This window comes from Schistocerca piceifrons, chromosome 2 (assembly GCF_021461385.2).
Source record: "Schistocerca piceifrons isolate TAMUIC-IGC-003096 chromosome 2, iqSchPice1.1, whole genome shotgun sequence".
Classification (NCBI taxonomy): Eukaryota; Metazoa; Arthropoda; class Insecta; order Orthoptera; family Acrididae; genus Schistocerca; species Schistocerca piceifrons.
In genome coordinates, this window is record NC_060139.1 from 546679237 (window position 1) to 546823415 (window position 144179).

The 144179-nt window shown below is 45.8% G+C and overlaps 1 protein-coding gene and 1 long non-coding RNA gene across 2 annotated transcripts; both read right to left on the bottom strand.

The window, feature by feature from the left end:
* Window positions 1–6589: 6589 nt before the first annotated feature.
* Window positions 6590–110786, bottom strand: LOC124775572 (agrin-like). Its single transcript, XM_047250402.1, has 19 exons — window positions 110780–110786; window positions 110454–110681; window positions 101773–102024; window positions 96801–97049; window positions 94104–94172; window positions 91310–91447; window positions 91040–91207; window positions 87648–87830; window positions 74015–74192; window positions 69195–69287; window positions 63487–63680; window positions 61738–61866; window positions 61383–61620; window positions 51907–52068; window positions 34239–34435; window positions 29840–29924; window positions 23741–23927; window positions 23502–23652; window positions 6590–7628 (listed from the first exon to the last, which is right to left on the bottom strand). The coding sequence occupies exons 1-19, from the start codon at window positions 110784–110786 to the stop codon at window positions 7468–7470; spliced, it is 3069 nt and encodes a 1022-aa protein (XP_047106358.1). The 3' UTR covers window positions 6590–7467.
* Window positions 69218–87744, bottom strand: LOC124777911. Its single transcript, XR_007015800.1, has 3 exons — window positions 87648–87744; window positions 74015–74192; window positions 69218–69287 (listed from the first exon to the last, which is right to left on the bottom strand). It is a non-coding gene; the product is annotated as an uncharacterized LOC124777911 (long non-coding RNA).
* Window positions 110787–144179: the final 33393 nt, after the last annotated feature.

The following is a 144179-nucleotide window of genomic DNA, read 5'->3' on the forward strand; positions in this document are numbered from 1 at the left end:
GATGCATCACTTACTTCGCAGAAGATCCGTTGTGACAACAAAACGTCGACTTAAACTTCTGCAGCAGAAGGTTCTCATGTCAGCGCTAAGCAGAAAAAAATTACCCAAAGGCAATAAAAATTACGGTCCATTTTGAATCTTTTGCAAATAATGTGGCCTTTGGGTCCAAGAATGTAATAAAATTACTGATGACACTAAAAGAAAATAGAAAATGTGAAGTACTAATCGATGTTTCCTACGCCTACACAGAAAACATAGAATTTCAAATCGGGGGAAGAAGGCTAGAGCATAAGTTTCATACTCTGGCAAACACCTCAGGTGATCATCGTAGGACCAAGAGGACTAAATAAGTTAACACGATGTGTGCTAGACAACGGAAGTCAAGCATCCATCGTAGGAAAGTCATTAACATAGATTTTGAAACTGCCTCCCTCCGATCGCCGGCAACTTAGTGTTTGCACGTTCTAATCCTATACTCGCTCCTATCGATGTCTCAGCCTTGTTAGTTTTGATATTAGAGGGGTGTGGGGCAGTTCTTCCACTTCCATCAACACCTATGAAAGTGACCACTTCCCCAGGCCTCATACTAGAGTCTCACAAGATATTGACAATATAGCAAATGCACGCACACTGCGGTTAGCTGATCAGCGGACAGATTCGAAAGAAGACATGCCCATCGTGCTTCTAATTGGCAGTGATCATTATTGGTAGATGTTTCCCACAATATTCAGTTGGATCGCCAGTAGGAGCCAGCCTGCCATTCGTGCGAATTTAGCTGTTGTTAACTTTGTATAAAGGGTGATCAAAAAGTTCCCTTTCGAATGCCACGCTAATCCCTTGCCTGCGTGTCGGTGCATATACGTCCGCGTAGGAGTCCCTCTGGATCGCATATACTCTGCAGCAGTGCCCTGGAAGGGAACATTTGTATCGCTCCATATATTCCACACTCAAATGCCCACAGACGACGAATTGAGGCTATTTTGGAATCTAGAGACAGTTGGGTTAACTGCTCATTATAATCTAAAAATTTCAGGCGCCCTGTCTGGTGTATAATCATAGAACAGTCGTTCGTCTTCCTAAGCAACAAAATATTGTTCTATATTCTACTCACCGACTGACGCGGAAAGTAGATTCCGTAATTAACATAAATGACTTGTTAGGAACTGCTCCTTAAAGAACGTTTACCAACGTCTCTTGTTACACTGTGTTACAAAGAACCATGTAGAAGTCCCTCCTGAAGACCCAAGTAACACAATGTTTTTCCTTCCGCATCAAGCACCTAAGAAGGAGAAACTCGTTTTCTCTTGAAACCAAAGCCTGTGCTTTCAACAACGTGTTAGAGGCGGAACTAAATCTTCTGCCAGAAACATTTGCTGTTCTGTAATGTTTCCGATTATATCCCGTGGTGATTGTTAGCGATACTGCGCAAGCATTTCTGCAACTCGGCATGCACGAAGACGACGTGGATTTGATAAGATTTCTACGGCACAAATTTTACCAAAATAGTCAGAGAAACTTACCCGTTTCATTAGACTTTGGCCCCTCCAGCAGATCATTCTTGCTTTCGGCAACTTTGGAGAGACGCGCTTCTAGGTATGAGACCGCATTTACCATCACCCGACATATACTGGCCAATAATGTTTTCATAGGTGACTTCGCGTTTGGCGCAGATAATGACAATGAAGCTATTGTTATGTACACTTCTGGAAATGGAAAAAAGAACACATTGACACCGGTGTGTCAGACCCACCATACTTGCTCCGGACACTGCGAGAGGGCTGTACAAGCAATGATCACACGCACGGCACAGCGGACACACCAGGAACCGCGGTGTTGGCCGTCGAATGGCGCTAGCTGCGCAGCATTTGTGCACCGCCGCCGTCAGTGTCAGCCAGTTTGCCGTGGCATACGGAGCTCCATCGCAGTCTTTAACACTAGTAGCATGCCGCGACAGCGTGGACGTGAACCGTATGTGCAGTTGACGGACTTTTAGCGAGGGCGTATAGTGGGCATGCGGGAGGCCGGGTGGACGTACCGCCGAATTGCTCAACACGTCGGGCGTGAGGTCTCCACAGTACATCGATGTTGTCGCCAGTGGTCGGCGGAAGGTGCACGCGCCCGTCGACCTGGGACCGGACCGCAGCGACGCACGGATGCACGCCAACACCGTAGGATCCTACGCAGTGCCGTAGGAGACCGCACCGCCACTTCCCAGCAAATCAGGGACACTGTTGCTCCTGGGGTATCGGCGAGGACCATTCGCAACCGTCTCCATGAAGCTGGGCTACGGTCCCGCACACCGTTAGGCCGTCTTCCGCTCACGCCCCAACATCGTGCAGCCCGCCTCCAGTGGTGTCGCGACAGGCGTGAATGGAGGGACGAATGGAGACGTGTCGTCTTCAGCGATGAGAGTCGCTTCTGCCTTGGTGCCAATGATGGTCGTATGCGTGTTTGGCGCCGTGCAGGTGAGCGCCACAATCAGGACTGCATACGACCGAGGCACACAGGGCCAACACCCGGCATCATGGTGTGGGGAGCGATCTCCTACACTGGCCGTACACCACTGGTGATCGTCGAGGGGACACTGAATAGTGCACGGTACATCCAAACCGTCATCGAACCCATCGTTCTACCATTCCTAGACCGGCAAGGGAACTTGCTGTTCCAACAGGACAATGCACGTCCGCATGTATCCCGTGCCACACAACGTGCTCTAGAAGGTGTAAGTCAACTACCCTGGCCAGCAAGATCTCCGGATCTGTCCTCCATTGAGCATGTTTGGGACTGGATGAAGTGTCGTCTCACGCGGTTTGCACGTCCAGCACGAACGCTGGTCCAACTGAGGCGCCAGGTGGAAATGGCATGACAAGCCGTTCCACAGGACTACATCCAGCATCTCTACGATCGTCTCCATGGGAGAATAGCAGCCTGCATTGCTGCGAAAGGTGGATATACACTGTACTAGTGCCGACATTGTGCATGCTCTGTTGCCTGTGTCTATGTGCCTGTGGTTCTGTCAGTGTGAACATGTGATGTATCTGACCCCAGGAATGTGTCAATAAAGTTTCCCCTTCCTGGGACAATGAATTCACGGTGTTCTTATTTCAATTTCCAGGAGTGTATTATGAAGTAATAGCCCTTAAGAAATTATTGAACTTTCGATTAGCGAAATGGGTCTCTACTTCAGACCAGTTGCGACGTATATAGAGGGTCGAACGGCGAGATATTAATGCAAAGTCTCAAGTTTTTGGCATATATTGGAATAAAGCAATGGGCAGCTTCTACTTCAACACAGTTGATGTTAAAGAAGAATTACCTAATGTACCTGCTACCAAAAAGAAACTGTTACAGTCCATAGATAAACTTTATGACTCACTAGAACTATTTTCTCCTACGTCAGTGCCGAATAAACTATTATTCCAAGAAATGGTGAGTAGGGGAATGATTGGAAAGAACTGCTACCCAATGATCAGTCAACACGATGAAATACCTGAGTGACCATTTTATCTTCATTGTCTTGCTTTCTTATCCCGCGATGGATATACTAAAATTCACGATGTCCATTTTCGTGTATTTTGTGGTGCTTCGGAACGAGCGTATGGGGCAGCTCTATACATCCGCAGTGATTTACACTGCAACACAATGATCCACAGACTGTACCAAGAGTAGACCTGCACCTCTCGATCTTCTAGGTGCAGTGATGGGAGCACAATTATTAAGATACTTCTGCGCAGCTACAGAGTAAAACATTATTCATGCAGTGTTGTGGACTAACGCTACACTGGTCTCAGAATAGATAAACAGAATGACAGAAGTCCATGCATATACGTTTCCTAGCGAATGGAGACATTGTCTTGGATATGATAACCCAGTGGACAACCTAACATGGAGACTTCTTGACAATCAAATCCAATCTGTGCATGTTTGGTGGAAAGGCCTGCCTTGGCTCGCACGCCCAGAAGAATACTGACAATCCACTAATATAAACTGAGTCATGACCTCCCAGAAGAGAAAAGTAGAATAATGCATGTGACGGCAGTTACTATACATCCAACTCTCACAGAAACTTCCAAATCCACTTGCTATTGGAGAGCGATTCGTACAACCGACTGGATCCTTCGCTTCGCACATAATATTCGTCACAAAATAAACTTGCTGGATAATTGGCACCAGACGAGCTCTCAAGCCCATGTAGTCACTGGGTCACAATAGTCAAACAACAATGTTTCACGCGGGAAATCCAATCACTTCAGAACGGCAAACCGATCCCACAGACTCTAAAATTGGTCACTTTCATCCGTTGATTGAAGACAACCCCTTGTTCTGTTAGGTAGTCGCCGTTTTCAGACCTCAGCGGTGAACAACGATATCCAGCGTTCTCTGATGGGTCACATAACTGTGTGAGACTCCTCATCTTTCAAACACATATTGATCTTCATCATCTTGTGCCCGAGTAGTGTCATCCGAAGTTCGGAAAGAATTTTGTATACTTAAAGGTCGTCAAATCATTGAAAAGGTCCTTCATGCATGTTTAGCATGCGAGATCATGAAGAGTCGAAGAAGATAGCAATTCGACACCTGCACAGGCTTTGCAGGTCGTCTTTACATCAAGATAGACATGACTTTGGAAAAAGCCCATATAACAGTCTTCGCATGAGCAGCAACACGCGCATTGCATTTAGAACTCTGCTGCAATATGAACATCGACACATTCTGGATGGCCCTATAGAGATTTGCTAGTAAACGTGGATTGTCGGACACCATCTACCCCGACAACGCAAAGGCCTTCTACGCCGCCAACGCAGAATTTTCTGAACTATGTAATTCACTGATCAATTCAGGGACCTATTGCTTTCTTGCCAGAAACAGACTCACTTGTAAGCTCATTGTCCCACAGAGGTCTTGGTGGGGAGAACGGCGGGAGAGGATGGCGGGCACCGTCAAGTGATTCTTACGGAAAGTAATGGGACGATCAAAATTAAATGCAAAACAAATCTACACCACCTGGGCCTTTCTCTCCTGGAGGTGACGTAGAACTTCTGACACCGGCCCACATTCTGGCCGTTGAAGGGCTACTGAATGTGCCCACTGTCGCGAACCTACTGTCACACACGGTCAGATGAAAGAGTTCAAACTTGCGTCAGAAGCTAGCAGGAGCTTTCGTGAAGCTAGGGACACGTCTCTTTCGTGAAGTTAGGGACACGTCTCCTAGATGTATCGACTTCCGATATGGTGACGTGGCTTTAATTCAAGAGGATGGTGAAAGACTACTGATCACTTCGTTTTACGGATGCAGAGCCTCGTAGACTTTCAGGTGCTAACATTGAACAAATTGCGTAAGCGGTAGTTGAAAATAAAGTCAAGATTATGCCTTTCACATTTGTTTGACCTCTTCTGCCCACGTTCCGTTCCCAATCCATTAATTACGGAAACATATCCGTGGGTATTTCTTGTATTCACTGCGCCAGATTTGCGCCTGATGGCCAAAATTAGAACTATATTTTAAGCGTAAATCGGTTCCGCATTAATGCATTAGCATATCTAGCACGTTTCGCTGTCATAGATAATTGCAGTTCACACTGCACATCCGTCAGCAGCTGCGCTTTAATTATAAGCATCCAGTAGTATTCTTCATGCCAATTTGACGGTTTTTGCATGCTGTCTTCACGGTGCTGCAATTTTAAAGGCCAACAGTCTCCTTGGAGTTTGTGAACCTCAGCACGGACATGCTTTGCGATTGCGCCGAGTAGTCGTAAAAGAGAAGACGACCGGCATATTCGTCATCTTTGCGCAACTTTCATCTCAGCGCTGGAAATTTCTTGTACGATATCCAAATCTTCGACATTTTTCGTTACGTTTAAACGTAAGAAAAATAAGGGAAGTAAAGGAGTTTACATTTTAATTCTCATCTACGGCGATGTCACTTGAAGAGGAAACCTAGCGTACTTGGCAGAGTATTGAGGGAGGAAAGGAGCATGGCCTGTTTAAGCAACTACCCCACTGTTCATCAGAGGAAGTAGCCGCGCAAGTCCTAAACACTGTGAACTATTAGCGATTAGAACACTGCGTCTTCCGGGTAGGAGTCAATTCTGAATCACTAAAGCTATTCATTCGCTCCGTCGGTATTGGGAATGTGAATTACGCGGAGAAAATAAGGTGTGTACGAGAGAGAAAGTGAGAGGACTCGTCCATGGTATAGGTGAAGGAACGATTCAAGCATTCGTTTTATATGACTTACTCAAACCAATGAAAGACCAAAGCTAGATGATATTGGTGTGAATTTGAATACAGCGCCTTGCCATTGCCAATGCAGGTATAATGACTTGCTCTAGTCACTCAGATCGTGTATTACTGCATAAAGCCTGTGAAAAGTCTCTCGCTTTAGCTGTAGTTAGAATGTTTCCTCCTGGTGAGCTGCTTTTCCTGACTGCAGGAGAGCCTGAAAATGGGTTACTGTTTTATGGCAAATGAAGATCAGTAGATGGTAGGGTGTTAATTTCTGAGGGAGCTGTAAAATGTTGGATGCATAATACTTTAATTTAAGAATAGATAATCGAATTTTATTCATACTGTTATGTATGTACTAGGTCTTAAAATTTGAACACAAGTCTTAAAAATGGAAGAGTGATTCAGTGGCAGTTTTTCTATCATTAGAAGCAATCCACAACCCACTGGTAGCTCACGTATTATTTGTACCTTATTGTCACTGATTTTAAAATTACGTTATTAATTATTGCTATTTCTCGATATACAAAAATATTTTGTTTACACATGTCTCGAACCAACTTACATTTTGTACACATGAAACTAAAGGAGTTACTAGTATGAGACAAATACTTAAAAAAAGAAATTCGGAGCACATATCTTAAAGCTTAGAAGTCCGTAGACACAACCAGGTACTACTGTTCTAATCCAGTTCAACAATGAGGCTACTGCAAACGCACAACTACCGGACTTAACGGTAGTTGGGACGAGAACAGCTGTTTTTACAATTTTTTTACAACGTAAAAATTACGCAGCTGTCAGATGTCTTTAGTGTTCCAAGAAGGTATTCGGCCAGAGTTACTGCTCCGCATATACTATACGTCACACAGTTTGACACAAAATCATACAGTCACGTTATATGGACTAGAATGTTATCACATTTCACATTACTATCTGCCACTCCTTACACTGACCGCCGCAATGTTAATGCACGTAAAGTAAACAGGAAACGAAGAAAAGAAACGTTGAAATAGAAGAAATGTTTTGAGTATTTACGTAATGGTTATTTCGGCTATTTAAATAAAAGTCAGTAGTCTTCTGCAGGTAACAAGTTTCTCCTTGTTAAAGCATCCTTTCATTCAAAAATCAGAGTGAAAGCGCACTACATGTAAAAACTGCACGCGGTTAGAGTATTATTGAAAACCATCTGAATTCATGACACGCAGGAACTGTATAACAAATGTCCGTTGGCACGATGGTCAATCACACTTCGTTTTCGTGGCAGTATTCAATGAAGTTTTTGTGTTCATCAACTCTCTCCAGGACGCTGAGTTGTTTTCTGGACACCAGAAGTTCCCTGATGCAGCCTTTGAAGCCGACGTAGTAGGACATTGGCAAACCAGGCGGCAAGGAGCGGGCCCCGCCTGCAACCGAAAAAGTGGCTCTGTCACAACAGTTGGACATGTTCATTACGGCCTCTAAGCAAAGACTGCGCAAACATTCACTGCTGTACGAACGCAAAGAAAGTCATAAATTTTATGTTGTACTGAGTTGACAAATTATTCCTCTGTTCTGAATCAGATAAAGATATAGACAACTAATTATACTATTGTAACTAAGGTGTAGTACAGATTTACTGTAGAACGAAAACTGAAGAACCTTTGTCATTACTTGAAACATCATTACAATATGACATACTTATTACTATTATTTTTCGAATCAGAAGCATCGCATTCATTATAATATATATTTGCTAAAAAGTAATGGAAAATGGAAATGAAGTCCCATGCTTCTTTACAGAGCGTAGGGGAACGATGCGGGAGACCCGCACCGCCTTACTAGGCAAGGTCCTAAAGGAGGTGGTTTGCCGTTGCCTTCCTCTGAGCGTAATGGGGATGAATGATGATGATGAAGACGACACAACAACACCCAGTCATCTCGAGGCAGGAAAAATCCCTGAACTCCCCGGGAATCGAACCCGGAACCCCGTGCTCTTTTATTTTATTTTTTTTTTTTTTGTTTAGACGCTACCCCCTTTTTTTTAAATAAAGAAAGAAAATTACCTCTTCCACTTCAGGCGTTGGCCCCCATCACCCATACTACCTCCAAAAACCTATCTAGCCTAAAAACCAAAACAAAGCTAGTGCCACCGCCACTTTCATCCTAAAGCTAACTAGGACGGCCGTTCGCCACCACCTCGGGGTCCGCCAACGAACAAAAATTAAATATGTCTCTGAACTTTGTATAAAAAAATAAAATAAAAGGAGAAAGGAAAGGGTATAATACTTTATTATATTTTATTTGTTGTTCATGTTGTTCTTGTGTATTTATTTGGATTCGAAAGCAGGTCTCCTGCCCACTTGTTTTTTATCTTTTTTTGTTTATTTATATACATATCAATGTGCGAACAGTCATAGTTAATCAAGCCTGGAAAACTAAAACAGAATGAAGACGCCATCGAAGATATGAAACATAAATAACATGAAAAGAAAGCTACCACGTCGTAGTGAGGCTTCCCAGCGACTGCGCCCACTGATAAAGATTGTTCAATATAGGCCTGGAACATTCCAGCTACACGGCGGGCTGTGAAAGGCACTCCATAGGTAGTTTGCGAAGCACTGTCGATATCTGGTATGCCCGGAAATAGCATGATGTCTTTCTTGCAAATAGAGCCAGAAGTCAAGGAAATTCTTGTGTCCGTCACGACAGAGGTAATGGACTGCATGTCCACGTATCCAGGTGACAGAGTTGGTTCGAGTCTTGGGGTAAAATGTCTCATCCGGAAACAATAACGTGCGTGCAGATATATGCTCCGGCCTAACTCGCAAGAGATAAGCCAGCATCTGCCGCACTAGGTGCCAAACCGGTTGCGCCTCTCCACAGCTGAGGTGGTGCTCATCAGAATCTACCGCACTGCAGTTCCTTCTCTAAATCCTCGCACAAACGAAAAAATGGCTGACATCGAAATAAGTGTCCAAGGAATAGAAAAGCAACTGGAATCACTCAATAGAGGAAAGTCCACTGGACCTGACGGGATACCAATTCGATTCTACACAGAGTACGCGAAAGAACTTGCCCCCCTTCTAACAGCCGTGTACCGCAAGTCTCTAGAGGAACGGAGGGTTCCAAATGATTGGAAAAGAGCACAGATAGTCCCAGTCTTCAAGAAGGGTCGTCGAGCAGATGCGCAAAACTATAGACCTATATCTCTTACGTCGATCTCTTGTAGAATTTTAGAACATGTTTTTTGCTCGCGTATCATGTCATTTCTGGAAACCCAGAATCTACTATGTAGGAATCAACATGGATTCCGGAAACAGCGATCGTGTGAGACCCAACTCGCCTTATTTGTTCATGAGACCCAGAAAATATTAGATACAGGCTCCCAGGTAGATGCTATTTTTCTTGACTTCCGGAAGGCGTTCGGTACAGTTCCGCACTGTCGCCTGATAAACAAAGTAAGAGCCTACGGAATATCAGACCAGCTGTGTGGCTGGATTGAAGAGTTTTTAGCAAACAGAACACAGCATGTTGTTATCAATGGAGAGACGTCTACAGACGTTAAAGTAACCTCTGGCGTGCCACAGGGGAGTGTTATGGGACCATTGCTTTTCACAATATATATAAATGACTTAGTAGATAGTGTCGGAAGTTCCATGCGGCTTTTCGCGGATGATGCTGTAGTATACAGAGAAGTTGCTGCATTAGAAAATTGTAGCGAAATACAGGAAGATCTGCAGCGGATAGGCACTTGGTGCAGGGAGTGGCAACTGACCCTTAACATAGACAAATGTAATATATTGCGAATACATAGAAAGAAGGATCCTTTATTGTATGATTATATGATAGCGGAACAAACACTGGTAGCAGTTACTTCTGTAAAATATCTGGGAGTATGCGTACGGAACGATTTGAAGTGGAATGATCATATAAAACTAATTGTTGGTAAGGCGGGTACCAGGTTGAGATTCATTGGGAGAGTGCTTAGAAAATGTAGTCCATCAACAAAGGAGGTGGCTTACAAAACACTCGTTCGACCTATACTTGAGTGTTGCTCATCAGTGTGGGATCCGTACCAGGTCGGGTTGACGGAGGAGATAGAGAAGATCCAAAGAAGAGCGGCGCGTTTCGTCACTGGGTTATTTGGTAACCGTGATAGCGTTACGGAGATGTTTAATAAACTCAAGTGGCAGACTCTGCAAGAGAGGCGCTCTGCATCGCGGTGTAGCTTGCTCGCCAGGTTTCGAGAGGGTGCGTTTCTGGATGAGGTATCGAATATATTGCTTCCCCCTACTTATACTTCCCGAGGAGATCACGAATGTAAAATTAGAGAGATTAGAGCGCGCACGGAGGCTTTCAGACAGTCGTTCTTCCCGCGAACCATACGCGACTGGAACAGGAAAGGGAGGTAATGACAGTGGCACGTAAAGTGCCCTCCGCCACACACCGTTGGGTGGCTTGCGGAGTATCAATGTAGATGTAGATGTAGATGTACTGTATTACAACCCACACAATTGGGAGATTCTGCCATGTGAATATTGTAGAGACGTTCTTGTGTCACCAGCTTCCCATTAACGACTACGTACCATTGAGAAACAACATCGGAATCAAGCATGGCATCGTGTACAGTCTTCCACACCACGCGCCACCGTACGTCAGGATATTTTAGTTCGACCACATTTAGGGGGCGGCGTTGCAGCATGTCATGATATAGGCGTCGAGTTGTGGCCATTTGTGGTGTCGTGAGCGCGACACTGCAATAACTTTGTTCTAAATAGAAACGTCCTATATAAAATAGGGGCGCTGGGATGTCCTGTAGTGGCACCGGCGCTCTTAGTGAAGCAGGTCGTAGCGCCGTCAGAAGCAGACTCGTGAGGCTCGTAGGACAACGGCGCAGCAGACATAAATGTGAGCTAACATAGAGGGCAATGGCCCTATCATGGACGTTAACTAGGCCGAGACCACCTTTTTCCCTGGGGAGGGTAAGAGATACGTATCTGATCTTCAGTAACGTACCAGCGGTGACGAAGTATCCCAGCGCTGCCATAATGCTACGAGCCAAGGGCTTCGGAATGGGTAGCGTTTGGGCGACATGCGGAATGCGGGACCCAAGGTATACATTGGCATAATACGCTCGCTGAACGATGTTGAGGGATCGCAAGCGCTGATTTGCAATTCCGGCCCTAATTTGGTTAAGAAGGTGTCGATAATTGAGCGTCGTCGCGCGTCGCATGTCGTTCATGAAATCTAAGCCCAAGCAGCGTACAGTATCACTGAAGCGTAAGGGGGCAATGTGTTCCTGCGGTAGCCCAATCCCGATGCTCAAGGCGACGGACTTGTCAACGTTGATTTGGCTACCAGAAGCTGTACCGTAGGTTGCAATCCAGTCCAAAGCCGCGGCCATGTCGGCAGCTCCACGTATGACGATCATCAAATCATCCGCATATGCGGTGCAACGATAGATGGAGCCGCCGAACTGTATCCCAGTGAGCCTGTCTCGGAGACCACACAACAAAGGTTCTAAGGCCAATGCAAATAACAATGTTGATAATGGACATCCCTGTCGTACTGATCGGCGGATCGGCATGGGTGCCATCAGTCTTCCATTAACAAGAACTCGAGAAGTAGCACCATGTAGTAGGCGTGTCAGCACTGTGATAAAGGGGTCGGGGTATTCCATGCGCCGTAGAACGGCCGTGAGGAAAGCGTAGCCCACACGGTCAAAAGCCTGGCTAAAGCCGATAAACGCCAGGGCTGCCGGCAAGCGTCTCACCCGTGCAAGGGAGATGAGATCTCTGTAACGACATAACGCAGTTCTGATGTTGTTGGGTCCCCCCAAGGACGTCTGATCGCCGGACAAGACGTGCAATAGTGTGCCGCGAATACGTTCTGATAGCAGCCTCGAAAAGATCTTGAAGTCGCTGTTCAATAACGTTAAGGGACGATAGTCGCGGACATGATTCCGTCCCTTCGGCTTATGGATGGGGACAATCAGACCTTCCAAGAATGGTGCAGGCAATGTGATACCCGGGGACATCAATTCCTGGCAAATTTCAATCAAACACGGTAGCAACAGTTGTTTAAAGGCTCGATAGAACTCTAATGGTAGCCCATCGATTCCTGGTGATTTATGGGCAGCACCATTACCAATGGCGTCGAGCACTTCCTCTTCTGTCACTTCTCCCAGTAAAGTCGGTACCATGTCTGGTGGAACTGTACCGTGGACATGTGCTGAAACGGTGTCTACCGTCGCCATATCAGGGAGCCCTGCTGAATAAAGTTGAGCGTAATGCCCATAGAAGGCTTCTGCTATATCTGCTTGTTCCACCACGTGTCGACCGTCGACGGTTCTCATGTCGGTTACCAGTGCCCTACGGCGCCTCCTGCGTTCTATGAGCACGTGGTGCATAGATGGCCTTTCTGATTGTATCGTGTCTGGAGCACGCGACCGTATAACAGCGCCTTGTAAATGATGGCGTGCTAAGGAGACGAGCTGCGCTTTCGCGCGATTGACTGTGATCTGCCTGTCAGGTGAGGGCTCCATAGCAACATTCCCGTAGGACGGTGTAATAAAAGTTTTCCGTGCTCCTCCTCCATGCCGCTGCTTCCCGGCCGTAAGCCATGAAGGTGCGCCTAAGAGCAGGCTTCGCACATTCAATCCACCAACTGAGGGTCGATCGGTAACGACCACGACGCTGTAAGGACGCGTTCCACGATTCTTCGATAGCACCGTTACATGCCGGCTCGTCCAGATGGGCGACGTTCAGTTTCCAGGGGGGTCTAATGCGCCACACACGTGCAGGTTGGAGGGCAATGGTGCAAATATAGGCCGTGTGGTCGGTGAATGCAGTGGGCCAGAGCTCTGCTCCTCTCGTCGCCGTCGAAAGGGTGCTTGTGACGTAAATCCTGTCCAACCGACTTGATGAATGGCTTGTATAATGGGTGTAACCAGAAGCTGGGCCATGGATGTGGCGCCACGTGTCAATCAGGTGGAGGTCATTCACTAGCGTTTCCAATTCCGCACACGGGACGTGATGTGGCTGCTGATCAGATGCAGATAATGTACAGTTAAAATCTCCTCCGATCACCATATCGTCTATGCGGCCCATAAATAGACGCGTAATATCTTCCGAAAAAAAGCGGGCCCGATCTCTCCGTCTCCCTGATCCTGAAGGGGCATATACATTGATGAGTCGTACACCGTTGACTGTTACTGCCATGGCTCTTGCAATCGGTAAGTACAGTACGTCCGTAGCCGCCAAACCGTCCCGTAGCAGAACAGCCACACCACAATCGGTAGAAGAGGCGTGGGAGATGTGGGCGGTACATCCGTAGAAGTCAGGGAAACTAGCGACACATACGTCCTGTAAGAGGGCCACGTCGATGTCCGCCGCATCGAGCATGCGTTGTAGCATTGTCAGTTTGTGTGGTGCCCTTATCGCGTTGATATTGATTGTGGCAAGGCGAAATGTGTGCTGCCTAGCCTCTTCACCTAGGGTAGACGCCATGGCAATCAAAGCTAACCGCGAGAGATGCCGGACCCACCAAACCCGTTACAAATTATGAGTCTTTCACGCTAGGAGTGGCATCCCCAATGCCGCCCCCTCCCCTGTCACCCATGCCCTCTTCAGGAAGTTCAACATCGTCCGACCACAGTGGGTGCAACACGATGCTGTGTAGCTGATCGGCACCTAAATCTCTCTCACGTACGTCGTCTTTGGTAGAGGTAGACGGAGCGCCATCCATCGACGCGACCTGCCGCGTTTGTGGTGCAAGAAGTAACTGGGCACTCGTAGTATGGGCAAGTGAACCGTCTACACCACTTAGATCCTCAGCAGGCGCAGCATCCATGCTGTCTGATGAGATGTCACCTTCTTGACCGGCCGTGTGTAGGAGGCAATCGTCAGAAGGGGTCCGCCGACGACGCTTGCGTCGTCGAGGCGAACGTTGCTTTCGAACGTGGACATCCGTATCCGAATGTGGGAGGCAATCCAGCGTCGTATCACCTTCCGCTAGGAAAGCCGCGGTCGGGACAATGTTCGCGTCCACGTCCATCGCGTTCTGAATGTTGTGTTGCGTCTGGAGTCCGTGGGACTGTTGCTGATGTTGTTGTTGTGGAGGGGGCGACATATGGGTTGGCACCGAGGGTCCTTCCTCTTCCGCCGTTGGTACTTCTGGCGTCGATGGATGCAGCTCGATCGAACATGGTCTTCCTGCCCACATCCGGAACAGGTACGCGGTTGACCGTCGTACATGATGATTGCACGACAGCCACCGATGTTCAAATAGGACGGCACATGTTTCTTGAGCTCAAGTTTAATTTGGCGCACACCATTGTAGACCTTATACGTCGAGAAAGTTTGCCACTTTTCTGCAACGTGGCTGATAACATTGCCATATGGTCGGAAGGCGTCCTTGACAACTTCCTCTGGGACCTCGAAGGGGAGCTCAAAAACCCTTACAGTCCTTAGGCCCATGCCTGCATGATCCACCGTCACTGCACCGATATGCCCGTCAGAATGTTTGAATCGGAGAGAGTTCGAGAATTTAGACACCACTGTCGCGCAGACCTCTGCACTGGTCATTTTAACATAAACCACGCTCGCCGTTATAGAAAAATGTATTCCGACGACAGTCGCCGGGTCTAAACGTAGATCGTCGCATATGAACTGTTCTATTTAATAGGCTCGAGGACGCGCGTAATCTGGTTGGAAAGTAATTTTGATCGTATCGTGGCGCCATGTGTGTGCCATAGTCGCACTGAACTTGGAACAAATACAACTCGCGCCGCGAGAAGGTAAACACAAGCAAGCGCTCACGGTCGCGCACGGCGGGGCGCAGCGGACGTCCTCGCCCCACCGCAGCCGAAAGCAGACTGTGCTCGGGAAGCGAGAACGCTACCGCGAGACCACGAGGGGCGGAGTAATAAATGACCACAATTTCAAACACTATTAAGTTTTAGCCCAGAAACGAGCGTCGTTCAATCCACTGGACTGCATTGATATAGATTCTTTCCAGGTACACATCGCAGGATATACGTAGGCGTAACTACTTGTGTTGCGCCAGTTCGCAAAGTCTTGAAATGCCAAGGCAATCCCAGTTGTACAGAAGTTGCGCTGCGTCTGGGAATCCCAACTCGATGTCAGAGATTCTCGTGCGGTGCGGCACAGCTGTCGATGTGTCCAGCCACGAGCTCTTTTACAGGTGGGTTCCAACGGTCTGCCGTCGATTTTATCCTTCTCACCATTCGAGATGTGGATATTATAATATGTCCAGTAAGCAACAAACAGACATTGCTACTTGTACCAATGAGTGGAATACTTTAATTATAATATTTGCGACACATTGCATCAATCACAAAAGTTGTCTAGTGCAAGCAGGGTGAGTAACTGACTGCATCCGTCTTCTGGCTACAAAACAACACACAGTGAATAGCTATGTTGAATAAATTTTGAATAAATCAGGTGTGTACTTAAAGAAATGGGCGTCATTACAGGAGAAAAATTTCTCCATTCTTTAGGTAGTGGAAATGTAATGCATTTTTCGATCGTCTTTAGCGGTATGGTAACAAATTTGCATACAAGGTTGTCGATTAACTTGCCGTGTCAAATTCGAATACATTCCCCAGCGTTGGACAACTGCCTTGCCCAAAGGACGGCATCTGATTGGATGAATTACGTCGCAGAGATCGCGCTTGCAGAGGTGGCGCCCTGTACGTTCATATGTTACGTTCGCGCCCACTGTCCACAGTCGCTTGCCATGCAACCACGTACACCAAACGGAAAACTGTGATAAGTCTTTGCCGGCCGGTGTGACCGTACGGTTCTATGCACTACAGTCTGGAACCGCGTGACCGCTACGGTCGCAGGTTCGAATCCTGCCTCGGGCATGAATGTGTGTGATGTCCTTAGGTTAGTTAGGTTTAAGTATTTCTAAGTTCCAGGGGACTGATGACCACAGCAGTTAAGTCCCATAGCGCTCAGAGCCATTTGGTAAGTCTTTCTCTGTGCTCTATCTTCATCAAGGACATGCTTCCACGCATTGTGAGGCGCACTACCCGGTATCTCCGTTAAGTTGTTACCACATAGTCTAATCACCATGGATCACCAATCTGAATGGTTCGATGCCGGAGGCAGAATTCTTGTTTGTTCAAACATAGTCTTGCGTTTATTTAACAGTCTGTATTTGTCCGCCGCAGTGTTTTCAGAATTACTGTGGTGCTGATGCTCAACACAGAGATCGTCGGTAGTCCGTATAGACTGCTCCACGTAACCGCCATTACACTTCCTCGAAATATTATAAATCCCTCTCGAACCAGTACAGTTTGAAGAATTTCTTTAATTTTCCACCGGCAGAGGAAAACTTCTTATTTTACTGCCTGATATAAGTGGTGGAGCTGCAAGCGACATTGGACAGCAGACGCATAAGTAATCTGTGCAAGCACACCACCTCAGCATACCTCATGTCCATGACACAATTTTGCCGATCAGATGCCGTCCTCTGGCCATAAAAGCGAGAACTTCGACAGTTTCACGACAGTCAGACAGACCGTGACGACGATGATGCAGGCAGGCAGTCGCCGAAAGTTTGTAATTTTAGCTACAGATATCACGAACATTCCGTGTTCTGCTTGTTTACTAGCCTTGCGTCCCGAGTTTGGGCAGGATGACTAGATTTATTTCAGAAAGACATCGCGGAATCGGAAGTCCATTGCAATCATGGTCATTAGACTGCGGCTTCTTCTCGTATATTAATACCCTTTCCTCCCGTGAAAGATGCCCTCGACTGGGACTCGTGATCCCTTTACTGGCTGATTCCACAACCCATTGTCCCACCGCGTTATACTGCAGCTCATGCTCCAATAGATCTTCAAGACTAGGCCTGGAAACCGTTGTTTGTACCTGTGCCTCCCGACGAATATTTGACTGTGCTCCACGGACGTACCCCAAGTGGTAACGAAACACAACGGCCACCTGTCACTAGTGTCGGCCATACCTCAAATTTTCTTGTTCACTATGTTTACCGCTTGAAACGAAGCAGCTGCGGCAGTGGCTCTCTGTCGCCACCTAGCATCGACTCCTCTCCAGTCTATCACAGCGGACTAAGAGAACACATAACTAACAGTCTGGTACCTTCGAAACTGCAGACGGTCGCGTCGTATCGCGGTGAAAAAATCATCTTGGAATCAACCTGAACCGCTATAGGAATTTCCGTACCGGGATTTTAAAAAGGAGAACAGTATCGAAGCAGCTGCGTCGCCGCGGTATTTAGTCTCCTGTAAGTCGAGCCCTCACTGTCATCAAGCTGCAGCATCGGTTTTGAGATCCCGTCTCACCCTCTCATTGCCACTTCTGGAAATACTCTTAACGTCTACGAAATTTGCAACACCACGAAGGATGCATACGATTGGAATGAGCATATGCCTCAGATTACGTGTAATACGGCAAATCACAAATGATTAGGGTTCAAAGTGGTTCTGAGCAGCATAGGACTTAACGTCTGAGGTCATCAGTCCCCTAAAACTTAGAACTACTTTAACCTAACGAACCTAAGGACATCACACACATCCATGCCCGAGGCAGGATTCGAACCTGCGACCGTAGCGGTCGCGCGGTTCCAGAATGTAGCGTCTAGAACCGCTCGGCCAAATGATTGGGGTTACAGAAATGTAACGTGACCTGTGACTCAGATTGTAGCACGTTAAGTACCTCTTGACATAATGAATCCTCGGAATCTGTAAACGTTGTGACGTGGAATCAAAAAAGGTTTGTTTATCGACGTGAATAGTCGCTGTCTATGTGGTTTGACCGAGAGAAGTGGCGCAGTGGTGAGACTCCCAAATACACTCCTGGAAATTGAAATAAGAACACCGTGAATTCATTGTCCCAGGAAGGGGAAACTTTATTGACACATTCCTGGGGTCAGATACATCACATGATCACACTGACAGAACCACAGGCACATAGACACAGGCAACAGAGCATGCACAATGTCGGCACTAGTACAGTGTATATCCACCTTTCGCAGCAATGCAGGCTGCTATTCTCCCATGGAGACGATCGTAGAGATGCTGGATGTAGTCCTGTGGAACGGCTTGCCATGCCATTTCCACCTGGCGCCTCAGTTGGACCAGCGTTCGTGCTGGACGTGCAGACCGCGTGAGACGACGCTTCATCCAGTCCCAAACATGCTCAATGGGGACAGATCCGGAGATCTTGCTGGCCAGGGTAGTTGACTTACACCTTCTAGAGCACGTTGGGTGGCACGGGATACATGCGGACGTGCATTGTCCTGTTGGAACAGCAAGTTCCCTTGCCGGTCTAGGAATGGTAGAACGATGGGTTCGATGACGGTTTGGATGTACCGTGCACTATTCAGTGTCCCCTCGACGATCACCAGTGGTGTACGGCCAGTGTAGGAGATCGCTACCCACACCATGATGCCGGGTGTCGGCCCTGTGTGCCTCGGTCGTATGCAGTCCTGATTGTGGCGCTCACCTGCACGGCGCCAAACACGCATACGACCATCATTGGCACCAAGGCAGAAGCGACTCTCATCGCTGAAGACGACACGTCTCCATTCGTCCCTCCATTCACGCCTGTCGCGACACCACTGGAGGCGGGCTGCACGATGTTGGGGCGTGAGCGGAAGACGGCCTAACGGTGTGCGGGACCGTAGCCCAGCTTCATGGAGACGGTTGCGAATGGTCCTCGCCGATAACCCAGGAGCAACAGTGTCCCTAATTTGCTGGGAAGTGGCGGTGCGGTCCCCTATGGCACTGCGTAGGATCCTACGGTCTTGGCGTGCATCCGTGCGTCGCTGCAGTCCGGTCCCAGGTCGACGGGCACGTGCACCTTCCGCCGACCACTGGCGACAACATCGATGTACTGTGGAGACCTCACGCCCCACGTGTTGAGCAATTCGGCGGTACGTCCATCCGGCCTCCCGCATAGCCACTATACGCCCTCGCTCAAATTCCGTCAACTGCACATACGGTTCACGTCCACGCTGTCGCGGCATGCTACCAGTGTTAAAGACTGCGATGGAGCTCCGTATGCCACGGCAAACTGGCTGACACTGACGGCGGCGGTGCACAAATGCTGCGCAGCTAGCGCCATTCGACGGCCAACACCGCGGTTCCTGGTGTGTCCGCTGTGCCGTGCGTGTGATCATTGCTTGTACAGCCCTCTCGCAGTGTCCGGAGCAAGTATGGTGGGTCTGACACACCGGTGTCAATGTGTTCTTTTTTCCATTTCCAGGAGTGTACAATTCGCGACAGCAGTGGTTCAAATCCCTGTGCAGCCATTCCGTAATTTGGCTGGCTTTCTTGATACAAATGCCTCGATAGTTCCTTTGGAAAGCACACGGCCAGTTTCTTTCCCCGCGGTTTCCTAACACGAAATGCGTTCCGGTAGTCGACGAGAAGTAAAATCCTAATTTTTCTTCCTTCCACGTGGTTTGTATACAAGTTGTAAATAAAAACTGCCTTTTGTTGCTGCAGAATATTTTATTTCTTCCACACGTGTTTCGCCTTTTACTTTCAGACATCTTCAGTGGAATAGTTATTCGCCTTTTGATTGGCATTCGCGTTTTATCTCATCAGGTCACATGCTGGAGGCCGAGCTATAGCTTCACATACAATACATGAGCACGTTTTCACGTTACGAACTCGTTTCTTCAGAATTTGCATTTTTTTTTTTTTTTTTTTTTTTTTTTACAAACCAAGTAGGAAGAGACAAAATGAACACAGTTTTCGGGGGAAATATCTACGACTAGTTACAGACGGCTAATAGCCCACAGCAATTAACGCGAACATTATGAAAATTGTGAGAAAAAGATTTCGTAACATGAAATCATGCTTATGTTTCGTAAGTGAAGATATAGTGCGACCTCCTGCACGTGACCTGATGAGAGGAAAAACAACTGCCACCCAAAAAGGCGAATAATTAATTCACTGAAGATGTCTTAAAGTAGAAGGCGAAACGTGTGTGGAAGAAATAAAATACACTGCAGCAAGTAAAGGAGATTTTTACTTGCAAAACGAAAATTTCTGTGCTTGCTGCGGATGATGGCTACTCAAACAAACCTGACACTCATCAAAACCTGTAGGTGAACTACGAGTGAGCCGTGCACTGTTCGTGATCATGCCATTTACTGTTTGTCGTCTTCTATTACGGTACTGCCGCCTCATTTTCTTATTCAATTTACTGGCGCCACTAACTTCCTGCCTTACTCGCCCATGAGCGGCAGCAGCAGCGCGTATCGATAAGTGCACTGTCGTACCATCTCTGGAGCGACCGACAGTATTTCTGGGGAGTCGTGTGTCTGGCAGTCAGTTGGAGATGGACCAGCAGCGCAGTCGGGACGCAGCAGCAGTGACGTCAGGGACGGAGCGCCGGTGAGGCGCCGACAGCCAGTGCTCGCCGACCGCTGGCGACACACATCAACTGTCCGACGGAGTGAGATTGGAGCGGGACGACCGTTGGTTGCTCGTTCGGTTGGTCGTCTCATCGGCCGACGTATATTTGGTCCTTTTGCCGTTTCCGGGCCTGGGGAGTCGGTCGGTTGGCTTGGAGCAGCAAGGAAGTCTCAATCTCGCGTACTCTGACCGAGGACGCTGGTGGTGTGCACGCGCGGTTGGAGTGTGAGGTGTTGCTTGCGAGTGCTACGAAGTTCGTCGCCCACCGATCTTGGACATGAAAGTTGAGTCCTCAATTAACCTACCTTCGAGCCTCAAGTGTTTACATTTCTTCGTTTGATCCTCGTTGTCGCTTTTGGGACATTCCCGCGAACAACAACGTGTGTGTATTCAAGTGGGCTAAGATTCCAGTCGTCTTCCTGCTGAGTTTAACTTAATTTATTCCCTATTATTGAAGCTGACCGGAAGTATCTTCTGCCTTGTGGCCGTTGACGTTCCGATTACCTGCCGTGGTCGCTGACGTAATTTTAACCAATGTATTTTCCTCGTCGTGTTGTTGCTGTCCAGCGTGGCGTGCAGTGCGACAGCTGATGTGTTGTTGGTCGTTGTGTCATTGTATTGAAATCTTGTGGTTGCTTTGCTAGTTGCATGGAGCGGAGCTGATTTTGTTGATTGGTCGGTCGGCTGTCTGTCGGTTGGGTTGGCTTCAGATTAAGAAGTCGTTGGACAGGCTGCCCTTCTCACCTACACAGGCGCTAGTGTTATAATCCGAGGCCGACCCTTGGAAACTTCTGAGCGCCGTTCCTTGTGTGTTACATAGTAATTTCCCTGTTTAGGTTTTAGTTATTTGGTTGATGTATGGCCTTCAGATGAGTATCAATATCTGTTAAATTAATGTTCTTGTCTTGCCCTTAGCCGGCTGGAGTGGCCGAGCGGTTCTAGGCGCTACAGTCTGGAACCGCGTGACCGCTACGGTCGCAGGTTCGCATCATGCGTCGGGCATGGATGTGTGTGATGCCCTCAGGTTAGTTAGGTTTAAGTAGTTCTACGTTCTAGGGGACTGATGACCTCAGAAGTTAAGTCCCATAGTGCTCACAGCCATTTGAACCATTTTGAAGCAATCTTGCCCTTAAAGCATGAGATTGTTATTCTTTTTTATGGGGCCTTGAGCTGAATTTTACATGAGATGTTTTAAGATAAGGCCTTCTGCCTTTTAAATTGAAACTGTTTTCTAGGCCTTAAGCCGTTAAACATATTTTGTTGATATGTGGTCTTCAGCCGAGCATTAATATCTCTTACATTAATGTTGTGGTCTTGCCCCTAAGGCATAAGATTATTATGCTTTTGTATGGGTCCTTCAGCCGAATTTTGCATGAAATGTTTTAAGATAACGTCATCTGCCTTTTGACTGAAACTCTTGTTATTTCTTAATATAAGGCCTCCAGCCAAGTTCCATTAAAATTAAATTGCTAAGGCCTTCAGCCTGTTTAGATTCAATATTACGAAAATATTCTTGGGTGAAACCTCCAGAAGAACCTTGTATTTCAATTTCTTGCTTAGGTGTTATGCCCTGGATTTTGAGTGTGGCCTTTAGCCGGTCTAAAGTTAATCAAAGGAGGTCGATTAAAGTTTTGAGCGTTTTGCATCCTTGTTGTAACGTTGTGTGTTGATAAATAAAGTTTGTATGTTGAGTGCAACTGACAGCAACTTACTTTGGCCCCTTTCCACAACCTAGTCCGCTCTGTCCTGCTAGCCCAGGCATTTCAACGAGTATTTATACAGGGTGTTACAAAAAGGTACGGCAAAACTTTCAGGAAACATTCCTCACACACAAAGAAAGAAAATATGTTATGTGGACATTTGTCCGGAAACGCTTACTTTCCATGTTAGAGCTCATTTTATTACTTCTCTTCAAATCACATTAATCATGGAATGGAAATACACAGCAACAGAACGTACCAGCGTGACTTCAAACATTTTGTTAGTCCTCCGTTAGCGAGGATACATACATCCACCCTCCGTCGCATGGAATCCCTGATGCGCTGATGCAGCCCTGCAGAATGGCGTATTGTATGACAGCCGTCCACAATACGAGCACGACATTTGGTACCGGGGTTGCGTAGACAAGAGCTTTCAAATGCCCCCATAAATGAAAGACAAGAGGGTTGAGGTCAGGAGAGCGTCGAATTGGTCCGCCTCTACCAATTCACGGTCACCGAATCTGTTGTTGAGAAGCGTACGAACACTTCGACTGAAATGTGCAGGAGCTCCATCGCGCATGAACCACATGTTGTGCCGTACTTGTAAAGGCACACGTTCTAGCAGCACAGGTAGAGTATCCCGTATGAAATCATGGCGGTGAATCGAGGAAGTACAGTACATACTGACGAAACTAAAACGAGCTCTAACATGGAAATTAAGCGTTTCCGGACACATGTCCACATAACATCTTTTCTTTATTTGTGTGTGAGGAATGTTTCCTGAAAGTTTGGCCGTACCTTTTTGTAACACCCTGTACACATAATTAAGGTCCGCAGCTCGTGGTCGTACGGTAGCGTTCTCGCTTCCCACGCCCGGGTTCCCGGGATCGATTCCCGGCGGGGTCAGGGATTTGCTCTGCCTCGTGATGACTGGGTGTGTGTGATGTCCTTAGGTTAGTTAGGTTTAAGTAGTTCTAAGTTCTAGGGGACTGATGACCATAGACGTTAAGTCCCATAGTGCTCAGAGCCATTTGAACCACATAATTAAGTTTGTACGGAACCCTGAGAGCGTGACTCCTACTGGCACTCGCCCCCCCCCCCCCCCTTCTTATAATCTGACGCTTCTGGTGACAACAGTAACGCCGCAGCTGTGCAGGGCCAGGTGGCCTATGGCCTACCTATGCAGAGCCAGCCGTTGGAGCGCAGCGTGGCCGCGGCGCCGCCGGCCGCCGCCCCTCGCCCCGGAGCCCCGGCGTCGACCCTGAGCGCCGCCCTCCAGCGGTGCCGCAGCGCCACCACGCGGTGCCACGCGCCGTCGCTCACCCACACCTGCCCACGCACACACACACACACACGCTGTGGTAAGCCCTGCCGCCACGCTACACGCTACACGCAACCCCACTACCTCGCAGCTTACCTGCGACCTGATGAGGAGCGGCTTGTGCCTCCGTCCCAGGCCGAAGCTCATCTCCACTTGTCCATTGACGACCGCCAGAGAGAAGTGGTTCGTAGCCGTCCTGCCTTTACTCAGCCACAGCAACAGCCCGTTTAACTCCATCGTCCTGAATACGATCTCGTACCGGTTGGCTTGCTCCGTCTTCTTCCTGAAATGGACAATTATTTGTTTCTCAAAAATGCGCTAACGTACTGAATACTGTCTAACATATGGAGCTGTCAATGTCTCCGTGCAATACCACGGTTCCAGCGATAAAAGTGGTAAATGGTTAGCTACCGCAGGTTTAAATCTGCCTGGACCCGACTGTATTTTAAGTCACATAAACACAGTGACGGAAAAAGTGGCAACAAAGAAAATAATTAATACAGGGTAATAAAATTTCGGGATACATGTGATTAGGTAACATATTTAAGTCATTAATATTTCAAGATCACGCCATTCCAATTCTAAAAAACTTAAACTTAACTCCTCCCGCACAGGCCATGAAGTCCCAAACGTACCGAATGGCCGCCGTGTCATCCTCAGCCCACAACAGGCGTCATTGGATGGGGATACGGAGGGGCATGTGGTCAACACGCCGCTCTCCTGGCCGTAACTTTCCGAGACCGGAGCCGCTACTTCTCAATCAAGTAGCTCCTCAGTTTGCCTCACAAGGGCTGAGTGTACCCCACTAGCCAACAGCGCTCGGCAGATGGTCACCCATCCAAGTGCTGGCCAGGTCGACACCGCTTAACGTCGGTGATCTGACGGGAACCGGTATTACCACTGCGGCAAGGCCGTTGGCCCAATTATGAAATGCTGGTGCGTTAATAACCGGTCTAACCACCAGAATATTGGAGGAAAGTATGTAAACGTGCGTGCATTGTGTAGTACAGGTCAATAAAGGGACGGTTGACGCTCTTTATCTAAGACACTGGAGGTCACTTCACATATGCCCACGATTGGAGACATATATGCTGATCAAGCAGACCAAGTCGACATGTCGACACTCTGTAGAGCATGTTGAGTTACAACAGGTATGTGGGTAACCGTTATCCAGCTGGAAAAAAACACCCTGCAATGCTGTTCGTGAACGGAAGCACAACACTTCGAATCACCAGACTGACGTACAAATTAGCTACGAGACACCTCCTGTTGTCACACGAAATCACATCTCAGACCAAAACAAAGGTGTAGGTCCACGGTTTCTAACACACAGATACGTTGGTTGCAGGCCCTCTCAAATGGCTACCTCCTAATCAACACATGGCCATCACTGGCACCGAGTATGAACCAGCTTGCATCAGAAAACTCAACTGACCTCCAACCTGTCCTCCGATGAGCTCTTGCTTGATACCACTGAATTCGCAAATGTAGGTGGTTTAGAATCAGCCGGCCGGAGTGGCCGAGCGGTTCTAGGCGCTTCAGTCTGGACCCGCGCGACCACTACGGTCGCAGGTTCGAATCCTGCCTCAGGCATGGATGTGTGTGATATCCTCAGGTTAGTTAGGTTTAAGTAGTTCTAAGTTCTAGGGGACTGATGACCTCAGCTGTTAAGTCCCATAGCGCTCAGAGCCATTTGAACCATTTTTTAGAATCAGTGGAATGCGCGCTACAGGGAGTCTGGCTCGGAGCTGTCCTCAAAGTAACCGATATGTAATAGTTCGTTGTGTCACTCTGATGCCAATTTCTGTTGAAATTGCAGTACGATGGGCGAGAGCCATACGCCGAACAAGATGGTCTTCACTTTTGGTAGTGCCACGTGGCCGTTCGGGGCCCGGTCTTCTTGCCACCGTACATTCTCGTAACCGCCGCTGCCAGCAATCACGTACAGTGGCTACATTACTGCCAAGTCTTTATGCGATACGCAGAAGGAACACACAGCTACACGTAGTCCTATTACACGATCTCGTTCAAACTCAGTGAAGTGTTGATAATGGCATCTTTCTCGCCCTAAAGGCAGTCTTGACAAACATTAGCTCACCACGCCCAGTCTCGAGGGTAACTAACGCTGACGGCCGTTACGGCCTGTATTTAAAACAAACATGAATTGCATCCTCATAGTTGCGCGACTGGTGTGAAATCTGAGAAGACATCACCTTTCAGATTTACACTATGCAATCAAAAGTATCCGGACACCTGGCTGAAAATGACTTACAAGTTCGTGGCGCCCTCCACCGGTAATGCTGGAATTCAGTATGGTGTTGGCCCACCCTTAGCCTTGGTGACAGCTTCCACTCTCGCAGGCATACGTTCAGTCAGGCGGTGGAAGGTTTCTTGGGGAATGCCAGCCCATTCTTCACGGAGTGCTACACTGAGGAGAGTTATCGATGTCGGTCGGTGAGGCCTGGCATGAAGTCAGCGTTCCAAAACATCCCAAAGGTGTTTTATAGAACTCAAGTCAAGACTCTGAGCAGGCCAGTCCATTACAGCGATGTTATTGTCATGTTACCACTCCGCTACAGGCCGTGCATTATGAATAGATGCTCGATCGCGTTGAAAGATGCAGTCGCCATCCCCGAATTGCTCTTCAAGAGTGGGAAGGAAGAAGGAGCTTAAAACATCAATGTAGGCCTGTGCTGTAATAGTGCCACGCGAAACAACAAGGGGTGTAGGCCCCCTCCATGAAAAACACGACCACATTATAACACCACCGCCGCCGAATTTTACTGTTGGCACTACACACGCTGGCAAATGACGTTCACCGGGCATTCACCATATTGTGTACCGTGATTCGTCACTGCACACAACGTTTTTCCACTGTTCAATCGTTCAATGTTTACGCTCCTTACACCAAGCGAGGCGTCGCTTATGAGCAGCCGTTCGATCATGAAATCCAAGTTTTCTCACTTCTCGCCTATCTGTCAAAGTACTTGCAGTGGATGCTGATGCAGTTCCTGTGTGATGGTCTGGATAGATGTGAGCCTATTACACATTACGATCCTCTTCAACGGTCGGCGGTCTCTGTCAGTCAACAGACGAGGTTCGCCTGTACGCTTTTGTGCTGTACGTGTCCCTTCACGTTTCCACTTCACTATCACATCGGAAACAGTGGACCTAGGGATGTTTAGGAGTGTGGAAATCTCGCGTTTAGACGTATAACACAAGTGGCTCCCAATCACCTCACCACTTTCAAAGTCTGTGAATTCCGCGGAACGCCCCATTCTGCTCTCTCACGATATCTAATGACTGCTGAGGTCGCTCATAGAGAGTACCTGGCAGCACAATGCACGTAATATGAAAAACGCATGTTTTGGGAGGGTGTCCGGATACTTTTGATCGCACAGTATATAAACACGCTTACCAACTTTCGTTTTGTCGCACAACTCCTTCTTGACGTTGTGATTTTTTGTTCCGACGGTGTACGTTTTGGAAAAGGATACTGCCTTGAGCAAACAGTTTTCTTCTTTTAGTACCCATATATGTTTCAGTGAAGTTTCACCAACTACATTGGGCTCCCTTTATTTTCATGCCGAATGACAGGTAAAAAGTTGCCTGATAATAAATGTAATTTTGGGGTTGTAGTCACTAGATTCACATTCATAACATTTAACAAACTCTATACATTAACAGCACACATTGTTGTTCATGTATCAGCCTACAGTACAGATTTATGAGCAAGATATTTACTAATAACCAAACACGGGCACAAAAAATACAGCTTTAACTTCAACATGAATTCACTCTGATTCTTAAGACTTGGCAGGTTTTTTCTTTGTTTTAATAGTAAAACCTTGCAGACAAACATATTTACTTTCAATTTATGAATAATTAAGTGTATCTCGATCATCACTGCCGTGAATTTCATGGGAATGAAACACATCATAAAATATCTACAACCTTTACGTGAGACTGTCTGTCATAGTTTTCAATCTTCAGAAAATATAAAAAATTAGGAAATGTGTTTCAAAAATTTGAAAAACGTTTCTTACAGTCGAACAGTAATAATCGATTTTCTGTTTGTCATTTTTCAGATGTGACCATATAACATAAATCAGTCATAAAGGAGACTAAGGGATGTCCCACAGAACTATTTTAAAATCATAGGCTCACGGTAACAGCTGTTTAAGGTAACAACATAAATGTAGTGTCAAATTCTCTTATGTGTTCGTCGTCGATGAAAGAGAATTTTTAGCCGCAATTGTGACTGGGTAGTATTCATTTATGTAAACACGTATTCCACATTCCTGCGTTTTTAGACACTCTGACAGTAAATATCATTTCGTCTAGTTTGCCGGATGATCCACTTATATTGTTGTTAGAAAAAAATGTGGTGTCACCGCCAGACACCACACTTGCTAGGTGGTAGCCCTTAAATCGGCCGCGGTCCGTTAGTATACGTCGGACCCGCGTGTCGCCACTGTCAGTGATTGCAGACCGAGCGCCACCACACGGCAGGTCTAGAGAGACGTCCTGGCACTCGCCCCAGTTGTACAGCCGACTTTGCTAGGAAAGGTTCACTGACAAATACGCTCTCAATTGCCGAGACGATAGTTAGCATAGCCTTCAGCTACGTCATTTGCTACGACCTAGCAAGGCGCCATTACCAGTTAATATTGAAATTATAAAACCTGTACCGTCAAGAGCGATGTTCTCCAATTATGGATTAAAGTTAAGTATTACATCAACTACGTACTTTATTTGCTATTATTAATTCCCTTAACTGTTCCAGACCTCGCGCCAGCCTGCGTGAGCTTAAGCGCGTGCCTTTCGGCTTCCTCTCATAGTGACTTGGCTGTCTTGCCAAGTCACAACAAAAAAAAAAAAAAAAAAAACACTGAAATTGAAAATTTTTGTTCATTCGCGAAAAAATCTACGAAACTGAGTCCATTACTCCATGTCAAAGAATTCTGATTGGCTATATTTCAAGTAAAGAGCAGATCAATGAGCCTTCGTTGCATCGCATCAACGTTGAAAGTGGAACAAGAAAATGTGGTGCCACCGCCAGACACCACACTTGCCTTTAAATCGGCCGCGGTCCGTTAGTATACGTCGGACCCGCGTGTAGCCACTATCAGTGATTGCAGACCGAGCGCCGCCACACGGCAGGTCTAGTCTAGAGAGACTCCACTAGCACTCGTCCCAGTTGTACAGCCGCGATGGTTCATTGCCTACATACGCTCTCATTTGCGCAGTTTAGCATAGCCTTCAGCTACGTCATTTGCTACGACCTAGCAAGGCGCCATATTCAGTTACTATTCTGAACAGATAATATTGTGAATCATGTACCGTGAAGAGCGACGTTGATCATTAATGGATTAAAGTTAAGTATCAAACTAGTAGCTACGTCCGCTTTCTGAATTCTAATTCTTTGCCATGTTCCAGACCTCACGTCAGTATAGTTCTTCCCTCCTCATGCCAGCCTGCGTGAGCTAAAACGCGTGCGTTTCGGCCTCCTCTCGTAACACGGTGTTGGCTCTTCTGACAACACTACAGAAAATATAAAACAAGGTGAGTGACTCCCAGGATATTTTGATAAGAATTCTGGTCAGTCAGCAGTCGAGTATTGTCTTACGGTGCAGGCTGTCTGCATTGTTTTAATTACGTACCCAAAAAACATAAGAAAATGATGCTGAAATTATATTGCGTTGTGTTACCTCTTCCATTCGTTCAGCACATTCTCAACATATGAACAAAGACAAGCCAAGTTTCCCCATTCTATAAAAGAAATTAACCATTATGGTGTGCAATTTACGTCTACGTAGTGCAGCAATGAGTCACTTGGCCCAACATTGTTTTAGAGGCTGCCCCACCTTTTGCCAATAACTTTTTTGCGGGTTTGTAAACAATGGTTGGAATAAGACCGACTGGATGGGGGTTTCACTTGAAAATTTTTTGTTACTTCAGTGTCATATTGTACTACATAATATCGTCGTGTATGGCGTCACTAATTTGGTAGTCTACAATAAATGTAAGAAAATCAACTGATTTCCTTTATCGTAAAAAAAACTGTGAGGAGGGAGTGCGACTTCTGTCCTAGGCATAGACGAAAAATATTTGTTTTGAAAAAAAGAAACAGATTACAAGTATTTTAGTTTTGTTTGCTCTTCTTTAAAGACCACAGCGCTTGAGAATACTTACCTTTTTATTACTTTATTTGGAAGGCGGAAAAATGAAGATCCCGTAAATTTGACTGGTCTTTCACTGATTGAGTCGTTACGATCACCTGGAAAACAAAACTGAAAGTTACGACACTCACGCCAATGACAACTGAACTTTAAACCAACAATGGTAATTGTGGCATATGTTACCGTATAACCGAAACTTCATTAATCTCCCTCATAACGTGAAACCTTCTGGCACACAATTTCACTGACGATGCTCTTAAACTAAATTATTGGAATAAATCAAAACCAATAACAAGTTTCGTTACAATCTAATTTAAATGACCATTTAAAAATTACGTTTACAAACTCAATATTACAAAAGAAAGCAAAATTTATTCAGGCTTTAATTCTAAACAGGAACATAATTTTTTTCGGTTCCGCGCATGGACTTTTACTGGGATTTAAATCTAAGGCAATTAATCAGTCTGCGAATAGTGCACAACACTGCTATGTATGTCCTTATATTCTGTGTATCGTATTTATGAGGTTAAGATGAAAATGTGATGGTAGTTCGTGTAGACGAGTGTGGGAAACGGTCTAAACCCATGGTCGTCAATGTGCCAGGCCAAGCACCGTTGATAACAGGTTAGTCACTGACGAAAGAAACTATTTATCCAAGATGCAACAACTGATTATATTCGGCTTTTGTGCCAAAAGATAGTAATACTTCTGTATCGACGTAGTTGGTGAATTGTTTGTGTGTTACTATGGTGAAAGGCTATAGTGTGTGTGGACTCACAGTATCAGTCTGAATAACCGTGAAGGTAACTGCAGTGTTCGACGCGCCACTGGCATCCGAAAAAATTACTACCGTGAGTTGATAAAGGCTAGCCATTGTTGAAACAGTTCTGCTTTGAAATAAAGAAGTCACTCAATTAGCACAACAGTTCGAGAAACGCTGCTCGAAATGTTCACTGAACAGAAGGATGGGCATAGTTAGCAAATGAAAGATTCTGATAGAGAACAAACAATGTATTTACATTAATAGTGTTCAAAAGTTGATGCCAGAGTTTTGAGACGTTGCTATAAGCGGACGATCTGGACGTGTGTCCGACAAAAAAAAGGAAATTTGTAAAGATGGATGTCATACATATATATATATATATATATATATATATATATTTGTAAAGATGGATGTCATATATATATATATATGTATATATATGGATGTCATACATATATATATATGTATATACATATATATATATATATATATATATATATATATGACATCCATCTTTACAAATTTCCTTTTTTTGTCGGACACACGTCCAGATCGTCCGCTTATAGCAACGTCTCAAAACTCTGGTATATCTCTCCCCACATCCACCACTGCTGGCTGTTCACATCCAACTGCCCAACACTACACAAGCGAATATTCCAACAGTGAGTCCAACCAGCCACAGACTGCACACAGCGCAGGCAGCGATTTTCATACAGAGCGCTACGTGGCGTTACCAACATAAGAAACCTAAAGAGCCTCCTTACAACTGTTAGTAGTTTGTCCAATCTTCTTTATTCCTAATTATCTAAAAACTTCTCTTTGGCATTGATTTTGTTAGGGTTTGTGGTTCTTGCAGTGAAATTGCCACATACTCTTCCCCTTCCGCAGTTTTCAGCTCAGATACGGCCTCATATTGCCTTTCATTGCGATAAATACGCCTTCCAAGTATTTCCCGAAGTTTTTTCGAGCGGTTTATATCCGGGCTACGTGCAAACCAGGGCAAGACATCAGTATCTTTCTCTTAAAAGCACTTTTTGGCTGTAACAGAAACATGTAGAGATGTGTTGTCCCGTTGAAACATTAGACTTTCGTTCCTTAGGTCCACCTACATTATAATGAGCTCTGTCCCTAGCTTCTCAGTGGACATGTTACAGTTGATTCCAGTGTTCAGCCAAGCAATGCGTTATTTACATTTAGCGCAGAACTCTGCACAAATCATAACACTTCCACCACCAAAATTTCTGTTCATTTTTTCCCCGCTTCACTGTTGTCAGAGAACGCCAAAAACATTGAAATCCATCCAACCTATCTAAATTAAATTTCTTCTTCTTACTCAAGATCACTTTAGCTCATTCGAAAGTCCATCACATATGTTTTTGAGCAAACTCCAATCTAGACTGTTTAAGTTTGGGTGTTAGAGCAGGTTTGTGCAGTCGTTTCTTGAATGCAAGATGTCTATCATTTGTCAAAATTTGTCGTGCATGTTTGGCAGTTACTGACAACTGTAAATCAGCATCAAATTGAGAATAACGGTTTACGTCCCTTGCTTTGCGGAAAAGGAACTGTTTCGATGTGTCAAATGATTTTCTACTTAGCCCATAGTTCCCGTTATGTGAAATGATAATTAAATCGACATACTAGCTGCAAAGAGCCGTTGATCTGCATCATTGGGGACGTGTTGAAACCGTGTGCCCCGACTGGGACTCGAACCCGGTATCTCCTACTTACATGGCAAACGCTGTATTCATCTTTTTTTTCGGCATTGTTCGTTGCGTTTGGTCTGGGCGCACGTCACAAGACATCCGTTCAAGCTGATCGTTGATTCCTTAACTCAGTTTTTTATTACGAAGGGTGAGCAGCCCTCTGAGCCACCGAGGGCACAGAGGATAGTGCGCCTGCTGGGACTTGTCCCTTGCACGCTCCCCGTGGGTCCCATATTCCCAACATGTCTACACCACTACATTCGTAGTGCCCCTAATAGATGTTTGCGCATCACACTCATTAATTGTGGCAGATTAATCTACCAAGTCCCGTACAAGTTAGGGTATAGCGTGTGCGTTCGCACAAGAAGGTCAATGGCCGGGTAGCTGTTTTCTCAATTGATCTGTGTTCAGTTTATCAAGGCCTATCCACTGTGCCAACTTATAGCTAAATCTGAGGGGGGTGCGATGGGGAGGTTCCCTTGTAAGTGGTTTCAAAATTTTCGGAGTGGCCATATGGGCACAAGTGATGCTGAACGTTCTGGACGCCATGTGGAGGTTACGACTCCATAAATCACTGATAAAATCCATGATATGGTGATGGATGACAGAAGAGTTAAGGTGCGTGAGTTACTAGTGCTGTGGGCATCTCGAATGAACGGGTACATAATATTTTGCATAAATATTTGGACATGAGAAAGCTATCCGCAAGATGGGTTCCGCGATTGCTCACGCTTGACCAAAAATGTAATCGTGTGAAGTGTTGCAAGGATTGTTTGCAGCTGTTCGGGAAGAATCCGCAGGACTTTTAAACGTCGTTTTGTCACTGTGGATGAAACATGGATACATTACTATACACCTGAGACCAAACAAGAATCTAAACAATGAGTTACCAAGACGGAATCTGCACCAAAAAAGCAGAAGACCATTCCTTCGGCCGGAAAGGTTATGGCGACAATCTTTTGGGATTCGCAAGAGATAATCCTCATCGACTGTCTGGAAAAGGGTAAAATTATTACAGGTGCATATTATTCATAGTTAATGGACCGTTTTAAAACCGAGCTGCAAGAAAAACGCCGGCGATTGGGCCGCAAAAAAGTCCTTTTCCATCTCGACAATGCACCAGCACACACATCAGCAGTTGTGGTCGCAAAATTAATGGAAATGGGATTCCAACACGTTTCGCATCCCCCCTATTCTCCAGACTTGGCTCCCTCAGACTATTATTTGTTCCCTAATCTGAAGAAATGGCTGACGGTACAAAGATTTCATTCAAACGAGGAGCTGACTGCAGCAACTTTTAGCTATTTTGCAGACTTGGAGAATTCCTATTATTCGGAAGGGATCAACAAATTAGAACAGCGTTGGACGAAGTGTACAAGTCTAAAAGGAGACTACGTCGAAAAATAAAAAAGGTTGAAATGACTCTGAGCACTATGGGACTCAACTGCTGAGGTCATTAGTCCCCTAGAACTTAGAACTAGTTAAACCTAACTAACCTAAGGACATCACAAACATCCATGCCCGAGGCAGGATTCGAACCTGCGACCGTAGCGGTCTTGCGGTTCCAGACTGCAGCGCCTTTAACCGCACGGCCACTTCGGCCGGCAATAAAAAAGGTTTACCCCAAACACGTAAGTAGCTTTTATTTTTGCACGGGCTTTCCAAACGCCCCTTGTATTATGTACTACCGACATCCAATTCGATACGATCTGACTGCATTTGTCACTATACTGGATCTCTTACTACTGCGTACATACTGTGCACAACTATTCCGCCGACAACGTTCATTTTCCTTCAAATAACCATGCCTTTATACTGATTGCCACTACTGTAATAGGTACGCATGCTGTCGCGTGCATAGCGATTAAGAGATGTTACGCCAGTCATTTTCCGAAATTAAGAGCTGTGGCCTCAGCATGTCTGCAGCGAGCGCGTGCCGGCCTCACCTTGGCTGCAGCGGCCGCCGAGCTGACAGCGCGGCAGGCAGTGTGGGTGCGCGCAGAGCGGCCCTCGCCATGGCGGCACGGAGGGCGACGCCTGCGCCGCGGCCGTCCCCAGCTCCAGCAGGCGGCCGTTGACGGACAGCCGCTGCACGGCGCCGCGCAGGCCCGCCGCCGCCGGGACGCCCTCGCCGCGGGGGGCTCTGCAAGCACGCGCTGGCTGCAACTCAAGCCGGCACTACACGACACACCTACAGGCCTCTACACACGCACCAACCGACCGCCACCTTAACCAGCACCACCTCCTTCCCCTTACCCAATGTGGCTTCCGGCCTTCCTTCTCCACCTACGACCAGCTCCTCAACCTTACCAATTGGACGTGTGCAGGCCACTTGACCGATCGACCAACTTTCCTCGTCGGGATGTCAGGCTGGTAGGACCAACCGACAGGCGACCTCACCACCCAATATGAGCAATGTGTAGCGCTGTCGTGCCAACCGCCAGACAAAAGTTCGCCTTTTGTCACTGAGCGCGCCAAACGCAACGGCGCCCCTTATCATGATGGCGTCACCTACCGCCACCTCAAGGAATCCCCCCCATCCTTCCTGTCTGTCCTTGCTACCCTGTACAATGTCCTCCTCTCCACTGGATTTTACCCCAACCTGTGGAAGACTTCCCGTGTCCTGCTGTTCCCTAAACCTAGCAAACCCCCCTCTGATACCTCTTTCTATCGTCCAATCTGCCTCACCTCCGTGTTCAGTAAGGTCTTCGAGGCCATCCTCTCTCACCGTATTCACCGCCACCTTAACCAGCACCACCTCCTTCCCCTTACCCAATGTGGCTTCCGGCCTTCCTTCTCCACCTACGACCAGCTCCTCAACCTTACCAATCTTCTTTCCCTCCAACTTAACTCCCGTCACTCTGCTATCTTTGTTTCCCTTGGTCTCCAGAACGCCTATGACCGTGTCTGGCATCTCAGGCTCCTCTTCAGACCTACGCTCTCCCTGTCAACTTCGTCTGTCTCGTTGCTTCCTTCCTCTCCTATCGTCCCTCCTATGTGACTATCCACAATTCCAACTCCCGTACTTTCTATCCCTCTGCCAGTATACCCTAAGGTTCTGTCCTTTACCCTCTCCTCTATCTCCTATACACTGCTGATATGGCCAAACCTCCCCAACGTGTTCATCTTGTCCAGTTTGCTGATGACACCACCTTCCTAGCCCTTTATCCTACCCTTACATGGTCCCAACATACCGTCCAGACCCACCTTGACCATTTCACCACTTGGTGCAACAAGTGGTTCCTCCGTATCAATCTCTCCAAGACCCAGGCGATCATCATAGGCCACACCACCTGCTCCTTCCGCCTCCATGATTTCTACCTTACCATTTATGGCCATCCTATCCACTTCACTCCTACCCTCAAATACTTTGGCCTCACACTCGACCGCCACCTCACCTGGACTCCTCCTTACCATCCAAAACAAAGCCCACAACTGCTTCTGCCTCCTGAAACTCCTGTCCGGCCGGGTGTGGGGTCTGCATCCTTCCATCATCCTTCACACCTACAAATCCTTGATCCGCCCCATCCTCCATTATGCCAGCGTAGCTCGGATTTCCGCCCCTCCCTGGTTCTATAAAGCCCTCCAAATCCTCGAGCGCCATGAGCTCTGCCTCACCTTCCCCATCCACCTTCTGTCCCCCATGCGCATCCTCTACAACCTCCTCCCCTTCCCCCACCTTCTCCTTTTCCTTGAACACATCCTCAAACTATATATTGACCGCCGCCTTGATCCGCCTCACCCCCTGCTGTCTCCCTTCCTCTCCACCCCCAACCAGTTGCCGCACCTTTTGTGTCCCACCCTCTCTCCATCTCCACACCTTCCATCTTGTTTCCCAATGCAACTCCCCCCATCTACCCTCCCGAATGATCAGCTTCGCCCTGACATCTACCCTTCCTACCAACTCTAACCCCATCTTTCTGCCTCCTCCACAGGGCTCCCTCTCCTCCCCCTCCCTCCTCCTGAGCGGCTTCCCCCTCCTACTCCCCCTCCCTCTCTTGTGTCCCCTTTCAGTGTCTCTGCACTCCGTCCTGCCTTGTCTTCCCTCTTCATCTCCTGTCCCCTGTGTCTCCTGCTTCTTAGTGTACCCGCTGACGCTCCTACTCTCTTCATCCCGCCGCTTCCCCTGTTTCCCCTTGCTCTCCCCTCCATTTCCATCCTCTCTGACCTTTCCCTCGGCAGGTCCCACCTGGCAGTTTTATTCATCGTCATGTGTGCTCCAAGTGGGTTTTAAGTGTGTTGCTCTGGAGTGTTTTACATACTGTGGCCGACTTTTAACCAGTGCATGTGCATCCAGTGCCTTCTCTGTATTTTAAGAATCGCCAACTGTGTGTTTTAACTTTCTGGTGACTTTTTTAACTGTCCGCCATGAATGTCTCCATGTCAATGTATTTTTACCTCCATTTTCTCCCCTTACTCTGTTTTATGTTCCCCTTTTTTTATCTCCTTATGTATGTAACATTTTATTCTTGTTTTAGTTGTCATGTCACTTGGCTGAAGAGCGGTGGATTGTGCTGCTGACAGCCCTCCCCTGCCCATATGGGGCAGGGGAATGAAATCAAAATAAAGGAAAAAAACACTGAGTGCGGGGTTAAATGCTGTTCGAACATGCGTGACAGGGTACGAGGCGAATTAAGCCTTAAAGATAGAGTTTTTGGAGGAATTGAAAGACTGCAGATGTTCGTGGGACACGTCGTTGGAGGGGTATAGCAATACAGATGCAAGAAATAAAGCACTTCTTTTTAAGGAATCCATAATTGTTTCGTGTGGCACATAGAGAGAATAAAAGACAGTCGTCCTTTGTATTACTCTTTTTAGGATATCATGGGAAATGAAATCTATAGCCGGCCGTGGTGGCCGAGCGGTTCTAGGCGCCTCAGTCCAGAACCGCGCTGCTGCTACGGTCGCAGGTTCGAATCCTGCCTTTGGCATGGATGTGTGTGATGTCCTTAGGTTACTTAGGTTTGAGTAGTTCTAAGTTCTAGGGGACTGATGACCTCCGATGTCAGGTCCCATAGTGCTCAGAGTCATTTGAACCATATTTTTTTAAAATCTAAAAATCGAAATATCGACCTTCAATGAACGTTAATTCATAAAATATACTTGCTTCAGCGTTATAAGTGTTAAAACAAAGGCCAGCCTACATCTAACCAAGGAGAAACTGTGGTGGTGTATTTATTAGATGATCTGAGCCACGACCCTCGAATCTGAAATTAGTTTCTTAAATTTCCCGGTCAATTTTTGTGCTATGTAGATAAACTAATAACGTTTATACAGACTTCTTTTGTTTTATTTATTTTTCTCTACCATGACGTATTACTTCAGTCAGCACGTTGCAGGTGTCAGGAATCATTTTATTTAATAAGTGTGAGGATACAACAGCACATAATTTTAGGTCCTCTTAACGTCTGCCAGTGGTTAGAAATCGTAATGTAGCTAACAACTAACAGCATCTCCTCGCATCTTACAGCCTCTCTCATGGCTGTACTCTCTTTCTTTCACGGTGGTTTGATGATGTTCAGCCGCTCCGAAGTGCATGATTCATCTATTCTCAGATAACTGCGAAAATCGTTGGATCCTAGCTGCTTAAGTAACAGAGATTTGGTGAAATTCAAAAAAATGGTTCAAATGGCTCTAAGCACTATGGACTTAACATCGGAGGTCATCAGTCCCCTAGACTTAGAACTACTTAAACCTAACTAGCCTATGACATCACACACATCCATGCCAAAGGCAGGATTCGGCCCTGCGACCGTAGCAGCACCGCGGTTCCGGACTGAAGCGCCTAGAACCACTCGGCCACTGGCGAATTTCTTTCCGTACTTTAACGACTTCTCTTACCACAGCTTTCTCTCTGGATTTTTTGGCCTTGTTATCTTTAAAACAGCCAAGGCAAATCCCCGTTTTGGTTTCCGTGTAAAACGAAGCGGGACGTCGTAGAGCATAAACACAGTGAACTTAAGATAAACAAATCACAACAGAACGGCATTGCATTCGCTGAATGCAGTCGCTTGGGACGTGTGTGGGCTACCACGAAATTGGTCCGTTTGTCGGTCGGCCCATAAATTGGTGCCTTATTGAATACAAGTCTTCAACAGCGTTCCAAGCGTACGAGTCTGGAACTGCCAACTTTTTCGTTAGCCCTACTACACGATGCACCTAACGTGTAAATCTGCACTAGCGCCCCAAGCGTGCATGTGGAGAACTGCGGGCTTCTTCACGTCGTTGAATGTGGAAGTTGATATTTTTGTAAAGCTCTAATTTACTCATATTGAAACTTCTGAGAGGTCGAAGTTCGTATTTATTAAGCAGTTATCGTTATTTTGTGCAGCTAGAATGAAAATCCGTTATGTTTATGTGGAATTATAGACTAAAGTGTTCTTTTTATGTCATGCATATATAAGCAAATGATTATCGGTGTTAACGTTTCACGGAATTTTAAACGTGGAGGACACAATTATCGCTTCAGTGTATGCAGTGACAGTGTCCGACTAAGGGAAGCTATTTCACAATCGTGTAACCGTAAAGCTGCAAAACGACTTTTACTGTCGTCACTGGTCGTGGTTGGCACAACTGCTCTGACTCTTGAGACTATTCTAACACTATACCTGCTGGAATGCTGAAATAATATAAAACATGCAACCGAGGTACTTTCACCAATTAAGATGATACATACACATCGAAAGTTAAATTAATATACCACATTTACGTATCGAAACTAAAATTAATATATCACATTTACATAAAACTTATAAACTCAAAAGAAAACATTTTTAGTCGTACCTTTTTATTGTACAGCGTATCTAGAGGATCATAGAGACACCTTCCGTTGCTGTTTGCCTCAATAAGCACACTTATACTGTCTTTGTTTCATTCCATTTCTACACTAAGAAGCTATCACGAGATGTACAACTTTTCACAAAGGAAATACAAAAAGAAAGAATTTTCATTTGTTTTATTACTCCATTTTAAAAAAATTACTCACTGAGAAAATGTCTACAATATGTTAAGCAATAGGCCTACGCGGCTTCAAGAGCTCACGTGTGTACAAACAGAAAGCCCGCTGAAAACGCGTTCTGCGCATGCGCCAATACACCTACTGCGCATGCGTGAATATACGACTGAATAGAACGGATCCTATGTCTTCCCGCTGGATAAACCGTGTGCTAAAATCGCAGCTTCATCCGTTCCGATGATAGGTAGCAGGTAGTCTGCATGTAACTTGGACGCGTTATGCGCGTCGTGTAATACCGCCTTAACGTTACGTGCAAGAAACCAGATGAGCCACCACTACCCAACGGGGCCTCAGCGTATTCCAATTGTCGTGTCCCACCCTTTTAGCGCTGCAGACAGACCAGCAGCAAGTTGTAACGTATCGTTTCCTGCTGCGCGTGATTGCTGTCCTGTTCGCTATTGTAAACATAAGAACCAGTTTCCGGTGCGTGGGCACAGAGACTTTGTTCGGCCTGGGGAGGATGGCTGCTTTTTTTCTAATCCTCCTGAATGGGTAGTGTACTGGGCTTATGTGGCTGATTTCAAAAGTTAATAATTTTCTCATAATGATCAGCATTTTGTGGAAATAAACTTCTGAAGGTCTTGGCAGGACGCATTGCCTTATAAGGAGTTTCTAATTACGGCGGCCATAATTGTCCATAAGTCCGCAGCTCGTGATCTCGTGGTAGCGTTCTCGCTTGCCGAGCACGGGGTCCCGGGTTCGATTCCCGACGAGGTAAGGGTTTTCCACCTGCCTCGAGATAACTGGGTGTTGTGTCATCTTCATCATCATCGTTCATCCCCATTACGGTCGGAGGAAGGCAATGGCAAACCACCTCCGCTAGGACCTTTCCTAGTACAGCGGTGCGGGTCTCCCGCATCGCCCCCTATGCTCTTTCAAGGAGCATGGGACTTCATCATCTTCATAATTGTCCGTAAGTATCTACATTCTACAATGAATATTCATTGTAGATTGTAGGTACTTTAACTGGACAATTCTTGCCGCCGCTATCGCTCAGCAGCGGACAGTGCGCTGGCTTGAAACATCCCAGAACATTAAAACTGTATGCCGGACTGGGAATCGAAACTGGAATCTTTTCCATAGGCAAGTACTGTAGCGACTGCGCTATCCAAGCACGATCCACGACCCTTCCTCTTAGATTTACTTCCGCCAGAACCTCCTTCCTACGTTTTGCTCTGGAGACTCAGTGACTGAAAGGCTTGATTTTTAAAATAATTTCGTGGAGCGGTTTGGAGCTTGCGAAATTGTGTGTGTTTGCCTGTAGCGATCGTGAGGACCTATAGGGTGGGGATGGCGTTGTAAAGTGTTATACTGACGTCGGGAATTAGTGATCCTTGGCGAGCAACAGAATTACTTCTCATATCGAGAAAGACTGCAAAATTCGAAAGTGCATTCCCTTCTCGGATGAGGAATTCTAATTAGTCCTTTTCTGGTTTTCTGTGTGTGTCTTGCTTTTTAGTGAGCGTGCAAATGATCGTCAGAAAAACAGATCTTATATTAAAGTGTGGAGCCATTAACTAACTGCACGTGGCGTTTCACTGAACGAAGGGGATTTTATGGCGATATTTCATCGAAGGCAATAAATTACATTTGTTCCCGTGCAAATTTGAATGTGGTGCGTTTTATGTGATTTTTTACCCATTTATTTCCCGCAGTATTCCTATTTGTTTGTTGTAGACATTAACAGTGGAACTCTCTGGTTCCTAGTTTGGAGAGTAGTGTATGAATTGTTAGCAGTGTGCGTATTCTAATTTCGTGACTGGATCTCATATTTTTCTGAAAGTAGATGGGCGGCTACAGATCTTTCGTTATTGACTTCGAAGCAATGAGACCTTTAGTTCATTATTTCTAAATAATTTTAGAATCCTCTACCGCTAGTACCATTTTGACACTACCGGTCTGCGACAGACAGTAAATGATCCTAAAATAAGTGCCTTGCAATGGCGAACCAATAGCCAAAAAGGAATATTTCAGACGATGAGAGGTCTTGATCAGCAATATGTATGATCCTCGGGTTTGTAAACTGGCTGCCGCATAAACATTTGTGGCACTACGCTGGAAAACAGCCCTAAGTAGTACGTGACGTGTCCACTATGCACTTTACCACTGTTTGTGATTTATTACACACATTGAAGCGCCAAAGAAACTAGTGTAGGCAAGCGTATTCAAATACAGAAGTATGTAAACAGGCAGAATACGGCGCAGCGGTTGGCAGTACCTACGTAAAACAAGTGTCTGGCGCAGTTGTTAGGTCGGTTACTGCTAATTCGATGGCGCATGCGGCGGCTCCTCTACAAGCCGCAGTCGTCGGCAGACCACTGAGTGAGCTAAAACTATAGTCCCACAGGCAGCCGAGGATCCCATGCTGTGCCATGCTGTGCATTAGATACGTAATTACGGCCGCCGTGTGTAGTAGTTTTTAAACTCCTCTGTACACCTGGTAATTTACGAAGCTTTGTGGTATTGTTTTTATATCTTGCAGTATACGGCTTTAATCTACAGACGAAGTGGTGTTACTCTTTGTGCAGTTAGTTTTTAGCATGGTGTTAGTAGCAGGTATGTGTAGTCCGATTATTCAATATCATCGCAGTTATCGCTTTTTAACATTGCATAATTTCTATGTGTGTACCAGTTTAGGGGCTGTTTCAGTTATCACTTTGGACTGAGTCTTTTTGCCACCAATTTACAAGTGTAACATAGAGATCATTTCGATTGTAGGTGTAGGGAGCATCCTATGTAGAGTTACTATTTATTTTGGGTCCGGCTGCTACTAGTTTCGACTGGTACTGTGAATTTTTTTCCAGCCAGGTTAACAGCAGTTGTGTGATATCGTCAATTTTGAGCCGTATTGCGATTTTAGGCACTCATTGCGTAGCACTATGTATATAGATGTGTAATTAGGAGTTATTTTTACTTCAGTTTCCCACAAAAAAATGAAGTACATTAACCTAAACTTTCTCTCCAGCAGCTGGACAGAGACTGACTGTTTCCCGCCATTTCCAGGGGTCGGGTGGTGGTGGGGTGTGGGTACGTCGTAGGAGTGGTGGGAGGGGTGGGAGGAGTTAAGGTTCAAATGGCTCTGAGCACTATGGGACTCAACTGCTGAGGTCATTAGTCCCCTAGAACTTAGAACTAGTTAAACCTAACTAACCTAAGGACATCACAAACATCCATGCCCGAGGCAGGATTCGAACCTGCGACCGTAGCGGTCTTGCGGTTCCAGACTGCAGCGCCTTTAACCGCACGGCCACTTCGGCCGGCTGGGAGGAGTTAGGTTAGTTAATGTACCTCATTTGTTGCCAAAATCTGAATTTCCTATCATGATGTCAGTGCGAAATGCCACATCTATGGCTGCCATCTTGAATCCGCCATCTTGGATAAACGTGGCAACAATGCAAGTTTTGCCAGAAACTGCCTAAGCCCATTACTGATGCTGCCTCATCAGTGATGCTTTATGTGAGTGGACGAAATTGAAGTGAAGGCCGGCTGCGGTGGTCTAGCGGTTCTAGGCGCTCAGTCCGGAACCGCGCGACTGCTACGGTGGCAGGTTCGAATCCTGCCTCGGGCATGGATGTGTGTGATGTCCTTAGGTTAGTTAGGTTTAAGTAGTTCTAAGTTCTAGGGGACTGATGACCACAGATGTTAAGTCCCATAGTGCTCAGAGCCATTTTTTTTTTTAAGTGAAGCAACACACAAGCCGTGTAGCGTAGCCGCGCTGTCTGACTGTCGGACTGCGCGGCCCCTCCCACCGGAGGTTCGATTCCTCTCTCGGTCATGGATGTGTGTGTTGTTCTTAGCATAAGTTAGTTTAAGTTAGTTTAAGTAGTGTGTAAGTCAATGGACCGACGACTTCAGCAGTTTGATCCTTAGAAATTCACACACTATTGAGGTAACACACACCTTTGTGAATTGTGTAAGTGTTGGTGGTTCATATCACGACAGTTTTCATACGTATTAGATGGACTAACAGGAAACTTGAGTAGCTTTATAATGGTTGAAACGTCCCTGACGGATCTGTCATTGAGGTGACATCCAATGACTTGCCCACATACAAAGTCACTGAACTCCCTTCAGCACCTCGTTCTGCCATTACTGCTTCTCTACTGACAACACTCGCCACTTCATTTATTCTGTTAGACCCATCTGTCGTGGCGTGTAGTGGTTACCTACGTGTTACACAGGGGTGTCCAAGTACTTTTGATCAGAGAGTGTATAAATATACACAGCGTCCCATAAGTTAATGGACAATCACAAAAACTTAAATAATCCTGGGCGAATAAATAACTGACAAGTTATTTGTTAACACGCTAGAACCTAAAAGAAACAGTCACATAGATACCAGCGGCACAGAAACGCTTGCGCCAGATGCACATTTCAGACAAACTCAGTATTTGATGGGACGACGGAATTTCTTGCTGTGGGTCTCTGGGATTATTACATGAATGCGAACTGAGAGAACGGACCTGCTCTTGTAGCTAAACGCGTAGGTCGTTAATTTGCAAGAGAGACCCATATCGAACCCACATGACCGATTTACGACCGTTGGTCTGGTGTACCATCCAGAGGTTTTTGAGCAGTTTTCGACTCTCATGACCCACGTACTTTATTCTTTCACAATATCTCCCTCAAAAAATACGATATACAAAATGGGATAACACACAGAACAAACTTTATATGATCCATCTACAGATGACGCACATGACTTCAGTAACATAGTGATGACTGTGCAAAGAGCAAGAGCCTGCGCCACAGTTTAAACAAAAAAAAGAGACATTTGTCAGGTCTCGAAAACAGCTGAGCCCTTAAGAGGGGTTAAACGCTAGTAAAGAAAGAAGGAAAGAGAGTGCGATCAAAAGTTGGCGAAGTGTCAATAGGGGACAAAATGCAATGAAGGGCCACTGGCAGATGAAAGGCTGGTCAAACTCAAACAGACGTGCCCTCCTGTTCCTCACACAGCAAGAGAGCAATTGCTGGCAACTCGTAGGCATCCAACAAGTTCAGCCAAGATGGGATAAGTACTTTAGTGACTGCTGCTTTACACTCACAGAAATAAGATCTAGGCCCCATCCCGAACTATGGTCAAACGGTGGCCTGGACCAAATGTGACAACATATAAGTAACAGTGGTTTCTGATCTTCCTTCCGCCACGGTCATGTGAAATGAACAGTTTATCATTATGTCTTAAGAGGCTACCGCTACGGTCGCAGGTTCGAATCCTGCTTCGGGCATGGATGTTTGTGATGTCCTTATGTTAGTTAGGTTTAAGTAGTTCTAAGTTCTACGGGACTGATGACCTTTGATGTTAAGTCTCATAGTGCTCAGAGCCATTTGAACCATCTTAAGAGGCTGTCTGTCAAAGTACAGGCGAAGGTATAGAGAACAGTATGCATCGGAACTATTTTCCTATTTAATCGAATGATGACGAGTTTATTCTGTCATTTGTTTCACAGTTTCCTCTATATCAACCAGAAATGCGTCTTCTACATAGATGTTCCACATGTTCTCTCATAATAAATACAGGCAGTGTCACGGGTACAATTGCAGATATATCTATCGATGACTGAGGACAGTCTACTGAACAGCATTACAACAGTATTTTACTCAATTTGCAGGCTAATAATTGAAGCCATTACCAGTAGTATGTTTTAGGTTGGTTAATACCTCCAACTATGCATGGTTCAAGCAAGTCAAAGATACTTGAAAGATACTTACGACTTTTCGCTGCTTTGAGGCATTGAAATATATCAGTGGTGACAAATGAAAATTTGTTCCGGCTTGCAATTCGAACCCGGATTTACTGCTTTACGCGAGCGGTCGCTTCAACCGATTTTTTTTTTTTACCACGATACCAACCTTTTTTTAAAACAAAAGGGGGGGGGGGATGGTGTCGGCGGTTGGAGGAGGGTGGGGGGGTTGGGGGGTGGGGGGGGGGGACAGAGTGGGCGGTTAAAGTCTCTCGAGTCCTGGCCATGGCGTCCCCTTCGTTAAGGGAGAAAGAAAGCGCAAGGGGAACAGGATAAAAGAACAAACTAAATGCTATCCAGAAGCAAATTTTTTTATTAATTTTTTTCAATCTATATATACGTCATCACGTCGTGCCAAGAAGAAAGAAAAGAAAAGGGAGGATCGTCCTCTGACAGAAACAAAACAAACATTCACTCCATTACTAGTTGCCAGACCGTCCTAGCGTATCTGCTCGTATCTTTTGTTGGATCACCGTGGGTCGTTCTAAAGTCATCTGCGTTATAATATGTTCATCATCTCTCGCCATGGATACGATCCAGCTGCGTGGCGGGTTGTGTAGTACAATACAGAAGTAAGTTGGAAAAAAATTGTCTATATTTGGGGTTCTTAAGCGTTGCATAAGGCCGTTCCTGCATGTAGTTCCAAAAATAAAGTAGGCCTACATCCTTTTGGCCTTCGCTGAATAAGTAATGGACCACATGGCCACGCATCCACGTGAAATCGTTGGTCTTGGTGCTTGGATAGTACCTCTCGTCCGGAAGAAGAAGAGTTCGAGTGGTGATGTGTGTTTGTGTTACCAGCAGTAGAAAAGTTAACATTTGTTTGTCGAAGTGTCATACCGCTGTGGCCTCTCTGCAGCTAAGGCCATGTTAGTCTGTGTCAGTCACATTACATTGCACGTAGTTGGGGAATCCAGCCATGCAGAATTTGTGTAGACATTCCTGTATGATGTGTTTTACATTGACTGTCACATACCAGGTTGGACACATGAGCATGGCTATGTGAACTGTTCATCACACGGTACGACGTTGTGTGCTGGAGTTTTTTTTTTTTCTTTTCTTTTTTTTTTTTCACTACACTCAGTTGTCGTCTCCGTTGTATGGCGCTGTAGATCTCCTTCGCCGTCGCCAAAGGTGGAGCCTGGAGAGCGTCGCATTTATAACTGAGTTACAAACAGAAATGCCTCAGGGTAGAAGAATGGTGCCAGGATGTTTTGCAACGACACCCGGGCTCGGGGCAGACTGGCGCTAGTGCTTTCAGAAGCAAGCTCGTGACGCAACACTCGTGGGGCGACGATGCCATAAACGCAAACGTTGACTAACAAACAAGGCCACCACTCTATCGTAAACGTTTACTAGTCCTGGTCCTCGGTGACCTTGGGCAGGATTAGGGATTCATATCAACTTTGAACAACATTCCTGTGCTTACGAAGTAACCGAGAGTCGTCATAATGCTGCAGGCCATTGAATTCGTTATTGTAAGAACCTATGCGACGTGTTGGATGCGCGACATTGACATAGTGTGTCCTATGGAGAATCTTCAAAGTGTGCAGGCGCCGATCTGCTATCCCTACTCTTATTTTGTGCAAGAGGTTCCTGTTAATACACGTCGTCTTGCAGCATATATCGTTCACGCAGTGTAAACCCATGCATCGCGTCTGGTCGCTGACCCAAGTGAGGATCAAAAATGGCTCTGAGCACTATGGGACTTAACTTCTGATGTCATCAGTCCCCTGGAACTTAGAACTACTTAAACCTAACTAACCTAAGGACATCACACACATCCATGTCCGAGACACGATTCGAACCTGCGACCGTAGTGGTCGCGCGGTTCCCAATTGGAGTGACACTGTTAGGTAGCAGTCCCGTCCCTGTATGCATGGAGACTGACTTTTCGACGTTAATGCAGCTACCGGCCGCTGACCCATAGATAGTGATCCATTCCATGGCAATTCTCATGTCATCACCGCCACGGAGGACCAGCATCAAGTCGTCTGCGTAGGTGGTGCATCGGAAGATGGCAGTACTGAGCATCATTCCAGTCAGTCTACGGCGTAACGACCTAACAAGGGTACTAAGGCCAATGCGTATAATATCGTTGATAACGGGCAGCCTTGGCGCACAGAATGGCGTATTTGAACGGCTGTCGTTAAACGACCGTTAACGAACACCCAAACGACACATCGGAAAGTAGGTGCATCACCACTTCCCTTTGATAAAGCTGTCCAGATATCACGTGCTCCAGCGAACTGCAGTCAACTTGGTCAAATACTTGACTAAAGTCGATGGATGTCAGCGCACCTTGTATGTTCCAAACTTTCGCCAGTATTATCAAGTCCCTACACTGGCATAGTGCTGCATGTATGTTGCGGGGATCCCCCACAGATGTGCAGCGAAATTTGATACTGTATTGTACTCCTGAAAAGGGTAGCCATCAATCTGGTGAAAATTTTTGTGTCACTATTCAGCAGCGTCAAGGGCCGGTAATCATGGATACGGGACCCACCATTCGGTTTATGAATGGTTCAAATGGCTCTGAGCACTATGGGACTTAACATCTATGGTCATCAGTCCCCTAGAACTTAGAACTACTTAAACCGAACTAACCTAAGGACAGCACACAACACCCAGCCATCACGAGACAGAGAAAATCGCTGACCCCGCCGGGAATCGAACCCGGGAACCCGGGCGTGGGAAGCGATAACGCTACCGCACGACCACGAGATGCGGACTCGGTTTATGAATAGCGACTATCAGTCCTTCTGAAAAGGTTGCAGGGATTAGTACGACTGGAGACACCAGTTCTTGGTATATCTCTGTCAAACACGGCAACAACAGCTGATTGAAGGCCCGAGAAAAGTCCAAAGCGAACATTCTCTGAAGGTAGTAAAATGAAAGTCCATTGTATGTCTGCACCATGCAGCACTTTCTCTACCGTACTTAATGAAGGTTCGCCTGAGAGCCGGTTTTGTGCAGTCAGTTCATCATCCTAGGGCTGAGGGGTGAAGATCACGACGGTGGACACATTTGTTCCATGTGTCGTCTATGGCTACTCGATAGACTGGGTAGGTGAAATGGGCGATGTTGATCTTCCATGGGCTTTTACTTCGCAATACTCTGAAGGAAATTGAGGTCTATGGAACATACGTAAGCTGAGTGATCCGAAAAAGCTGTTGGCTATAGTTCCGCATGGCATATCAGTGTCTGGAGTGAGCGAGTGATATAAACCCGGTCGAGTCGGCTGGACGAGTAACTTGTGAAGTGGTCGTAGCGCCATGTGTCCAGCTGTTGAAGACTGCGGATGATTTTTTTTTTTTTTTTTTTTTTTTTTTTTGGACATCACACAACACCCAGTCATCACGAGGCAGAGAAAATCCCTGACCCCGCCGGGAATCGAACCCAGGAACCCGGGCGCGGGAAGCGAGAACGCTACCGCACGACCACGAGCTGCGGACCGACTGCGGATGAGTATGTCAATCTCAGCGTACGTGGAATGGCATGGGAGATGGTCCGGAGGCGCTTGTGTACAGTTAGTCCACACCAATCACCAGACCTTCTAAACGACCCTGGCAGAGCAGCGCAATGTCCGCTGCAAAAATGCTGAGGCGTTCCCACTGTCGATCTGTACCGGAAGGGGCATAAACATTGATGAGTCAGACTCCATTCACTGCGACGGCCATGCCCCGTGCATTGGGGAGATACTGAACGTCACCTTCTACCAAGCCCTCTCTAAGTAGGACGCCGATGCCGCTGCCGGTGGGTGAAGCGTGGCAGACTTCAGCTGTGTAATCGAAAACGCCGGGAAAGCTGGCTACGCATGCCTCTTGCAGGAGAGCGATGTTGATATCCGCAGCATTAAGCATGTCTTGCAGCATGGAAAATTTATGGAGGGTTCCGATAGTGTTAAGTCTGATTGTTGACAGCCGAAAAGTTTGTTTTTTTGTCTCCATCTCAGGCGGTATCGTCAAGGACGACGAAGGAATGGTATATTGTCGACTAAACGCCGCTGACTCACTGCCACTTACTTGGTCACCAGACGGTAAGAGTACATTGGATATCGCCCTTACTTTCCTCGCTCTCTCTCTCTCTCTCTCTCTCTCTCTCTCTCTCTCTCTCTCTCTCTCTCCCTCCCTCTTCTGTCAGAGCGTCACGTTCAACTTCGTCTGCCCGCGAGCCGTAAGTTGCTGGCTGCTGTTGTGGTAGAATTTCCAAAGGTCAGATCACGTACCTCTTCCCAACGGGCAACTGATGCAGGGTCATCTTCCCCTGGCGTTCTAGCCAGCAGGTCGGAAAGAGACGAGACCATATCTAGAGTGTGGAAGATCAGGTCGGCCTGCCCAAGTAGCGACACGTCCTTTAGCCCTCTGCAACGCCGTCGCTGTCCTGTTACGTCGTGCGGAGGAGGCAATCGTCTGAAGATGCGCGCCGACGCTGTTTATGTTTACGAGGAGATCATTACTTGTAGACACGAGTTTCCGTGTCAGAGTGTGCGTGGTGATCGTTCGCCATCGCTCCCTCAGTAAGGAAGGCTGATGTCGGTTATCAAAGTCCATCTTTTCTTGAGGGTCCCCTGGTCACAGCGGTTTGGGATGTTCCAGGGTTGTCGTCGCCTGGGGTGGCGTGAGACCTTGGTCGTGTCCTTATTGGATTCGCTGGACATCAGCACCCGCATTTGATCGGTTATTTCTTCATCACTTCGTCGTTTTCACGTAAGTGAGGTTAATGATAGTCGCCGCCGCCGATGGGGCCGATCTGATAGGTGTCTGTGTCAGTCGGCGTTGAATACACCCTGACCTGGCGTGGCCTTCCTGACCACAACCAGAACACGTGCGTGGTTGGCTATCGTACATCACTATCACACAGCAACCGCCGATGACCATGTAGGACGTTACGTGTTTTATCAGTTCGATCTTTATTTGCCGGACACCACTGTACACGTTATAGGTCTCAAATGTCCGCGATTTCTCAGACCGCGTTTCCATACGGTCGGAAGCCCGCAGTTACGACATCAGCATGCACCTCAAACCGGAATTCCAAGACAGTAAGGGCGTGCAAGTCCAGGCTCCGGGATCCACTGTAACGACCTCGATGTGACCATCGGGGTGTTTGGATTTAAGTAAGTTCACGAATTTGTTCACCCCAGTCGGGCACATCTTGGCATTTATCATCTTGACCGTAATCGAGAAATGGATGTCCATGATGTGCAAGAGATCCAGACGTAGATCGTCTCTTAGGAATCGTTCCACCTCATATGCACGTGGTCGGGCGTGATCCTGTACAAGAGTGAGAAGGAGTGCGCTATATTTAGAACGTGTGGCAAGAGCACACTGTGTCAATTCAGCTATCCGAGCACGTCTCCCTTCCAAACCAGATCTCCATATGCCGCACTCTGCAGTGTTCCCTGTCCATCATTAGTCTTTGCTCCAGCCCTACTGTATTGCCGCGAGAGGTCGGACATTATTTTGCATCCGCACTGAAGCATAGCTACAGCATCACTGCATATACAGTGGTCAAAATAAATGTTTCATATTGCCGAAACTTTAAATTTCGGCATTGTGGCCTAGAAACACTTTATGATATCAGTACATTGGTTTGTTCGTAATATCATTCTAGAGGAAACAGTCCATGTTTCTACCATGAGGGGGCAGTATGTGCAGTCTATGGTAACCATGTCTCCTGTAAAAATTGCAGTACTTTAGCTGTGTGTCATCACGAGAGTTGTGTCGTTTCAGGATGGTTTGGACAACAGTAACATACGATCAGAGGCTCCTTATAGTCACTCCAATGGGGCAGCCAATGAGACTGGTGGATGTCGCAGTGAATGTCGCTGTGAATCAAAGTAAGGTCTCTAGAATTTGGACCGTCACAGTACAGGCCGCGGTGTGCGGGACCGATATCTGCGTATAAGAGTATGTCTACGGCAGCAGTTCCAAACTGCTACGGGAGTGCAGGTGTCAACGCAAATGATACGAAATAGGCACCATGAGCAGGGATTACATGCCAGAAGACTTCTCAAGGCTCCTCCTGTAAGTCAGGTTCGGAGAGGGCCTCGTCTCGCATGGACATGAAACCAGGCTTTGCGGAATAGGCAGCAGTGGGACACAACGCTCTTTTCTGATGAGACCTGTATCAGTCTCCACCCTGACGATGCTCGAATTCGTGCGTAGATGCAACGAAGACAACGTTACCACCTCAACTGACCAACTGCATCGTGGATCGCCACTCATATCAAGGTGGTTCAGTCATGTTTCTAAGTGGAATCGTATATGAGCACAGGACACGGCTTATGGCAATACATATGAAGCTAGCTAGTGTGCAGTATCGGGACGACATACTTGCACGCATTGTGACTCCGTTTGGTGAAAATATTGGAGCGGGATTCACGCTGATGGATGATAATACCTGCCCTCACCGTCACAATCTTGTAAACACTTCCGTAGTGGAACGTCAAACACTCGGATGAAATGGCCCCCATATTCTTTAGACCGCAGCTGGATTGGAAATGCTTGGGCCATGCTAAAACGAACAGTTGACAATCATCCTGTCCCACCAGAGACCAAATAGAGACCTTTGTGGAGAAACGAAACGATGTCCCACAGTGTTATCTGGACCATTTGGTAAGCAGTATGCCTAACGGCATTGAAAAGTGTCTTCAGTTATGAGCAGGCCAGCTGGTCCATATACAGTATGTTACGTAAGATGACTTTGAGAAGAAACTTTAGTGTCTGCAGTGGAAAAAAAACGACTAAGTGTTTACATATTAAGATAACAGTGATTACAATATCTGCACCTATATGCCTAACATCCTGTATATGGTGTAGGTACAAGAGATGAGGAACAGAGTGCTGGACTCACCCCAGCAGCAGCGGGCTGCGCAGGTCGAGCCTGGCGAGTGGGGGCGGAGCCTCCCCCGCGGCCAGCAGCCCTCCCTCCTCGCCCAGCCTCAGCCACGCCTTGCGCCCTGCGCGGCTCACCAAAGCGCGCTGCCAGCGGCCGACCTCTGCCCTCTGCGGCGACCTGCAAACACCACACACGAATACTCACACCCCTATATCACGAAGAGCCAATTGTAGCTCGTCCGTCGCAGATGAAGACCAACAACGCCATTGAGGGCGCATGTAAGATGGATTACACACGTTTCCCTTTATAAGTATATTTCTGCTTGTTGAGGAGTTTACATCTGGGTCCAACAACGCTTTGCTAACACCTAGAACTATGAAAGAGTATTGTATGAAATAATATTGTAAACTGCTCAAGTACGCATAATACTGTTAACAGAGAAGCTTATCGCCTCTGATCGCTCTAGTATCTCCTCTACATTACAAAAAAAAAAAGGCTGATAGAAAACCTTTTTTTCGGTTTATAAGCACGTGAAAGAGGGTAGCGATGTTTCGTCAAGAAATTTCCTTCTACTATTCTGTTAAAATGCCGATGCATCCACTTCCGGCACGCAGAGGAAATTATAGGACTTCATAGGAAAGGATTATGTTTTTAGCTAAACCAGACCAATTTTTCCATTTAATTTAATGAACTTGGTTTGACATTTTCCTAGGAAGTAGATTGTACACTCCTGGAAATTGAAATAAGAACACCGTGAATTCATTGTCCCAGGAAGGGGAAACTTTATTGACACATTCCTGGGGTCAGATACATCACATGATCACACTGACAGAACCACAGGCACATAGACACAGGCAACAGAGCATGCACAATGTCGGCACTAGTACAGTGTATATCCACCTTTCGCAGCAATGCAGGCTGCTATTCTCCCATGGAGACGATCGTAGAGATGCTGGATGTAGTCCTGTGGAACGGCTTGTCATGCCATTTCCACCTGCCGCCTCAGTTGGACCAGCGTTCGTGCTGGACGTGCAGACCGCGTGAGACGACGCTTCATCCAGTCCCAAACATGCTCAATGGGGGACAGATCCGGAGATCTTGCTGGCCAGGGTAGTTGACTTACACCTTCTAGAGCACGTTGGGTGGCACGGGATACATGCGGACGTGCATTGTCCTGTTGGAACAGCAAGTTCCCTTGCCGGTCTAGGAATGGTAGAACGATGGGTTCGATGACGGTTTGGATGTACCGTGCACTATTCAGGGTCCCCTCGACGATCACCAGTGGTGTACGGCCAGTGTAGGAGATCGCTCCCCACACCATGATGCTGGGTGTTGGCCCTGTGTGCCTCGGTCGTATGCAGTCCTGATTGTGGCGCTCACCTGCACGGCGCCAAACACGCATACGACCATCATTGGCACCAAGGCAGAAGCGACTCTCATCGCTGAAGACGACACGTCTCCATTCGTCCCTCCATTCATGCCTGTCGCGACACCACTGGAGACGGGCTGCACAATGTTGGGGCGTGAGCGGAAGACGGCCTAACGGTGTGCGGGACCGTAGCCCAGCTTCATGGAGACGGTTGCGAATGGTCCTCGCCGATACCCCAGGAGCAACAGTGTCCCTAATTTGCTGGGAAGTGGCGGTGCGGTCCCCTACGGCACTGCGTAGGATCCTACAGTCTTGGCGTGCATCCGTGCGTCGCTGCGGTCCGGTCCCAGGTAGACGGGCACGTGCACCTTCCGCCGACCACTGGCGACAACATCGATGTACTGTGGAGACCTCACGCCCCACGTGTTGAGCAATTCGGCGGTACGTCCACCCGGCCTCCCGCATGCCCACTATACGCCCTCGCTCAAAGTCCGTCAACTGCACATACGGTTCAGGTCCACGCTGTCGCGGCATGCTACCAGTGTTAAAGACTGCGATGGAGCTCCGTATGCCACGGCAAACTGGCTGACACTGACGGCGGCGGTGCACAAATGCTGTGCAGCTAGCGCCATTCGACGGCCAACACCGCGGTTCCTGGTGTGTCCGCTGTGCCGTGCGTGTGATCATTGCTTGTACAGCCCTCTCGCAGTGTCCGGAGCAAGTATGGTGGGTCTGACACACCGGTGTCAATGTGTTCTTTTTTCCATTTCCAGGAGTGTATTTACAACTTCGTTGGAGATGGTTTTATATGTGGGAATAATTGCACGTAGGATGCCACGAAGTCCGACTTTGGAGATAGGCTCAGATATGGGAATAACTGCACGTAAGTTGCCACAAAATCTGATGTTTAGGATAAATCTGCCAGCAAGTCATTTGTCGTCTCTGTTAGTTATTAACAATGACAAGGTGTATCAGAACATGTGCAGTTCCTCGTAAAAGGTTACTTCATTTTGGCTTTGCAATTGACGCAGCTTTCTTCCAAGCGTTCAGAAGACTGGTGGAGTACTCGCCAGTTATTGCCAAAGCAATTAATGTGAAGACTCACTTTTTCTTTCAGAGCAGAACCACAGGTTTACACCTACTGCTTGGCTTTCTGATGGCGATACACGGTAGCAGGTTGAAGCATAAAAATTGTTGCATTGTTATTAAAATTGATCAAACACTAGATCGAAATTCATTTCCGCGTTTGCATTCAGCCAACATACAAGAAACATGGTACTCATTATGCACACAGATTTGGCATAATTAATTATTTATGTAAATTGAACTGCACGCTTTCCAAAATGTTCAAATGTGCATGAATTCCTAAGGGACCAAACTGCTGAGGTCATTGGTCCCTCGACTTACACACTACGTAAACTAACTTAATGCTAAGAACAACACACACACACCGATGCCCGAGGGAGGACTCGAACCTCCGGCGGGAGGGGCCGCTCAGTCCGTGACATGGCGCCTCTAGCCATGCGGCCACTCCACGCAGCACGCTTTCTCCTCGTATACTTGTGGAGTCAGTTATTTCCTGTGTCCATAATCACCGATTAGCCAATACTATAATAAGAACATTTCACCTCTTTTATTCTGTGGTTGCAGTTTCCGACGTACTCGATGTGAATTTACTTCAAGAGAAGTACGGTCGACTCCTAAAGTTTTCAAAATAAAGAAGCTGTCTCACTAATGTTCAGCTACTCTGTACGAATTTCCGTTGGTGATAGTCTCAGCAAAGCAAAGAACTTTGTAATACGGTGCTCTGATTCATCAATCTGAATGAAACCCGCGCAACACGGTTGCATTAATAAGTTATACAAATAAAAATCGTTCTTTAGATCGAGCTGACGCTTAATTTAAGTCATTTTTCAACGCTTACAAACTTAACGAAAGCCAAATTTCTTTGTTACCAGTGTCATTTCTGTGCCTGGCCGAGCCGTTTTTACCATGCTGCGTTATGTAAGCACCTGCGATGCGACGGTGGGTCCGTCAGACAGCGTTCCCAGCCGGCGGCAGTGCCCCGCTTGCGTGGGTGGCTGTCCAGGGCCGCTACAGCTACAACTGATGCGTCTGGCGCAGCGCGCGACCTGCTAGCTTCCCGAGAGACTTTCTAAGTTGTGCTGGGGAGAAACCTCTTGACCCGCCTAAAGACATCAAAGTCATACATAACTCACTTCTTCAATTATACCGTCCCGCAGCAGAAGAGGGAACGGACGGTTCTTTAAAGTCGATATCGCGTATCTACATTAAACTATGCTCTATAGTGCACATATTGTTTTCTGTGAGAATACATACGCCCCACGACACCTGGCAAACTCGATGCTTCTAGTGTCCGATGTAAGATCTATCTTTTCCAAAGCGAACGCGACACACTTCAGTCTCACGAAGCCCGGCTTTGAGTTTTTTGCAGCTCAAAAGGTGTATTTTGAAGATAGTCGGCAGGGGTTCAGGAAATATGTATCACTCCAATACTCTCTATTCCCAAGATACTGTTAACACAGGATAGCAAGGCTACCTTCTAGCCGTTTTCTTCACTTTATCGTTTGGCCCCGATGCATTCAACCTGTTTCCAATAACTTCCAAATTGTTATCGTTTGAAATATAGTCTTTCCTACGCTATTCCAAATCAGTTTATCACATGCAATCCTCACCGTTCACAGTACCAGATAAAAAGGTGAATGTCGCTGAGCCGTATCGCGAATCGACCTATTGCTCTAGGCTTTCACAAGCGCGTCGTCTGTGCCACATACCTACTCTACGTGCGGCCATGAGACCGCGAGCTGCATTTTTACATCTCTCCATTAATACCCAGTGAGAAGTTTTAAAAGTGGTTGCCTATATGTAGCAGCACTGTTCTAACTGTAATTACGACTCGTTATACCGGCCGCGTGCTAACTTGAGCAATGCTAGTTAAATGGGCCGACCGCTGAGAGAATTCTATACCCGCTATTATCATCAAGCAGTTTAAATAGCTTAATCTGTCTGACAACATTCGGCTGCCAGTGGTAAACCTTCCTCCTAATTACAAGCATTCTGTTTACTGTGTTGGTCCCTGGGTGTGACAAGTGAATAAGGACATACGACCTTATATTCAGTACCGAGCGAGATGGCCCAGTGGTTTGTATACTGAACTCGCATTCGGGAGGACGACGGTCCAAACCCGCGTTCGGGCATCCAGATTCAGATTATCCGTGATTCCTTTAAATCACTCTACCCAAACGCTGGGATGGTTCCTTTGAAAGAACACGGCGATTTGCTTCCACACATGCGGCACAGTCCGAACTTGTGCTCCGTTTCTAACGACTTCGACATCGATGAGACTTTAAACCCAATCTTCCTTCCTTCCTTCATTCCTCATATTCAGTAAATTTTGCCGTTGTGGACAGTGTAAAGTTTTCGTGTGACTTTTGACACTCCACCTGCAACCTGAGGGATGCCCCGTATCGAGTTGACCCAGCCTGGACTCCCTAACCCATTAATGGGATACCTTCACACTGAGGCGCCAAAGAAACTGGTATAGGCAAGTATTTTCAGATACAGAGATATGTAATCAGGCGAAATGGCCCTGCCGTCGGCAACGCCTATGTAAGACTGGCGCAGTTGTTAGATCTGTTACCTCTGCTACAACGACAAGTTATGAAGATTTAAGTGAGTTTGAACGTGGTGCTATAGTCGGCACATAAGTGGTGAGACACAGTATCTCTGAGGTAGCGATGAAGTGGGGATTTTCCTGTACGACCATTTCACGAATGTACCGTGAATAACGGGAATCCGGTGAAACATCAAATATCCGAAGTCGCTAATGCCAGAAGAAGATCCTGCGAGAACGGGACCAACGACGACTGAAGAGAATCGTTCAATGTGCAACCCTTCCGCAAATTGTTGCAGATTTCAATGCTGTGCTATCAACAAGTATCAGCGTGCGAACGTCATCGATATGGGCTTGCAGAAGCGAAGGCCCACTCGCGTACGCCTCGCCTGGGCCCGTCAACACCGACATTGGACTGTTGATGACTGGAAGCATGTTGCCTGGTCGAACGAATCTCGTTTCAATTTGTATCGAGCGGATGGACGTGTACGGGCGTGGAGACAACGTCATAAATCCATGGAGCCTGCATGTCAGCAAGGGACGGTTCAAGCTGGTGGATGCTCTGTAATGGTGTGGGGCGTGTGCAACTGGAGTGATATGGGTCTTCTGATACGTCTAGATATGACTCTGACAGTTGACACGTACGTAAGCATTCATGTCCATTGTGCATTACGACGGACTTGGGCAATTCCAGCAGTACAACGCGACACCCCATACATCCAGAATTGCTACAGAGTGGCTCCAGGAGCCCACTTCTGATTTTAAGCACTTCCACTGGTCATCAAACTCCCCAGACATGAACATTTCAGAGCGTATATGGGATGCCTTGCAACGTGCTGTTCAGAAGAGATCTCCACCCCCATGTACTCTTACTGATTTATGGACAGTCCTGCAGGATTCATGATTTCAGTTCCCTCCAGCACTACTTCACACATTAGTCGAACCCATGCCACTTATTGTTGCGACACTTCTGCGTGTTCGCGGGGGCCCTACACGATATTAGGCGGGTGTATCAGTTTCTTTGGCTCTTCAGTGTATTGAACTCGGTAGTGCTGGCTATAAGCCCAAAAATTTTCTACTTCTTGCAAATGCAGCAATATTGTGTTAACTTATTGTAGGTCTCTGTTCTTTTACGAGGTGCCAGGAATTTGTACTTGTCCCTTCTTATATCGTTAAAAACTGAGTGGTACTGTAGGAAGGCGAGTAGCTAATACGTAAATCTAATTCTTAGATTATAATATTTAGCTATTTGTTCCCACGCTATACTGCGTGTGTTAAATTTGTTACGAGGGTTGCCCAGAAAGTAATGCACCTCATTTTTTTTTCTCAGCCAAAAACAATGCTACAAATGTGAAACATTACGTATGTATTATTGGAAGTCTCCTAAGTAACCGTGCCAAGTTTCCGTTACTTCCGACAGTAAGCGTAGCTGCAGGACAGTTTCAAAATGGCGTTTGTAGGTTATGTACGTTACAAGCAACGTGCCATCATTGAATTTCTCACTGAAGAAAAAGAAACTGTGGGGAAGATTCACAAACCCTTGTGCAAAGTCTATGGAGGATCTGCTGTCGGCAGAAGCACAGTTAGTCCCTGGGCACGGAGGGTGAGGTCATCAGAAGGCGATTCGGCGGAGCTCCACTATTTGCAGCGGTCGGGGAGACCATCCACGCCCGTCACACCTCACCCACTTGACCTAACTCCCTCCGACTTCCACTTGTTTTTTTCCATTAAAGGAAGCCACTGGTGGAAGACATTCTGATGACGATGAGGAGGTGATTCACACAGTGAAGCACTGGCTCCGCCACCAGGATAGGGATTGGTACCGACAAGGCATTCGCACTGCCATGGAACAGGATGGAGATTATGCGGAAAAATAGTGTGTGTAAATAAAACACCAGTCTTCTGTATGTGTAATTCTCATACTTTCAATAAATAATTGTTGAAGAAAAAAACAGTGCATTACTTTCTGGGCAACCCTCTATGTTTGTAATAAGTCTTGTGCATGTTTTAGAACCAGGTAATTTGTGTTACTTGGCCGTGTTCTTCTAGGGTGTCACGACCTCTACGACCTGGTGCGAACCGCTTGAAAACCAGCAGACTACGAGTATTTTGTAAAAGTTTTATATTCAAAATTTTTATTACAGTTGATGTATGTACACATAAAAAAGGTTTTGCGTCACCTCGGTCCCAGAGCTCCTTTGTTGAGAACCCTTCCTGGCACAAAGTACAGACAGTTGGAATAGAGATCAACATAAACATTATTTCCGCCCTTTTTATTGCTCATGAAAATCACACACTGCATATTGTGCCAACATATTGCGCGACCTTCGGAGAAGGGGGTCCAGATAACTGTACACACCGGTACCTCTAATAACCAGTAGCACGTCCTCTTGCATCGATGTATGCGTGTATTCATCGTGGCATACTATCCACAAGTTCATCAAGGCACTATTGGTCCAGATTGTCCCACTCCTCAACGTCGATTCGGTGTAGATCCCTCAGAGTTGTTAGTGGGTCACGTCGTCCATAAACAGCCCTTTTCAATCTATCCCAGGCATGTCGATAGGGTTCATGTCTGGAGAATATGTTGGCCGCTCCAGTCGAGCGATGTCGTTATCCTGAAGGAAGTCATTCACAAAATGTGCACGATGGGGACGCGTATTGTCGTCCATGAAAACGAATACCTCGCCAATATGTTGCCGATATGGTTGCACTATCGGTCGGAGGATGGCATTTACGTATCATACAGCCGTTACGGCGCCTTCCATGACCACCAGCGGGCGGCGTACGCCGGCCACACATAATGCCACCCCAAAAGAGCAGGGAACCTCCACCTTGCTACATTCACTGTACAGTGTGTCTAAGGCGTTCAGCCTCACTGGGTTGTCTCCAAACATGTCTCCGAAGATTGTCTGATTGAAGACATATGCGACAGTGCATCGGTGAAGAGAACGTAATGCCAATCCCGAGCGATCCATCCGGCATGTTGTTGGGCCCATCTGTACCGTGTTCCATGGTGTCGTGGTTCCAAAGATGAACCTCGCCATGGATGTCGGAACTGAAGTTACGCATCATGCAGCCTATTGCGCACAATTTGAGTCGCAACATGACGTCCTGTGGCTGCACGAAAAGCAATATTCAACATGATGGCGTTGCTGTCAGGGTTCCTCCGAGCCATAATCCATAGGTAGCGATCATCCACTGCAGCAGTAGCCCTTAGGCGGGCTGAGCGAGGCATGTCAAAAATGGCTCTATGCACTATGGCACTTAACATCTGAGGTCATCAGTCCCCTAGACCTAGAACTACTTAAACCTAACTAACCAATGGACATCACACACAGCGATGCCCGAGGCAGGATTCGAACCTGCGACCGCAGCAGCAGCTCGTTTCCAGACTGAAGCGCCTAGAACCGCATGGCCACAGGAACCGGCCGAGGCATGTCATCGACAGTTCTTGTCTCTCTGTATCTCCCCCATATCCGAACAACATCGGTTTGGTTCACTCCGAGACGCCTTGACACTTCCTTTGTTGAGAGCCCTTCCTGGCACAAAGTAACAATGCGGACGCGATCGAACCGCGATATTGTCCGTCTAGGCATGGTTGAACTACAGACGACACTAGCTGTGTAACTCCTTCCTGGTGGAATGATGTAACCGATCGGCTGTCGGACTTCCTCCGTCTACAGTGAGGAGGTTGACGGCTTGGCTTAGGTGCTGCGGTGCTTGTAGAAGAAATGTGGAAATGGAACGCTCATCAACGGATAACGCGTGGGAATGGTCTCGGGCTATAGGTAAGAGAAGGTCAGAGAGTTCTGGATCTGCTTGACTAATACAAGAAAGATGATGAGGTTATTAGGGACGAAGAACAACCTCGGATTGTCTTTTTCAGAGCAACTACCACAGTGTTTTTCTAAGCGATGCATCAGGAAGGCCACTAAGGTTGTATCACGATAGTGTATGGTGTGTACAGCACTGAGAATAGCGAGATAAATCGAACTAGGAAGCACTAGTGGCCTAGGAATGGAAATTATTCTTTCTCTCTTTCATGTTTAAAGTCTTTATATGAATGGAAACCTCCGGCACAGTGCGTCATAGACTCTCCTCTACGAAAATTACATTTTATTAAGTATTCTATTTCAATAGTGTGCAAAGCTTGTTTCCACGGCGTTGCTCTCCCTTTTTTACCGTCGTAATTATCGGAATCGTCTGAAGCTATTTTCAGACTTCTGCTGAAGGGGAATGGCTGATATCACGAAAGCTTTGCTCTTGGCAGCGGTAACGTTATTAGGGAGTCGACGGTAGATCGATCACTTTTGCGGTACTTACGAAAAATAATCTCATTTTCATTGGACAAATTTCGTATTTTATTTAGAACTGAGGAAAAGAAACCGTATAACCAAGTTTGAACGCGGGGAGCAAACTAGAAATTAACTTGTTACAGATTTTCCTGTTAAACTGAGAGAAACTGAAAGATAGCGCGAAACGCACGTGACGGTGGCGGCGCCGCTGCCCAGGTTGAAGCGCAGCTGAAGGCGGCCGCCGACCAGCGCCAACCACAGGAAGTCTCCGCCTCCAGCTCGTCCTCCCCCTCCAGCAGACAGAAGCACGCCATCCGGCTGCTCTGCCAGGAACCACAGATCCAGCGACAGCGCCGCTCCAGCGCCCTCGGGCCACGCCAGCTCCAGCGAAGAACTGCCGTCGAGCGCTGCCACGAACGTGCTGCCCTCTACGAACGGAAGGACGCGTCAGTCCTCAGGCCCCCATTGGCCAGACAGGCAGCCTTTTGTAGAAGGCACGCACGCACACACACACACACACACACACACACACACACAGTACATACCCGTGTCGCAGGCGGCTCCGCGGCTGCAGTTGCAGAAGAAGCCACCCCCAGCCAGCGGCTCACAAGTCGAGCCGCCCACGCAGGGGCTAGAGGCGCACGGGTCGAACCGGCTGGACGAGCAGGAACCACCTGCGGGCACCCACAACCAGGTCTGAGGCTTTCTGCACGCTGCACCACACTGTACACTCCTGTCTGGAATGTGCACTTCTCTAAGATCACTAGAATATTTTATCTCACGAAATACAGTACAAAGAGTTATTCCCAGGGCCGGTTATGGAACACTTTTCTATCTTTTTCCCTTCCTTCTTGTCCCATGGTATAGTTTCACCTGTGCCAGTTCTTGTTACTAATTGTAATACACACTGTACACAAATCTTACACTTCGAAACTCCCCGGGTTCCCGGGTTCGATTCGCGGCGGGGTCAGGGATTTTCTGTGCCTCGTGATGACTGGGTGTTGTGTGATGTCCTTAGGTTAGTTAGGTTTAAGTAGTTGTAAGTTCTAGGGGACTGATGACCATAGATGTTAAGTCCCATAGTGCTCAGAGCCATTTGAACCATTTTGAAACTCCTTTCTGCTTGACGCCCCAGTGGCCACTACTAATTGTGACACGTCCTCTATAGAAATGTTACAGTAATGGCTCCTTTGGCTCCCCTGTTAGCTTGGCGCTCCAAGCATCAACTTGTGTCTCTTCGGCCTTAAAGTAGCCCTGCTTATTCGTAAATACCACCAGGGCTTCAAAAGACTTATTTACGAAAACTGCAATACATACAAAATAATGAGACATATTAGTCGATACAATATCTCTCAGTTTCTATTCAGAATACGCGCTGCGGTACAGTTATAAAGGAGATCAGTAGGGGTAATCCTTTCAGAACATGTACACGAATCATCCGCTCCATTTAGCCTCATCGAATTACTTCACACCTGTAGATAAGGAACCCAGTGAACAGCTCTGCACAGCAGGCTGATGTCTTTGCTTAACGTTTTCTGTTTGGATTGCCTGCGTTTTTCGGTGTCCTATGCACTGTCCTTTAGAGACGCATGCACGTCTCAAGGTCACTGCATACTATGCACTGAAGGGATCACTGGCTCTTGTCTTCTGAATTATATATGTGGTGACTGTTCCTTCAGACATGTGACATGCACACCATGCTGGAACTTTTAGGGAAATCGGCGAAATGCCATGAGTAATGAAGGTAATGTTAATGGCTCTGAGCACTATGGGACTTAACATCTGAGGTCATCAGTCCCCTAGAACTTAGAACTATTGAAACCTAACTAACCTAAGGACATCACACACATCCATGTCCGAGGCAGGATTCGAACCTGCGACCGTAGCGGTCGCGCGGTTCCAGACTGTAGCGCCTAGAACCTCTCGGCCACACCGTCCGCCGAAGATAATGTTAATAGCAACGTTAATAGCACGTAGATAAATTGAGAATTTGGATCTGACCAGAGACTTGCTATGGTAATCCGTACAGCAGCAAAGACCACTGTGTACAGCAACTGCCAACTAAAAAGGAGACATGAGTTCGAATTGCTGCCTAGTATTTAGGAGACTTGAGTTCGAATCCCGGTCTGGCACAAATGTTCAACTTGCCTTATTGATTTAAATTTAATTCCCACTTTAAATCCTTTGTATGTTAATTGTCAGTGGGTTCAGGATCAAGCATCACATACACATACATCAGATCCACCTGAAGACTGACACTTTGAGAACAGTGACTTGGAGCTGGGTTGGCTGACCTGTGGTGAGGTTGCGGAGGCAGCCGGGCGGCCGCAGGCAGCGCGGGTCCCCCGCGAGGCAGGGCGGGCAGCGGCGCACCGCCACGGCGGCCCTGCGCGCCGCCGCGCCAGACAGCGCCACCCGCAGCCCGCCCACGCGCAGCGCGCGCACGCAGCCCACCAGGCCCGAGGAGGCGCCCGCGTTGCCATACACCCTGCAACAGCACAAGCGCACGCTCTGTTCTCCGCTCACGAGGCGCTAGGCAGCACTAATTATACGGCAGCGACAACGATACACACGCTGATTAGCACTGCCCACTGACACACACGGCGGACAGTAGCAAAGAATACGCATATACAATAAGTAAAATAAATTACTCAAACTTTAGAAGAAATTCCAGTATACAAACAGAAACAAATATTGGCAATCTGGCTAAACAGAAGCCTCACGGAAAAGGATACGGAGAAATACGAACAACAGACAGAAACACTGCACAGTGATGCATAGGCGTCCCCAAGAATCTCATCTTGAGGTACAGATTTTTTACTCGTTGCAGAATTCTCATACATTTTGTGACGTAACTCGACGATGTATGCTGCCTTCAGTGGTGAGCCATGTTGTTGTTGTCGTTGTTGTTGTTCTGGTCTTCAGTCCTGAGACTGGTTTGATGCAGCTCTCCATGCTACCCTATCCTGTGCAAGCTTCTTCATCTCCCAGTACCTACTGCAACCTACATGCTTCCGAATCTGCTTAGTGTATTTATCTCTTGGTCTCCCTCTACGATTTTCACCCTCCACGCTGCCCTCCAATGCTAAATTTGTGATCCCTTGATGCCTCAGAACATGTCCTACCAACCGATCCCTTCCTCTAGTCAAGTTGTGACACAAACTCCTCTTCTCCCCAATCCTATGCAATACCTCCTCATTAGTTATGTGATCTACCCATCTAATCTTCAGCATTCTTCTGTAGCACCACATTTCGAAAGCTTCTATTCTCTTCTTGTCCATACTATTTATCGTCCACGTTTCACTTCCATACATGGCTACACTCCATACAAATACTTTCAGAAACGACTTCCTGACACTTAAATCTATGCCCGATGTTAACAAATTTCTCTTCTTCAGAAACGCTTTCCTTGCCATTGCCAGTCTACATTTTATATCTTCTCTATTTCGACCATCATCAGTTATTTGGCTCCCCAAATTGCAAAACTCCTTTACTACTTTAAGTGTCTCATTTCCTAATGTAATTCCCTCAGCACTACCCGACTTAATTCGACTACATTCCATTATCCACGTTTTGCTTTCGTTGATCTTCATCTTATATCCTCCTTTCAAGACCCTGTCCATTCCTTTCAACTGCTCTTCCAAGTCCTTTTCTGTCTCTGACAGAATTACAATGTCATCAGCGAACTTCAAAGTTTTTATTTCTTCTCCATGGATTTCAATACCTACTCCGAATTTTTCTTTTTCTTCCCTTTACTCCTTGCTCAATATACAGATTGAGTAACATCGGGGAGAGGCTACAACCCTGTCTCACTCCCTTCCCAACCACTGCTTCCCTTTCGTGCCCCTCGACTCTTATAAGTGCCATCTGGTTTCTGTACAAATTGTAAATAACCTTTCGCTCCATGTATTTTACCCCTACCACCTTCAGAATTTGAAAGAGCCATAACAATTTTAAAACTTTTATTTCGTGGCATGGCGGAGATTTTATATTACAATATAAAAGAGCAATGCTTTAAAATCCAACAATTGGCTGAATAACATCAAATATTCAGCAATCGATTATTGCCCGCTCTGCCATGACTAAATCCAGGACACACTATATAGTATGCAACACAATTAAAGCATCACTTCTTCGAAACCCCGTAATACTCTCCCCTTGCGATAAATATGATACTTCCCTACAAGGTACCAACAGCCCTCCTCTGTAATGGTGCAAAAGAGTAGCGCCCTGCGACGTTACCCACGATCTCGGTGACACTTCAGAGAACAAGGAGACGACACATGCGAAGAAAAAGGCCACAGCTCAGAAGTTTATGTGAATTGTAAGGTGGGTTAATGTTGTCATATTGGCAACAAATACCACCAAAATTATTCCCAATGCCATCGTGGACGCGTCACATGATAAGAAGGTAGTCACACCGCCTCTAATCCACATTTCACCCCTTCCATTGACGCCTCTGCTATGGAGCTCAGAGCCGGCCGAAGTGGCCGTGCGGTTAAAGGCGCTGCAGTCTGGAACCGCAAGACCGCTACGGTCGCAGGTTCGAATCCTTCCTCGGGCATGGATGTTTGTGATGTCCTTAGGTTAGTTAGGTTTAACTAGTTCTAAGTTCTAGGGGACTAATGACCTCAGCAGTTGAGTCCCATAGTGCTCAGAGCCATTTGAACCATTTTTTTTATGGAGCTCAGGAACGCGACGCTCCCCATTCAAATGAAGCCTGCGGAGCTTTGTTTGTGGAGAGCCTTACCGGTTTCCTTACGGACCGCAGAGAAAGACATTTCAGGCACACCGCCCTTCAGAATCAACCTTTAGGTGGAGGAAAGCCTGTCAATGAAACCACCCTTCACTTGGGGCGTTGATCTCCATACAATTCTGCAGTGAAAAACGACAATTCGCAGTGCGACGAGGAACAGGGCGACATTCTTTACAATACTTGACACTGCTGTCAACCCCTGTACGATTAAACCCTTCTCTAAGGACATCGTGAGCCGGCATCCCCACTGAATGTGAGCGCATTACGAGAGAGCACATTCCGGGAAGAGATGGGCAACATATTACTACCGCCCACATATATCTCGCGTAATGATCACAACGAAAAGATCCGAGAAATTAGAGCAAATACGGAGACTTACAAGCAGTCGTTCTTCCCACGCACAATTCGTGAATGGAACAGGGAAGGGGGGATCAGATAGTGGTACAATAAGTACCCTCCGCCACACACCGTAAGGTGGCTCGCGGAGTATAGATGTAGATGTAGATGTAGATGCATTTGGAGTCACTTGCGACCGCAATATTTTCTCTGGTGTACACAGTGGAACCACTAGGGATCCTTCAAAACCATTCGACGAAATTGATCCGAAGCAGCAAAGGGTGCTTATGCTTTTTCAGTCCTCCTGTTTAAAGCTCTCATGTAGTATGATCACAGAAGGATGTGAATTGACAGTAAAAACACAAATGGTCCTTCTAAGCCCCCTCTCCCCCCTCCCTCCAGTTCAACAGCACCCTAAGTCCCACTCACCCGCCGTTGTTCAGTACTTTAAAACTGTATCTAAACGGAGACAACCTGCGACAAAGTCCTACTCGCCTGTAGACAGGCAAGCCTTTCGACACAGCCGCACAGGGTAGCCACGCGGTATAGGGCACCTTGCCACAGTTCGCGCGGCACCACCCGTCGGAGATTCGAGACCTCCCCCAGGCATGGGTGTGTTTTGTCTTTAGCGCAAGTTAGTTTAAGTTAGATTAAGTAGTGTGTAAGCCTAGGGACCGATGACTTCAACAGTTTGGTCTCATAGGAACTTGCCACAAATTTCCAAATTTCCATTCGACGCACCTCCGTTTCTGGCTGGCCTGCCAGCAGGCAGAAGGACAAAACCGTATCCTGCTTACAGGTGCCGATCGCTCTCGTCACGGCTCCCCTACGTACAGGTACAATTTTCAGGTTGTCAGTAAAGGTGGATGGGTTGCACCGAGCGGGGTCTTAGAGCGACCCTTTGCCGTTTTATTGATGCACCTTTCAATGTCGCATTCCTCCGTGATGAGGCCACAGCAGGGCGCGAAACCAAAGAGTTGAGAAGCATTCAGAGTTCACCGAATTGTTTTGAACTGTCTGCAGTGATTCCACCTTGTAGAACATAGCAAACATTGTGCTCACGATCACATTCAATGGCGTTCCTGGCCCACGATACCTATAGAGAAGATCTGAATCATCCGGGGGTGTCAGAAGTGTCAAAGATTGTCAAGAACACCGTCCTGTTGCTCACCGTACTGCCAACTATCGTCTTCAACCGCCAGCAGGGTAGAAATAGAAACCCCAAGGGAAGGAACGGTTCCATTCACGCCCTTTACGCCACCCCCTAAAACCTTTTACTGTCGTGTATGAGCGTCGGTATGTCTCAAATGTTTTCCTCGGCCACTCATAAGAAAAGCGCGTAATTGATGACAGGGTGCATTGTCATGCTGACACAAACAATCTTCGGCTCCGAACTGTTCCTGCACTTTACGTAGTACATGTGGTGATATCCTTCCACGTTTAGTGTTTTCTTAAACGCAATGAAGGGAACACATTCTAACCATGAAAATCATACCCATCCGTAGCCTCACCTTCTCTGTACTTTGCTGTTGGTACTAGAGATGACGGCAGTTAACGTTCTCCAGCCATCCGCCAAAGGCAAACCCTTCCATCGGTCTTCAACAGGGTATAGCGTGATTCATCACTCCAAATCACTCGTCATTCACCGTCCAGTGGCGTCGCTCCTTACGCCACCTCAAGCGACACTTAGCATTGACAACAGAAATCTTGTACTTGTGGGGAACCACAGCCTCCAGATGCTTAAAAAACGTAAACATGGTCCGTAGTAGACTGGGTGTGTGTTGGGTTGCTTGGGGAAGGAGACTAGACAGCGAGGTCATCGGTCTCATCGGATTAGGGAAGGATGGGGAAGGAAGTCGGCCGTGCCCTTTCAAAGGAACCATACCGGCATTTGCCTGGAGTGATTTAGGGAAATCACGGAAAACCTAAATCAGGATGGCCGGTCGCGGGATTGAACCGTCGTCCTCCCGAAGGCGAGTCCAGTGTCTAACTACTGCGCCACGTCGCTCGGTGTAGTAGACAGGAATGCGATGTTTATTTAATCGTGCGATTGGCGAATTTCCACCAAGCGTTACTGTCAAGCACATTTGTAGCATGACAAGACACGAAATACAGATGTTACAAAGGTGCTTGACAATGACGTTTAGTCGAAATTAGCCAATCTCACGATTAAATAAACGTCGCATTGGAGCCTACTACGGACCATGTTTACATTTATTAAAACTACAGAAATATGTGGCTTGCGAGGAGTTGCTCGACCTTTGTACTCCCTTCTTTTTAACTCTCTGGGCACAGTCCTTGTAATAGTTCGACTGCTGGTGGCAGTGTGTAAGTCAGAGTGATTTCTTCCGTCAGCACATGAAGTCTGCCTGGTCTTGGTGTAGCTGGGTTTGTCGCTTCGCGTTTCCACTGTACAGTCACGTCACAGTCGACTTGGGCATATTTAGCAGCAGTGTCACAGGTGGTTACGCAGGTGACATCCAAAGAGGAGTCCACGATGGAGGTCACTGAGCACTCCTGTCCGATCCACGCTGCTGTTACTGCTTCGCTCCTGAGCTGTGAAATCGCTTTAATCATTTGTAATAACCCTGTATATTCCCCGCCCCCTTTTGCACAGACAAGTCCGCCTCTCGTGACATCTAGTGGTCAACCCCGCATGACATAGCTGGTGTCCGGGCACTTTTGCGCAGGTAGTGTACACCCGTAAGTGCTGTGACAAGCTGTGTGACTGAGTCGATATACTACTGGAGCCCACTGATAAGGTGGGCCGCGTACCTGGAGTAGTTGGAGGGCACGAAGCCGAGGAAGGCGGGCTGGCGCAGGTCTAGGAACTGGTGCGTGCCGTGCGACTGGCCGGCCGCCTCGGGCCCGGCGTCGACGCGCAGCGCGGCGTCGCGGTGGTAGCGGCGCGCCACGGCGCGGTGCCACGCGCCGTCCGACACGCGCTCGCCGCTCTCCAGCACCAGCGGGCCGTTGCCCACGTTCAGCCGGAACTGCACGCGCCTGCAACACGGCGCAGCCACACACACACTCTCACTCACTCTCACTCTTACTTCGCACTCGCACCGAAGTGCCAAAGGAACTGCTATAGGCATGCGTATTCGAATACAGATATGTAAACAGGCAGAATACGGCGCTGTGGTCGGCAACGCCCATGTAAAGAAGGTAACAAGTGTCTTGCGCAGTTGTTAGACCGGTTACAGCTGCTACAATCTCAGGTTATCAAGATTTAAGCGAGTTTGAACGTGATGTTATAGTCGGCGCACGAGCGATGGGACACAGCATCTCCGAGGTAGCGATGAAGTTAGGATTTTCCGGTACGACCATTTCATGCGTGTGCCGTGAATATCAGGAATCCGGTAAAACGTCAAATTACCGACGTCGCTGCGGCCAGAAAAAGATACTACAAGAACGGGACCAACGGCGACTGAAGAGAATCGTTAAAAGTGACAGAAGTGCAACCCTTCCGAAAACTGCTGCAGATTTCAATGCTGGGTCATCAACAAATGTCAGCGTGCGAACCATTCAACGAATCATCATCGCTATCCGCTTTCGGAGCCGAAGGCCCAATCATCTACCTCTGATGACTGCACGACACAAAGCTTTACGTCTCGCTAGGCCCCTCAACACCGATATTGGACCGTTGATGACTCGAAATCTGTTGCCTGATCGGGCGAGTCTCATTTCAAATTGTATCGAGAAAATGGACGTGCACGTGTATGGAGACAACCTCGTGAATCCACGGACCCTGCGGCCGGCCAAAGTGGCCGTGCGGTTAAAGGCGCTGCAGTCTGGAACCGCAAGACCGCTACGGTCGCAGGTTCGAATCCTGCCTCGGGCATGGATGTTTGTGATGTCCTTAGGTTAGTTAGGTTTAAGTAGTTCTAAGTTCTAGGGGACTAACGACCTCAGCAGTTGAGTCCCATAGTGCCCAGAGCCATTTGAACCATTTGAACCACGGACCCTGCATGTCAGCATGGGACTGTTCAAGGTGGTGGAGGCTCTGTAACGGTGTGGGGCGTATACAGTTGGAGTCATATGGGTCACCTGATATGTCTAGATACTACTCTGACAGGTGACACATACGTAAGCATCCTGTGTGATCAATTCCATCCATTCATGTCTGTGCATTCCGACGGACTTGGACAATTCGAGGAGGACAATGCGACACACCACACGTCCAGAATTGCTACAGAGTGGCTCCAGAAACACTCTTCAGAGTTTAAAAACTTCCGCTGATCACCGAACTCCCCAGACATCAATATTATTGAGAATATCTGGGATGTCTTATAACGTGCTATTCAGAAGAGATCTCCACCCTTCGTACACTTACTGATCTATGGACAGCCCTGCAGGATTCATGGTGTCAATTCCCTGTGCCACTACTTCAGACATTAGCCGAGTTCACGCCACGTCGTGTTGCGGCACTTGGGGCCGTACACGATATTAGGCAGGTGTACCAGTTTCTTTGGCTCTTCAGATTATTACGGCTTCTTTTCCTCTTCGCTAGGTTTTGATCCTTTCTTTGTTTTGTACTTAATACAGAGGACGTCTTTATTCATTTAATTTAGAAGGGCCGACCAAAAAGTTTCCGTCTGAGTGCGTTGCTACAACACGTATGCTATGTAGTGCGACTCCGATGAATGTACGCAGTGTGATCCACAGCTAACAGCACACACTTCGTGGGTTCGTCAATCAGGTGTTTGGTGCCTGCTTCGAGGACAGCCTTTTTACCTGCAGAAGGTACAGGATCTGACACCCGTAAACCTCCGATAAGAGAAAACTAATCGTTCGTTACCCCTTATCTTCGCAGCTTCTCGGTGTGAATCACAGAGCAGGAAGTTTCCACTTCTTTTTTGGCTAACCTGATGAAATGGGCGGATCTTCTTACACCGGCATCTTCGTCTTACAGCAGCCTGCGCAGCCTGTGTACGGGACAGAGCTATCTTCCTTCATCCCCTTGCTACCCACCGCCAGAGCTAGCTTCACGGATAGAATTTGTTTTCGTTAGTTGAAGAATTTAATTTTTTACCATTTTCCTTTGTATATCTACATCTGTATCTATATGGAGGAGGTATTCTGATGCATTATCTGTTCCCACGTACCCTCATTTTTCGTTCGCGAATGGCGCATAATGATTGTCAGTAAACCTTCTCGTTAGCTTTAATTTATGTGTGATCGTTTCACTAGACATATGTGGAAGAAAGTAATATGTTGGCCAACTCTTGCCGGAAAGTATTCTTCCGTAATAGCAAACCTCACGTTATGTACAACGCCGCTCTTGCACAGTCTACCACTGGAGTTTATTGAACACCCCTATAACTCTCTAGCGCCGACTAAACCATCCCGTGACGAAACACGCCGCTTTTCGTTGGGTCTTCTCTATTTCTTCTCTTAATCCGGCCTGGCAAGGTTCGTTACTCTTAGGTATTCTAAGGTAGATACTGTTTCTACTGATTTGTTGGCATTACTGTACACTAACAGTATTATCCGCAATTACAGGGTCACCTGCCTGTCACTGCAAAAATCAACTATCCTTACTGTTTACAATATACCAAAACTGGTGACCCCCTATGAGACGTCATACCCATTTTCTCTGGTATTTCGGCAGGTATCTGCAACTTCGTTTTTGCAATGTGTAGGTGGAGTCACCCCAGACAGAGGCTGATCATCACATCTTTAGCGCGACGTCCAGTGTCGACGGAAAACGCTGGTTTGTTTCCCGTTACAAATCTTACGTGCCTATTAGAAACCGCGCTCACAAATTATTATGATATTCGTTGACTGATATGTACTAGGAGGGCCAGTAAAGCACGACGAATACCTAATATTCCAGCAGCGACGGCACCGCTCATGCCCGCGCTGACTGCTGCTGCCATACAGCAGCGCTGCTCGGATTCTTTACTGCAATAAATACGCCATCACAATAGTCGTATAATCTGTACAGGTGACGTAATTCCAATCCGAATTCAGGACTTCACAGCTGTTCACTTCAGGTATGAACCAATTTTCTGTTCCTAATGATATCTATGCATCATTATCTTTAATAAAGGATACTACTGATACCTTACCATGGGTACTCCAGCAGTTTAGAAATGTTATATTAATCTTTTCTATTTCCGACCTACGAGGAGAATTGCTCTCTGAGAATAATGTCGCTGATTAACCTTCGGTTTCGGCAGGGTGTTCATCACTAACCCCAACGTGAAGCACTGATCTAAAAAATACCATGTGCGCGCGACAGGTACTCCGCTACCCTATTAACCGGTTCCTATATGTAGTACACACCTGACCTATTTAGGAGGGAGAGGGCGGGGCTACAATTCTACGTCCTATATCGGAAGTCGAATTGGCATACGATATCGTCGCAGAATCGGCTGAGCCTCTGATTTAGGCCTTATGCTCGGCTTTAAACCAGAGGATTGCTGTCGCTCTGATTACGATGCTACAGAGAGTGAGTCAGATTGGAATACGATGGACATGAGATGAGACCAGGCAACGCTGAAGTTAAAAATATTTCTCCAAGGATATATACGTAAATATAGTAAAACAATGCGACATGCAGGGAATATTATGATATTGGACTTTTCTTTAACTTGCCTCGGCGTCGGATATTAGCTGCTTTCACAAACTCAGCCAATTACCATTAGGTACCAAGGATAGCTTCAGAATGCATAAGGCAGGCATCATTCGTGCCGACATGAGTCACGGTTTGCAGTCGATCTCACCCAGCGCGTTGAGCAGCCACCAGCAAACACATCCAGTGCATACCGGCCTTCTTTCCCGTCTTCCTGCTATTTTCCTGAGGGAGTCCATTACCGCCTAATGTTGGAGTCCCCAGTAACTAGTATGCCCGCCCTCTACACTCGTCCAGATATGGCAGTAAAATCAGCCACTAGCCCACCAGGAGAGGCATCCCATGCTAAACCCTAGAATTGCTTTGCTTTTAATCTCTATTCTTCTCTGAATGGCAAGCGTCTTAACCATTGCAGTTGTTCTCCACGTCCACGTGACCATTTTAATATGGTGTAATGACAAAAAGCGTTCAAAAAAATTATATTTTAGCGTACTATGTGCAAAGAAATCAGCGCTTCGAACGCCACCAATATCTCTGCCGTCACATCACAAAAGGTCATTAATACGTTGAACATGAGATGACACCAGACACCCCTACAGTTACAAACGTTTCTCCATGCAGATATACGTAATTACAGGGTTGGGTTGGATTATTTTGGGGAAGGAGACCAGACAGCGAGGTCATCGGTCTCATCGGATTAGGGAAGGACGGGGAAGGAAGTCGGCCGTGCCCTTTGAAAGGAACCATCCCGGCATTTGCCTGGAGCGATTTAGGGAAATCACGGAAAACTTAAATCAGGATGGCCGGACGCGGGATTGAACCGTCGCCCTCCCGTAATTACAGGGAAACAACTCGATGTATAGGGAATAATGTGATACTGGATTGTTTTAAACAGCGAAAAGCCACCCAACTGCATTTCTCTTTGCCGCTGTCTTTGTCTACGTAAGAACAGAATGATCTGTCAGTTTCACTGTCGTCGTAGTTACAAGAGTGTCTGCACTAGAAGGATGCAAGTGGCTCGTGGAAGTCCGCTCCATGCCGCTTATGAGAATGACAGAGAAATCAACAACCGAAGAAATGCTGCCACTTAGTCAGTACGAAATCAGTTTGGTGATTTATGCGCGGTTCGCTCAGAACAGCTGCCGGTACTCACCCATTAACGACGGCCAGCGACACGTAGTCTCCCGTGCCGTCGTCCTCCTGCTGCGTGTACAGGATGATGCCGTTGCTCTCGTACGTCTTGAACTCCACCTCGATGCTCAGCTTGTTGTACGCCTCCAGCGCTTTCAGTCGCATGTATGAGTTTCCGTCGAAGGCCGGAATGTCCTCAGCTAGATCAAGAAGAATTCAATAGAAGCTACCTGTGGAAAGTCTACTTACTTCTCGTGTGCTCGTTCATATACAAAAAGTGTGTTATCTGTTGCAAACAGTTCAAAAAAAAACAAATGCAGACATCAGAAGATCGGAATAGATACCTGAAAACTATTATGAACTTAATCAAGTAGAAATTTTATGAAACTAGGACCGTTTGTACAAATTTTCTCATAAACTGCAAATGTTAAGGTACTACTGTTATGCTTTATGCGAAGGAGTTGGACGGGTATTACAGAGAACTGGCGTAATTTTTTAGATTTTTTACTGGCCTTATGCTGCTCTTTAGGGTCCGTACTAGATGAGTACCTCCTTGTGGTAAATTTGGAAGTCGTTTTTGACGCCCAATACCCTTACAGCCGCCAAAAACGCGTCTATGTCTAAGTGGTGGGATAGTCGAGTGCGTCGTCCTTTTCAGTGTCATTCCAGCTCTTTCCTTTGTCTTTTAATGTTTCAGTGTCTATGTGTTGCATTTTTGAGGCCATCTGTTCTAAACCGGTGTCTATACTGCACGAAAGCTACAAAAAGTAGGAGATTTTGTCGCCGAATGCTAAGAAATTTTAAATATTCTAGGGGATTTTATCGGACTGAGACGTTGTTTCTGCATGAATATCCAGTAACAAAACTTGCTACCATCTTGAGGCGACTTCTGAGGAAGCCAGTACCGTCCTCCTCAGACGTCGGCGCCGTCGTGGGGCCGGCCGAAGTGGCCGTGCGGTTAAAGGCGCTGCAGTCTGGAACCGCAAGACCGCCACGGTCGCAGGTTCGAATCCTGCCTCGGGCATGGATGTTTGTGATGTCCTTAGGTTAGTTAAGTTTAAGTAGTTCTAAGTTCTAGGGGACTAATGACCTCAGCAGTTGAGTCCCATAGTGCTCAGAGCCATTTGAACCATATTTTTGCCGTCGTGGGGTTCAGGGGCCGGCTGCCTACAAGGGAAGCATACGCCCAACAAGTCACCCATTTTGTTCAGTTTTAGCACGATTGTAGAACACATTCGGATATAACGAACAAAGCTCTATTACGATGCCCTTCTCAAATGTTATCGGGGAATGCTTCATAAGACGGCTTGCCGTGAAGGGCAACAAAATGAGATGCAGAGCATCGTCGACGTACCATTGTGCTGTAAGTGTACACGGATGAATGGATATGCCACCCCAGACCACCACTCATGGTTAACTCGCCATATAGTGGGCAACACTCAGGTTGGTATCCAGCCACTGGTTCAAATGGCTTTGAACACTATGGGACTTAACATCTGAGGTCATCAGTCCCTTAGAACTTAGATCTACTTAAACCTAACTAACCTAAGGACATCACACACATCCATGCCCGAGGCAGGATTCGAACCTGCGACCGTAGCAGCAGCGCGGTTCCGGACTGAAGCGCCTAGAACCGCTACCGCTCGGCCACAGCGGCCGGCTAATGCGCTATTCACTTCTTCAATTTGTGAAGCTCTTTCTCTTGAATAAATCGTACAATTTCTCTTAAATTGTAATCATTTGTTTCCCTGTACATGTACATCACATCTACCGATTCCCGTCCCATTTGGATAATTTCTTCGTGTGGTGTTGTTTTCATTGTGTTAGAGTGTATTTCTCCCTCTATAACAATTCATATTTCTTCGGATAATAATTAATAGTAATATTAATGATAATCACAGTGGTACGTTATTGAAACTAAATAATCGGCGTATAATGAGGTATCGTGATTAACGTTTCTTTATCCATACATTCGTGTGCACAGTGGAGTTATACCATCCTACACCTGCTTTGAATAACGTACACTATGTTTATGTTGTTATGGCAGCAGCAATAGCAGCCGTCTGCTATTCATAGAATTGGCCGGCGTTGACTGCTTTCCTCCTGTTGCGTGCTGGACTTCTTTTTAGCCGTTAGCACCACTTTTAAAAATTATCGTAAGATTTGAAGAGGATAAACTGACATGACTCCAACAGAGCGTGTACTGACTTCCAGTCTGACGCCTTAGCCGATTGTGCTAACGCTGCTGCTCAACGTCAAGCGCTCTCGTGCGGTTTTCGACGGATTTGAAAAACGTTGAACTTCCATTGCCCAAAAATGATTAAAAAGTGAATCGTAATAGAGCAATATTCTTTACATCTACATTTGAGCTACAATCATGCCAAAGATGAGCGCATCGGTGACTCCTCGGATGTATGCTTCCTCTGTCGGTTGCAGTGGTGCCGTCACGTAGTTCATATCGCGCTCTGTGCCGCGCAGTCGGCAAAAGGCAACAGTGGGAGTCCCAGCTTCGCTAAAGAAGGAACCTGCTGTTTATGTTTTGTGACGTTTTTGACCGTCCCACCTCTCTTCAGTTGTGCGTATTGTCTCGCCAATGTACGCTTCAAAGACAAGTTACGTTTCTTGAGCCTAATGACGTCCATGTCTTGGGAGATGAGAGGAACACTCCCTTTGTGTTGCGTCGTCGTAGGATCCTACCAATCTTGTTTGTGGCGTCGCCCGCGTACGGAATGTACCCTAAATGTTGCCTTTGCGTATCCTGATCGTCTTGCATTCATGCTGGAGCTGGCAGCTGCAAAGCACGCTGCATTTTCTGGCACGTGTTTTCATGTTGCTTTTAATCATGCTGATAAGCTGTCTCCCTTGCCATGGTGTGAGTTCTGATGGTACACTACTGGCCATTAAAATTGCTACACCAAGAAGAAATGCAGTTAATAAACGGGTATTCATTGGACAAATGTATTATACTAGAACTGACACATGATTGCATTTTCACGCAATTTGGGTGCATAGATTCTGAGAAATCAGTACCCAGAACAACCACCTCTAGGCGTAATAACGGCCTTGATACGCCTGGGCATTGAGTCAAACAGAGCTTGGATGGCGTGTACAGGTACAGCTGTCCATGCAGCTTTAACACGATACCACAGTTCATCAAGAGTAGTGACTGGCTTATTGTGACGAGCCAGTTGCTCGGCCACCATTGACCAGACGTTTTCAATTGGTGAGAGATCTGGAGCATGTGATGGCCAGGGCAGCAGTCGAACATTTTCTGTATCCAGAAAGGCCCGTACATTATCCTGCTGAAATGTAGGGTTTCGCAGGGATCGAATGAAGGGTAGAGCCACGGGTCGTAACACATCTGAAATGTAACGTCCATTGTTCATAGTGCCGTCAGTGCGAACAAGAGGTGACCGAGACGCGTAACCAACGGCACCCGTTACCATCACGCCGGGTGATACGCCAGTATGGCGATGACGAATACACGCTTCCAATGTGCGTTCACCGCGATGTCGCCAAACACGGAATCGACCATCATGATGCTGTAAACAGAACCTGGACTTATCCGAAAAAATGACGTTTTGCCATTTGTGCAGCCAGCTTCGTCGTTGAGTACACCATCGCAGACGCTCCTGTCTGTGATGCATCGTCAAGGGTAACCGCAGCCATGGTCTCCGAGCTGATAGTCCATGCTGCTGCAAACGTCGTCGAACTGTTCGTGCAGATGGTTGTTGTCTTGCAAACGTCCCCATCTGTTGACTCAGGGATCGAGACGTGGCTGCACGATCCGTTACAGCCATGCAGATAAGATGTCTGTCATCTCGACTGCTAGTGATACGAGGCCGTTGGGGTCCAGCACGGCGTTCCGTATTACCCTCCTGAACCCACCGATTCCATATTCTGCTAACAGTCATTGGATCTCGACCAACGCGAGCAGCAATGTCGCGATACGATAAACCGCAATCGTGATAGGCTACAATCCATCCTTCATCAAAGTCGGAAACTTGATGGTACGTATCTCTCCACTTTAGACGAGGCATCTCAACAACGTTTCACCAGGCAACGCCGGTCAACTGCTGTTTGTGTATGAGAAATCGGTTGAAAACTTTCCTCATGTCAGCACGTTGTAGGTGTCGCCACCGGCACCAGCCATGTATGAATGCTCTGAAAAGCTAACCATTTTCATTTCACAGCATCTTCTTCCTGTCGGTTAAATTTCGCGTCTGTAGCACGTCATCTTCGTGGTGTAGCAATTTTAATGGCCAGTAGTGTAATTGGATAAAATACTCCTGGCCCTTAATATTGCAACGTCATGAAGGCGGAGTGCAAGAAAAGTGGAACTGACGTGATATACACTTCATGCTTGGATATGCAAATGTTTAGCATTTGAGCTCCACCGCTAGAAGTATGTACAGGTCTATTTCAAAAAGAAGGCACAGAGAAGCAGCTGGTCTCTCGTTATCGTCTTCGCATGTTCAACAATGCAGTGTCGCAGATTTCAAGAGTGTCAGGTGTAGGGGGCGGGAGTGAAAACGCGGTCTTTTACGTAACAGATAAAAGTCACTAGGATGAGATCTGAAGACTTGGGGGGGTGGGGTGGGGGGGGGGGTGCACCGGCGCTGAGATTCATCTTCTGCTCCTCCTCTTTCAATCCAATGTCCCAAATCAATCTCACACCTTGTGACTTTTATCTGTTGGGTCACATAACAGACCGTGTTTTAATCCCCCCTACGCCTACCACTCTTGAAATCTGCCTCACAGCATTGTTGAAGCTGTGAAGTAGATAACGAGAGATCAGCTGCTTCTTTTGTGGCAGGAAATGAACAACCGTTTTGATATTTATCGTGTAACACATGGTGCTCACCCTCAATCCATAAAAATTTGAACTTTTCTGTTTCCAGGAACGTTTGAGTTGTGTTTCTATCTTCTGTAGTTTTGAAGAAATAAATGTTTGAAATCTATTCCTTCTTTTTGAATAGCTCTGTACGTAAGGAAAGTTTACATAGCATTCATAAATCACTTCTGAAAGTCGGTTGTTTGTGAGAGGAACGTATTATGCCTCTTGCGAGAAGAACAGTCGGCTACCAGTACGTGCCGGAATTTTACAAGAGCAGGATCGTAGCCTATCTAGACTGCAGCTTATCGACCATAGATATTACAACTCGCATTAGTTGGGATCCTACGACTTTCAAGCGACTGTAGAATCTATGGGTTCAGGATGGCCGTACTCACCACTAAGGAAGATCTCAACTTCCACATCCTGCTTGTGCCAGAGAGAACAGACATCTTGCTCATTGAACCTTACAGGACAATAGCCATGTGACTCACCTTGAGCCAAAAACTGGACTTGATTGTAGCAGGACAGGTGCCCACACTGAGAGGGCGACAGCTGCTGAAGCAGGACGCACTGCCACCACGGCGACAATTGTTTCGGCCTCCCGTGGCCCGACAGCAGAGAAAGACACGCCAGTAGTGGTGCGCCCAGTGACAACACTGGACACAGTGTGCCAACAATTGGTTTTTTTAGATGAGTTGTGGTTCTGCGTATAGAACCACGATGGAAGTTTCCGTGTGTAAAATCTCTAAGAAGAATAAACGTTGCCAAATTGCATTCGTCATCGCCACACGGGTCCTGCATCTGGCATGATGGTATAGTGTGCCATTGGATACATAAAACCATCATTTCTGTTTGTCACAGCCGGACATTTGGATGGCAGTGCTAAGCCCGGTGGATGTGCCCTTCTTTGAGGTCTCCATGACGTTCTCTCTCAACGACGTAATGCAGGATTGCGTTTTGCCTGTCCTTTCCTGACCTGTTTCGATTCAGAGGGTGTTCCAGTCTTACCCTGAACAGCAGGGCTTCCATTACGCTCACCCATTGAAAATATCTCGTCTTGGATTGTCGAGAGAGCAACCACTCGCTCGCCACTGCTACTGTTGAACTATGGCACATAGCTGAATCAGTATCTGTGATCCAAGCTCAGTTTGAGTTTACGCCCAGCTGGGTTAGAGCCTTGTTGTTGCAACAGGTGGCAACTAATAGTTTATTCCTGTACTCCTCCTGTTGTCAAAGCACAATAAATGTGAGTCTCCCGTCGCGTATCTCTGCCTATATGTTGTAGTTAATCTCAGGAGGTAGTAGTACAGGGATTTTGATACGATTTTCATTAATAGATAGACTGACTCACGAGCAAGGGCAGTGGATGTAAGTTATTGTTGATAGTAATGATGAGACTAATATGTGTGTTGTTAAAGGTTCCATGTTTACTTGGTATCTGGAATTACATCTCGTGGTAATGATGACAGCTACAAGCTGGTCAGCTAGAGAGGATGCGATAACTGGCGGGAAAAGCAATAAGGCGCTACCGCAGCTGCTGAGGGCAGCTAAGTTTGTCTACTACTATACGTATTATAATTTAAAGTCCCCCAACACGTTTTTCTGTCTGTATGTGCAGGCTAATCTCAGGAATTACAGTAGGCAATTTGATTCATTTATCGTGAGTAGGCCTAAACTCATTCACGAGAAACGTTTGTATTAGGGCAGTCAGATGAAAACGAGACATATGTAAAAAAGTAAATAAACTTCAATATAATCTTCTCTGTTTACAGGCTGCATCACTTCGAATAAAATACTCGAGCTTTCGACAGCTGCCATCAGGAGTTAAAACAACTGACTGCCGGGACTAGCCCGTTGTTCTGCTTATACAGGGTGGTCCATTGATCGTGACCGGGCCAAATATCTCACGAAATAAGCGTCAAACGACAAAACTACAAAGAACGAAACTCGTCTAGCTTGAAGGAGCTGGACTGCCGCAGGTGCAGAAGGCAAGTTGGACAGCTCCTAGCAGCCCCGTCAGATGGCGCGAAGGGCTGGAGCCACGCTTGAATCTACCGCTCTGTCTTAGCCTCTGCTTTCGCTCAACGTCCAAAACCTGACCATACGCCCCACTAAATATGTACCCCTCGTCTGTGTTAAATCTGTTAATATTTATTATAATTCTGACTGTTTCTTTTACAACATAATGCCAATATGATGGGTGATGTTTAAACTTCCGCATTTGCAAATTATATTTCATGTCCGTTTTCTAGGCAGTGTGCAGCTACGGCCGACTTCTCTTTGTTTAATATGTCGTGAGTGCTCTCTACAACGCTCAGCAGTAGTGCGAATAGTTTGACATACGTAAATCCTACTGTATTCACAGGGGACGCCATAGACACCGTGCCAGCCCCAGAGTTATTGATTTTAATTCCTGATGGCAATGGCAGAGACAGCTATCGAAAGCTCGACTGTTTTATTTGAAGTGATGTGTCTTCTAAACCGAGAAGATTTTATTGAAGCATGCCACCGCGAAAGACTTCGAAGAGTAAGTAAACTGCTTATTATTTCAAAAGTAATCGCGGTAACTGTTAATACATTTACTCCACTGTGAATCAAGACAATGCCTTCATGAAAAAAGTTTGCTGTTGCCTACAGAACCACGATTGTAGCTAGGCGTGCATATCTTCATCGCAAGCAAATCGACGGCCACGAATGTCGTTCTCCAGGGCTCCAAAAACAGGGAAATATCACGGGGAGAGATCGGGCATAAATGCAGGACGTGTAAGAGCTTCCCAGCAAAACGTCTACAGCATAGGGCGGGCCCACATGTGCCAAGATTGTTTCGAGTGCGCTGCAGAAGTTTCGCTAGGAAGGCCTTATACAGCCTCCACACAGTGTCGATCTCTCCCCATGCGGTTTCCACGCCTTTGGAGACTTGAAAAAAAAGACATTCGTGGCCGTCGATTTGATTCGGGCGGAGAGTTACACGCATGGGTAAAATCATGGTTCCGTAGTGAGACCGAACCCTCACGATTTTAATAAATTAAATTTGAGTTTTCAAGTGTCAACAAATTGCGAACAGTCTCCTCAAGTTTCTTATTTGACATTTATTATAAAACTGATATTTTTGTGACCAGTTAGTCTCATAATTGTCTGTTGTATATGTAAATATCGTCTAAATGCACCAAGTGTACTCAAAAATTTTATACTGTATTACGAAAGCTGAAGTCCCACGTCATCGGCAGCTGCTGCCGAAATTCGACGTTGTACCTGCCGTCTGCATGGCTGTGGCACATGACCTTGCCCGTAGCGAAGAGTAATTTTTATCCTTCTCGAAGGTTATCAACGAACGCAAATAAACACCCTGTCACTCACTAGAGTATTTGCATTCTATTTACGAGATGTGTGAGAAAATTAATTAGATTTATTTTTCTATCTACCAAAGTTTTTATTTTTTTTTCAAACAACAGCGTTGTCCGCTTCAAAGTAGTTCCCCTCGGCAGCTGAACACTGGCGGAGTCGTTGTTCCCAGTCTTGGTAACAGCGCTGAAAGATTTCCACTAGTAGAGTCTTCATTCAACATGTTGGTCACATTGTTCTGAATGTTCGGCAGAGTCCCAAAATGAAGTCCTTTTAAGACATTTTTCAATTTCAGAAAATAAAAAAGACACGAGGGCTCAGATCGTGTGAATAGGGCGGCTATGGAACAACAGGAGTGCCATTTAAGGTCAAAAATTCCGTGATAGAGGCGGCCATGTGATATGGAGCGTTGTCATGACGCAGCATCCACTTGTCTGCAATGTCCAGTCCCACTCGTTTCACCATTTTCGTGAGCCTTTCGAGGAGATCTTTGTAAAACATTCTGTTGACAGTTTGTCCTGGAGGAACAACTTCGATTTGATCTCACAAGAGCACACACACGTTCGGCGTTTCCGTCAGTTTTTGAAGTTGAAGGTCTTCCGGCAAGAGGTTCGTCTTCAACATGTTCTCGGCCTTCCAAAAATGATTTGTGGCTGAGAAAAACCTGTACTCTTGATAAGAAATGTTCCCCGTAGGCCTGTTTCAACTTTTCAAAGGTCACATTCGCGGATTCCCCAATTTAATACGAAACTTGATGGCATAACGTTGCTCTAAATTCCACTGTTCCATTTTCAAACACGTAACAAAATCACAACTTCACTGATGGAGCTCTCAAAAATTACGTGATGGCTGAACGGAGCTGAAACTCGGACTGAGCATACAGAAGGGATGAACACACCGGTCAACACAAGTAGAACGATACAGCTTTGCCAGATCGTTCGCAATGTTGTCTGTCTCATTACCTTTTCCACATCGTATTTGAGTAAATAACGTTATTGTTATCACCTTTCTTTATGAACTGAACCGTGTGCGCACCAAACTGACTTTTGTTGAACAATTCCGAAGTAACTGATTGTTGCAGGGCCTCGATCGTAAAATGCTTCCTCTATTACAAAAACACTTCCTCAAACATAGCACTGCCTATCTTCAGCATCATTTTGATACTGTGAATACATCCATCCATTGAACAGCTGCTGTTGCAGGAACAAGAGATGATTGTGTCTTACCTTATGAAATCCTCTGAGACAAATATTGTGGCTAGGTTCTTATGGTCGCAAAGCTCTGAAGGAGCTCCTTTAATTTTATTTTATTTTGAAATTTACTGTGAACTTAAAAGCAAATTTCGTAACTGTGATTTATACTCAGAACTCTGCAATGGAAGCAAGCCACACTGACTGTACGCCACGCTGTGACAGCCATCTTTAAACTGTTTTACGTAATGAATTACTGAAAATTATTAACTGGCCTGTGCACTTTAAATTAGCAAAATTTACTGCAGAAAATGGAAGCGTACCATAGAGCTTAAATTTAACCAGTCTGGATGATCTGCACAGATAGCATTGTATTCTGAAGAACTAAATTCTGAACATATTATTACGATTATTACGATTTTAAAAATCGTTACTTTATACAAGTTATTATTTGTAGTAAATGACAAAGGGTTTAGCTGTATAATAGTGATGGAATGATTATATAAAAGTCTGATCACTGTTACTGATATAATGTATTGTTCAAATTAATTTTTACTTCACTTTGACCTATCATGACTGTTACTCCATTTACAAAATTACTTTACCGAACAAAATGAAAGTCTTGCCTCGTCGCGGTTTGCGTCGTCGGAAGTGAGGTAGCGGTTGCGTCTTCGGAACAGTGGTTTACAATGATCTCAAACAGTTTCTTAACGTGTCTCATAAATTAATAGGCGCCAAGCAAAGTAGTGCTTCCCAGCGCCGTTGTTCTAGCGGTAGCCTTGGCTCACAGATTTTCACAGTGTCGTAAGTCGGGAAGTTCTTGCGTCCACGACTTAATGATTTCAGAGACGACTTAATAGCGGGTAAGTGAACAGGCTCACCACTTTGATGAAGACTGGACGCAATTTTTAATACCACAAAGCGTCTACGCCATTCAAGACCTCGCCACTGTCTGTGTTCCCTCTCCTGTTGCACACGTCGACACAGAGCATATCCAGCCAATCGTCCAATCCATTTTATTTTCGCGGTATTAATTTTACTTTTAATTGACTCACTGTCTAAACACTTGGAGTAGAGCAGTGGCTTACACTTAAAGAAATAGATATTACACGTTTTCACCACTTTAAATGAATGCACTTGTAAAAATTAATGGATTTTACAACTTTACACAGATATCTCTAGTGCCAACGTCCACACTGTGGTGTCACCGAAAGGCACCACACTTGCTAGGTTGTATGCTTCAAATCGGCCGCGGTCCGCCAGTACACATCGGACCCGCGAGTCGCCACTGTCTACGCTAGCAGACCGAGCGCCGCCACTCGGCTGGTCTTACGAGACAAGCTAGCGTACTGGCCAGTTCTACAGCCGACTTTAATAGGAATGGTTGACTTGTTATAGCTTCAGAGATCTGCAGAGACGCTAGTTAGCATAGCCTTCAGCTAAGTCAGTAGCTACGACCTAGCCAGGCGCCACATACAATTTATGCATTTGCCAATTGATCTATATGTGTGCAGCAATCAGCAGCATTCGCAGTTCAGTCTTTAACTGCACTTGTAAATATTATTGTACGAAGTCAAGATCTACGTTCACCGCTGATGCTGAATTAAAGCTAAGTATTTAGTTGTATTCCTGTCTACTAACTTCTAATCACCTAAGATGTTCCAGATACATCCCGTCACGTATAGTTCATTGATCCTCACGTCAGCCTAGGTGATCAACGCGTGAAATAATGGCCACCCCTTGTGATCAGACAAAGAGTCAAACTGCGTGACTCAGCCAGGTCACTCTTTCCCCATGGTGCCCATAGTTCCGCCTCATACATAACACACACATTGTTTTAGATTTAATCGGTCGATGGTTGTATCGAAAGCGATTTTCAAAAAAATTATTATTGATGTGTTTGGGTGTAGTTGTTGAGTTGCAGTAGGCAACCGCAAACATTTTTCCGTATACACACTGGCCGTGTTGACTTAAAGTTCGATACACACTGCCGGAAAAAAATTACTACTCTCTTTTAGAGGTTTCTAGTTAACCCAAGACTTATTGTTGCAGCAGTGTATACTGAGTAGATGAAATGATTCCATTTACAGATCAGTAACACAAGCTGCCCAGAAGAACCAGGTATCGACCCACGCTGAAACACCCTTACTATTGCGTGATGTAATCAGCACGGTCGGCAGTGCAGACACTGACAATGGCACGCAGTCGATCGTATAAATGGCAAATAATATCCTGGGAAACGTTATGCGACGCCTGTTCGACCTATTCAAGTAGTCCTGTAAGAGTCGTTGGTTGACGAGTCGCAAGAGTAACTTCTCGTTCCACTACATTCCACACGTGCTCGATTGGAGATTGCGGATCATGTTGGCCGGGGAAGTTGCTGCACGTCCCGCAGAGCGTGTTGAGTTGCAGAGGCAGTGCGTGGGCGAGCATCACCCTGTTGGAACAACACAACACCTTCCTGTTGCAAGAGAGGCAAAAGAACAAGTCTAATAACACTCTGCACTTACCAAGCGCTGGTTAGTGTCCACTCCAGGAACACCACAGGTAAATGAGAGTTGTAGCTTATAGGACCCCAGATGATGATGTTTGGTTTGTGGGGCGCTCAACTGCGAGGTTATCTGGGCCCTGTTTACTCAGTCCAATCTCGCTACGGTCATGAATGATGATGATGAAATGATGAGGACAACAGACACATAAAATCTCCGAGCGGAGAAAATCCCCAACCCGGTCGGGAATCGAGCCCGCAATCTCGTGATAAAGAGGTAGCAACACAGCATCCGAGAGCAATGCACTCTACAAGACAGCCCTCACCAGGTGTACGTCGTACGCGCAGACAAGCATCAGTTGCACGCAGGGAGAATCTGCTTTCATCGCTGAAGACCACGGTGCGCCATTCCAAGTAATCCTGTGACGATACTGGTCGCGTCGTGCACGTCAATGCTGTGGTGTGAGGGGGAAGACAGGCTAGATGTGTGTGTCCCCATAGACCCACTGCTAATAACTGGCTCGCAACAGTTCGTCTTGACACGTCTGGGCTCACAAGCCCTCTCATCTGTCCCGTGGTAGCTGTACGATCTGCCACTGCTGCCCTCACAATACGGCGATACTGGTGGGCGTCTGTGCTGCGTGGATGTCCAGAACCTCGTCTACAGGTGTGAGAACGTTAACGTGACGACTGATACCAGCATCGTTGCACAACTGTCACAGCACGTCCAGCGTCCAACTTGTGCAACAATTCTCCTAAGTGACCATCCTGCAACTGGGAAGGCCGCAATAATTTCATCCCTCCGAAACTCGTTCAGTTGGCCGTAGAAGCGCGAGTGCATTTACCGTGGCATGGTTGCTTTATACGTTACACCACACTCTGCCTTCTGATTGTGAGCATTCTCTAGTAAATGATTGGCACTACGCTGCCTGTTGGTGGACGGCGCTGAAACCATTATCAGTACGTCTACTATCCCCCAGGTGGCATACGCCATCATTGGATCAAAATCGACGTCGTCTTTCCAGGTGTTCTAACTTTTTCCAGCGATGTACTCTTATGTGTTAACACTTATGGTTATTACTTTTGAAATAATAATCAATTCACTTACCTTTCCATCTCTTTTTCATTTGATTGCCCTATATATATATATATATATATATATATATATATATATATATATATATATATATAATAACTGGCCGTAGGTTGGTTGGTTGGTTGTTTGGGGGAAGAGACCAAACAACGAGGTTATCGGTCTCATAGGATTAGGGAAGGATGGGGAAGGAAGTCGGCCGTGCCCTTTCAAAGGAACCATCCCGGCATTTGCCTGGAGCGATTTAGGGAAATCACGGAAAACCTAAATCAGGATGGCCGGACGCGGGATTGAACCGTCGTCCTTCCGAATGCGAGTCCAGTGTGCTAGCCACTGCGCCAACTCGCTCGGTGGCCATAGGTATTTACTGATTTACTGCTACCTGTGAGAAGACAGCCCAGGTCGTTAATACTCTATTTGGTATCCTTCCTTGTGTAGCAATTTTATTTATTAGCAGTCTAGAAATCAATATCTAAAGCAGTAAGTCTTGCGAACGTCCATGAAAAACCAGCGATTGAACACGTCAGAACGGCCGAGAAGAATTAAAGTTACACATCGTCGAGCGGGCGTTGTAGACCATCGACTCGCTGTGTGGCATGCGGAATAAGTCTGAAAGCCGTCTCGCAACCTACAGCAGCAGGACTGTCTACAGCGCCACGGGAGCCGACCTGTGAATGCTTTGTGTAACAGATCGCGTGTACTCACGGATGCAGAGCGCGTCGGTGGCGCGCGTATAGCCGTCCGCGCAGGCGCACGCGCCCTGGCTGCAGGCGGAGTGCGGCGACGCGCAGTCGGCGTCGGCGGCACACGGCTCGCCCACCAGCGCCGCCCCCGCCACCCGCGCGCTCACCACCTGCGGCGGCGCCCGCACCGCCTCAGAGCGCCGGTCTGCAACCCGACACCGCCTCATGCTCCGCCATACAGCACTACTGTGCACGACAGTTACACAACAGGCTAACGGTTAAACACAGGTTCGCCTACAAAGCAGTATTCAAAAGCTGCATTAGAAAACAAAGATGCACTTTACGAAACAAAAGGGGCAAGTACTGTTCCGTAAAATACAGTGCCCGACAAACAAATGTGAAGTACTCAGAAAGGGAGAAGAAAACAAAATGAATCTTTGCATGTTGAGGGAACGTATGATGTCATAGCAGTGCTTACGAAATACAGTGAAACTGATAAATAACTTGGCAGAATGAGCCCACATATCAGTACATCCGATGGCTCCCGACACCGTGACACCCCTGTGCCTCTCTAAACCATTGCAAGAAAGACACCTCTCTCCAGCTCACCACCATACGCGTCGATGATTGTCATTTACTGTACTGCAGAACTAACATTCATCACTGAGCACAATGCGACGGCAGTTATGTACATATAGGAGATGCAGTTCTCTGTGACAGGTACAACAGCATTCATCAACTGTCTATGCTTCCCGGTCACAGCACCATTCCAAACGCTGTTGTTTATGTTGTGGTGGTAACGGCAGCCTACAAATGGGGTGGTAATTCCCTAGTCTGGGTGCCGTTAGTTTCCAACCGATGGTGCGGGATGACAGAATGTTGCAGGGAGTCCACTACGTGTTCACGGACGGCAGTGCTTGGTGCACTATATGGCGCTCCTCTCCTGTGGTGATCAAATGCGGTGGACCAGAACTTTGAAGATGCGTAAGTCTGCCCTCAGGTCCCCTGCAGTCAACATTGGGCCACTGTCATATCTGAATGTCCCACAAATCTGGGTATTGTATGAATCGATCATCCAGCCAAATGGAGACCACCAATGAGCCCACTTTCAAACTTCCAGGTGCTGATACTGCTGTTTCACACGAAACTGCGGCACCATGTCCTTCACAGTGATCGCTCAATATTTGACGCTGTTATATGTTCTACCTGGTCTGATAACAACACTAAACGTGAACAACACTAATGCAGTCTGTTGGCCGCTCTAACTTTCACAAACATTTGCAACGCTAATCACCGACACCACACCACAGATGGTGTGTACTTGTACAAAGTTTCATTGACATCCGATATTGTCTTCTGGGTGCTTCACTTCTTTTTGTCAGTCAATGCACAAAAGTGAGACATTGAAACAACGTCACGTCCACTCCTGACATCCGCCATTGGACTCCCTGCAACATTCTGCGTCATCGCGCACCATTGGTCGGAGACTGTCAGCAGCCAGCCTAGGGAGTTACGAGCCCGTGCGTGAGCTCCCGTTAACGCAACACAAACGGCTGCGTTTGTAGTGGTGCCATGCTCGGAAACCTAGACTGCTCACGAATGGCGTCGCATTGCGTTCAGCGATCAATTCGCGGTCCCACACAACCCCGGATGAGCATCGTCGGCGAGGCTGCTGGGCGACCCATTCTTCCAATATTTTGGAGGGGCACAGGGATGTTACCCCTGGCGTTATGGTGTGGGGATCCATTGGCTCTGACTTCAGGTCACTGGTGTTAGTTGGCGAGGGAACTCTGGCAGCACAGCTGTACGTCACGTATGTCGTGCTCCCTCGTTTATTATTTCTGATGCAACATTATCGTGGTGCCATTTTTCAACAGGAGAATGCTCCACTACACATAATATGTGTCTGCAAGAACTGTCTGCCTGATGTTGAGGTAGTCCTGTAGCCAGAAAGGTCCCTAGATCTCTCTCCAGTAGAAATAAGGTGGGACGTCAAAGCCATCCCAGCGCCAGTATACAAAATTTCATGGACCAGTCACAACATGTGTGGATCAGTTTGCTCAGGAGAGGACACAACGGTTTTATGACACCTTTTGCAATAGAAGAGTGCATGCATCTAGGTCAGAGGGTGCACACAATCATAGGCTTTTATTGATAAGTCCTTTGTAAAACTGATTCGATATAGTAATCGCCGAAATGTCATCACGTAGGCTCACAGCCTGCCAAGTTTGATTTAGTGTGTTCCTCTCCTTCTGTGTGCTTCACTTTTTTTGTCAGGCAGTGTAATTGGTTTCAGTCGAAACCGGGAATTGGGAAATGGTGGTGAGAAGCAGCAGTACAGATGTACGTTATTGTTACACGCAGATAACCACATTGTTCACTCAGGAACCCAACGTGGTTTCTTGTACCCAATAATGAGGAATACCGCTGCTTCTCATCAGGATCTGAGGATTTCAGATACCGGATGAAACACGTTATTTTGTGGGAAATATTTTATGATATTGTCAGCAAATAAACACCTTCTTATAAATTAAAACTAGATCATCCATGTTCTGACGAAAGAAATCTACTACGTATCATTTCTGGACTTTCTTTATAGTTGCAGATTGACACGTCAAGTAGTTCTACATTTCTTATTTTGTTTACGGAAAGAAACAGGCGTTTGGCTTATTGCCCTCACAGCCGACATATCTGCAAATAAATTCTTCGTACACGTTGTATTTACTTATTACTTGATCCAGACTGAATATTACCATTATCTGAACATCGTTATCAAATGTAAATATTCCCTCACAATATTATGTTGTCATTTTCGTAATGTTCGATTATGTCCGTTTTGGATTCAAGCAGAAACGGCACTTTAAAAGGCACAGTTATGCCTGTGGCGGGAACCGAACCTGTGACATGCATATCAGTCTGTCTTCATGATATTTCAATAATACCAACTCCGAGGTGTTTGTTGGACGAGAATCATACCGTTAGTGATTCCACATTAAGGATAAGTTGAATAATTCTCTTAGAAAGTAGTGAAAAAAGCAATTAGAAAATTTCATCTGATCAAGTAGTGGCGAAGTAGCTCAACAAGCTCTCGTATCTTTCTACAGATGAGAAATCGAATGTTCAGATCACGGAGTTAAAGGTACCGAAATCTTCGTTCTTTGGTTGACATTATGTAGTCAGTGCCATAAGCAGAGATCTGTACGAGTGGTCAGTCGTGGAAAAGAGTAAACATTTCATTTTTCTACTATAAACTTCTCTGTTTCCAACCAGTCACATGTAGATAAATGCCTTCAGTTTAACAGGTCCACAAGTAAATTAGCCAGATCGGTTGTTTGACTGGGACGGAGACAGGAGAGAGTGTTAGTCTACCCGAAGAACAGATCTGTAGTTAAAGGAGGCAGTGTGGGTACTGACAGCCCAGGTCCTGGACGGCTTGGTCGGCCATGAAGCCCGGCTCCCTCTCCGGCTCGGAGGGCTGCCGGCTGCGCTTGTGGCCGCGAGGCAGCAGGTGCCGCGGCGACTTGGAGCCCTTCCTCGCCTGCTTCACCACTGCTTCCGGCGGGTCGCGGTCCTGGAAACCTCCTGTAATACAGCAAAACACTCAAAGTAAGTTCAGTTAAAGATCGTCACGTCCTAATGCAGAGCAATGTAAGCGACGAGCACTCGACTGCTGGCGGTACACACCTTCGCATGCATCAACGCCATCTCGCGCGCCGCGGCTCTCCCAGAAGTCGGGTTGGCACTGCTCACACTTGAACCCCGTGAAGCCTCTCTTACACACACATTGCCCAGTGGTAGGGTCGCAGCTGTCCGACACGGATCCTGCAAGGACCAACACAAGTCCCTGCATTCTCATTCCATATTATTGTTAGCAAAACGAGGATAATGGAATGTAGTCGAATTAAATCGGGTGATGCTGAGGGAATTAGCTTAGGAAATGAGGCACTTAAAGTAGTAAATGAGTTTTGCTATTTGGGGAGCAAAATAACTGATGATGGTCGAAGTAGAGAGGATACAAAATGTAGACTGGCAATGGCAAGGAAAGCGTTTCTGAAGAAGAGAAATCAGTTAACATCGAGTATAGATTTAAATGTTAGCAAGTCTTTTCTGAAAGTATTTGTATGGAGTGTAGCCATGTATGGATGTGAAACGTGGACGATAAATAGTTTAGACAAGAAGAGAATAGAAGCTTTAGAAATGTGGTGCTACAGAAGAATGCTGAAGATTAGATCGGTAGATCAAATAACTAATAAGGAGGTAATGAGTGGCATTGGGGAGAAGAGAAATTTGTGGCACAACGTGACTAGAAGAAGGGATCGGTTGGTAGGACATGTTCTGAGGCATCAAGGGATCACCAATTTGGTATTGGAGGGCAGCGTGGAGGGTAAAAATCGTAGAGGGAGGCCAAGAGATGAATGCACTAAGCAGATTCAGAGGGACGTAGGCTGCAGTACGTACTGGGAGATGAAGAAGCTTGTACAGGATAGAGTAGCGTGGAGAGCTGCATCAAACCAGTCTCTGGACTGAAGACCACAACAACCACAACAATCATTCATCTATTAATTTTACCTTAGCCAAACTGATTTACATTTATTAGTCTTCCTAGCATGTAGGCAGAACAAGTTACATTATCTGAGCAAAAGTATCTGGACATCAAGCTGTCACGAGTGGCGGATCTGCCAGTATAAAATGATGCGGGGAGTATTGTGCTACGAGCAGAGAATCAATAACAGCAGAATGGATCGGTCTAAAGAGTTCGCTGACTTCGAATGTGAACTGGGCATTGGTCGTCACCTGAGTAACAAATGTATCGAGAACATTTCAACTCCTCTAAGGCTATCCAAGTCGACACTCGCTTGGTGATGTGACTGTGAAATGGAAACGCGAAGAAACGACCACAGCTAAACACAGATGAGCCAGACCTCATGTACTGACGGACATGGACCGTCGAGAATTACAGAGGGTAGTTGTAAAAAGTAGTATGAAACCAGCGCGAGGAGTCTCTAGTGAGTTCCAAAGTGCTACCAGCAGTCCAAGTAGCACAATGACTGTACACTGAGAGTTAAAAAGAATGGGATACGACAATCGAGCAGCTCCTCACAAGCTGTCCTGATAAAGAACACGAAATTTCTGTTGTCAGTGCTAAGTGACCCTTAACGTGAAGTAAAGAGCTACGTCGTTGAAGACTGGATGACTGGACACGAGTGATTTAGAGTGATGAATCACGCTACACACGGTGGCAATACGATGGAAGTGTTTCGTTTTGGCGAATACCTGCAAAACATTAACTGCCGTCACGTGTTGTGTCAACAGTGAAATATGGAGAATGTGATGATACGCTATGGGGTGTTTTTCGTGGTTAGAAATGTACTAAATGTGGAAGGATATGAAGACATTTTACATCACTGTGTGCTGCGTACAGCACAGGAACAATTGTAAGCGGATGATTGCATCACCATGACAGTTAAGATTGTCCTAAAGCAGCATCTATGAATCCAATAGAGGACCTTTGGAATGAGTTACAACGTCAATTTCACTCCAGACCCCAGCGTGTAACATCGCTACCTTCTCTGGTTTTAGCTCTAGAATAATGTTCAGCCATTCCCCCACAGTCGTTGAGACACGCCACTGAAAGAGTTCCCAGCACACTTCAAGCCATCATAAAGCCGAAGGGTGGACGCACCCCATATCAAAGTCAACTAATAGATGTTCGGAAACTTTTGATGAGATAGTGTATGTTCTCCGGAAGTAAATGCTATGTCGTTCCCTTTTCTTACTTCTATTGGCATTAATTGTTCTAAATGTTTAAGAGACCTGTATTCTAAGAATTTTTAGCGTATTTCAGCCTCGTCAGAAACTGTGATAGACTAATATACTGAAAAATCCGCCTCAGTTGCGAAAATTTTTTGGTCTTTACCTAGGCTTCGTCTAGAATGATCTAGTCTTCTTCAGAAGCATAAAATTACTATAACATGCCAGGTAAGGGCCAGTCAACATTGAAATTAAAACCTATAGTACCATGGTACCATGTCGAACTAAAACTACTTAACTGAAGTCCAGCCCCGGCATCACTTCACCACGAGGTCGGTTGGCAGCGGTAACTACGATAGCACTGACCAACGTAGTTGCCGCTGCCAACCGACCTCGTGGTGAAGTGATGCCGGGGCTGGACTTCAGTTAAGTAGTTTTAGTTCGACATGGTACCATGGTACTATAGGTTTTAATTTCAATGTTGACTGGCCCTTACCTGGCATGTTATAGTAATTTTATGCTTCTGAAGAAGATTAGATTATTCTAGCCGAAGCCTAGGTAAAGACCAAAAAAATTTCGCAACTGAGGCGGATTTTTCAGTATATTACCTGTATTCTGTATGCGTATCACTATTTTATTACTGCTGCAAACTACAATTTTACCTACTTTCATCGTCAACTTAGCCACGTCAGCGCTCCTTACGTGCCCTGTCTTAACTTTAACTCACCTCTGCTGTCACATTCGCAGTGCCTCAGTTGTCCAGCGTTCTCTGTCGGCCGGAGGCCTGAGTCGCCAGCTTGAAAAAGAAAAACAAAAACGAACGTAACTTTAGCACATTATGAACGGGAAAAGATATTTTAGTGTTTCGTCAATTCATTACTCTTTTATGAAGTACAGCTTTGACACACGATGACAACAAATGTATTTCGTATTAGTTATTCATAATCAGCTTCATTACATTTCGTCACTAATTTAGTCCCATGTCGGCTACTCGAAGATTGGCATTCGCGAAGACAGAAAGAAAAACCTTCAAGTTCACTTACATTTTGTTTTTATTACTGTACTTGTTGGCTGCCAGGTGAAGATGTGTATTGAAATATGTGTAAAACACTGGAAAATCACCACCTGAATATGAGTTCATAATTTAATGTTTCTCCCAATTATACAACGAACTATAAAAACACAAGATAACGTGTCCAGAGTTTTCTTAGTATTGTTGCAAAAATATATTTTGTGTTGAGTTAATAACCTACAGTATAAATGAAAGTATCTGTATGGACCTCTAACTTTTACTGGATATAAAATGTATCTACTGAAAAGTTACCAGTGAACATAACTGGGAGGCGTCGAGGACACGGGAGGGAGGGGGGGGGGGTGGAGAGGCGGGTGTATTGCGGTGTATTGCTGTTCCCAAAATAATGAACAGGTCACTCTTTTGAGCAACTTAATAACAGCAGTATAAGTAACGGAACGAGTGCCACTGTGACACAAAAGACTTTCTGTAAGTACGCAGACATAAGATTATTGTGACGGAAGAAATAAGGAAGAAGGAGGAACGTCCAGTCGACAGCGTGGCCATTAGAAACGGAATGGAACCTCTGATTGTGAAAGGATAGGGTAGGAAACCCGCCGTGTTTTCTTGAAATGAACCATCCTGGCATTTGCCTGGAGCGATTTAGGGAAATCACGGAAAACCTACATCTGGGTCGCTGGACGGGGATTTGAAACGTCGTTCTCCCGAGTGCGAGTCTAATATGCTAACCACTGCGGCACTGAAGAACCAGAGACACATCTGCGGTTTTCCGGAAAAATAGACTGGTCAATGGTGGCTACCATCAGAACAGCGCTAAGCAACCGGAGACCACAGAAAGTACGTACCATTTTACTTCCAAACTTCAGCCGAAAGCAGCCGGCCTCAGTGGCCGAGCGGTTCTAGGTCCTACAGTATGGAACCGCGCGACCGCTACGGTCGCAGGTTCGAATCCTGCCTCGGGCATGGATGTCTGTGATGTCCTTAGGTTAGTTAGGTTTAAGTAGTTCTAAGTTCTAGGGGACTAATGACCTCAGAAGTTAAGTCCCAAAGTGCTCAGAGCCATTTGAACTATTTTTTTCAGCCGCAAGCGACTGGAGGGCATGCAGCTTAAGTCACCGTTCTGTGAGCGGCTGTTATTCGCTAGCCGTGTCATTCAGATCGCTGTAAGTCGCTTCGCCCCTCTTTGCGTTACCACTTCCTGTCAGAGCTAAATCCTGTTGAAATTCTTCGTTACTGGAAAGAGGAGCTTCTTTCCGTGTTGCGTGTACTGATACCGCAGTCCCGAGAGGGCTTTCAAGCAGCTAAGAGCTGACAATATGTGCTAGAAAATGAAACTGGATTTGATCAATACTGGTTACTTGTTTTCCGTGTATTATTCGTGGAAGATATCGATAGAGGACTTTCCTGCAAAAGTCAAAGATCCCAGGATCGAGCTCCGATGCGGCCCGCAATTCTTATTTGCCAGGAAATTTTTATATATCATCTCGGTAAAATAAATTTACGTCGTTATTTTTTCTGTGTTTGCAGATACGTCCCTGTATTCCTGCCCGCTTTGAATCGCTATGCCACAGTACTGCAGCACTTCGTTAGAAGAGCGAAAACAAAACGGCGCAATCCTTCTGCACCATACCAGTGGTCTGTTAATTTCGTTGATTCAGTTTCAGGAAGGCAGAATTGAGAATGTGGACAAACAAAACACTTTATTCTACTGGCTGATTTTACTTAGGGTCGTTTTTACAATTATTTATTTCTTGATTTCTTATTAGTTTATTTTTTATGGAAGAAATAGTTGATCAAGTGAATATCCGCAGCTAAGGAACGTATTTATAGAATAAAAATCCGCTTCAGTTGCCAATAATTTCCGAATTTATTCCACGACTAGTTTCGAAGCCTAAAGCTCCATCTTCAGGTGCCACCAGATAATTACGGTCTCATAAATGTGTGGCGGCCACTCAGTCGTTGGGGATGACACACACGTCAACAGAATGCATGGGAGCGTAGGACCAGCAACCACAGAGCCCGCCTGGACAGCACGACACAGAAGTGGTTGCTGGTCCTGCGCCTACATGCGTATGGTTGACTTGCCACAACGCCACATATTTATGAGACCGTAGTTATCTGGTGGGACCTGAAGATGAAGCTTTAGGCTTCGAAACCGGTCCTGGAATAAACTACTGGTAACTAAAGAGGATTTTTTGCCACAAATATTTTTTATGAGTTGGCAGGTAAGAGAATTCTCCTTCACATGAATCTCCCATGCAGTTATTTCTTCTTTAGTAGTTACTTGCAAATGTATTAAACACTTCGCATCAGTGTGAGACTTTTCTTGCGAATGCTTGACAACAGAATTAGAGCGCAGTTTCGCTGGTAGTGGAAGCTGGTGGTACTCACCAGTGCGGCAGACGTCTGGAGCGGCCTGGGTGAGCGTGTTGCCGGCGAGGCAGGCGGCGCGCCGCAGCAGGCAGGGGCTGGCGTAGCGGCGGCCGTCGCTGCCGCACACCTCCTCCCCCCGGCCGCCCTCTGCGTCGTCGACATCTGCGTCACCGCCGCTGGCCGGGCACTCGGGGCACTCGCAGACGGAGCGGCCGGCGCGCAGCACGCACACCTCGCCGCCGGAGCACGCGCACTTCTCTGCCGCACCTGTCGGCAGCCCACACTTACACTTACACTTTGCTGTTGTGGACCAGCTCTTCGCTCTAGTCCATTATGTGCAGACCTCTTCTCTGTATAACTAACCGCCGCAACCTACATTGATCTGAACCTGCTCGAACACTCTTGCCTTGGTCTCCCTCGACAGTTCTTGATGCCTCTACGTGTGTCCTATCAACATATCACTTCGTGTGGTCGAGTCTTGCGTCTACGTATACATCTGCACTCTACAAGCCACCATATGGTTTCTGGCGAACGCTACTTCGTGTACCACTGTCACTCTCCACCTTTCCCGATATGTTTGCGAATGGTTCGTAACACGAATGACAGTCGGTATGTCTCCGTGTGAGCTTTAATTTCTCTAACTTTGCGTTCATGATAGGAGTAAGCAGTGTACTAGATGATCCATCTAGAAATTACGCTCTCGGAAATTTAACAGTGAGCCACACCGTGATACAGGATGCCTCTACGGCAGCGTCTGCTACTGGACTTGACTCGTCATTTCCGTTACGCTTTCGCACTTACTAAATGAAGCTGGATCTTCTCTATTTCCTATGTCAACCCCATCCGGAATGGATCCCAGACTGACGAGTAGTATCTAAGTATCGATCGAACGATGGTTTTGTATGTTGAAATGATTGTGGACTACAGCTCCTGAGAGTTCTACCGATCAGTCTTAGTCTGGTATCTGCCTTACCTGGAATAAGTTTCTTGTGTTCCACTTTAAATCGTTCCGTACGCATATTTTATGGATGCGTCTGCGTCCAGTATTTATTCTACAATCATGTAAGCATGCAATAACCGTACTTTGTGCCTTTTTAGGCACGATACGCTACATCTGTTTACTCCTTCAAAAAAAAATGGTTCAAATGGCTCTGAGTACTATGGGACTTAACTTCTGCGGTCATCAGTCCCCTAGAACTTAGAACTACTTAAACCTAACTAACCTAAGGTCATCACACACATCCATGCCCGAGGCAGGATTCGAACCTGCGACCGTAGCGGTCGGAGCGGTCCCAGACTGTAGCGCCTAGAACCCCTCGGCCAACCCGACCGGCTTTATTCCTTCATTCCGGTACAATTTTATAGCGTCGCTATTTCTCTGTCTACAACACCATCCGCTAGAAGCCTCGTGAAATTTCCCACGTTATCAGCAAGGTCACTTGTATACCTTGTGAAAAGTAATGATCTTGTAACAGTCCCTAGCGGTACACTCATAGTTACTTCAACGTCTTTGGTCTGTTAGAACTCTTCAATTCAATCACATAACTGGTCTGATATTTCGTACGCTCGTATTTTGTTCACTAGGTGGTACTGCTGAACTGTATCAAATGCCTTCTGGTAGTCAACGAACACGTCAACTTGGGCGCTGGTATCTACTGCTTTCTGGGTCTCGTGGATAGACAGATCGAGGTGTGTTTCACACGTTCGTTGTTTCTACAGAATCCGTGTTCATTCCTACAGAGGATATTTTAGATCTCCCGAAATGTCACAACAAGCGATCATAAAATATGTTCCACGACAGATCTTCGTCAACGTTACAGGCCTATATTTTATTGTGTCTTTTCGACAACATTTTTTGAAAATGTGAATAACGCGCTTTTTTTTCCAGCACGAGGAAAGTTTCGCTCCTCCATCGACCTATAGTGCACTGCTGCTAGAAAAGCAGTAAGTCCCGCAAACTCTATGTGGAACCGTATTGGTATCTAGTCATGTCAAGTCGCCTTTCCTCTCTTGAGCGATTTCAGGTGATCTGTATCCCGTGGCCACTAATTTCAATATCTGTCATTTTGTGCCAAAGGTTTCGTTTTCTCCCAGTTTGATTCAGTATCCTTTCATCAGCTATTTGATTCACCCAATCTTCATTATTATTCTGTATCACTCATTTCAAAGGTTTCTGTTCCCTTCTGGGCTGACTCTTTATCATCCACGTTTCGCTTCACATTTCAGACAAATATTTCACTTCACATTTCAGACAAATACTTTCGGAGAAGTTTTTCTAATACTTAAAATAAATTCCATGTTTAAAATTTCTCGCTTTCAGAAACACTTATCCTGCAGTTGCACTCTGCAATTTCTACCCTCTTTAGTTCGGCCATTGTCAGTTTTTTACTGTCCAAAATGCCCACATTTTACAGTACACCGTCATTATGGACAATGACATCAAACTCGTGTCAGACGAGCTCACGAAGAAAAAAGTTTAATGAACGTATGTGAGAAAATGTAAGATATCTACGCTTAAGACCGTTTTATTCTGTGGAAACCCTGCCAACAACCTTGATGCGAATTAATCTCGTTTTATTATTTAGGTTTTATTCATGGCTACCAGTCCTAGTGGACCAGTTATCTGTATGTGATCTGAAAGGGGGCATTTGATTATTCTACTGTAGAAAATAGAGCCTAAATCATGTCTTAGTTCATTACACTCCCAGCTCACCAAATAGATTATATTCTGCCCCCTCGTGCAAACATCACTAAAACATTGTACGCCTGCTGCACAGTTTTCCATGTCTGAATTACGACTGTTTGCAGCTACGGATTCACCTATTGTACGCATGTTACACAATTCCAGTTGAAGGGAATTATAACTATCATTGACAGTAATGTTTAACTTTTGTCCACTAGTGAGCACTATCATGTAGGATAACCAACTAACCCCTCTAATAAGTATGTGACTGTACTAAAATAGGGCATAATAAATTCTGAAAGACACTCTTTAGTTGCAAATTTCGTTATTAATAATATTAACCACAGGAAGTTGCTATGTACAGCCACCTGTGTGATAGAGATAAAAGTAAATGTACCTTCTCATTGGAGCGCGTTGTTTCTCCGATTGTGAACGAGACTAAGCCATTTTGAGGAGAGAACGTCAAGAAGTATACAAGCATGTTATAATGCACAAGGTGCAGCATCACTATTTTGAGTGTTAGTAACAGTCGTTGTCACCCCATATCTACAAGGAATGTACTTTCGAACCGACTGCTTTCATTTTGGTTCCTGTTTTATTTTTATTTAATTTTAAGGTTATTTTTCAGTTTAATGAGACCTAGTCTTTCAGTCCCTTCTCGTCTTGAACGTAGGCCCTCACATGCTCGGAAGTACGCAGGGGGTGGAACATAATTTTGGTGCATCGTTGGTGATTTTTGTTTTATGGGTTTTAAGTCGTGATTGAAAGCATATTCCTATACGTAACGTTTCTCCTCCCAAAGCTGCAGACATCATCAGACGTTATCAAGACTCAGATAGCAGTCTGGAGATTTAAACAAGTTCAACAAGCGGAGAGGTTGATATGTATCCACGCAATGGACGGGTCGTCACTTTAGACTGCTAACTAAGGTTGCAGCGAGAATTGCACCGACATTGCGGCATCCGCTGACGACCGACAACGGCTGAGGATTGTCAGTCTTTCCAAATCAGAGCGCCAGTAGTTGCGTCATCTCGTTGCAACCTATCTCAACGTCTGAAAGCACGGACTTCAGACGACGGTCAGCGTAATTTAGATCTGTTTTCTTCGGTCGAACCGGGAAGATTACCAAATTCAAAACGTGGGTTGTGAGACTTGCTTAATTTTAGCACAAGGAAGAAGGAGTTTATGGCACGCAGAGAAAGAGAAAGATAATAACTATTGTCTATGGTCGGAAATGCTACTTTGTTGGGAACCGCAAGTTTCGAACAACTTCAAAATTTAGTAATAAGTAATTGAATGATACCTTCTATTACATTATGCGTCTGGAACGTAGACAAAACCTATAACGGAAATTTTAGGCCTCGATTACAATCTGAGAAAAAAAAATTGTGTTCGAGTGAGAAAGGGGGCGTTGTTAATTTTGATGCTTAAAGCTATTATAGTTAAGGTGTTTTTGTGGATTGTGTTATTTGAGAATTAGCTGTCTAGCTTTAATTATTATTATTATTATTATTATTATTGGTTTTTGTGCCAGTTGAGTGGTGACTCTGTTACATGAGATTGTTTGCAAATATGGTGCATGTGTCTCCATTTTCCAGTGCGTTAGGTGTCCAGAAAAATTTATTCTAAAATTTATATTTGTCTTTAACATCGGTGTTGAATTTTGTCATTGAAAGTTAACTGAATTTATTTCAAGTTCTGCATAGTGATTGTAATTTTGGTTTTCAATGTCACCATGAATCATCTCGAATATGTAATACAACGCTCCTCTTTTCATCTCATACACATATTAGCAAGCCGGCCGCTGTGGCCGAACGGTTCTAGGCGCTTCAGTCCGGAACCGCGCTGCTGCTGCGGTCGCAGGTTCGAATCGTGCCTCGGACATGGATGTGTGTGATGTCCTTAGGTTAGTTATGTTTAAGTAGTTCTAAGTCTAGGCGACTGATGACCTCAGATGTTAAGTCCCATAGTCCTTAGAGCCATTTGAACCATATGAACATATTAGCAAAATTTATCTACTTATTTTCTTAACTGAGAAAAGAGCATATAGTATTTGCCACATCGTTTTGGAGACAGGTAGAGATCATTCACATGCATTCGGCGATGTTTCAGTAGCAAAATTCAAAGTGCCCAGTCGTCACGAAGCACAGAGGCGTCGCGGTATACATGCCGCACAAGGAGGCTAGAATAGATTTCAGTTATCGTGTGACTTCTAGCGATCATTGTCGACACCTCTGTGACGGCAGCCGAAAGGCACATGAACAAAATTCGCAGCTTAACGAGGACGCGAGTAGACGGTATACTGACCGCAGGGCGCGCCGGCGTGCAGCACGTGCAGGGCGGGGTCCCTGCGCAGGCAGGCGTCCCTGCGCAGGTGGCACAGCGTCTGGTAGGAGCGGCCGTCCGAGCCGCAGACGGGCGCCGCGGCGGCGGGGCAGGCGGGCGGGCAGAGGCAGCGCGCCTCGCCGGACGACGGCGACACCAGGCAACGCGGCCAGCCGCCGGCGCCGGCGCCGGGGCCCGCGGCTCGGCAAGCGGCCGCCGCGCACGGGTTCACGCCTGCGCACACACACCGCTGCACTCGCCACACTCACTCTCAGCTCTGCCTAGAGCGGTCCAAGTTGCCCAACACAATAACACATTATCTGGTCACAAGCATCCCCGTACCCCTGTTTGGTGCGGAGTTGACCACTAGGTGTCACGATAGCTTGACCCGCCACAATCCTACATACCTATAAGTCCCTCATCCGCCCCATCCTGTGTTATGCCCACCACACTTGGATCTTCGCTGCACCCCCCCCCCCCCCCCCCCCGCAACTACAAATCCCTCCAAATACTCGAGCGCCATGCACTCCAACTCGCTTGTCGCATCCGTCTCCCGTCCCCCGTGCGGAACCTTTATGATCTGATTCCCTTCCCCCATGCTGGCCGAAGTGGCTGTGCAGTTAAAGGCGCTGCAGTCTGGAATCGCAAGACCGCTACGGTCGCAGGTTCGAATCCTGCCTCGGGCATGGATGTTTGTGATGTCCTTAGGTTAGTTAGGTTTAACTAGTTCTAAGTTCTAGGGGACTAATGACCTCAGCAGTTGAGTCCCATAGTGCTCAGAGCCATTTGAACCATTTGAACCCTTCCCCCATCTCCTCCTCTTCCCTGAATGAATATGAATCCTATACGTCTCCAGCAAACTGGATCTCCCCCAATACTTTGGTTTCCCCCATCCTCTCCCACCCTAGCCTGGTGCTGGGCCTGTACCACAGTGTCCCATCTGGCAATTCAGAGGTGGGCTGCTAGATTTGTTACTGGTAGGTTTGATCATCATGCGAGTGTTACGGAAATGCTTCGGGAACTCGGGTGGGAGTCTCTAGAGGAAAGGAGGCGTTCTTTTCCTGAATCGCTATTGAGGAAATTTAGAGAACCAGCATTTGAGACTGATTGCAGTACAATTTTACTGCTGCCAACTTACATTTTGCAGAAAGACCACAAAGGTAAGATAACAGAGATTAGGGATCGTACAGAGGCATATAGGCAGTCATTTTTCCCTCGTTCTGTTTGGGAATGGAACAGGGAGAGAAGATGCTAGTTGTGGTACAAGGTACCCTCCGCCACGCACCGTATGGTGGATTGCGGAGTATGTATGTAGATGTAGATGTAGTCTCCATCCCCACACACTCCATACCCTCACCCAAGGTGGCTTCCGCCAACTACCCTTCCCAGTTGATGTCCTCATGCCTTCCATCTACCCCTCCTACCAGATCTAATCCCTCCTTCTTCCCCCCACCCCCTCCTCAGGGTTCCCTCTCTCCCTTCCTCTCCACCTTCTCTTCTTCCTCCTTTTCCCCTGCTGGCCACCTTCTTTCTCCTTTTCACCCCCTCCCCCAGGCTTCCGGCTCCTTACTTCTCCCCTCAACTGCCCCCCTCCTCGCCCCTCCTGGCTTCCCCCTACCGCCTATCCCCCCTCCCTTTCCTTCCCCCCCCCCCTCCTACCCTTCACCCAGTGGTAGGTCCCATTCGGTACAGTGATTTTTATCATTTTCGTTGTGATGTCAGTGTTTCTCCAGTGCCGTGTGCAGTGCTACGTTCCACCAGCACCAACAGTGTCGCCAGCACCATTCATTTGTGTTCCCACTGCAGTGTTTCTTTGTTTACGTGTCGACTCACAGTGCTCATTCTCTGCATGTGTATGTGGCTCTCGTCTATGTTGTTTTTAAATCAACCATTTACACTCATCTATTTTTGTTCTTGTTTATTCACCATTATTATTATTATACCATTCTATGTTATGTGTTCTATTCTCATTTGACTATGTTTTTCTGTAACTCTCTTGGCTGAAGAGCGGCGTATTGTGCCACTGCCAGCCCACCCCATTTTGGGGAGTGAAATAACAATAAAGAAAAAAAGGCAATAACAGCAGATTCGATCGTTCAGATAAGCTCAGTGACTTCTAACGAGTCCTAATTTTCTTTCAACCTATTGTTCAACTGTTGAGCTTGTTTAACTAGTGCCTGTGAGCAACTATAGCTTCTTGCTACTGACAAAGTAGCACAGATAACAACTGCAAGTTTGGTCTGAACAACCTTGGATAATTTCAAAATTTCATTTGAATAACAAATCCATCAGGGACAGTTCAACCCTCTTAAAGCTGGCCAAGTCGACTATTTGTGATGTGATCGTGAACTGGAAACACAAAGGCACAACCACATTTGAACCATGAACAGGTAGGCCTCATGTGCTGACGGACAGGCACCATCGAGCATTACAGAAGATGGATGAAATCAGCAGAAGAAATCCAAACTCCTACCAGCACAACGTGCCTAGCGAGTTAAAAAGAATGGGTTGCAATGATTGAGTAGCTCCTCGTAAGTCACAGATTTCTGTAGTCAAATCTAAGCGAAGCTTGAGGTGGTTGAGAGAGTAACACCATTGGACAAATGACTGGAAACGAGCGATTTGGGCTGATGAATCACACTACACCCTGTGTCAATCCGACAGAAGGTTTCGGGTTTTTCGAATGTCTGGAGAACGTCACCTGCTACCACGTGAAGTCCCAACAGTGAAGTATGAAGGTACTGCCGCTACAGCGTGGTGGTGTATTTCCTGGTTAGAATGTGGTCCCCTTGTAGCAATTTAAAAAAGGTTAATGTGGAAGGATATGAACTGATTTTATAGTACTGTCTCCTGCATTAATTATGCGAACAGTTACAACAATTCGGAGACAGTTATTATCTGTATCAGCATGAGAACGCACCCTGTCGTAAAGTCGTATCTGCGAGGCAATGGTGTATGGACAATAACATTCCTGGAATGGACTGGCCTGTCTGGAGTCCCGACCTGTACACAATGGGCCATCTTTGGGATGAGTTAGAACGTCCACTTTGCTCCAGACGTTAGCGTTCAGCATCAACACCTTCTCTTGTTTGAGCTCTAGAGAAAGAATGCGCTGGCATTCCTCTACAGACATTCAGACACCTCAGTAAAAGTGTCAAAGCAGAGTCCACACTTATAACGACAAAGGCTTGACACACCCCATATCAATGCCCGCTAGTAGGTGTCCTGATTGTTTTGATCAGATAGTGTATATACAAGAATGAAGAACAAAGCTGAAGACTTCTTGGATGTCTATCTGTTTGGCTGAGCGATCGATAAAGGCAAGAGTTACGTCTGCCAATGTGGGCTGGAATTCCTAATAACGAAAAGATTCCATAAGAAAATATGGATAACATGTACAAGATATGAAAAGGATTTCAAATGCCGCTACCAGTCACAAAATGGCGTGGCACAACAAGTGAATGATTGTTTTACAAAAAAATTTCATGTGAACAGAAGACCAACACACAAAGTGACATCACCTCTTACTAGGTTATCCTTCTCTCTCTCCACAGGATGGTCACAGCAGTCATATAAAGAAGCTTTAATATCTGTATAAACATGTGTCAAACGTTTTTGAAATGCCTTTATAGCATGATGATGAGGTATCACCTCGGAACATGTCGCTAAATAAATAATTTAGTTGTCAACAAATTTTGTGGCTGATAGCGGTATTTGAAATCCTTCTTATATTTTTGAAACAGTCACGGTCGATTAAGAGACAATATTAATTCAAATTATTTAATATGTACAGTAACCTAAAGGGAACTATTACAATCGAAGACCAAGACAAAAATTTTGAGATTAAAATGGGCGTAAGGTATCGACTCATTCTGTCTACCTGTACATCTAAGAAGGCAGTGAAGGAACTAAAATAAACGTTTCGCAGTGGATCAATGATACGATTCGTTGATGACAATGCCATCCTCAGTAAAAAATTGGAAACAATTACACGATCTATTGGGTGGAATTAACTGTATACTCGGTACAGAATATAGACAGAGTAAAACATACAAAGACGAAAGTACTGAGGGATAAAGTAATGAGATTAAGAAGAAACTGAGGATCACTTAGCAAATAAAATTACGGAATTATAATAACCTCGAAGGGAGATGGCACATAGCGGATGAAGTACGTAGGACATAAGAAGGAGACTATAGGCACAGGGAACACTTCTCCCAAAGATAAGTCTACTAATATCAAACATCGATCTTAATTTTGTACAATTATCTCGGCGATTCTGCATCCGAAGCCCAGCAGTGTGGTGAAGTGCAATGTGGACTATCGGTACATAGGGAAAGAAATGATTTCAAACGTTTCTGATGTGCTGAAAATTAAGCGCACTGTTCCTATAATAAATTGTGAGATCCTCCGTAGAAGTGGGATGAAAAAGAATGTGTGGGAAACACGAACTAGAAGAAGGGACAGGATAACATGGCATGTGTTAAGCACCAGGAAATAACTTTCGTAGTGATACAAGAAGCCGTATGCTGCTAAAAACCGTAGGGGAAGATTGAGGTTAAAGCATATAGAATAAATAATTGAGGCTCACAGTGTTTGCGCTCCTTCGAGACGGAGAAAGAGTCGAGAACAGAAAATAATGGCGGGTCATATCATACCAGTCAAAATACTTATGAAAACAAAAAACAGTAATGCAAAGTGGAGGGTGCTACAAGATTCTGTCCATCGTCCATTTCATTTATCGCAGGCGTATGTACGAAGGCGAACACAAACGAGAATTTCTTTCCTGTGGGCGAGAGACGAGTTCCCTTGTTGGGTGCCTCTACTGCACATTGTTGTGGTCCAGTCGACCAACCATCATCTCTTATGAAAGCATCAGTCACGTCGCAGTAATAGTATTTATTTTCGTAATCTCTACTCCATGTGTTCCGAGATTTTGCAGTTATAAACATTAAAGCATTAAACAATAACATGATGACACCAGTTTCTGTTTTCTTGTATGGTAATGAGGTGCAGAAACTGCCGCGCTGCTTCCACAGTCGTGCTTGGAGAAAGCGTTCAGGTTTGTGTTTCCTCGCCCACAGCGAAGAAAGCATAGCTAATAACTACTGTGAAATGGTTTTTTTCTGGCATGAAAGAGAGATCACCTTTAATTTGCTCCTCCAGGCCCCTCAGTTAACCGGTATTACGTACTGCAAGTGTTAAAGCGTTTGCGTGAGGTACGGCCGAAGGAAACGTTCTGCTCTGTGACTATCGAAACATTGTGCCCTCCATCAAGACAACGTTTCCAATCACATAGTACTGAGTGTCGGTCAGCTTTAGCTGGAAACAAAAAATTACTGTTTCGCAGCCATCCTGTTCACCGGATGATACCATGGCAATTACTCCTGTTCCCAGTACGGACACGACACCTTTCCTGGACACAAAAGAGGTGAAACAAAAATCACAGGAGGCATTATGAAGCACAACTGAGATAACTTAAAGAACTGTTTCGTTCAGTTGTTGGAACACTGGGACAAATTCATTAGAGCCAATGATCGCTGTGCTGAAGGTGATACAATTTTGTAATTGTTCTGTGGAATACAAATTGTGTAACTGAAGAATTTTAATTACTCGTGGATCCCATTTAACGTTTTTCATAATCCGTTTGTGACATTCAAACATTACTTTTGATAAGTATTCGTACGTGAAAGAGGAAGCGCATGTTTCTGTGCGGTCAATGTTCCTAAAGTCTTTAATTAATGAGATCATGAAGTAAGTATTGTTTGTTGCATGTAACTACTTGCTTTCTTTGAACTACTCTTTCAAATAGAAGAATAGTGTATTGAGCTTGTTAAAGTTTTTACCAAAACCTTTCGTAACCAAGAAACCAGACATGTGTAACTACATTTGCCAAATTGCCGCCAAAATTCGGATTCTGCTCTCCTGCCACATGCTGACAGATCAAGCAGGTAAAATCGAGCTGTAGCGGTAGTGCTGGTGTTCAAAATTAATACGTTTCTGACTTTTTTGTGGATAGTTCCACTGCATTCTCAAACAAGCGTTATGGTGGTATAAGATACCTTTAAGAGGTCTCCATTAGCCTTACAGGGCAAATCATTCCTCTTAAAAGACATCTTTGCCGGCCTGAGTGGCCGAGCGGTTCTAGGCGCTACAGTCTGGAACCTAACGACCGCTCCTGTCGCAGGTTCGAATCCTGCCTCGGGCATGGATGTGTGTTATGTCCTTAGGTTAGTTAGGTTTAAGTAGTTCTAAGTTATAGAGGACTGATGACCTCAGATGTTAAGTCCCATAGTGCTCAGAGCCATTTGAACCTTTTTTTGAAAAGACATCTTTACATCAATAACTTGGCAGACAATTTTAAGAACGCCAGTCATCAAGCACGTTACATTTTACTCCGTGACATGTGTTCAAGACTTATGCAAGGCAACTGGAGCGTAGAATGGTAATGAAACTTTCAATTGGCTCAAAAATGGTTCAAATGGCTCTGAGCACTATGGGACTTAACTTCTGAGGTCATCAGTCCTCTAGAACTTAGAACTACTTAAACCTAACTAACCTAGTGACATCACACACATCCATGCCCGAGGCAGGATTCGAACCTGCGACGGTAGCGGTCACGCGGTTCCAGACTGAAGCGCCTAGAACCGCACGGCCACACCGGCCGGCCTGAAACTTTCAATTACGCGGTTTATCAGCAAGTTATGCATTGAGGCGAGTTACGTACATGCATACGATTTATAAGCTGATTTTTTTTATTTATAGTCGCCAACCTAATGAAATAAGTTCTACCTACAGACCCAATTACGAATCTCTCAGCGGTCAAGCTATCTGAGTCACCAAGGGCCACTGGGCTGATTGCTTAAAGATGAATACTGTATTTGTTATTCTAGCTTCCCGTCTATTGTAGAGTGGTATAGTTGTTTCTGGGGAACTTACCTGCGAGTACCCTCTATTGTTGAGTGGTGTAGTTGGTTCTTGGAAGCCTTACCGATGTGGCAGCTACCCTTGTTGAGTGGTTCTATTTATGGGGCGACTTTCTGGTAAGACAGCTACATTTGTAGTTTGGCATTGTGTCTGGGGAGCCTTACCAGTGTGGCAGTTACGCTTGTAGAATGGTGCTGCTGTTAGTGGAGAGGCATACCTGTGTCAGGTTTCCCTCGTAGAGCGCTGCTCTTTGTGGAGAGCCTTACCAGTATGGCAGCTATCCTTGTTGCTGTTTACGAGGAGACTTACTGGTGTAGCAGATACCCTTGTAGAGTGGTGTTTCTGTTACTTGGTGGCCTTACCAGTGTGGCAGCTACTCTTACGGGGTGTTGTTGTTTGTGGCGGTCCTTACCGGTGTGGAAGTTATTCTTGTAGAAAGGGGTTCTGTTTGGCGAGACTTACTACTGTGCCAGTTACCCCTATAGAGTAATATTGTTTGTGAAGAGCTTTGTCAGAATGCCAGCTACATTTGTATGATGTTTCGGGGTAGCGTTTACCGTGCGAGGTGGCGCAGTGGTTAGCACACTGGACTCGCATTCGGGAGGACGACGGTTCAATCCCGCGTCCGGCCATCCTGATTTAGGTTTTCCGTGATTTCCCTAGATCACTTCAGGCAAATGCCGGGATGGTTCCTTCGAATGGGCACGGCCGATTTCCTTCCCCATCCTTCCCTAATCCGAGCTTGTGCTCCGTCTCTAATGACCCCGTTGTCGACGGGACGTTAAACACTAATCTCCTCCTCCTCCTCGGGGTAGCGTTACCATTGTGACAGTTACCCTCGCAGAATAATGTTGACTGGGGGGAACCTTGCTGGTGTGCCAGCTACCCTTATAGAGTGGTGGTGCGGAGGCGTATCGATGTGGCAGTTACACTTGTCGAATGGTGCAGCTGTTAGTGGAGACATACACCGGTGGCAGCTACTCTTGTAGAGTGCTGGTGTATGTGAGGAGCCTTGTCAGTGTAGCAGCTACATTTGTAGTGTTCTTGCTTGTGGGATGACTTGCCAGTGTAGCAGCTCTCTCTGTAAAGCGATGTTGATGTTTGTGGGGAGCAGTACTAATGTGTCAGCTACCACTGTGGAGCCTTACTGAAGGTGCAACCTCTGTTGTACAGTTCGTTAGTTGCTTCGTGGGAGCCTTACCCGTGTGGCAACTACCCATGGTAGTGTTGTTGTTTGTGAGAAATCTTACCAGTGCAGCAGTTATCCTTGCAGAGTGGTCTTGGTGTTTGTGGGAAGTAATACTGGTGTGCAACTATCATTATAGAGTGTTGTTATTTGTGGGGAGCCTCAGCAGTGTAATAGCTATTCTTGCCGAGTGGTTTTCTGTCTGGTTAGTATTACTGGTGTGGCAGCTAGTCGAGTGACATTGTTTGAGGGGAGCCTTGCCGATGTGACATCCACTCTTACATAGTGATGTTGTTTGTGGGGACTCTTACCAGCATGGCAGCTACCCTTGTAGAATTATGTTGTTTTTTGGGAGCCTTGCTGGTGTGGCAGCTGCAGTTACAGTGTGATGTTGTGTGTGGGGAGCTTTCCCAGTATGACAGTTATCTTTGTAGAACGGGGTTGTAGTGAGCTTTACTGGTACAGCAACTACCCCTACCCCTGTAGAGCGATGTTGTTTGTAGGGCAGCTACCCATGTAGAGCGGTGCTGTTGTCAGTGTCGGGACTTACCGGTGTGGCAGCCGCCCCTGTAGAGGATGGTGAGGGTGAGCCCCTGGCGGCAGGCGGCGAGCCGCAGGTGGCAGTCGCTGGCGTGGGAGCGGCCGTCGGAGCCGCAGACGGGCTGAGGCGGGCCCCGGCAGCCGCCGCCGCACGAGCACTGCGCCTGCCGCCGCGGCCCGGACGCCGACACCCGGCACACCGCGCCCTCCTCGCTGCACCGCACGTCCCGGCACGGCTCTGCCGAACACAACGTCTGTCACAAACACGCTCGCGTCAAGTTGTACTTCGGTGCACAGCTGGCCGAAAATCACGTATTCTCAGTCATCACCCGTTACGATTCATTCGTCAAAACCTTGTTCCGCGGGAGGCGTACCAAAGATAAATCCCTGCAGTCGCGCTGTTCTCTGTGTCCTCGGTGGCTCAGATGAATGAGGGTTTAGCTACCCTCTGTAACAAAAAAACTGAGTGAAAGAATCAACGATCAACCTGAACAGGCGTCAAAGGACGTCCGCCACGAACAAATTCAACGAACAATCTAGGACAAAAAATGAGATTTAAAAAAATGGATAGAGCGTCTGCCATGTAAGCAGGAGATCCCGGGTTCGAGTCCCGGTCGGGGCACACATTTTCATCTGTCCCCGTGGACGTATGTCAACGCCTGTAACCAGCTAAGGGTGTTCATTTCATTGCAAAACCTTGTTAATTATACAAAGTCTTCGCTAGGCAGGATCTACACACTGCCGCGTCAGACTTTACTATTTGGCAGTAGTCAGACTAACTGTCGATCTCGTTACTAGAGATGTTAGTTAGGCGTTCATGGATCCACACGCCACTGTGTGAGCAATCCCCCACATCCACTGAATGGCGCGTGGCTTAATACTGACGTCACAAACTTCTGACAGATAACCTGGTTGGTCAATACCCGAAAACTTCCAGCAGTGTCAATTGGCAACTCTTGTTCGTCCGGTACAGCCAGTCGTCAGCACCTGTATCCTTCTGCAAATTGCTTTATTTTGCTGGAAGATTCCATTCACAAGGGTTATAAGGCAGTTATTATTAACGGGTGAATATGATATCCAAAGAGCATGAGTATTGCCCATATCCATTAATGTCCGTAGATAATGTCACTAAACCGCTCCACATACATGAACTATGCTCGCACAGCAGGGAAGAGAGTGAATCTGTTTGCTTTCAGGAAGTGGAAGATAGTACGGAGCACAGAGTGGGATCCCCTCCCCCCCTCCCTCCCCCGACAGTTCTCCCCCACCGGTCAAGCGTGCGAGCTGCCTGAATGTGCGTGCGGCTAGAGATTTCACAACAACACGTTCAAAAAATTCGTAATAATTAACATACTGCAAATTGTAACTTGAATTGTTACATTTTTTATAAGAACAATAGATCATGAGTTTGAAGATGATTGATGTAATAGTTACCGTGAAGGTCGATTTCGTAATTTTTATAGGCTCAAGATATGACGATACAAAAAGGTACAAGACATGCAACTGAACTGCTGAGAATTATAGGAGAGAGATGCCTTAAAAGAGGAAGCGAGGTTTATGCTGTTTTCACTGACTTGGGGAAAGCCTTTGATAGATTACATTGGAATAAATTAATGGACATTCTAAGGAACAATGGCGTCGACTCGAGGAATAGAAGGCTGATAAAAAACCTATACCTACAGCAGAAAATACGAGTTCAGATTAGGAATAAGATGTCAGAGGAAAGCACAATTGAAAGGGGAGTAAGGCAAGGCTGCTGTCTCTCCCAGTATTTTAACGTATATTTGGAGCATATTATTCAAAAAGATTTGAAACAAAATAGGGGAGTGCGGGTTAGTGGTAGGACGATAGAATGTATTCCACTTGCGGATAATATCGTGTTATTCGCAGAAGAGCGAAAGAAGTATGACTCGAATCTCAAAATGATTAATAACACCTGTGAGGAATTCTGAAAGAGAATTAATGAGAAAAGGGTAGCACGTATGGTGATAAGTACAAGAAAAGTAAAAACAACTATAAAGTTAGGACAGGAAGATATAGAACAAGTTAGTGCTTTTAAATATCTGGGAAGCATTATTATGGGCGACATGAGATGTGATAAGGAGGTGTGAACACGTATGGAAATTGCCAAGAAGGCACTTAATAAGAGGAGGCTTCTAGGTGGGTGCATGGACGGGGACCTGCAGAAGGGCTGGCAAAGTGCTTCATACGTAGTTGAGACATAGACACTGAAGAAAGAGGAAGAAAGAAGAATAGAAGCATCTGAGAGGCGGATTTGCAGGAAGATGGAAGGGGTAAAACGGATAAAGTGAGTAATGAGGAGGTGTTCGGAAGAGAAGGGAAAGAGAGAGAAATTTCAAAGGTAATCAGGAAGAGGAAACACAACTGACTTGAACGGTGGATGAGAAGGGATTGTTTACTGATGGATGCTATGGAAGGAACGGTGAATGGAAGAGGAGGAGGAGGAAGAAGAAGAAGAAGAAGAAGAAGGGGAGAAGAAGAAGAAGAGGACCCAGAGGATACCAGATGGAGGATAGTGTAAGGATAGAAAACAATTATGAGAAAACGAAGATGGTAGCAAGTGACAGGACTGCATGGAGAGCTACGGGGGGAAGACCTGCCCTAGGGCAGAACACTGATGAAGATGATGATGATGAAGATATTAAAGAATCAAACTTGATATTTTTATCGTAGATTTATTTTATCATAAAATCATCACCTTGAAGCCCATGTCTCGCTACTTTTGTTTTTCTTCTAATTTTTCCCGAAAATGTAAAATTTTATTCGGAATCAGCGAAAGTGTTGTAGATTATGTACTCCATATAGATTTTCTAGCAAGCTGAAATTACAGCACGGGAGGATACGAAATGAAACTTTACAGATTGAGAGAGTATGTGACTATTTTTCAGTGACAACAAAATCGTGTCTGATTTACAAAGAACTTCGCAGTATGAGTCCACTTATCAGTACGACTTTGCACCCCCTCTAGTCCGAATGTATCCACTGATCCGGTTCGGCAAAGTGTCGTAAAAGTATCCTTATCTGAGGTAAGCTGACCCACGACTGTGTGGTCGAGAGCTCAAATATTACGTTGCCTATTGGGGAGAGAGACAGAGTAGTGTAAGTGAGAAAGAATCAGTAAAGATTTTGATTATTTCCGTATCTTCACTTCTCTGTGTTCTAGGACGAACTTCGTAGCAAAATGTGTGCACTCAAAGTGATAACGCAGCACAGATATTTTGTTCAAGTTTATTTTCTTAATTTGATAACTACAGCTAGAGCTAATGATATGAACTCTCTTTACACTACAGAAACGTTTAATTCCTTGCACCCTGTTCACACTTGTAATACAGCTAGATTTCTTCTTTTCTTTAGGTATATTACACGTTACTTCAGGGCAGTCTGCGCTTCTGGAGAGCTCACCAAGGTGAGTAACTTCATCATTACCGGAACAACGGGCGACGACGAGGCACCGCAAAAACTTGTGAAATTCTTCCCTAAGTTTGTGTACTTCCGGGAATACATTTGTCTAGGTAACATACTTAAGAGGTTAACTCTGCAAGATCACAGGTTGATGTAAATGTGAGGTAAGTCAATGCAAATGAGAATTTATGGTATATTAATAACTGGTGTGTCCGCCAGAATGTTGAATGCAAGCATGAAATCGTACATGCATGGCGTTTTACAGGGGCCCGATGTCAGTTTGTGGGATGCATTTCCATGCCTGTTGCATTCGGTCGGTCAGTAAGGGACCGTTACTGTTATTTGTCGATAACGCTAGAGTTGCCGTCCGATGTCGTCCCATACGAGCTCGACTGGAGACAGATCTGATGATTGAGCAGGCCAAGGCAATATTCCGACACTCTGCAGAACATGTTGTGTTACAACAGCCCTGGAATCCTGTTCATGAATGACAACATAGGTCTACTCACAAGAATGACGTACAAATTTGCAGTCAGGGTGCATGGCATAACCTCGAGAGTATTCCTGCTGTCATACGAAATCGCACGCCAGACCATAACTACAGGTGTAGGTTCAGTGCTTTTAGCACGCAGAAAGGTTCGTTACAGACTCTCAGCTGGCCTCCTCCTAAACAACACACAGCCGCTATTGGCACCGAAGTAGTATCAGCTTTCATTAGAAAATACAACAGGCCTCCATACCGTCCTTCAATGAAGTCTCGCTTGGTTCCATTGAAGTCGCAAAAGGCGGTGGTTCTTGATCGGTAGAATGTCCGCCCCGGTAGCTGAGTGGTCAGCGTGACAGACTGTCAATCCTAAGGGCCCGGGTTCGATTCCCGGCTGGGTCGGAAATTTTCTCCGCTCAGGGACTGGGTGTTGTGTTGTCCTAATCATCATCATTTCATCCCCATCGACGCACAGGTCACCGAAGTGGCGTCAAATCGAAAGACCTGCACCAGGCGAACGGTCTACCCGACGGGAGGCCCTAGCCACACGACATTTCCATTTATCGGTAGAATGTACGCTACGGGGCTTCTGGCTAGTAGCTGTTCATCGAAATAATAAATTTGCAATAGTTTGATGTGTCACTGTGGTGCCAACTGTTGCTCATATTACTGCTGCAGATGCAGTACGATGCGTCATAGCCATACGCCAAGTAGTGCCAAGTGAATATATGGAGCCCGGTCTTCTTGCGACCATACATGCTCCTGACCACCGCAGCCAGAATTCATGTACAGCGGCTACATTCCTGCCAAGTGTTTCTGCAATATCGCAGAAGCAACATCCAGCTTCTTGTAGCCCTATAACACGAGGTCATTCGAAGTCACTGAGGTGTTGATAACGGCGTCTTTGTCGCCTTAAAGGTATTCTTCACTAACATCAACTCAATACGTCCAGTCTTGAAGGCAAGTAACGCTCACGACCGTTACAGCGTATATTTAAAGCAAACCTGATTTCCATCCTCACAGTGGCGCTACTAGTATCACTCTTATGCGACTGGAGCGAAACCGGAATAGACATCATCTTTCAGACGTAGAAAAATGTCTACCAACTTTCGTTTATGCCGCACAACTTCTTGTTGCTGTTGCGATTTTTCTCCTTTCAGTACATTTATGCAGTAAAGTAATTCATTATATATTATTGCATCTTCTGCAAAAAGTCTGAAGTTACCATCAATATTGTCCGCAATGTCATTAACATACAACATAAACAACAAGTGTCCCAGCTTACTTCCCTAGGGCACCCCCCAAGAAGTTTCGAGATCTGACGATGGCTCTCCATGGAAGATAACATGCTGCGTCCTTCCTACAGCCGGCCGCGGTGGTCTAGCGGTTCTAGGCGCTCAGTCCGGAGCCGCGCGACTGCTACGGTCGCAGGTTCGAATCCTGCCTCGCGCATGGATGTGTGTGATGTCCTTAGGTTAGTTAAGTTTAAGTAGTTCTAAGTTCTAGGGGACTGATGACCATAGATGTTAAGTCCCATAGTGCTCAGAGCCATTTGAACCTTCCTACAAAAAATCCTCAATCCAGTCACAGGTTGTGCTTGATACTCCATATGATCGTACTTTTAATAATAATCGTAGGTATTCTACTGAGTCAAATGCTTTCCTGACATCTTGATTCAAACCTTTCAGAAAATTGTGAGGAAATTGTGAGCTGACTTTCGCATGAACGATATTGCGAAATTGGTGATGGTTGGCATGGAGGAGGTCGTTTTGTTTGAGATATCTCACAACGTTTGAGCTCAAAATAGGTTCTAAGATTCTGCAACAAATCGACGCCAGGACTATTGGCCGGTAGTTTTGTGAATCAGACCTACTAACATTCTTGTAAACGATTTTGACCTGTGCTCTCTTCCAACTACTGGGCCCGATTTTTTGTTCCAGGGATCTACGGAAGATGATAGGGACTAAGCAGCAAATTCAGTATAGAATCTGATAGTGGTTCTATTGGGCCTTGGAGCTTTGTTCAATTTTAGTTATTTCCGCTGTTTCTGAACATCACTCATTTTTTCAGTGGTGCGAGGAGTAAATTGGAGCAATTTTTTGGGCTTTCCTTTATAAAGAAACATTTCGAAGCGGAGTTAAGCATTTCAGCATTTGCTTTGCTACCCTCCACTTCAGTTCTTGTCTCACCCGCGAGTGGCTGGACCATAACTTTGGTGAGTTATACGGTCACATACATAGCTTTGTGTCTGGAATAGTTTGTGAAACTAACATTTGTTGGCGCAATATTTCACGAAGGCAATGGTGGGTTGCAGCAGTGATGGGCATCGGCGTGCAACACGTGTTGGAGATTGCCAGCGTGTTTAAAACAACGCACAGCAGGGAGTAGTTGACCACTGCTGGGACCAGCTGGGAACATTGGTGAGCAGCACGTCTCATTTCAAAGGGGCTCATCCAGGCAGCGCTGCGGGTCGTGCAGTAAGTACAGCAACACTGAGCAGTGATGATGTCAGTCATAGCAATGGTGTAAGAAATGAAGAAGTCACCTAGTGATACAGGTCTGTAGCAACTGGAGGAGCCCGTAACAACTTTAACATACATGCTAAAGTTCAATTAGCGTGCTGAATCGTTGTATGTTGATCCATTGAATTTGGACTACTGGTAACTTAAAAAACGACTTGGATAGTTCAATCAGTAATGTAAAAAACGACTTAGACAACAAGGTTGGGAAATGTCCACACCACCTGTATATCCGTTCAGAAATGGTACCTATTTGACCGACAGGCTGGCACATAAAACAGAATTCCAGTTGTTACTAATTGCCACAGAAAACTACTCTGTACTGAATAATAAAGGAAGGAAGGAAGGAAGATTATAGTTCATCTTGTCGACAACAAGGTGATTAGAGACCGAGTACGAGCTCGGATTACGGAAGGATGGGGAAGAAAATCAGCCGTGCTCTTTCAAAGTAATCATCCCGGCATTTTTCTGTCGACGCAAGAGCGATGGGACACGGCATCTCCGAATTAGCGGTGAAGTGTGCATTTTCGCAGACGAACATTTAGCGAGTGTACCGTGAATATCAGGAATCCGGTAAAACATACGATCTCCGACATCGCTTCGACCAGAAAAAGGTCCTGCAAGAACGGACCAAACAACGACTGAAGAGAATTGTTGAACATGACAGAAATGTAACCCTTCCGAAAATTGCTGCAAATTTCAGTGCTGGGCCATCAACAAGTGTCAGCGTGTGAACCATTCAACGAAACATCATCGATATGGCCTTTCGGAGCAAAAGGCCCATACGTGTACCATTGATGACTGCACGACACAAAGCTTTACGCATCGCCTGGGCCCGTCAACGCCGCCATTGGACTATTTATGACTGGAAACATGTTGCCAGGTCGGACGAGTCTCGTTTCAAATTGTATCGAGAGGATGGACGTGTACGGATATGGAGACAACCTCATGAATCCTTGGTCCCTTCATGTCAGCAGAGGACTGTTCAAGCTGGTGGAGGCTCTGTAATGGTGTGGGGAGTATGCAGTGGGAGTGATATGGGACCCCTGGTACATCTAGATACAACTCTGACAGGTCACACGTACGTAAGCATCCAGTCTTATCGCCTGCATCCATTCATGTCTATTCTGCATTCCGACGGACTTGGGCAAATCCAGCAGAAAAATGCGACACCCCCCACCAAACTCCCCAGACATGAACATTATTGAACATATTCGGAATGCCTTGCAACGTGATATTCAGAAGAGATCTCCATCCCCTCGTACTCTCACGGATTTATATAGGGCCCTGCGCCGGCCGGAGTGGCCGTGCAGTTCTAGGCGCTACAGTCTGGAGCCGTGTGACCACTACGGTCGCAGGTTCGAATCGTGCCTCGGGCATGGATGTGTGTGATGTCCTTAGGTTAGTTAGGTTTAACTAGTTCTAAGTTCTAGGAGACTGATGACCAGAGCAGTTAAGTCCCATAGTGCTCAGAGCCATTTGAACCATAGGGCCCTGCAGGATTCATCGTGTCTGTTTCCTCCAGCACTACTTCAGACATTTGTCGAGTCCATGTTATGTCATGTTGCTCACTTCTGCAGGCTCCCAAGGGTCCTACACAATATTAAGCAGGTGTACCAGATTCTTTGGCTCTTCAGTGTATCTTCCAGTGTAATGAAGAATAACATTTAGCAACCAGACCACAACATCACATTACTCTTGTCCTTTTATTCTTGTCTCCTTTGCAATTGCAAAACAGCGTCAAACACTGTACTTCCTCCTTCATTGACACTGCGATTTTTACTGACGGAGCAGTATTTATGGAAATACCGTTACATACAATTTAAACTTTTCTATTTACCAGTCTGTTGCAGGTCAAACGCACGTGAGAGGACACCATTCCACTGCATTCAGATCTTATTCCCAAGGAAACCAGACATGGCACAAGGGTGACAGTTGTGTGAGTGACGACACTGACACTTCAGGTGAGAGCGTTAAATATTGTGTGAAGTGACATCCCAAGTGAATCCACCTCTATATTCTGGTATTGTTAGCCAGTATAAGGCCTGTTTTCTAAGGAAGTAACTCTTTGAAACAAAAATAAAACAAGCAGTCTTTTCTTAGCAAATTTATCTTTACATGAAAGCCTTTACTTTAACCTACTTTTCTACATAATTCTGACCAATATTAATGCATGTATAATGTAGTACAACCAACTTTTGAATACCATCCTCGTAGAAATCTGCCATCTGTTACCCACTGCAACATAGTCGTTTTAACATCTCCATTATCGTCATGGTGTTGCCCCACCATATGCTTTTTCAAATGCAGTAACATACAATAATCATTGGGCCCTAGATCATGGATGTACAGTAACTTGTTCCCAGCCAAATGATCCAGTCAGCTCTTGAGTTTGATTGACCAAATGTGGATGGGCACAATCGATGCTGTTACTCAGCATGCAATGCCTTTTGTTTTGAGTTGCACAGTGCAGTTTTTTAACATCTATCAATAAGTTTCAGAATTTGTGGTCTCACCATGAAACAAAAAATCCATAAGCAACACATTATTCCTGTCCCAAAAAAACACTACACATGATTTTAAGGGCAGAAATTGTTTGCAGAAACTTTACTTTCTTGGGTGATGACAAATGGCATCATTTCATGGACTGCTACTTTGACTCAGGCGTAACGTAAGGACTCATGTTTCGTCACTTCTAAAAATTTGGCTTAAAAAACTCGTCACCTTCCTCATTTTACTTTCCTCAGCTTAAAAATCGTCACCTTCTTCACTGTACTGCTCTAGAAAAGGCAAAGAACTGTCAGTCAGCATTTTTGGTACCCATTGTGAGCATAACTTTAGATAATTTAAAACAACTGCACAAAGCACATTCTTTGATACTTGAGGGAACTCTTCAAATAACCTTGAGATCATGAAGCATCTGTTCTCTCTCACTTTTTCATCAACATTCTGCATCAAACCCTCAGTAATGACAGAAGGTCACCAACTTCATCTCGCACATTCGTATAGCCATCTTTATTTACGTAACATCGCTTTCCTCATATGTTTCTCCATACACTTCACTGATCTGATGATGAATTTCAGCTACTTTCACGCCTTTAGCACTAAGAAAAGGAATCACAGTCGGCGGGATTCTAAATCGGACGGAGAATTTCAGATACAAACAAACGTTAACACTTCGAATGACTGTGATGGCGTCTGTGGCTTGCCAACAGAGTGCAGTACACAGCGCATATGCGCCAAATGACGACCGCAGCGCTGCGGCGGTGTAATTTGAAAACACGACTCGTATATGTACCTTACTGAAAGCAAAAGTTACAATTATGTGTAATATGCAGGAAGAGTCGCTTACCGCAGACACCTCGGTAAAGGACAGTGATGGCGACGTCGGAGTGGCAGGAGGCCTGCCGCAGGGCACACGTGTCGGGGAAGTCCCGGCCGTCGCTGCCACACATGGGGCCGTCGCCGCGCTTGCAGCCTCCCAGACACAGTGCTGCCAACAGTAGAAACATGCTCTCAGGCACCTTATCCCTCCTGCATAATCAGCAACAATGGCAATTTCGTGGCTGGATCAATGTTTCGTCATACCAGTTTATATAGAAATACTGCACTGGATCTGTGTACGAGCAGAATTGTAATTTCCTTCATTAACTGTGTATTACAAAATGTACCATCAGCAATGATCTCGGAGCAATGGCACTCAATAACAAAGGCACATCATTTTCGATATGTGGGGCAACACAGTAAAACATTTTGAAGTATGGCACTTCGACAGTTTTTTTAACAAGTATTCAATATAGTATATCTTGCACGATTGGCCAATTTATGCGTATAGGTCATTTTCAAGCTCAGCCTACAAAGGAACAGATCGAAGACACAACGAATATTTATCTAGCTTACTGTCACACAAAAATTATATCTTCAATGGACAGTCTAAAATTTTACTTACAGGAGTCGATGTGTTCTACAATTATTATCCTGTTAATAAACGGCGATGTAACCGATCTAAAAGTGAGCACGTGTCGGAATTAAAATTGGAAAGCTTACTGCGTGCCAAGGCATCAAATGCGTCTGCAGAATGCGCCGATATCCATAAAAAGGGGGAAAGGAAGTCTTTATTAAATTTTGGGCGTAAAAAACTTAGAAATACACTCTGCCAGACGGTATATCATTATAAATATAACCTGTGATAACGTGACTACACATATGTAACAAATAATGTTTATTTTAGCAAGAAGGAGACATTCATTACTGGCGATGGCTTACATTCAGAGTCAGAATAGATATTGTAATAAACGGCTTACTAGAAGAAATATAAACATCACGGACCTAGATTCATCTTGTGCAAAAGGCGCTATTGACAGCGAAAATATAGCAAATACTTCATCAAATAAAATTAAACAGCATGTCTCCCTGTCACTATAGGCCAGTTCACAAGTAGGACAACCAACGGCGGATCACCTCCAGCATGGCCACGCCTACTGAAGTACAGAGCTGTGCTAAAACGGCTGTTTTATTTTTAATTGACTCATTAGAGCCCTCAACATTATAGCTGTTTATAGCGTTTTACTTTAAAAAGAAGATTCCAGTGAGTGAAATTAATTATCACTACTTTCATCAGAAATTATTCAGCTCGTTAAGGGAGACGACAAATTTATTTTGGAGGGGACTGGAAATCAGTAGTAAGGAAAGGAAGAGAAGGAAAAACTGCAGGAGAACACTGACTGGAGGACAAGAATAAAGGCAGAAACCCCCTTAGCAGAGTTTCACACAAAGCTCAATTTAATAATTCGAAACATTTGGCTTAAGCATCATGAAAGGTGGCTGTATACATGAGAGACACCGGAAGGTTTCACACAGAATAATAATCGTAAGACAGAGATTTAGAAACCGGATTTTAAATTGAAAAATAAACTGAGTTGTTATGAATTGCAGATTGGAGCAGAAGAAACCGATTAAAGATAGGAAATTAAAGATATGCATCCCGGATAAGCTGAAACAACCAGAGGTTGTGGAAAGTTTCAAATGAAGCTGTAAGTGACATTTGACCGAAACAGGGGAAAAGAGTACAAAAAAGACGAATGGTTAGATTGAAGACATGAAGTATTGAAGGGAATAGAGAAACAATTAGCCACAAAGTTGAGATCAGCATAATCCTTGGATAACATAAGAAAATGGTTCAAATGGCTCTGAGCACTATGGGACTTAACATCTCAGGTCATCAGTCCCCTAGAACTTAGAACTACTTAAACCTAACTAACCTAAGGACATCACACACATCCATCCCCATGGCAGGATTCGAACTTGCGACCGTAGCGGTCGCGCGGTTCCAGACTGAAGCGCCTAGAACCGCTCGGCCACCAGCGGCCGGCGATAACATAAGAGATATTGAATTTAAACAACGAGAAGAGAAAACATAAAAATACAGCAAATGGCGCAAGCAACAGGGAATACAAACGTCTAAAACATGAGACTGACAGAAGGCGCAAAATGGCAAAGCACCTTTGGTAGGAAGAGAAATGCAAATCTGTAAAAGCACAGATGAAATGGGAATGTTAGATGCTGTGTACAGAAATATTAAAGAAATACTTGCAGAAAAGAGCAGTTATATGAACATCGAAAGTTGAAATGGTAAACCAGAACTAAGCATAGAAGGAAAGGCTGAAAAATGGAAGGAATACAAAGAATGGATATACGAAGGAAACAAGCTTCGAAGGTAACTTGGACAGGCAAGAGGATCAGATAACTGGAAGTTCTAAGCCGAAACATGTGTCGTGGAAGTGTACCCTCACGATTACTGTGATGTCTGGAAGAACCAACCATTACAGAACTATTCCACCTAGACCACAAAATATATGAGAAAGACAAAATACCTGCACGCTTGAAGAAGACTGTAGCTGTAGAGAAAGCATCACATTAATAACTCATGATTTTAGTTTGTTCTGCACGCCGCTGTCAATGTTGCTGTCTGTCTTATCCCAGTCGTCTCCATGCATGCTGCCAATGAATAGATAGGCTGGAACGAGCTGCGTTAGTTTTATTGTTCTTCTTCTACTGTGAACTTTATATTTTTGGGTACAGTATGTACGTCTTTGTGTAGTTGCTGTATTCTTTTTTTAGGTTCATGTGCCATGTATATTGTGTCATCCTTGTGTCTGTACCAATGGATGACGTTGTAGCTTATATATGTTACTATGTCTTCAAATATTATTTTTTCAATATGATTCATGAAAACGTTGACTTATGTTCCAGAAAACTCACTTAACTTTCTAGACATATCTATAATAAAAGACAAAAACAAACATACACTTGACATACAGAAAACCCTTAACAAGTGGCATTATCTTAAATGCAACCTCAAACCACCTGCAGAATCACAAACAGGCAGCAATCAGATACATGTTAAACAGACTGAACATGATCCCCTTATACACTTCTGATAACCAGAAAGAGCTAGCCATTATAAAACAAATAGTATTAAAAATGGACACAAAGAAACAATGGTAGACAAAGTAAACAGAAAAATAAAGAGAAAAATAATGAAAAAAACTAACCAAACCACTCCAACACATATAACCTGCAGTACTACAAAAAATGGCATACAATGACCAACCGCAACAAATACACACGTAAAATAGGCAACATATTAAAAAAAAAACAACAAGGCATAAACATTGCTTACAAAGCAAACGATTCAACGAAAACGCTCATCCTAAAACTGAAATCAAAACCAGAAAGATACCAACGATCTGGTATCTATCAGCGCAGTTGAGAGATAATGAAAATATATACAACGGAATAACTGGCAGGATATTCGACACAAGATATAAAGAACACATCAGAGCATTTAAATATGGTAAAACCGTTCAACATTTGCAAATCATCTAAAACAAGAACACCGTATCCCAAGCAATACTGAACAATATCATACCAATAAGTAAAGACAGACGCAGCCTAGCTTTCCAAGAAAATTTCCGCATACACAAAGCTTTAACACAAAATGAACAGTTGCTCAATGACCAAATACATATTGTAAACTAGGCTCTATAAAAAATAATTGATGAAATTGCATGAAAATGAAAAGAACTTTTCCATCCTTCATCCCCTCCCACTCTCCTACCCAACCCCTCCCCCCCTCCCAATTTCATTCCACTTTTGCTCCTCACCTTATCCTCTAAATTACACTCAATCACAACACTATTATAGACTCATGTCCACTCATCATGGTTTCTGCCTCCCCAACACCAAAAAAAAAAAAAAAAAAAAAAAAAAAAAAAAAAAAAAAAAAAAAAAAAAAACAGAGAGAAAGAAACTCCATACTATTCCTTCCCTACACTTTCACGGTATATAAAAAACAGCAACATAATTAAATATAATGACACACATACAATACTCTGATTAAAATAAAGATTGTAGGTCAAAGACAAACTAGTAGCAGGGTCATTTTGACAACATCGCAAAACACACACCACAACACATACTTAGGAGTATGAAAACAAATAGGAAACAGTGGTGTGCGAAAAAGTGCTCTGTCAAAATATTAAGAAATGCATAGTGCTGCAGAACAACTAAGACTTAGGGCACAACTATCAGTGTCTAAAGCAAAAAAAAAAAAAACATCAACAATGTCCTAGCAGACGGCATTTCCCGATGCAAGCGAGAAATCAATCGAAAATCACCGTAAGTACAAATCAAAATATTGTTAACGAACTGTTTTCGACCTTCGAGCAAATCAAAATGTAAAAATCTTATTTACAGACCACTGATGATGCTTTGCCTCAATAAAGGAAAACGCGTCTGGCGGAAAAAAAACCACGCATTTTGGAGTTGCAACGACAGAACAAAAATACCCTCAATAATTGTAAATCAACTACGGACGTTTTAGTCCTACCAATGAAGTGCTTATACCTATTCGTTCCGCAAATTACGGACGTCTTTCGTGCCGACCTGGGGCACAATATGCGCCTTCAGACGCATTTAATTTATGTATGGCTTATGGTAATAATCTCCATCTTACATTTTATAATGGATTATTCCACTACTGTTAAATTTTCAGCTCATTTAGTTTAGATACATAACGTTAGCCTTAGGCCATTCCTGTTGTACTTGCTTGAAGTGCCAGTACCCTGCCCACAATTGAATAGCTATCCGACGTTATCTGACACATCACGGAATCACCATTTAAAGTCCATCAATAAACTCGTAGCCAAGGAGCACGGACAAATTTCTCTCGATCGAGCCTACTGCACACGTTGATAAATGGCACACTCAAAATTATTACTCGAGCGGTCATTCCGAATATTATGTCTGTGCCTTTAGCTCTACTTGTCATTGGCTTTATTGTATGCATTTTATATAAATATGGCTGCGGTAAATGATGCAAGCCAGCAACACAGGTTGTCCCCAACCCCTAACCAGCTGATGAATATCAGGGCTAACAATGCCACTTCATAGGTTTAAGATATGATTCCTATTTCTAGTGATTAGTCCAGTTCTTCTGCAGGTCTAATCAGACCAGATTTGTAAAGGGAAACTACCTTCATTTGTTAACTTTAAATGTCAAGTGTTTACTAACTATTGTGAATGATGTAAAGTTTCTATAATTCTATTCTTTTGTAATAACGCCTTTAATGGCAAATGATTGATTTCTAGTGGTAGCCTTCATTACTCTTCTATCCTCTTTTCTACAAAATGTAAATTACTAGACCCCACTTATGCGACTCCCGTCCACGAGTGTTGCAGTCGCCGGTAGCAGACCCACTTTCTGCCCGTCAGTCTTGACACCGGGACCTTATCACGGTGCCCGCGTAACCATACACCGGCGCAGCCACCGCCCAGCTGTCTGCCGCCACCATGCTCACAGCCACGGCTGGTTCACAACCGGCCACTATACCAACTCCGACAACGTCGCACATTTGGAAAGTAACATTTCAAACAAAACTGTTAAGCAAGACGCTTCAAGAAATGATGCTTCTCAACATGAGTTACTATAATACTGAAACTTTGTACCACCTGCCCCTAATATGCTTTTAATATTTACTTTTCATCCTCCATTAGGATTATTCCGTCTTTCCTAAAACTTTAAATGTCGACCAACTTCCGGAGAGCCACTTCAACAGCTTTATTTTTGTTGATTAACAAACTTGATTTAAATCAATTAACGACCATAACTGACTCTCACAGAGGAGGAATGGGACTATGCAGCCAGTAAGGGTAGAAAAGAGCATTATTTTTTTTTCAAATTTGGCAATACTTTTTTGCGACTACTGCATCGCCTCAGTGGCGTGATGTAGGTTATATAAACAGCTCCGCAGCAACGCGCATGGATCCCAGGCTCGGTTATGCTGAGCTAGGGACGCTATCCACAGGTCTACTAACTAAGTAACGCTTTCACAAATTTCAAAGCCAACCAATGGGAGAGTAGAAATCGGTCACGTGGGTGTGCGGGTTGGCCGGCGAGGCAGTGGCCGCAGCAGTGGATCGATCCCTGTCTACAAGCCTTCCTACCCTACAGACCGGTCTGCCTGCTCCTCCCATTGAGGGCGAAATGTACTCCGCAACTATGCGGGATTCCGTCCGCGGTCGTTGCAGACGATAGACAAATGTACACCGTAGAATAGGAGAAGCAGAATAAATTTCCAGTTTCTGGTAACTCTCTGTTTCAGTATCAGTCCTGGATGTCCACTTACACCCATCGCGATACGTACAGAAAACCAGCAGGAAAGTTATGGGCAGGTTATGTGGGCTACAGATAAGTTAGGCGGAACGAAATTCATGTCGTTCAGATACTGTTATCGTGTAAGTACATTAATATACGGCCGTGGGTACGATCCAGTCCACCACCAACAATGGAGGGTCAACATTTGACAATGCTAAAGCTGGCGAAACACTACAAAAATCGTTAAACAAACGTCGGCCGAAAATCACGAGGCAAAAGCCATCAGTCAATCCATTAACGTTACAAAAGTGCATGTACAAACATCAAAAAAAGTTTTGCATCACCTCGGTTCCGGGAGTTCCGGAACCTCCACAGAAAATTGGAATAGATATCAACATAAGCATCATTTCCGCCCTTTTTATTTCTCATGAAAACCGCACATTGCATGTTGTACCACCATACAGCGAAACCTTCAGAGGTGGTGGTCCAGATTGCTGTACACACCGGTACCTCTAATACCCAGTAGCACGTCCCCTTGCATTGATGCATGCCTGTATTCGTCGTGGCATACTACCCACAAGTTCATCAAGGCACTGTTGGGCCAGATTGTCCCACTCCTCAACGGCGATTCGGCGCAGATCCCTCGGAGTTGTTGGTGGGTCACGTCGTCCATAAACAGCCCTTTTCAATCTATCCCAGGCATGTTCAATAGTGTTCATGTCAGGAGGTCTGGAGAACATACTGGCCGCTCTAGTCGAGCGATGCCGTTATCCTGAACGAAGTCATTCACAAGATGTGTACGATGGAGACGCGATTGTCGTCCATGAAGACGAATGCCTCGCAAATATGCTGCCGATATGGTTGCACTATCGGTCGGAGGATGGCATTCACGTATCGTACAGCCGTTACGGCGCCTTCCATGACCAGCAGTCGCGTACGTCGGCCCCACATAATGCCACCCCAAAACAGCAGGGAACCTCCACCTTGCTGCACTTGCTGGACAGTGTGTCTAAGGCGTTCAGCCTGACCGGGTTGCCTCTAAACACGTCTCCGACGATTGTCTGGTTGAAGGCAGTCGGTGAAGAGAACGTGATGCCAATTGTGAGCGGTCCATTCGGCATGTTTCTGGGCCAATCTGTACCGCGCTGTATGGTGTCGTGGTTGCAAAGATGGACCTCGCCATGGACGCCGGGAGTGTAGTTGCGCATCATGCAGCCTATTGCGCACAGTTTGAGTCGTAACACGACATACTGAGACAGCACGAAAAGCATTATTCAACATTGGGGAGTTGCCTTCAGGGTGCCTCCCAGCCATAATCCGTAGGTAGCGGTCATGCACTGCAGTAGTAGCCCTTGGGCGGCCTGAGCGAGGCATGTCATCGACAGTTCCTGTCTCTCTGTATCTCCTCCATATCCGAACAAAATCGGTTTGGTTCACTCCGAGACGCCTGGACACTTCCTTTGTTGAGAGCCCTTCCTGGCACAAAGTAACATTGTCGACGCGATCGAACCGCGGTATTGACCGTCTAGGTATGGTTGAGCTACAAATAACAGGAGCAGCGTACCTCCTTCACAACCATAGGTGGAAGTACAAGCGGCCAAAGACACTACTAGCTAGGGCATAGCCACCTATGGTAAACTAACATACACCAACAAGCGACAAACGTCGGTAAGCCCCTGCGTATTAGCAACACTGACTGCCAATTACCAGCTGCTACTAGAGCCGACCAACAGGCTACAGCAGGGACACCGACGAGCTCGCCCACTGACGCACAAACAATTCGCCAATATCACCCTACACAGCGCAACAGATATGTGATCTATCGGACACAAAAACGATGATAAACCTAACTGTTGCAGGTTGCTGACGCTGAACGAGAGCCCAACACTGGCATCCAGCGGCAGCCGCCGAGCAGCACCACCGCACAACGCCAAATGTATCGACATGCATGATACCCACTACCACAAAGCCTACCCTTGCACGACCTATCGCAGGCAGCAAGACATCCGCTACTGCTCTTACCACCCAACCTAACTATCGCAGAGGTTTTTTTCCCTTGGCTCTTGCCCTGGCACTTTTTTTCCCCTGCCCTTCAAGCCGCTACCCTTCGTTCGACTTCGACCCAATCTATCTCCAGATGCGCGCGTATTAATGGATAACCTTAACCAGACGTACGCAAACATCGCAGTACCCAGATCCTGCGTCACCTCACTTTAGTGAAAACTAACCCTTATGCAGAGATGGCAGTAGACCTATTGAGTTGGCCATCATGCCAGTGTGGGCCCGGAGGGACTCCACCTCTTTTAAAAAAAGAAAAACCTCCTTCCTGATGGAATGACTGGAACTGAACGGCTGTTGGTCTCTCTCCGTCTAATAGGCGCTCCTCATGCATGTTTGTTTACATCTTTGGGCGGGTTTAGTGACATCTCTCAACAGTCAGAGGGACTGTGTCTGTGATACAATATCCACAGCCTACGTCTATCTTCAGGAGTTCTGGAAACCGGGCTGATGCAAAACTTTTTTTGATGTGTGTATATGTCTGTGTATGTTCCACATTTCCTCTTAAACCACTGGGTCGCTTTGCGAACAAACTTGGTACAGACATCATGTACGGTCTGGACACAACCACTGTGGGAGTAAGAACTACTTACCTCACAAAGGGATAGGCGTGCGGGTGAAAAAGGAGCAGCTCATGACGCGCAAATAGTCAGACTACTTTCATCCAGTATTTGAGAATGAGAGCACTTGATGACTTCCAAGTGACTTTAAAAAAAATTAAAAACTTTACGAGACTTTTTCACTATGATGCACCCACCGAAATGATGAAAGGAAAAAAGTTTTATCTCTTACTACATGTTCGCATTTCGTGTGGTAAAACTACCGCATAATTTATTGCTTCTTATTACTAATCCTTTTTGTGACACAATTTGCAGGCAAGATTCGCATATACTACAGGATGTACCTGCTCAATTATATCATAGTACGGCGCATAGTTGAGGAGATGTGAGGCACAAACACTGAGCTGCGCGAAATTCGCTAGAGATACAGGTGAAATACGTGGACACATAAGTGAGAAATATTTCAAATATATATGAAATATATGTGACATGTTCGTATGCGGGCAAATCCATGTGTATAAATCTCCTCCTAAACCCCTTGATCAATGTCAACCAAACATGTACACGTATAACCTACTATCTCGAAATAAATGCTGTAGGTGTAAGAACCAGCAACTTCCTGTTTGGGTGAAGGTGATAACGTAGAGGGAGAAAGGGTAAGGAGAAGGTGGACAGAGGGGAGGGGGGAGATGGACGCAGATAGGGGGCGCAGGAGGTGGAGAAAGAAGGGGGGTGGGGATATGGACAGAAAGGGAAGGGGAGAAAATGGACAGAGAGAGGGGAGAGAAGTAGATGGAGAAAAGAAAGAGGAGGAGATAGACAGAAGGGAGAGGAGTAAATGGACGGAGAGAAGGGAGGAAGAGATGGGCAGAGAGAAGGTGGAGGAAGAGATGGACAGATAGACGAGGAGAAGGAAATCGACAGATAAATGGAAGAAGAGATGGACAGAGGAAGGGGATACAAGGAGATGGAGAGATGGGAGTCATGTGTGCGTGAGGTGTGCTTGCTTGTGTGAATGAATGTGTGTGGGTTTCCTTTTCTGATGAAGGCTGTGGCCAAAAGATAATGCGTAAGTATCTTTTAGTTGCGCATGTCTGCAACTTAACGTGAATCTTCACGCTAAGTAGCAACCTATCATTTCCTTATATTGTTAACATCTAATATAAATTAAAAGGTAGCCTTGTATGGAGTAACACGCGTATGATTTCAGACAAGAATAGAATACAAGTTTTTCAAATGTGCTACAGAAGAATACTGAAATTTAGATTCGTATATCAGCTAACTGAGAATATACTGAACATAATCGGAAAGAAAAGAAACTTACGTCACCAATTCAAGGGATCGGTCTAGATGGAAAGGCCTGAGGCGTCCAGGAATAGTTAATTTGTTAGTGGAGGGAGTTGCGTGTGTGTGGGAGTGGATGAGGGAGGAGGAAGATGGATAGAGGAGGTCAATGCCGCGTATAATAAGCAGGTTCAAATGGAAGTAGGTTGCAGTGTTGTGCATAGATGAAGAGGCTTGCACGGGATACGCTAACGTGGAGAGTTGCCTGAAACCCGTCTTCGGTCGGACGAGCACGACAGGAAAGAAAATCGGCCATGGCTTCAAGAGGAAGCAACTCGGTAGCACGCCTAAGCGATCCAGGGTAATTACGGGAAACCTAAATGTGTACGGCAACTGTGATCTCACTTGCCGGCCTCCCGGCTATAAGTCCAGTCTCTCACCACTGCGCCACCTCGCTCGGTGACAACGAGGGGAGGAGCTTATCTAGTAGAACAACGAATGCTTCTCTAATAGTGTCTACTGTACTGACCTGAAACTCATCTCCAACTCCTCTTCCCTTTCTTTTCCTAGATCAAGGAATCGTTTTTGCCACATAATTCCTACCTGAACCGTGATGAGTACGACACACACACACACACACACACACACACAAGTGTAAACCTGTAAACTTCTTCTTGCTTTCAGTCCCCCTCAAATTCTAAAATGAACCAACGTTTCGGCCGCTATTGCTTAGGTATACCTCATATAGTATGGCGCAGTCAAGTACTCAGAAAATAGTATCGCCTTCCATGCCTTATATTCATCGTAAATGGGATCAATACGGTATCAGTTTGAGGTATCCTGTAAAACTGGCCTCAGTCTAAACCGAAGCTTGCCTATGTGGCACGTACATGGCAATTAACTGGTGAGCGAAACAGAGTAGGTTATGACTCACCTTCTTGATCCTAGAAACTAAAGTCAAGCGATTAACGAACAGTCCTATCCGAGCAGCTTGTTTACCTACGCTTAATGCATTGCAAACATCAAACTATTTGTATTCTTCTTTTCCATGTGAGTGAAATAACTTTATGGAAGTTTGACATGCAGTGAGGGCGCGACACCTGCCGCTATGCCCCAGTCTGTAAGAGTGAGGACTTGAACCGGACACACCAGTGTGTAACACACAAGACAACTTACAACAGCTGTCCCAGATGGACAGTGAGCCACAGTAGAAAAATAACACAGAGTATTAGTATGGAGATTGAAAATGTATCCTATCCAGAATACATTATTAACTTGGAAACACTAATACGAGATAGAGTATAGTCAGAGTTCAAAAACGAGTGCTGTTGAGAAAGTACCTTTATTTAGCATGACATAGAAATCTGGAGTTGGTTAAGGTGACTGATAATCCTCCGGGGCATAAAGTCAACGTTGAAATTCAAGGGATATATCTACGACGTATCTAATAGAAGGGCAGCTGTAAGACAAGGAAATTGACTGTCCCAGAAGTTCTTTGTTTTTTGGAGAACGAATAGGAGTTTGCAAAGAAAAACTTCGAAAAACAGGAATGCAGTATGAAGTCAGACTGGAGACGAAATTAAGGGGTTCTGCATGAATTACTTGGAGTTCACTAATAACATTGATGTAGTTTCTGAAAATTCGGTACAACTTCCACGACACTTTATGAGAAAGTTTGGCTTCAAACATCCTTTCAGATAACCAAATCTATGTCAAATAACGGAAATTTACCTAAACCGTAAGCAATGCAGCATGAAAAAGTTGATAGAGTAGAAAAAGTTTGGTCCTGTTGTGAAATTATCCGTATCAGTACCTTAGGCGAAGCAGTCAATAACCGAAAAGTGATCAAATTAAAAGTCATGTTCCAATACTTTACTAAAAATACAAATAAAAGAAAATCTTACCGGTAAAATAAGATATTTCAATACGGTAGTGAAGCCAACAACCCCATACTCAATGTACAAAGTATATTCTCAATGTCATTCAACGAGATAGAAAGGATAGAAAAAAGATAGATGGATTTTAAGAAAATAGTAGAGAGAAACAAGTTTAATACAGAGAAATGAGGGAATGAAGAAAAAGTACGTCCGTCGCTTTTAGGACTCTTATTTGTCCATGCAGTGACGATAGCCAACAAAAGACTCAGCAGGTGAAATTTAAATTGTGTTTGCAAGAGTAAAAGTATAATTGCTAGAAATGAGGAATAAAAAAAATGAATACAGATATTGTTATAAAGGAAGAAAGATCTGAAAATACGTTTAGAAATTTGATGCAAAGGTTCATGGTTTTTCAAGAGAACGAAAAAAGGTAATTGTGAGGTGGAGTCAAGCAGAAAAAAATAACAAATTGAAACAACGGAGAGAAGTCAAGGATGAAAACGAATCCACTGAGCTTATTTGCATGGTCCTTAGATCTCCAAATCTTCTCCTGGGCTATTAGCATTATCCTTTCTTGAACACTGTGCGAGAGGAACGAATACATAAAAACAGGAAAAAATGTCTGCAGGAGTTTGGCATGACAGAACTCTCTCTTTTTGGTCGGTACATCAACAGTAGTATAAGTGCTTCGACATAAACATTTCAGGTATTTCCAGGAATTCAGAAATTAAATGGAACTCTGTGATTACTATGGCGTCATTTTTGAAAATAGTGTACAAAAATAAAACTATTACAACATAATCCAAAACTTTGTTACTGTACTTACCTCTGTGGTTGATAGTGACGTTTTCAGGCTTAGGGTTGGCGTCATCCCCTGAAACAAAAGAAAAGAATTTTTTAACACTACGCACTTCGATCACCAACGGTCAAGATTGCGAGTGTTGTGAGGTAAATGTGGCACTGCGGATCACTACACAATTGGTGTATCATTAGCCGATTTCTTTCTTAGAACCACATAACACTAACTCGGATTTCAGCAAAGGACATTAATGAAGTGCCAGATAACGTTAACAGTAACCTAAAACGTTTTGAAAGTTACACAGTCTATAATAAAATTCCATGTCAAGAAGAAAGAGCCTACACAAATACTCTGTCATATCTTGATACTAATTCAAAATGGTACAAAGATTGCCAACTTTCTCTCATGGTCATAAATTCCAAATTGTGCACTCTTGCAAAATGCGGAAACATAGTAGCCTATGACTACTATGCCAGTCAGTCACAAATGGAGTCAGTCAACTCATACAATTACCTAGGTTTAACAACTGTGGATATACGAAATGGAGTTATCACATTGGTTCAGTTGTAGGTAAATTACATAACAGACTCTGGTTCATTAGTACGATGCTGGGAAAATATGTTCAGTCTCCGAAAGTGATTGCTTATAAAACGTGCGAGCCATCCTAGAATTCTGCTCAAGCCCGTGGGACCCACATCAAATACGGCTAACAGAGAATACTTATTTAATGGGTACAAGAAAGCCATCACGTTTGTTTAAACCAGCGGAGAGTGGCATGGAAATGCTGAAGGACTTGAGGCAGACACGTGAGGATACACATCAAATACACTTTGTGATCAAAGGTATCCGGACACCTGGCTGAAAATGACTTACAAGTTCGTGGCGCCCTCCATCGGTAATGCTGGAATTCAATGTGGTGTTCGCCCTCTCTTAGCCTTGATGACAGCTTCCACTCTCGCAGGCATACGTTCAATCAGGTGCTGGAAGGCTTCTTGGAGAGTGGCAGCCCATTCTTCATGGAGTGCTACACTGAGGAGAGGTATCGATGTCGGTCGGTAAGGCCTGGCACGAAGTCGGAGTTCCAAAACATCCCAAAGGTGTTCTATAGGATTCAGGTCAGGACTCTGTGCAAGCCAGTCCATTACAGGGATGTTATTGTCGTGTTCCGCCACAGGCCGTGCATTATGAATAGGTGCTCGATAGTGTTGAAAGATGCAATCACCTTCCCCGAATTGGTCTTCAACAGTGGGAAGCAAGAAGGTACTTAAAACATCAATTAGGCCTGTACTGTGATAGTGCCACGCAAAACAAAAAGTTGTTCAAGCCCCTGAGGCGTAGCGCCGTATAACGATCCTGCCTTGGAGGCGGTTAAGTGGGAGATGTGTCTCAGAGCTGGAGAGTGACAGATGGTGCCGGGAGACTGGACGCGCACGTAGTTTATGTATCAGCCGATAGAGGACAATATTGAATAGGGGGACAGTGATTTTAGTTTCGATTGTGCCCACTAGAGTGCACTAAAGTAATACAATGTTTTTCATAAACTGTGGTTTAAGGTTAATATGAAGATAATTGTTTAACGAGTTATGTAGTAGGATGTAGTGTGGGAACATTTCGAAGAAGTATGGATATGGACAAAGGGGTTTTTTGTAGAATACATTTTTAAAGTAAGTTTATGGTAAAGGGAAAGTTAATTCAGGTATAAATAACAATAGTAAATAACTTTATGCATAAGCAAAACTTCAGCATATTAGATAATTCCGTCGGTAAAAAGTGCAGTCGTTACTATTTTGCGATTGGTTATTGATGAAAAGCGCGGATTGACGCGGGAGAATGTTGTTTTGTTATTGGCTGTTGAGTAAACTGACCAATGGTAAAGCAATATTCTTCGCGCGCCTTTCTCTGTTGGTAGAGAAGACTTAGAGTAGTCTAGAGAGGAGTCGGAGCCTTGCCATGAATCAGTTCGGACGTGTGTAGTAGTAGTTCCGATGGAAATGATAAGTTGCCGGATCTAGCAGTGTTACATACAACAAAATTGTGGTAAAGTGACGGCATAATTATTCCGATGGGTGTGTAGAAATTTACGAATTTTTAAGTGAATTTTGTGATGAGAAAAGACATATATTCCGCGTAGCGTATTGAGCAGGTCGGTGGTTAAAAACTGTGACTGCATTTGGTACCGACAGACTTAATATTTGGCGACCATTATCAATAAAAAACAATCAGTATTTTTGTAGCTATCACGTTTTCGGGAACTGCAACACGTGAGTGAAAGGGATTATGAGTGACTGTGTTAAGACTAGCACGGGCTTGGCAGTGATACTTGTTCAAATGGCTCTGAGCACTATGGGACTTAACTACTGAGGTCATCAGTCCCCTAGAACTTAGAACTACTTAAACCTAACTAACCTAAGGACAACACACACATCCATGCCCGAGGCAGGATTCGAACCTGCGACCGTAGCGGTCACGCGGTTCCAAACTGACGCGCTTAGAACCGCACGGCCACACCGGCCAGCGGTGATACTTGTTCACCTAAGTTTCAGAATATATTAATTGAGGACAAAATTTCCAACCTTTCATTTGTGTGAAAACTTTCTCCCGAAACGTAGATTAGTGACTTAAATTGCAGCCTGGTTCACGTCGAAGTACAGTAGGTTTCACTCGGCTTTACTACTGATGATCTGCTGAGACAATGTTCACAGGTAGGTGCAGGTCCATCGTAAATGGACGGAAAGAACCGCTCCGCCGCACCTCCTCCATGAAAAACACGACCACACCACAACACCACCGCTTCCGAATTTTACTGTTGGCACTGCGCACACTGGCACATGACTTTCACCCGGCATTCGCCATACCCACACCCTGCCGTCGGATCTCCCCATTGTGTACCGTGATTAGTCACTCCACACAACGTTTTTCCACCGTTCAATCGTCTAGTGTTTGCGCTCCTTATACCGAGCGAGGCATCGTTTGGTATTTACCGGCGTGATTTGCTCCGCCGATTTCACGCGGTTTTTTGCAACCACCGTCCACGATGCTCGACGGTTCCTGTCCGTCAGTACAAGATGTGTGCCTGGTGTTGGTTTAGCTCTGGTTGTTCTTGCGTTTCCACTTCACAGTCATATCACCAAGTCAGCTTAGGCAGATGTCCCCGATCGGATCTGTTATTTCGGTGACAGCCAACGAATAATCCATGTTCGAAGTCAGTGAGCTCTTGTGTCCCACCCATTCTGCTGTTAATGCTTCTGTACTGACAACACAATACCCCCCGCCTTCTTTTGTAATAGAGGGTAGAGGGTCCGCCTCTCGTGACACCTGTTGATCAGTTCAGAATTACATTTGCGTGTCAAGACACTTTTGATCATGCAGTGTACACAACTAACTTCACCCTCTTACGCCAAATCTGACGCTTAATATGTGGTTGATTTATACAGATTGGACCAAGTCATATGAAACGCCTTCGCACAGACACCCTTTTCGGATACTACTTCTGTGACGTATCTTTAACATACTGTTGACTTTGGTTTTGGTTTTGGTTTTGTAGTGTATCGTATCTGAATTGCCAGAACGCTATGATCACTGTAGTATCATTTAGTTTCTGCATCTGCGGTCTGCTGTTGTAAATCTTACCAAGCCAGGTGAAATTAGATTTCGTTTTTGAGAAGAGTTACTTTCATGCTGCTCCTTGTAGTAGGGGAAATACAAAAAGATCGTGTACAATTGAGTCTGTCTTCTGTTAACTCTCATGCTTGGTGAAAGTAATACTGTGCTTCGCAGTGAGCTTTTGATAACATCCAAGAAACAAGACATTTATCATGATTATTCAATACGACAGGCATCCTTTCCAATAGGAGACGGCATCTTAGAAGAGAACCTTGTGCGACCGTAATGTGAATACTGGTTTGGTAACACAATAAGAGTGTAAAATCTCGTTGACAATAGCTTGTGATTTATAACACAGATGTGTCCTGATATTTTTGACGTGATACCTTATAGAGAAAGAACACAGAGCGAATTCCTCATTCATAAATCGTTTTTGAATGTTTGTTCGTGGTATTACCGTGATGTGCCTCTTGTGAGAAGGTGAAACGTCTACCAGCACGTGCTGGAATCCAACAACAGAATGATTGTAGCCTGTGGAGACTGCGACTTTTCGTTCTGCGGCATTGCTGCACCCGTTAGCCGGGAACCCTCGATTGTCGTGCGAATATGTAAACGACGAGTTCAGGAGGGCCACTTGCACCCGCATTCAGGAACTAAACGGCCGCGAGTGACTAGCGCCCAAGACGTGAGATATATTGTTCGCTCTGCCGTGCAGGACTGTGCAGCCATGTTAAGTATTTCGAGTCATGAGTTATTTACAACAAGAAAAGTATTCACAAGGACAGTGCGACGGTGTCTGGAACACCACAAAGTGTCTCCAAGGCGACTATTGTTGGGACTTTCCTTGACGCTTACTTACTTACTTACTCCTCTGCTCTACAGCCCTTGAAGGGTCTTGGCCATCATCACAATATCCTGCCATTCTATCCGATCCGTGGCTTTCCATCTCCATCCTCTGACATCCAGCTTTTTCATGTCTTCTTCAACTCCATCCACCCATCTCTTTCTGGGGCGTCCCCTCCGCCGCCTGCCTCCAGCCTTGCTCTGTCTTCTTCCATTCTGACCACGTACCCTGCCCACCGCAGTCTTCTTATTTTAATGGTAGTAACAATGTCAGGTTCTTCAAAAAGGTGTTGTACTTCTGCATTCGCACGAATGCGCCAACATTCTTGATCATATATTGGGCCACATATTTTACGTAGCACCTTTCTCTCCCATATGCTAAGGATCCTTTCCTTATTTACAGCCATGGTCCACGTTTCGGCACCATACATAACCACTGGTCTTATAATTGTTTTGTAAATGAGGATTTTGGATTTTCGTGACAGAAGCGAACTGCTAAGCATGGGTAAAGCGGCAAAGTAGGATCTGTTACCTGCTGCTATTCTGGCTTTCACCTCACTGCCAGTGTCATTTTTCTCAGTGACAGTCGACCCAAGCTACTTGAAGCCTCTCACCCTTTCGAACTCCCTGTCGGCTATCCTGAGATTTGGTAGGTTTTGTTGGTTGGTCATTGCCATATACTTGGTCTTTTCGACGTTTCGACGCTGACTGTCAGGCCAAGTTCCCTTGCAGCTTTCTCCAGCTGTTGATAGGCTTCGCCTAGCACAGCAGTGTTTCGTGCGAGTAATGCCAAATTGTCAGCGTAGGCACTGCAGCAGGGAAAGGCGGCACGCCAACAGTGGTGTGACCAAAGACAACTCTTGACACAGGAGTGGCGCCACGTCGTCTATTCAGGCGAGTGCCGGTTCTGCGTACGGACGTACCTAAGTGCAGAGGCTCTGAGTAGAACGAAAGTTGAAAGATTTCATTCGTCATCGCCATTTGGTCCCAGCACATGGCGTAGTGGCGTCGGGTGCCGTTCGGTACACAATACGACGCCATCTTGTTCGTGCAGCCGGTAATTTCTAGAGAAGGCTTTATAATTGTGGCGTGTTAAGGTCAGTGGCTGCGAATTAATCTTTCGGCAATATAAATAAAGACCGCATGTTGCCAGTGATGTCCTGACGTGCGTCAAAACAGAGTCTGTCTGTCCCCTGACCAGCACGATCTCGAGATCTGTCGCGCACTGAAATATGGCCGTGTGTTGCCGGGAGACTGTCACGCCACCACTCGTCGTCCACTAACGCTGACAACGTCTGGCGCAGAGGGGATCACCATGGAATCATGTACGTGGATCCGTTACCCAGGTATAGCTCGACTCCATTCTCAGCCCGTTACAGACATTGAAAAAAAAAAAAAAAAAAAAAAAAACGCGAAGGACATTCGGTGTACCTACTCCTTATGACATGAAGATTTTTGCGATAAGTCAGTTTTCTCCTGCACCTAATTAGAGGGGTGTTCAAACAGCTTTCATTATTCCATGTACAAGGGGTGATCAAAAAGTTTCCGTTTGAGGGCTTTGGTGTAGCGTATACGCAACGTAGGGCGAATCCGTTGCAGGTATATAACCTTTGGCCTGTAGGCGAGGAATTAGTGTGGCATTCCTTTCTTTATATCCGACGTGCGTGCAGTAAATGTGGGAACGGTAACTATGGCGACCAAATGCGTCCGAACAGCACCAACGTGCTGTTATTCTGTTCTTCGCTGCCGAAGCACAAAAACCGGTAGACATCCATAGGAGAATGAAGAATGTGTATGGAGCAGCATATCTGTGGAAAACAACAATTACAGCCAAAAGTCCGGGAAAATTGAGACAGGGGGTGCTGCCGCACGTCTCCATATCGCAAATGCCGTAACGTAGAAGCTACCACAACTCAAGTGGGAGGCACTCTAGCATCCGCCCTATAGTTCTCATCTCTACCCATCCGATTATCACGACTTCGGTCTCTTATAAAAGACGTTGTAGGGTCGACGATTCCTGTCGGAGGAAGATGTGCAGCAGGCAGTTACGGTCTTCTTTACGCAGCAGGACACAGCATTTTGCCAAATGGGTACCTTCAGCTGGGTGCGTCGGTGGGATGATCTTCTCAGTGCTCTCGGCGATTTCTTATGATTGGCATACCGATTATGGAGAGTGTCAATGCTCTCGATCATTTCTTATGATTGGAATACCGATTCTATAGTGTATGGCCTTCGAACTGAAACTTTTTGATTGGTTGCTTTGGGGGAGGGGACCAAACTGCAAAGTCATCGGTCCCATCGGATTGGGGAAGGATGGGGAAGGAAGTTTGCCGTGCCCTTTCAAAGGAACCATCCCGGCATCTGCCTGAAGCGATTTAGGGAAATAACGGAAAACGTTAATTAGGATGGCCGGACGCGGATTTGAACCGTCATCCTCCAGTGATACATACCGGTTGTCCCTCGTAAGAGTCATCAGGCCATTTTCTCTGCTGCTTCGGCAGATAACTGCAATTTCGTTTTTCCGTTGTGTACCCGGAGCCCGCCCGGGCAGTTACTGCTCATCATGTTTTCCATGCGACCCCATTGTCAACAGAAAACGTCTGTTTCTCACTATTAAAAATAATTGTTTATTAAATCGTAATTTTACGTGTCCGTTCGATAGATCGCTCCCAAATTAGCCTAGTCCAACATTCGCTTGATCGATATACGCACATCAAAAACAGTTCTGCATGACCCCGGTTCCCAGAACTCCTGAAGACAGACGTTGACTGTGGATATTGTATCACAGACACAATCCCTCTGACTGTTCAGAGGTGTCACTAAACCCGGTCAAAGATGTAAACAACCATGCATGAGGAGCGCCTACTAGACGGAGGGAGTCCGACAGTCGATCTGTTCCACCAGGAAAGAGGTACACGGCTAGTCTTATCTGTAGTTCAACCATGCATAGACGGTCAATACCGCGGTTCGATCGCATCCGCATTGTGTCAGGAAGGGCTCTAAACAAGGGAAGTGTCCAGATGTCTCCGAATGAACCAAAGTTATGTTGTTCGAACATGGCGGAGATACAGAGAGACAGGAACTGTTGATGAAATGACTCACTCAGGCCGCCCAAGAGCTACTTCTGCAGTGGATGACCGCTACCTACGGATTATGGCTCGGAGGAAACCTGACAGCAACGCCACCATGTTGAATAATACTTTTCGCGTAGCCACAATACGTCGTGTTACGACTCAAACTGTGTGCAATAGGCTGCATGATGCGCAACTTCACTCCCGACGTCCATGGCGGGGACCATCTTTGCAACCATGACACCATGCAGCGCGGCACAGATGGGCCCAACAACATGCCCAATGGACCGCTCAGAACTGCCATCACGTCCTCTTCACCGATGAGTGTCGCATATGCCTTCAACCATACAATCGTCGGAGACATGTTTGGAGGCAACCCGGTCAGACGGAGCGCCTTAGACACACTGTCCAGCGAGTGCAGCCAGGTGGAGGATTCCTGCTGCTTTGGGGTGGTATTATGCGGGGCGGACGTACGCCGTAACGGCTGTACGATACGTGAATGCCATCCTCCGACCGATAGTGCAACCATATCGGCAGCATACTGGCGAGGCAAACGTCTTCATGGACGACAATTTGCGCTCCTATCGGGCACATCTTGTGAATGAATTCGTTCAGGATAACGACATCGCTCGACTAGAGTGGCTAGCATGTTCTCAGACATGAACCCTATCGAACATGCCTAGGTTAGATTGAAAAGGGCTGTTTATGGACGACGTGACCCACCAACCACTCTGAGGGATCTACGCCGAATCGTCGTTGAAGAGTGGGACTAGCGTGGCCAGCATGTTCTCAGACATGAACCCTATCGAACATGCCTGGGATAGATTGAAAAGGGCTGTTTATGGACGACTTGACCTACCAACCACTCTGAGGGATTTACGCCGAATCGCTGTTAATGAGTGGGAAAATCTGGACCAACAGTGCCTAGATGAACTTGTGGATAGTATGCCACGGCGAATACAGGCATGCATCAATACAAGAGGACGTGCTACTGGGTATTAGAGGCACCGGTGTGTACAGCAATCTGGACCATCACCTCTGAAGGTCTCACTGTATGGTGGTATAATATGCAATGTTTGGTTTTCATGAGAAATAAAAAGGGCGGAAATGATGTTTATATTGATCTCTAAAATGATGTTTATGTTGATCTCTGTACAGGTTCCGGAACTCTGGAACCGAGGTGATGCAAAACTTTATTTCATGTGTGTATTAAAACACGATGAATAAACAGCGCCGGCCAATGTGTCCGAGCAGTTCTAGGCGCTTCAGTCTGGAACCGCGTGACCGCTACGGTCGCAGGTTCGAATCCTCCCTCGCACATGTATGTGTGTGATGTCCTTAGGTTAGTTAGGTTTAAGTAGTTCTAAGTTCTATGGGACTGATGACCTCAGATGTTAAGTCCCATAGTGCTCAGAGCCATTTGAACCATTTGAACCAATAAACAGCAATACAGCAGCGATTGAGTAGCTCTGCTTGGCAGTAACTGTCAGCGCGGGCCAGGGCGCTGGTGTCGCTGCTAGAGTGCACTAGAATAACTTGGGACGGCTGTATGAAATAAGCAAGCAAAATTCCGTTTTGAAAATCATTTTGTTGTAACGTAAAACAGAGAAATGCTCTTCATCGACAATGGGTCTCGTATGAAGGACGTGACGAGCGCTTTTTATTTGGCCTGAATCCGTCTACACAATGCAAAAACGAAAGTGCAAGTATTTAATGAAAAATGGCTCAAATGGCTCTGAGCACTATGGGACTTAACAGCTGAGGTCATCAGTCCCCTGGAACTTAGAAATACTTAAACCTAACTGACCTAAGAACATCACACACATCCATGCCCGAGGCAGGATTCGAACCTGCGACCGTAGCGGTCACGCGGTTCCAGACTGTAGCGCTTAGAACCACTCGGTCATCCCGGCCGGCCTTTAATCAAACATCAGTGAAAATATGCCTGTCGACTCTTAGGAGAGACACCATATATAAGGATTTCACATGTTAAAATGTTTGCCTTAATGTTTCACGTTGTATTTTTTTCTATACAGGGGGAGACACAGAAGACAGAGAAGGACAGATCTTACAGGCAATACTGGCTGAGCTCTCCTTAAGAGCCACAGTATACCTGATGGACACCAAACGGGGTGCAATAGTTGCCCTGAACTGGCCCACCGGTAAAGGACCAACCATAATGTTTGTGACCCCGATGCCTGCACCCGAACTAGTATGTGAAAACAACAGCAAGCACATCATATGTAGAAATAAAACTCACGCTAAGCTCTGAGCACATCAGTAAATAAAAAATCGTATTATTTGCGGAGCGAAGACCGAGAAACGAAATTGGCAGTAAATCTGCGCTAATTTTGTTTCTCCGCAGTGGCAGAAGGAAGCATCTGGGTAGTTCAAAATCCATTCGGCTATTTCCTCTGAAGAGCAATTTTGAGCATTAAAAGTAGGGGCCGAGAAGACGAAGATTCGGGCAAGACGAACGACGCCTGCCAGTGAAAAGCCGCGGCTAGTGCAGGCGCGGCTTGGCCCTTAGTTTACGCTGATGTGGGGACATGAGCATTTGCATAAGGGCGGCAGCGCGACAGGGCACACATACATCTCCGTGGACAAAGGCGGCCGCGCCACGCCACGTCGCAACAAATTGTTTCGTTGCTGGCCGATTGCTGCGTGACAGCCGTAAAGAAGCCGGCGTGCCTTACTAAACTGTTGTTTATGCCGCACACGCCTCCGGCACTTACGGCGGCCGCCCGTATTTGGTAGGACTCTGTACACCGGCAGCAGAGCGCGGCGTGGCCGCTCTCCGTTTAACTGGCCATACGCCTAATTTGTCACGACTCCCATGCAGCACGGCAACTACAGTGTCGAATAATTTTCAACATACACCTGACAGTAACAAGTCGAATAATCATCTATACGTTTCTGGCGCTGGTCATGCTTGAAAGTAACTCATCCCTACCCAGAGTATTATCGGATAAGTTAAACTGTGGACTCCACCACTACAGCGGCACCACAGCCACCTTTCTGCCCTATAGAGAGTGAGAGAGAGTTGCCGTCTAGTTATTATTCAACTACGAAAAGAGAGCGAGATGATGCAATGGTTCAGACAATTGATTTGTATTCGAGACGGCATCAGTTCAAATCCCTGTATAGCCATCCAAGGATATTAAAAACTATCACACGGATATTTTGTGAATAAAAGCGTCTAGATCGGTATATTACATTATTTATAGTGTCATGCAGGCTATTATCATCATCTGACCAAAACTTAGAACTAGTGAAGCAACGTTCAGTGTCAATAAAAACCATGCTTAAGCACTGCCGTAGATTTTATTGATAAGCAGTGAACATTGTTCTGTAAGTACTAAGTTTTGGTCTGATGACGGCAGTAGCCGAAACGACCTTGCATTAAACGACCGAGGCGGTTTTACTCATAAAACATCCAAGGTTTGGTTTACCGTGATTTCCCTAAGTCGTTTAAGGCGAATTCCGGGATGGTTTCTTTTAAAGTGCGGTTTCCAACCCCATATTCAATAATAAGACCTTGTGTCCAACCTCTAATA

Coding starts and splice junctions, on each gene's coding strand:
- LOC124775572 (XM_047250402.1), bottom strand. Junction 61,621..61,737: donor CGGAGCCGCCTGCGACACGG/GTATGTACTGTG, acceptor TTCCGTTCGTAG/AGGGCAGCACGTTCGTGGCA. Junction 34,436..51,906: donor CGCAGCCCGCTGCTGCTGGG/GTGAGTCCAGCA, acceptor GCGTGCTTGCAG/AGCCCCCCGCGGCGAGGGCG.